This window comes from Eublepharis macularius, chromosome 18, assembly GCF_028583425.1.
Source record: "Eublepharis macularius isolate TG4126 chromosome 18, MPM_Emac_v1.0, whole genome shotgun sequence".
Taxonomy (NCBI): domain Eukaryota; kingdom Metazoa; phylum Chordata; class Lepidosauria; order Squamata; family Eublepharidae; genus Eublepharis; species Eublepharis macularius.
In genome coordinates this window covers 33,160,768-33,285,531 of record NC_072807.1, presented here as the reverse complement: position 1 = coordinate 33,285,531, position 124,764 = coordinate 33,160,768, and the positions used below count along the sequence as shown (strand labels likewise).

The 124,764-nt window shown below is 47.0% G+C and overlaps 6 protein-coding genes across 7 annotated transcripts; 1 reads left to right on the top strand and 5 right to left on the bottom strand.

Moving 5' to 3' along the window:
- Positions 1-4,415: 4,415 nt before the first annotated feature.
- On the bottom strand, positions 4,416-28,427 carry ULK3 (unc-51 like kinase 3). The gene is made up of 16 exons (XM_055003008.1): positions 28,249-28,427; positions 25,683-25,823; positions 24,489-24,609; positions 21,674-21,778; positions 20,662-20,805; positions 19,538-19,620; positions 19,257-19,412; positions 18,645-18,750; positions 16,391-16,431; positions 14,545-14,647; positions 12,529-12,593; positions 11,860-11,938; positions 11,179-11,219; positions 10,834-10,881; positions 9,415-9,475; positions 4,416-5,733 (listed from the first exon to the last, which is right to left on the bottom strand). Exons 1-16 carry the CDS (start codon positions 28,348-28,350, stop codon positions 5,717-5,719), a joined length of 1,413 nt encoding a protein of 470 aa, XP_054858983.1. The 5' UTR covers positions 28,351-28,427; the 3' UTR covers positions 4,416-5,716.
- A 2,248-nt stretch (positions 28,428-30,675) lies between these two features.
- SCAMP2 (secretory carrier membrane protein 2) lies at positions 30,676-56,421 on the bottom strand. 2 transcript variants are annotated; one of them, XM_055002617.1, is made up of 10 exons: positions 56,198-56,421; positions 42,071-42,151; positions 40,580-40,669; positions 39,398-39,523; positions 38,757-38,874; positions 37,501-37,629; positions 36,751-36,910; positions 35,779-35,880; positions 34,590-34,707; positions 30,676-32,871 (listed from the first exon to the last, which is right to left on the bottom strand). In XM_055002617.1, the coding sequence occupies exons 1-10, from the start codon at positions 56,252-56,254 to the stop codon at positions 32,725-32,727; spliced, it is 1,128 nt and encodes a 375-aa protein (XP_054858592.1). In that variant the 5' UTR covers positions 56,255-56,421; the 3' UTR covers positions 30,676-32,724. The 2 variants fall into 2 exon arrangements, with proteins under 2 accessions (XP_054858592.1, XP_054858591.1); XM_055002616.1 differs by lacking the exon at positions 39,398-39,523 and having other exon boundaries at positions 56,198-56,417.
- Positions 56,422-56,486: 65 nt separating this feature from the next.
- Positions 56,487-68,257, top strand: MPI (mannose phosphate isomerase). The gene is made up of 9 exons (XM_055002615.1): positions 56,487-56,564; positions 57,173-57,331; positions 60,425-60,552; positions 61,945-62,145; positions 63,060-63,201; positions 64,876-65,058; positions 65,685-65,858; positions 66,777-66,985; positions 68,020-68,257. The coding sequence occupies exons 2-9, from the start codon at positions 57,292-57,294 to the stop codon at positions 68,236-68,238; spliced, it is 1,296 nt and encodes a 431-aa protein (XP_054858590.1). The 5' UTR covers positions 56,487-56,564; positions 57,173-57,291; the 3' UTR covers positions 68,239-68,257.
- Positions 68,258-71,838: 3,581 nt separating this feature from the next.
- Positions 71,839-81,862, bottom strand: FAM219B (family with sequence similarity 219 member B). The gene is made up of 6 exons (XM_055002618.1): positions 81,771-81,862; positions 78,702-78,798; positions 78,308-78,398; positions 76,678-76,755; positions 76,504-76,552; positions 71,839-74,386 (listed from the first exon to the last, which is right to left on the bottom strand). Exons 1-6 carry the CDS (start codon positions 81,846-81,848, stop codon positions 74,231-74,233), a joined length of 549 nt encoding a protein of 182 aa, XP_054858593.1. The 5' UTR covers positions 81,849-81,862; the 3' UTR covers positions 71,839-74,230.
- A 3,789-nt stretch (positions 81,863-85,651) lies between these two features.
- Positions 85,652-95,420, bottom strand: LOC129345803 (cytochrome c oxidase subunit 5A, mitochondrial). The gene is made up of 5 exons (XM_055003037.1): positions 95,050-95,420; positions 90,028-90,144; positions 87,159-87,280; positions 86,516-86,638; positions 85,652-85,816 (listed from the first exon to the last, which is right to left on the bottom strand). Exons 1-4 carry the CDS (start codon positions 95,129-95,131, stop codon positions 86,525-86,527), a joined length of 435 nt encoding a protein of 144 aa, XP_054859012.1. The 5' UTR covers positions 95,132-95,420; the 3' UTR covers positions 85,652-85,816; positions 86,516-86,524.
- A 16,979-nt stretch (positions 95,421-112,399) lies between these two features.
- On the bottom strand, positions 112,400-113,002 carry RPP25 (ribonuclease P and MRP subunit p25). The gene has a single exon (XM_055002305.1). The coding sequence runs from the start codon at positions 113,000-113,002 to the stop codon at positions 112,400-112,402; it is 603 nt and encodes a 200-aa protein (XP_054858280.1).
- Positions 113,003-124,764: the final 11,762 nt, after the last annotated feature.

Genomic DNA, 124,764 nt, shown 5'->3' with positions numbered 1-124,764 from the left:
GGAGCTGATACCTTCATTCACCCACCCCCTAGAAAAACTGACAGCGAAGACAGCTTTTTAAAGACTCGATCCCGCATTGTCGGTTTTATTATCCTTAGATCAAAGAGTTATATAACATCCGCAGAAAAACAACCCCCAGGGATTAGGCATTGTATGGAACAGTGCGTGATTGTAGAGGGAATAATCCTGTTATCTGTTTTTCACAATAAAAAATGCAGCATTGTGTCCCAACCAAACCTGGGCCAGTCAACCGGAGGAAGCCGGCCACCAACTGGACAGTGAAATCGTTTCGTGATGAAGCTTTGGAAATGGAATGTTGGCTCCCCCTGCTATGCGTAAACTGTCCGAGTCCACTGGGAGGAGATGGTGGGGGAGAAATGTGACCGAAAAGCTTCGTGTGTTTAAAAAAAAGGGAGAGATCATACCTGTTGAATTTTGGCTTGAAGTGTTGCAGGACAACTCTGGATCCCCAAAGGGGAGGGGGCGTAATTTAAGTAGGTAGCCCTCTTGGTCTGCAATAGAAGAGCAGGATTTGAGTCCAGTGGCACTTGAGAGACCAACAAGATTTTCAGAGTGTAAGCTTTCGAGAATCAGGGCTCCCTTCTTCAGAGCAAATTCTTCAAGTCCACCTCTGTTTCTGGGTCAAAAGATGCTGTTACCAGACTTCTAGCTCCATCGTTTTTTATTTTAGAAATTAAGAAATACACAGAATGCACCTTAAGCTGCACTAAGGGCCAAGCTACAAGTGACGCCTGACACAGGTTGGACACTTGTCAGCTTCCCTCAAGTTTTGATGGGAAATGTAGGCGTCCTGGTTTTACAGCTTGGCTCTCCATTACAGCTGCAAGACCAGGATGCCTACATTTCCCATCAAAACTTGAGGGATGCTAACAAGTGTCCAACCTGTGTCAGGTGTCACTTGTAGTTTGGCCCTGAGTGTTGACTTCCAGGAGCTGCGTGACTTCTCCTTCCGCTTTACAGAGGTTGCCGATCTTTCTTTTCATGGCACAGCTCTTGCGCATTTAAGAGCAGCCAGAGACCAATCCGACAGGCGTCAATTTCCCCAAAAGGGTGTCGTCAGGATAGGAACCAGCATGATCTTTCGAATTTTTGCCTACTTAGCAGCTCGTCAAGACAGAAGGAACCTAAGTAGCCGGGGAGGGGGGGATTGTTGGGCTTTCGGCACAATCCTAAACAGAAGTATTCCAGTTTAAATTCGTTTAAATCCATTGGGTTAGACTGGAGTAACTCTGCATAGGGTTGTTTATATTTCTTTATACCCACTTTTCTTCCCAATGAGGACTCAGAGCATCTTACAATTTTGTTTTCCAGTGCTATGGGTCCAACTTCCAGGTAAGGCCTAGAGACTTCCTGGAATGACAATTGATCGCCAAACAACAGCGATCCCCTGTGGAAAAAAGGCTGCTTTGGAGGGGAGACTCTATGGCATTATATCCCACTGAGGTCCCTTCCCAAACCCTGGCTTCTCCAGGCTCCACCCCCCCCAAATCTCCAAGCAGTTCTCAAGTTGGAGCTGGCAACTGCTGGCCGCTACCCTGCCACAAGCCAAAAGCCACTGGCCAATTACTTGCCCAAACCATTGCCAGCTTTCCAGACTTTTATCCTGGGAAGTCCCCAGCGGGAAAAGTGAAGACTTAGTTGTGAACGGAAATAGTGTAAATTGGCCAGGCAGCCTCACCATAGAAAGTGATAATTAAAATGCATTTCAAAACGTATTTTTTTTTAAAAAAAACTTGTGGACTTAGTTGACCTGAATCCATAGTACATCCATGTTTTGGAAATGGTTGCTGGATTCATTTGGACCTAAGAATTACTGGCCTGCCGAGGTGTCTTATAGGGCTCAAACGTGCACACATTCTGGCTTCTTGAATACAGCATTGCTTACAGTTCAGATATTCACCCCAAGAGGGATTGCTACTCTCCCTAGGTGAATAGGGCAGTGCCTCCTCCTGTGCTCTAAAAAGCTTACCCTTTTGATCATCATGTGCAGTTCTTCTGTTGAGTTTCCTTCCTCCACTTTACTTCTCCCCCCGCACATGAGAACCCCCCCCTCTCCAGTATAAACTTGGGTTATTACAAAAACAAAGAGCGCAAAATCATGCGCTGCCAGCCACTAGGAGTCCCCTTATTCTCCCCCTTAAATCATCCTGAAACATGTTTTCTAGCAGGCAGATGCATCTCTGGGAGCACATAATGAAAGCGTGCGCCCAAGGCCTGTACATGGACTCAAGAACAGTCTAGCTTAGAGCATGTCCTGCTTTTCTCAAGCTAAATTGGATCCAGCAGGTGATAAAGCCCAGGTGTGCAGTCATCCTCTTGGGCATTTTTCCGCCCCCCATCCCCCCACATTCCTGACTCACTTCTGATCTCTTGAGGTTGCTATTGGAAGGCATCAAAGGAAGGCGGCGGAACAGGAGATGCATTTAAAATGCATGCAGAGTGGCTGGTTTAACCCAGATTGTGCTGTTTTGTACGTTCACAATGTGTGTGAAATTTCATCCTGCAGCCCTTCCGATTCAAAGAGGAGGAGCTGCTGGGGGGCTGGCAGACTCGGGGGAGAGTTTGAGAAAGGAAGGGGGAGAGAAAACCACCAGCACAAGTCCTAGAGGAGGGGGGAGTTTTGCTGAGAAGAAAATATGCAAACAATGGAGAGAGAGGCAAGAAAAGGACCCGGAAGCTCGTTGGAAGAAGAAAGGGGGAAAGAAGAGAGAGAAAAGTTGTATGATGAACAATTTATCCTGAAGCCTGCACAAGACAGCCTGCCTTTCAACAGTTCCTGTAAAACTACCAGGGAACGCACATTCTCACTTCCAACTGTTGACCAGAAGTCTCTACATGAGAACACTCAAGAAGAGGGAGGCGCAATGCTAGCCAGGAAGCATAGTTTAAGGACAGAGCCAAAGGCTCTGTCAATTTCACCTCTGTACAGAGCTGGCAAAGATCACTTTGGGAAGGCTGTGTCAATTTCACCTCCCCTTCCAGAAGGTTCTTGCACAGCTCTGTGGAGAGGTGAAATTGACAGAGCCTTGCCTTCTGCTCTCTCTTTTTAAACTACACTTCCTGGCTAACACGGCATCTCTCCATACTGGAGCATTCTCGTGCAAGATGTCTTGTGTAGAGAGACTCTAGAAGGTCAAGGCCCTAAGGATTATTCTTTGACAGCCAATTTCAACCCTAGAGGTGGATGGGTGGACTGAGCAGTAACAATTTACTGCTCTCTCTCTCTCTCTCTGTGTGAGAGAGAGGAACTGCACAGACTCAAAATAATTATAACACTCGATTTATATACCACCCTTCAGGACAACTTAATGCCCACTCAGAGTGGTTTACAAAGTATATTATTATCCCCACAACAAACACCCTGTGAGGTGGGTGGGGCTGAGAGAGCTCCAGAAAACTAGGACTAGCCCAAGGTCACCCAGCTGGCTTCAAGCGGAGGAGTGGGGAATCAAACCCGGCTCTCCAGATTAGAGTCCTGCGCTCTTAACCACTACACCAAAAAGCAACAGAGGCCAGAAGAGCTGGTGGTTACATGGTAGCACGTTCCTCACCGGCGTGCATCCCCTTTGGCCGTACAGACTTTCCCGCTTTTTTCCTGCATATCACAGTCTTTTCCCTGGCCCCAAACAGAATGGAGCAGAACAGATAGCTCTGGTAGCACACCCTTGCTCAAGAAAGACCAGACGAATTCTATGGCCGAGGCATAGCTGGCCATAGGAAGCCAGGCACCTGGAAGTCCCCTCCCCAATCTTAAGACACAAATCAAGACCAACTGCAGCCACAGGGTCTGGGAGATGTGCAGGGTCTTGGAAAAGATTATACAGCGGCATAGGGGAGCTATTAATAACATCTTGCAAGCGGCTAGGGCAGAGACGAGGCAGATGGTCCTGGGAACTTCTTCCCAACTCTGATATGCGCTCCGTGGGGGCAGGGCACTGACGTGCGAGGCGCAGCCGAGAGCGCGTGGCAAACGGCTTGTCCAGTTCGTGCCCAAAGCGCACTCTGCAAAGCAGTAACAACCAGCTGCAAGTGTTGTACTGCACTCGTGACTGCATTCAATACAGAGGAAAGCGCTCGAGTTAAGTGAAAATATGTATTTGTTGTGTGCTATGATGCTTTCGGCCTTTGGGATAGCGATAGGGAGCATGACACACTCTTTCCATCTGTCTTCAGGAGCTCCTGTGTGGAAATATGGATTTGGAGCATTCCTCAGCCAGGCCCAAAGTGGAAACTAGCTTTAAAACCATCACCATGCAGATATGGCCATTCATGTTTTCAGCATCTCATCACAATGGCTTTTGGCCTCAGCACCGGAGCCGCTAAAATCTTGCTGGTGTGAAAACACACTGATAAAATGTAAGCAGCCATGTGGATAACACACACATACACACAAATTCAAGCACTTTAGCTGAAACACCTTTTTATTAGGGCTGACCAAAAAAAGCAGGCTTCCGTGCTACCCAAAATCTGATGAAGAGTTCTGGTGGTGGTGGAGAGCGCCCACAAGTCATAGCTGACTTATGGTGACCTCCCCCCCCCCCCCGTGGGGTTTTCATAGCAAGAGACTGCTCTGTTATTGGCCCTCCATTGTAACGGGTTGGCTACTGTGCATGACCAAATGCTGGACTAGATGGACTGCTGGTCTGATAGAGCAGGGCTCTTCTCACATTATGTCTTCTTATGTTATGTTATGCCAGCCTAAATTGTATTAAGGACAGTGCCAGGAAACACACCAGAATTGTCCCCATTCATAAATCACACAAAACCACAGTCAAGAGGCAATCTGGTTAATACATAAAATCCTGGCTTATTGTACCCTGAGTGTAATTAGATGAGTGTTTAACTCACAAGAAGTATAGTTCCATCTAATGAAACTGGTTTTGCATGATGTCTGAAGTTAGTTTATGTGAACTATGGCTAGTTTATTTTATTGTAGCATAAGCTTTCGAGAATCAAGTTCTCACTGATCAGGCATCTGACGAAGAGAACTTGATTCTCGAAAGCTTATGCTACAATAAAATTGGTTAGTCTTAAAGGTACTACTGGACTCTTTTTGATTTTGCTGCTACAGACTAACACGGCTAACTCCTCTGGATCTATGGCTAGTTTATGAAACCAGGATTCAGCTCGCCGAAGGTCATCCTGGCTTGCCTCGACAAACGCTAGTTTTCATGGCCTTTGCCCTAAAGCCAGAGAGGGTGGTGTGGGGAAATATGTTGGAATTAAGCCGGGATGGCTGTGTTCATAGACCAGAAGAAACCACAGTTAAGACTCGGATTACCACACTGACTTCAGAACCTGGCTTGGTAGTCCCTAACCAATCCCAGTCAGCAGAGTGACCTGCATTCAGACAACCACACTAACCGTAGTCCGTTTAATTAAACCACCATTTCGCACGAGGTTGGAACCAAGTCCAGGTGTTTAAAAGCTTCATGTTTTTTGCTCAGCAATTGCACAACAAACATTAATTTTACAACAACAGGGTACATCAATAAATAATGCTTCTTTGCATACAAGCAAACACACTTTTTACAACCTGGTGTGTGTCGTTAAGTGCACTCGGTGAGACAAACTAAACACAATTCCGTACAAATGCCCACTGCTCCTTGCTGCATATTGGTGTCTGGGTAGGAAGATTGTCTGTTGCTCACCAGCTGAAGTATTGAATCCACAGAGCATAAGCCAGGCATGTAGGTTACTGTAAAGTACAGGCTGCAACAGAGAAGAATTTTTCTTAAAGCGATTTTTGACATGCATCAAAACAAATTCACATATAAGAATCTTGCTTTATAAATGGCAAAGTGGACATTCTAAAGAGTCAAAAACATCCCTGGATAGGTTCAAAGTGTTCATTATGGACAACTTCCCTCACCCTCCCCCTCCAAAAATTTCAGCATCTAAATTTTAAACACCACATGCAGACACAAGGTGTGATGCCAGCCATACGGTCAAGAGAAATCTTATTCAGAAATATTCAAGGGTTTTTCTATTCATCCAACACATTTTTAATCTGATCTTTCCTCCTAGTTCATCATCTCTGAATGCGATTCACCCTCTACTCCATTTTATCCACACAATAACCCTATGAGGTGGGTTAGGCTGAGCAATCCCTGTAAGATAGGTGACTATTATTATCCCTAGATGGCAGATACTGGTCACCAGGTTGAGACACCTAATTTAGACCTGTCCTCCAAGGAGTCTAGGGTGGTATACATGGTTTCGTTCCCCATTTGATCCTCACAACAGCCCTGTGAGGTAGGCTCGACCCAATGGAATAACAGGTATTTGAACCTGGGTCTCCCAGATTCTAGACTGGTATCTTATCCTCCGAACCGCCCTGTGAGGTAGGATAGGAAGAGACTGCCTGGCCCAAGCTTCGCAGCACAGCGTGGATCTGAACTCGGATCTCCCAGGCTGCAATCCAACATTCTTATCCATTGCAACATTCTGGATCCCATAGGTGTGTACTGCGCTCTATCACTGACACTCTTAAGTTGTCTTATAATTTTAAGCACTTACAACTGTAGAAGATGCAGAATGTTGGAGCGGCAGAAAAAGAACACCAAAGTCAAGTTTTGTCCTTGAAATGTTCCTTTAAAAGAATTCTTCAGCAGCCCCACCCGGCTGCGATGCAGGTCTTGCCGAGGAGGGAGAACAAAAATGTATTGGCTTTGGGGTGACTTTGTGGCAGCCATCCGTCACATGCCAGACCCCTGTAACTACAGGGCAATCATTCCGCAAAAGGCAACTACAAAGCTACAAAGATAGGCTGGGACTCTGGGGCAGAGCACTTGCTTTGCACACAGAAGGTCCCAGGTTCGGTTCCTGGTGCCCCCAGTTTAAAAGAATCGGAATTAGCATTGCTGGGAAAGGTGTGTTTGTGGTAGGGATTCTGAACAGCCACTGCTAGGTAGAGCAATGTCAAGCTAAATGTACCAGTGACCCAGTATCAAACAGGAAAAGGCAGGTTCGCAGCCAGTGGAGGGAAAAAGTGTTAAGCGAGGTCAAAAAGGAAAAAGGATTTTGAGCACCATTCAGGGAAAGGAACAAAGGTAACCCAGCAGAACTCCAACTCAGCACGAGAGGTCATGGGCACGGAGCTACTTGGCAATCAAGCCCTGTTATACACAGGACAAGTTTTATGTTGCAGAGTGCAGGAAACAGCCCTGCTCCGTGGTGCCGGGCCCAAGGCCTGTTGCAATTCTGCAGCCACCTCATTTGACTCTTCTGGGCTGAAGAGCTCACTGCGAGGGAAGATGAAGGATTAAAATAATAACCAGTACCATAAAAATGAGCTCTCCGTTCCTCTAGGGAGAGATTTATGCCAAACGGAGAATTAACAACCTGCTTGGAAACCCTCCCCCCCCGCGACTGTGCCCTGTTTGGTAGCCTCTAGCCTCTTTTCCTCCCATCATAAATCTAAGCTGAAGCAAACACCTGGGATAATTTCAGCATCTTTGTGGTCTGGCAGAGCAGAGTGCTTTTCCGAGTTGCTTGTATTGACTCGAACCCTCTGTGGTGGTGGGGAATTGGCATGTGGTGTGGTTGAGGGACAACCAGTGCGGAGAAGTGTCGGTTGAAGGGAGACCCGGGTGCAAATCCCCACACTGGGTGACCATGGGGCAGCCACACACTCAGCAAAACCATGGGGTGGTCATGAGAATAAAATGGGGAAACCATGAACGCCAGGTTCTGGCCGCACTGGCAGACCCCGACTAGAAAAGTGCTGTCAATAACAGAAGTACAGACAGTGGGATTTTGGTGCCGGAATCATGCTACAAACACCCTTTCTATGTGAGCGCTCCCCCTCCCCCAACCACTTCCAGGACGACATCAAGTCAGAACAAGTTATGTCAAAGGGATGCATTTCTTGGCCCTTTCGGAGGAGTTAGCCATGTTAGTCTGTAGTTGCAAAATAGCAAAGAGTCCAGTAGCCCCTTTAAGACCAACCAACTTAATTGTAGCGTAAGCTTTCGAGAACCACAGCTCTCTTCGTCAGATGCAGCTGACGAAGAGAGCTGTGGTTCATGAAAGTTTACGCTACCATAAAGTTGGTTAGTCTTAATGGGGCTACTGTGCTATTTTGGCCCTTTCGGACACCTGCTTGCCTCCACGGTCCCACATAAATCCCAGCAAGGTTTCTCCCTGTGATCTGTCAAGCGTACGGACGTCTCTCAGCCCTTTCTTACCATTCGAGCAGAAGCAGCTGGTTCGCCTAGTGGATTCTTGCTCCTTCCCACCCACCCCCCTCTGCTTCCCAGGGCCGCAAAGGAGGGCCCACATGGCAGATTATTGCAATTAACCAGCCAAAGGCAAAAAGGAGCTGCCTGGGGAATCTCTCAAGCTGTACGCAACACACAACAAAGGCCTCTTGCCCCTCCGACAACAAGATGTTCACCACCTCTCCCCACACCATCAACCCCGCTTTCAGAAGGGGGCGGGCTGTGTCACCCTGAATACCCCACACGTCCCTCATTACCCCTACTACAACAGGGGTTTCTCCCTTCCATAGAGCTGTGTTGCTGTTGGCCACCCTTCCCCACCCCCCAAAGAAGCACTGCTATTCCAAGGGGGGATTCCTTTGTTCTCTCTTTACCAGGGACTCGTGCTTGCCCAAACGGAGCTGACACTCAGAGAGGCTTAGCATGAATATTATTTGCACATGCACACAACAGCTGCGGCTGACCTAATTTCCTTCCGACAAGAAGAGCATGTCGGCATTGGCAGCATCAGGGCTGGTTCCAGGTTCGGGGGAGCCCTCGAGCAAGAAGATGCCCAAGTGCAGCCATCTGAAGTCGTGGGCACCCGAATGGCAGCTGCAGCCAGCCTTGCTTTTTTTTTTCTTCATTTGCTCGCCCAGGCAAGTGAGCCGCTGCTACTGCTCAGACTGGCACCTGCCACTCGCTCGCCTGTTCTCTCCCTTTAGCAGCGGCAGCAGCGGATCTTAAGAGCCCTCACCCAGGGAGGTAAGAGGATGGCGAAAAGCATTAGGTAATGTTGACAGTCCTCTGACTGAGAAGGACGAGGAGGAATATTCAGAACGGGTTCAAGAAAACACTCCTAGGAAGAAGCTTGAGCAACCTGGGGGTGGACCGGACTGTTCAAATGGCCAAGGAGCAATTCCCGTCAGGACCCCCCAGCTCAGACCCAGCAAGGAGCGATGACCACAAGGGGTTTACTCAACACCCTCTCCCACTGATACTCTCCTGGTCTGAGCTCAGCAGGCCCTGAGGCACAGCGGACGCCGCCAGGGCTCGGCTCAGCTAGCTCCCAGCCACCAAAGGCCCTCCCAGAAGTTTCCTGGCAAGTCTGAGATCCACCTGTCTGTATCCTACACATTTGTGCAAAAGGCCAACGGGACAGAAAATTGCTCACGCCGAGCTTTGCACTCACAGGTCCGCACGGAGTCCGACAGGCCCTCCTTGTCCTCGGCTTCCCATTGAGACTCCTTCATCTGGGAGAGAAAGAGGGACAGGTCATTGCTTGATCACCTTTGGACCCTTGGCTGAATGCTCCTGTCCTCCATCCTACAGGGAACTTGAGGGGCTCACCTACCACTCTGTAATATCTCAGTTTTTTTGCCATTATCTAATTATTTCCCCATCCCAGCTAAACCAGAGCCCAAGCATCCTTTTCTGTTTAGTTCTGAGAGAACATGTAAAGATCTGCAGATTCCTGATGACGCTAGAATGCTTAATTTGCGCCCACAAATACGTGGAGGTCTTAGTGAAATCTGCATCAAAATGAGGAATGAAGAAATCTCAGATTATCAGATTTAAAGAGACGGTCACGATTCATTTTGGTCTGACAAACGAAGTAGAAAGGCTTTCTGTGAGAAAGAGAAAGCCGGGAGAAACGTATTCACAATTAGGATGTCGTTTAGATACAGCCTTAAATCGACGGGTCGAGGGAAGCAAAGTGACTGTTTTCGAAGAACTGAAACCAACGGATAGGATTAGAGCAGTCCTACCAACAAGTTCCCACAGAATTAAGATGCTTCCCGAGGGACAAAAAAACTTAAAAACAGTTGATGAAGCTGCCACCTTATGAGACAAGATTGAAGGGGACTTGGGAGCATCTTTATTCCAACTCCCCCATCAAGAAAAATAAAGATTCTCAGGAAAATCTGAACCATCAAAAACCAACCCTGTGAGGCAGGACCCTCCAGGTCCGACTAGGAGGAGAGTGATAATCTGTTATAACAATCCCATTCACGAGCCACAAGAGACACCTCTCCCTGTTTTACTTCTGAGATGACAAAAACCGATCACATCATGCTAAGAGGCCTGTAGCTCAGAACCAGCCCCACCAGTCCCTTTGGGCCTCAGTGAAATATACCTGTCCCCTCTCCTTCGTCAGGCCCTAAACCGATGCCCCTTTCCCCATTATCTCAGACAATATCCAGGCACATACATAAGAACACATGAGCAGCCATGCTGGGACCAGAACAATAGTCCATCCAATCCAGTAGCTTGTTTCCAACAGGGGATAGTCAGATACCACAGGGAAGTCCGCACAGACCACAGCCACAGGCCACAGCCCTCCTCTGCTGACAGCACCTCAGAATTAGACAATCAGAGGCATTCTTTCTAACCCCAGGAGATCCAATTGAGCTATCATTGCCTACAGCCAGCCATAGACTGATCCTCCATAAATTGGCCCAACCCTGTTTTATAGCCACCCAAGCCATCTGCCGGCTCCACATCTTGTGGCATTGAGTTCCACAAGCCAGCCACCCTTTGCCTTAATTTGAAGGCCGCACGATGCAGTGCCCGAGTGCCACATGCCCTCCTCAAGTCTGTTCTTCCGTACCTTTATCTGCTCTTTTAGGTATTCGGCTCGTCCCATCAGAGTCTGAATCTGCAAATACAAAAAGAGCCGTCATTTGCATCTGTTCAGGAGAAAACAGTCTGGAAGGTAGGGTGGGAAAGATTACCAAGCCTATAAGGCAAAAAGACAAAACATAGGTTTCAGGAACGGGGAGAAGGGTGGCTAATGATTTCAACAGCTCTTATTTAAAAAGAGCGATATTGGTTTTTGGTTTTCAAGCCCGTTCAACTGTCAATCACATTTAAACTAAGAATATTGCCATTTTGTAAGCTGACACATTTCCAGCCAGCCCCCAGGCTCAGTTCCAGAGACAAATCGGGCCCATACCTCTGCATGCAGCAACTCCCGTCTTCTCCCTGTGGGCTCAGCTGGAGACAAAAAACAAAAGCATTAGACAGAAGGAATTAATATGGCGTGTAAGGTTGCCAACTCTGGGTTGGGCAATTCCTTCAACCGGGCCGGGGGGGGAGGTAGCTCAGCAGGAGTGTGATACCATAGACTACACCCTCCAAAGCTGCCATCTCCTCCAGGATAGCAAAGAGTCCAGTAGCACCTTTAAGACTAACCCACTTCATTGTAGCATAAGCTTTCGAGAACCACAGCTCTCTTCATCTGACGAAGAGAGCTGTGGTTCTCGAAAGCTTATGCTACAATAAAGTGAGTTAGTCTTAAAGGACTGTTTACTATTTTGCAACTACAGACTAACACGGGTAACTCCTCTGGATCTATTTCCTCCAGGGGAACTCATCTCTGGAAATCAGCTGTAAATTCCGGCACAACTCCGGCGCTGACCTGGAGGTTGGCAACACTAATTTTGGCACACCAAACCAAAAAGCGCAGCAAGCCCAACAGTTTATCTTTTCACAGCCACCAGACAGGAAACTCACAAAGAAGCCAAGAGGGAGATGTCCGGCTGCCGCGATCTGTCCACAGTATCCATTGACCAGCCCGTTCAGGAAGATCCTCCAGCCAGCCCTGCCTGGTCTCCCTGGGCACGTTGCCCCTTACCTGCTAACATGAGCAAGAGTTCCCCCAGGCTCTGCTGATACAAGTCGAGCGTCTCCCCATCATCGCCGCCTTCCTCCTCCTAGAACACAGACAGAGAAAAGTTCCGGCACAGCCAAGAACAGAAGTGCTTCTTCCAGCGATGGAGTTGCACAGAATGCGACCAAGCAAGATGCACGTGGAGGAAAGGACCAGATGGGATGAGATTAGAAATAGCTCCTTCCCAGAAGCAGCAGGCAGGGACAGAAAGTCCTTACATCCCTGCCCCCACCCAGCACAAATTCCTGGCTCCAGTGTGGAAATTCAAGCATTGCCAGACTTGGGAAACAAAACAAAAAAAGGTGCCGAAGTTTCCGTCAGGACTTCGGAGCCAGGAGGCCTTTCCCCAACTTCAGACGCTCGGGAACCAGTTATGATTATACCTGAAAGTGTCTGGATGCAAAAACGGCATTCCATTTGTGGAAAACACATGGCGATTTGTGTCAATTGCTGTCCCCCAGTGGAGACCCTTTCTTTGTCCCCTGTGCTGTTCCACAGGGGCCACTGACCCCCTGGGAATGAAATTCCTGAGCGCTGCAGCAGGAAGGGGGAAGCAGGAAAATCCCACTCGAGGACGTGCATGGATGGTTGGACACATGCCTGTGATTGCCGTTCCCGCCCCCCGTGGCTCACCTTCGCCACAGCAGCATCCGCCACTTCCAACGCCGCATAAAGACGAGGCTTATTCTTTGACATTTCTGGAACGAAATGAAAATAAGCATGAGCCAGCAAGCAAAGGATTCACAACTCATTTTCTCTAAGGAAGAAAGAGAAAGACACACGGATAAGATCCACGTGTCTTATTCGAGGCAGAGTTCAGCACCGATGTCTGTCGTTCCAGTGCTCCAATCCACACCGGGGGACCCGATAGCACCATCATTAAACTGAGGACATGCCAATTCTATTTTTCTTTGGCAACAAATGCAAGAGCAACTGTGGGAACGACAGTAGCAGAATCTTCTAGGGTTGTGCAACCTGGCAGAGATTGCGACAGCATGCAATCGTAAACACGCAACTTTTGTGCGAGTCATGGGAAATAGGATGCTTCTTGGACCCCAACTCAGCCAGGCAGGGGAAAGAAAAACCAGTGCTTGTTTGGGAAAGGAACATACAGATGTGGGTGGCGGGGGCTGCTATCACAGTAAATATGACACAGACACACAAATATTTTACCATTTCTGTAAGTATGACAATCATAGACTCTACTACTATTGTTAGAAGTATGATCCTACTGAGTAGTTCCTATGTTGTTTAATATGTCAGGCTTAGAATTGCTTTTGTTCTGTTTCAGCGTTTCTTCCGCCCTGTCTTGGATTTCTCCTAGCCTTAAATCTTTGCAAATTTGCATGTATATACCCTATTACATGCGTATTGAAATGTCTTTGAAATTGACTGTACTGGCTGTACAGATTACACACTGTGTAATCTGCCTTGAGCCTGAGTGAGAAAGGCAGACTATAAATAATGTAAACAAAAAAATAAATAAAATCCTCAATCGGGTTTGGACCTCCGGAGATAATTGCCGTGGATCTGCACCCCCTGGTGGCCAGAAGGCAACATTACTGTCAATTATTGCTGTCCGGAAGTATTGGTACATGACGGACGTTTGCAAAAACAAACGAATAAATCAGACTGCTTCTCTTGTAGTCTTTGGACGGTTTACTGCTTAGTCCTCAGCATCCATGTGTCTGCCAGAGGAGGATAATTTCATTTATATGATGATGCAGTCTTTAACCAGTGAAAGCTTACAGAGCAATAAACCCTATGGCTTGAGTCAACTATAACAGCAAATAATCTTGGAGGATGCATAGGCCAGCCTTTAACCTCCTCTGCTTGCCTCCAGCTCATGGTAGAGAAATCTGCTTTCGCCCTTCCCTAAAGTTGCTGCAAAACAGAACTGATTGACAGATTGATACAGATATTTGCAACCCACTTTTTTCCCCGACAGGGACCCAAAGTGGCTCACAATTCTCCACCATCAACTTTTTCTCACCTGTTGATGTCATCATAGATAGGGGTTTCTTCGAAAAATTAATTATAGGGTTTCTCCATGGGAAAAAAAATCTGGGAACTACCAAACTGCAGATCAGACTTGGGAACTTCTGGACACAAGGCAGATGCTCTACCGCTGTGCCACAGCCTCTTCCTAAATGAAGCTGCCTTCTATCAAGTTGGATCCTTGGTCTATCAAGGTCAGTACTGTCTACTCTGATGGGTGGCAGCTCTCTCCCCATCCTTCTCATCACTTAGTCCCTGATCCTTTTACCTTCTGCATGCAAAGCCACAGGCCCCTTCCCAGTCCAGAATGCAGGTGGGTGGATTCTAGCTGCGAATGTCTCTTTATATAAAAAAAAAATCCCATGCCAATCATTAAACTAGCACAGCAGGAAGAAAGTCTATACCTCTCCCCTTTTGCTTGCTCCACTACTTGCAGGGAGTTTTTAGCATCTGAGGAAGTGACACATGGAAGCTTATGCTGTCCTAAACACTGTTCGGTTTTCAGCTGCCGCTGGACTTCGTTTTTGTTTTCCTGCAACAGATTTAACAAGGCTACTCCTCTAGGGAGTTTTTGACCAACGTTAGCCTTTGAAGGACTGCGGACAGCTAGGTGGTTTGGGCTGCAACTAAGCTCCCCCCCTTGGAGTTTACCTTTCAGGATGTCCCTTGCAGGGCGGCCCTGTTGCAGGAGAGTTTTGTTATTGGACGTGACCATGACTTTCAGTTGCTCCGCTCGCGAGATGTATTGGCTCACCTAAGCCACGGGAAACAAGGCAAAACGAAAGCTCAGAATCGCTGCCAGGACACTAGGTCACCCACAATTCACCAACTATTTGTAGGACAGGCAAAAGAAAGCATCTATTTGCATGGCAAGTTATTAGCTAATGGAACTCATTGCCACAAGATGTGGCAATTTTTTTTTAAAGGATTAGGAAAATTTATGGAGCAGAGAGCTGAACTGGGGCTATTATCCATGATAGTCAAACAAAGCTTCCATGAGCAAAGGCAGTATACCTCAGAATACCAGTTTCGGGTGGCAGGGAGGGAGGCTGGGCACTTGCCTTCATGCACAGCTTATGTGCTTTCCAGAAGCATTTGGGCTGGCCATTGTAAGAAATAGGGATGCTGGACCAGGCGGACTTTTGGTTTGATATAGTAGGGTGCTTCCTTGCATTTGGAGACGGGCATAAACGGAGCAGGATTTCAAACTAGGTTTCACTGCTCAATTTTGAACATGGCAGGTGCAACAGGCATGATTTGTTAGGGCCACAGCCATTGACCCAAAGAGAAAGTCACCAATACCTAACATGGCCAGTTTAGACGTCATGCAAAACCATGGTTTATTTTAAACCGCAGTTAGTTTGTGAAATGAGGATTCAGCTCACAGCCACCTTTGTTCTGGGTCTGGGAAGGGCAGTCCCAATGAACCAGCTAGAATGTCTGCATTTATGTAGCACACCACATCAGAGCTAAGTCTGACAGTGGTTAATAATTCCAGAGGGGTAGCCTTGATAGCCTGTTGTAGCAAAATAAAACAGGAGTCCAGTGGCACCTTAAAGACTAACAGCAGCCTGAGCTTTTGTGTAACAGGACTCACTTCTTCAGATGCTACAAAGAGGAAATCATTTCCATGCATTAAGGAAAATTTCAAAAGGCTAGGGGGAAAAGGGAAGGAGTCCTGTGGCGCAGAGTGGTAAGCGGCAGTACTGCAGCCAAAGCTCTGCTCATGACCTGAGTTCGATCCTGGCGGAAGCCGGGTTCAGTTAGCCAGCTCAAGGTTGACTCAGCCATCCTTCTGAGGTCAGTAAAATGAGTACCCAGTTTCCTGGGGGTAAAGTGTAGATGACTGGGGAAGGCAATGGCAAACCACCCCGTAACAAAAAGTCTGCCAAGAACATGTCGTGATGTGACACCCCACCCCCCATGGGTCAGTAATGACTCGGTGCTTGCACAGGGGACTACCTTTACCTTAGGGGGGAAAGGGAGGAGTTGGGCGCTGAGAGAGGCTTGGTGTAAATCAGGTGTGATCCTCTGGGTAAAGGACTGGATCAAATTAGGAAATTCCATATAATGGATGATGAGAGAGGTTAGATATTCTAGCCTTGCTCTCGGGGGGTTCAGAGAAACAAAAATGTAATTGAGTCGGATAAACAAATATTCCAGGAAGAAGCAGTCTGAAGTACTAAGAAAATTAACTGACATCAGTAAGGGGTTAATCTGTAAAGTGATTAATAAGCCAACTTGACAGACCAACCGCAGTTAGCAGAGTGCGATAAAGACGGGGAATGAATGAATGAATATGATGTTCAAACTGAACCATTTGGAGTATTGAGATGTTCACCAAAGTGGCAAAGAAGCACGTTTCATGCTTTGTGCACGTCTGCCAGTTCCATCTTGCCTGTACCTGCCAAAGGGATTGTGCCCTTTCCAGAATTCCCAGCTCCAAACACTTTCTTGCTCATGCCAATCCCACCCCTCCCAGTAAATATAGACTGACCTTGGCTCTGATGGCCTCCTTCCTGCGAGCATCAACTTCATCTGAGAGAAACAAGAGAGAGATTTATTTATTCCTTCAAATGATCAAATGGGCAACAAATTGTAACAGGGAAATTACGATGGAGGTGTGGGAATATCTCTGGAAGAGTACAGTAAAAATATCTGCATGCACTGGAGTGAGAGAAAATATATATAAAATGATGTATAGATGGTATTTAACTCCAAAAAAGTTAGCGTTTAGTAATAATCAAATGTCAGATAAGTGCTGGACATGTAAACAACATGAGGGTTCATTTTATCATATGTGGTGGACTTGTGATAAAGCTAAGGCTTATTGGGCAAAAATTGTAGAGATAATGTAGAGATTTTACAGAAAAAGATCAATCAAAATCCAGAAATGTTATTGCTATGTTTGAATTTAGAGAAGTATGATTGTAAAGATAGAATAATGATATTTTATATGGTAACAGCAGCCAGAATAATTTATGCACAGTATTGGAAGAAAGAAGAGACACCTAAAATGGAAGACTGGATTCAGAAAGTTCTTGCGATGGTGGAAATGGACAAGCTGACGAGATGTTTGAAGGAGGAACAACCAAAGGACTTTTGGGGGGTCTGGGAGAAATTTAAAAACTACTTAGAGAAGAATTGGGATTTAAGGGGGAAGTTGTGGTCTTTTGAAAATATTTGAGTTGTTAAGAATAGTAAATGTCTTTACTTATAGATGGACAATTGGGTAAGAATTATTAAATAGAGTTAATAGAAAGTATAATGAGTTATATGTTAAGAATTAGAAGGGAGAACGATATTAGGACTAGGGGGATGTCAAAAGCTGCTGGAAGTCAATCAGAATAAAGGGGTCAGGGAGGGGGTGGGTAAATGTAGGGTAGTTTATTGATGTTAATTAAGATATTTTATAATGTAGAAATTAACGATGAATTTTTGTAATTATATATGTATCCATCCAATAAAAATTTTTTAAAAATGAACAGATATAAAAACATTATAACAGGTCTAAAATCATCGTAGGCCCGTCCACTGCAGGTAGGAAGGCTTTTTCATTTCTTAGCTCAGTTAACTGGTTTTGATTTTTTACAGCCAGAATGTATGAATATGCTAATTAGTTTCTTTGGGGGAGTTTTCAACGTGAGCCTTTCGGTGCTGCTCATTTTTGTTGCTGGTGCTTCCAATCTGTTTGTTTCTTTGACTCCATTTTTATGCTACTTACAAGAACGCAATCTTACAGACTGTGTAAGTTTAATGGGAAAAAATGGGCACAAGGAAACAGAAGATGGCACAAAGAAATAAGAGACCTGTCGGTTCAAGCAAAATTTAAACGGGGGCCTTCTCTGTAGCTGTGATGCCCAGACCAGACAAAATGACAAACTGTAGCTTATTCTCTTGCCTCTGAAAGCAAGATTAAATGGCGATTTGGAATCCTGCTTTATAGGCAAAAAACCAAACCACAGTTTGACATTTGCCCTGATTCAAACATTGCAACGAGATACAGTTTGTTGCATGCCATGAAGATATCAAACGCCATGGTTTTTTTTTTAAAAAATTTTTTTTATTGGTGAGAACATAGTTATTACATACATTCCCCATCATACCTAATTTATTTCAACCCCCACCCTTTCCCTCCCCCCTCCTTATAGACTTCCAACAGCTTTCCAACCCTTAACCTATCTTATTACTTATTTTCCATTAAATTCTTCTAAATCATATATGTATTATATCTCTTACTCTAAGCATATTCAAATTCTCTTATATATACTCTATCAAATCCACTAATATATCCATTCTCTACATCACTATTTAAACTGTATATTTTTGATAAAGTCTCTTAATAGTAATACTAGCTTAGATATCAAATGCCATGGTGAGGGGAGAGAGTACATGCGTCCACGAATGTTGAAGGCCTGTTCTCAGATGGGTCTTTTGAAAGCAGTCTGCACATTTACAGGTTAGTTTTGACATTGATTTTCAATGGCCATTAGCTGTTGGAGCCACAGCCAAAACACGGCTTTGAAATCTTGAAAATTTCCACCATTGCTTCAATAAGAGTAGAACAAACCACAACCAAAATGACTCTAGAAAGAGAAAGTGGAGTCACCCATGACTCACCTATACCACAGAAGTGCTTCTAGAGGGCAAACTGCTGCCATTTGATCCGCTCTAGAGCTTCCACGGGTTTTTCTACTTACTCTGTAGGAGAAGAGCAGTTGGAAAGAGAAAATGGTGGCATGGCTACTCACAGCGCAGGGCAGGGACAAAGTACTCCAGGGCCTTGGAATAGAGTGAGAGGGCGGCTGAAAAATCCCCATCTTGGTCCTTCTTCACGGCTTCTGTTACAAGTGAGGTCTGTGAAGGGAAGAGAAGGCTGGAGAGGGCGCAGGCCAAAGCAAGGCCAGCACTGGGAGATGGGGACGGTGTTACTTCTACCCAGGGCTTTTTTTCTGGGGAAAGAGGTGGCGGAACTCAGTGGGTTGCCCTCGGAGAAAATGGTCACATGGCTGGTGGCCCCACCCCCTGATCTCCAGACAGAGGGGAGTTGAGATTGCCCTCACGCGGAGGGCAATCTAAACTCCCCTCTGTCTGGAGATCAGGGGGCGGGGCCACCAGCCATATGACCATTTTCAAGAGGTTCCAGAACTCCGTTCCCCCGCGTTCCTGCTGAAAAAAAACCCTGCTTCTACCTAACTCCTGAAGTAGAACATGTCCTTTGATTTGCTTCCGTCTGCTCTTTGAACAGAAGGGTACCCAACCCACCAAACCCTCCACAGGTAGACAGACACCATCAGAAAGACAATTTACGCACTAGGAGAGGTCAACGGGGTAACCTTTCCTCCAGTAACATCACCACTCACTGCTTTGTCCAGACTTTCGGCACTAGGCATGTGCTCCATGTCGACGAAGGGGTGAGAGAAGAACTCCTTGAAGGAGATGCGCTCCTGGGGGTCCCTCTTCAGGAGGCGCTGCAGAAGGTCCCGGCACTCCGAAGAGAGCCGCGGGCGGCTGGGGAGCTGGCAATGAGAGGACGGGGACAGGGGGCTGAGCTACAGGCCCAAACTAGGTGGCAGCTCCCGCAACCATCAACTCCAGTGTCAAAATGAAGCCTCGGCCAGCATCCCGGCCGCTTTAAGGTTACCTCGATCGGCTGATTGCTGCGGATCTTGTCCTCCAGCTCAGCGAACGACTTGGAAGCAAACGGGGGTCTCCCAAACAGGGCCTCTTGGTTGGGAGAGAAAGCTCCACGTTAAGACTCTTATTTATTTATTTATTTATTTATTTATTTATTTGCTTAATTTCTACCCTGCCTTTCTCCCCAAAGCAGCATTTATCATTCTCCTCTGTTTTATCTTCACAACAACCCTGTAAGGTAGGTTAGGCTGAGAATGACTGGCTGGCTCAAGATCACCCAGTGAGTTTTCATGGCAGAGTGGCGAGTCCAACTGGGTCTCCCAGATCCTAGTCTGACACCTTAACCACTACACAATACTGTGCTCTTAGAAGATGGGAAGGCACCTTACACAAGCTGTAACAACCAGTACCTCCGTGTTGAATTCTCACCACCCTAATGTTTAGCAACAGTCACCATGGGGAAAGGGTTTGCTAGTATAACAGGGCCGCGGCATTTTAATTCTGATCTCTGCCATATAGGAGAGCTGGGTGTCCCAGTCAATGCCCCAAAATGTCAAATGAACTTCTCTATCCTCAAAAGGAAAAAAGGCCATTTTGGAGAAAAAAAACCTTTCTGCCTCAATTGCCTTTGGAGCATAGAGTTCTAGACAGGGGTCATTTCCTAGAAAAAGAGCTGGAGGAACTCATTAGCATAACTCATTAGCATATGCCACACCCCTTGCCATCACTGGAAGTGTATCATTGGCATAATTGATTTGCATATGTCACACCTCCTGACATCACCTATTCTGGCTGTTTTGGACCCAATCCTGGCCATTCAGGGCCAAAATTGGGCCCGAAATGGCAAAAAGGGGCTGAAAATGGCTGAGAAGAGGTCCAAAATGGTCAGGATCAGGCTGCTGCTGAGTGGGAGAGTGATCCACCATCCGTCAGAGGCCCGATCCGGGCCATTTCGGCCCCAATCCAGGCAGAAACAGACACAAAATGGCCGAGAGTCAGGTGGGCGGGGCCACCTGATACATGACCTCTTTGGGGAACTGCCGGAACTGCATTCCTGTGCGTTCCCCCTCAAAATGAGCCCTGGTTCTAGAAGTCACCTCTTCCCTCATCTGAAAATCTCGTCCAACTTACCATAGAGAATCACCCCCACAGACCACAGGTCCACACGGGCATCGTACTGCCGGCTGCAAACCATCTCTGGAGCCATGTAAAGCGGCGAACCCCTGAGCACGTGTTTCTCATCCCACGGGGACATGTGTTGTGCAAATCCAAAATCTGGCAGGAAAAACAGACCCCGCCCCCAAGCCCAAGAAACATGTTACAAGTCAGTTCATAAAGGTAGTTTTAGGGCTGCTTTTATCATTTTTACCTGCGTTTTTGTTTTGTTTTATTGGCTTGGTTCAGACCCCCTATGAAACCACAGCATAATTCAGCCAACTAGGATTTGGAAAGGTTGTCTCGATGCATTGTGTATATTCAGGGTCCACCAAATAAGGGCATGAAACCACAGTTAGAAAATGGTTTATTTACCACCTTTAATCCATGCTTTTGTGCGGTGCATGAACACAGCTATCCTAGTTTAACCCTGACTTCTTCCCTGGAGCAACCCTCACTGCAGGGAATTCCAGGACACCAGCCGGGTCTCCACTGGGGGAAGCGTCAAACTAACACTTTTTAGAGAAGACTAGAATTCAACGAATCTTCTATGAGCTGAATCCTATAAACAAACACAGATCCAGAGGAGTTAGCCGTGTTAGTCTGTAGTAGCAAAATCAAAAAGAGTCCAGCAACCTTTATTGTAGCATAAGCTTTCGAGAATCACAGTTCTCTTCGTCAGATGCATGACGAAGAGAGCTGTGATTCTCGAAAGCTTATGCTACAATAAAGTTGGTTAGTCTTAAAGGTGCTACTGGACTCTTTTTGATTTTCATAAACAAACAATGATTGAAATAAATGACAGTTTGGGGTCATGTCTGAACAAGGCCAGTAGGTTTGTTTCTAAATACTGCGTGCCGTGCAAGGCTGAGAAGAAGGAAGAGAGAGAACTGGCTGTGGGGCAACTGTGAAAGAATACCAACGCAGATGTTAAGTCTTCTGTCCAGCCCCACCACCACCCCGGCCGCTGCCGCCAAATCTTACTGACCTGCCAGTTTGAGGTGAGGCTTGTACAGGGAGCTGAGTAGGATATTCTGAGGTTTGAGATCCAAATGAGAGATGTTCTTGTCGTGAAGGAATTTCAAGGCACAAGCTGGTTGGGGAAAGAGGAATGGTGCTGAGGGCAGGGATCACATGGCATTGCTCCCCCACAGCGACCTTTTTAACCAAAACCTCAGCAGGAGTCTTCTACAGCTTTCCTGCCTTAAATCCTTCTAGATTTTCAGGTAAAGCATGAGCCACTCAGAGTCTGTCTACACAAGATATCTTACTTGAGGACAGTCAAGTGTAGGGAGACGCAATGTTAGCTGGAAGCATATTTTTAAAAGACAGAGCCGGAGAATCTGTCAATTTCAGGAAGCGATCAAGCAAGGCAAATGGTTAGGCAAAGGATAGATGATATTGAACGACAATCCGACTTACAAGGCACTCCTGCTTTTATAGCTCCTCCTAGTAACAGATATATTTCTGCACCTGCTTCTTATTTATCCATTCTGGAGGTAAATAATCTCAGGAGAGCGCTTACTTTGGCCAGATGTTCTGCCTTACCCTCTGCTGTTCTGGATGGCAGATTTAACAAGATTCCTTGGAATGAGAGACTATGTCCTTGCATACTTGGGGAGGTCGAAACCCAGGAACATGTTTTCCTGAGATGCCCTTTCTATAAGGAAGCACGTATGAGATTTATTATTCCCTTTCTGGATGGTATCTCTGAACATTCGGATAAGAAAAAATTAGAGAAACTGCTGTCAAACTCCGATTTTACTGTATTACACCAGATAGCGAAATTTTGTGCTCTGGTCGTTAAAGCCCATTAGAGCCTAGGCCTCCATTTCAGTTGCTTGCTTAGAACTATGCTGACTTCCTGGTTTTTACAAATTTTGATAGATATTAGGAAATTATGTTTTTAAATTGTATATACTTATATGCTTCATGTTTCAAATGGTTGTAAAATGTGCACTTAAATTTTATGGTTAACGTACTGGCCAAGTGCTGTAATAATAAATTACTCTGTCAATTTCACTCCTCAGAGGGTTTATTAATTTCATCTTTGCCTCTTGGAAGAGGAGGTGAAATTGACAGAGCCTTGCCAGAGATGAAGATGTAATTAACAAACCCTCTGAGGAGCGATCTCTGTCTCTGTCTTTTTAAACTACGCTTCCCGGCTAACAGTGTGTCTCCCTTCCTGTAAGATGTCTCGTGTAGAGAGACTCTCAGCTCTGGCCTTTTCCTACATCAGTTCTGTGTGGGCCCTTCCAACATTTTCCATTGCAATCAATCCAACGGCAAAGGCATTATGGTCTCAGATTTCCAAATTAATTCTGTTTGTTTGCTTCCCGGTCGCAAGACTCAGATAATCGACCCATCGACTGCCCTATTGTATTGTTAATTGATTGCTCCAGTCGCTGATAGTATACACTTACACTGCATAATCTGCCCTGAGTCTCAGTGAGAAAGGGGGAGTATAAATAACGTAAGTAAAATAGCAAGATTTGATTCCAGTTGCACCTTAGAGACCAACTAGATTTCAAGGATACGAGCTTTCGAGAGTCAGAGCTCTCTTTGTCAGAAAATCTAGCTGGTCCCTAAGGTGCAACTGGACTCTAATCTTGTTCTTCTACTGCAGACCGAGGTGGCTACTCACTGTAAATAAAATAAACTTTAAACAATCATGCTGTATCGACTCAGAGACTCTTATCCCCGGTCCCCGACGGCTCTCCTGGCCACTCAGGTTCCCTAGGAGCCTCTGGTTGTTTATTTTGAAGCACTCTGGCTTCCTGGGTTCTTTTGAGTGTGTGTACCTCCTTAGCAAGCAATGCTGGACACAGGCTGGTAAAATATATATTGAAATTTATTACAGAAAGACCATAGGAGCGCGTGCAAGGCAGAAACCGCTCTTAGAAAAGCATTTAGGCACGGCCAAAAACAAACAACGGCTTGCTAATCGAAATATGTTCTAACTGGCTAAAATACTACCAGCTGGCTGACTGACTAAGCATTCCCTGAGTTGCTTCCGCAGCTGGTTAGTCTTACCATTCATGCCAGCTCACTCTAGGCATCCTGGGGGCACACAGCCCAGGAGTTCTGTTCTCACATTGCAGGTGGTTGGCAATGGCTGCAAGATAGCAAGACTGGTCAAGACTGGCACGGCATGGTAAACTGCCTAGAAACAGAGAGGCTTCTTGAAATCTGGAGGGGGCCTCAGCCCACTCAAGGAACCAGTCAGGGCTCGTTTCTTAGTTGGATATCACAGCCCTGTGGAAGTTTAGGGAGTACGGCAAGAGCTGAGATCAGCACCAAGCGCTGGCCTTCCCAGGGCCACTCTCTCGGGAGAAGAAAGCAGACCAGGTACAGCTAAATAACAGAGGCTGTACTTTCCCAGCCAACAGGCCGAGCTAGAGACACACAGGATATGAGGCCTGAACCAAAGTTTTACTCTGTATTGGGTGGTACAAGGCCTGCTCCTTATATATGCCCAGTTCTGTCCAGTGGTTCTTGCCAGAAAAAAATTTCTTCCCCCCTGGAGATTGCTACTCTGCTACTGAGCCACTATCTCTATCCCCTGCTTATATATGTAGATACTTATACCCCCTCTTTTCTCCCCAACACTGATCCAAAGCGGCTTACAACACTCTCCTCCATTTTATCCTCACAACCACCAGCCTGTAAGGGGGGCCAGGCCAAGAGAGAGCAAACTGGTCCAACATCCCCCAACCATGAGCTTCCAGGGCGGAGCGGGGATTCGAAAACGGGTCTCCCAGGTCCTAGCCAGACACTCTAACCATTGCACCACGCTTGCTTACCCAGCTGCTGCAGGAAGATGCGAGCCACCTTCTCGGGGAGTATCCTCCGGGCGTGGATGAAGCGAGACAAGTCTCCTCCGGCACAAAACTCCATGATCAGGAAGATGTGCTCTTTGTCCCACTGCAAGGCAGGCAGAGTGGCCAGAGACAGCATCAGAGAGTCGAAGTTTCTAAAGCTCCTACCCTGGAGATCTAGTTGGTCTTTAAGGTGCTACTGGCAAGCCCGGCACGTCCATGGAGGTGGTGCCGGCAGCCGCCTCGAGCGCTGAACTCTGAAGGAGACGCCGTGCCGGCCCCCGATGACCCCCCCGATCCAGAAACGGGCCATGTCCCCGCTTGCTTCTCTGCCCCTTAGCCACTGCTGCCTGCCTCGGCTCAGCTCCCAGTGAGTGGCGCGGCAGCGAGTGGGGAAGCAGGCCACCTCCCTGTCCCTTCACTGCTGTCGCCCGCCTCAGATGAGGGGGACGCTCCTGCACAATGATGTCACAAGTGACGTCATCGCGCAGGGCTGGAGTGTGCACACGCTTACGCGTGCGCGCATGGAGCAAGGGGCACAAGTAGGTATCTCACCTCTGAAGCCCTGACACCGGCCCTGGCTACTGGACCCAAATTTTGCTCTTCTATTACAGACCAACACGGCTACCCACCTGAAGCTAGAAATAGGATCTCTCTCTCTCTTTCTCTCAAGTACCACTAACTAATATCACACCTTCAGCCAGTGTAAAATGCATCATTCTCCTCTCCTGAATTTTATCCTCACAACAACCTTGTAAGGTAGGTTAGGCTGAGAGAGTGTGCTAGGCCCAAGGTTACCCAGTGAGCTTCCATGAAAGAATGGGGATTTGAACCTCGGCCTCCTAGATCCAAGTCCGATACTAACTGCTATCCCACACTGGCTCTTTGGTTGGTGCAACGAACTTTGGCCGGTGCAATAAAGCGTTTGGTCGACCTCACCGATGCATTTTGGCAGTTGAAAATATTGTACGGTATTTAACAGGCCAAACACCTAGCTCTGTACACACGCTCGAAATCAAGGACCCCGCTGACTTGGAAGCCATGTTCAATTCTCCGGACTCCCTCAGGATGCTGACAATGTTCAATCGGTTACAGTCAAGCAGTTCCCTACAAGGTTGCAACGTTTCAAGGTACCAAACCCGTCTGGCTCAAATGACCCTCCCGCCAATCATTCCCCACCTGGAAGTCTTTCAGCTCCACGATGTGCGGGTGGCGAATGGTCTTCAGAATCTCGATTTCCGTCAAGAGGTTTTCCACGGACGCCTTGTTGAGAGTCTTCTTGCTGACGCACTTGATGGCCACCACTTCCCGGGCATTCTTCTACCGAGGCAAAAAGAATTCTCTTAATCTGGCACTTTCCAGAAGACACTGGCAGACCAAGACCCAAGATATCTAGACAGATCCGTTTTCCACACCACAGAGGCTGCCACCTCTTGCCAAAGACCCAGTCGCTGACTTGGCACCCGGATGGAGGAGATACAGGCAAGGGCAGTCTACCTCCTGCTGGGACCTGTGAGGACTACCCCACCGAGACTCACCTGGTTGTCACGATGCTTGCCAAAGCTTGAATGCACCTTCTGCACACCTGTATCTCACAATCTTCCTCCTCTTTCCCCCCCAGAAACTGATTCTCCATGTTGTACAACCTTCTAAACACACTCTAGATCGTACGTCATTCCACCTATCCTGCCTGTCTTTCCCTGGCTTTGCATTAATCCCCTGCCAACCGCTTCACCTTTTCTCCTGGAACAAATTCTTACAGATGCACTCACATACAAAACAAGTTCAGATAGGCTGCTGTTAAATAATGGGTCTGTATGTACACACGGAGTTCTTGTCAAGGTCATTTCATATTTCACATGCTGCTGTAGTTTTATGTTTTTATTTATTTATTTTATTTATTCAATTTATATACCACCCATCCCCAGGGGCTCTGGGCGGTGAACAGTTAAAATCGATAAAAACAAAGACTAAAATCAATATACAAATAATAAAACAAATTAACAAGAAGAAAAGCAAGGTGAAAAGCAAGATGTTAAGAAAAGCAAGGTGTTAATTTTTACCCCGCCAGCTCACCTGCACTCACAAACCTGCCAAGTATCCTGCTCCTAATTATATCTCAAACTGTTGCCATTCAAACTTCATCCTGAGAATTTTCCCCCTACAAATTACATGGACCACTGATGCTGAACTGCATACTTGGGACGTCTTAAGGTGTCATTCCAAAATGTAATCCAGCCCTCAAGTCATAGTTGACTTATGGCGACCCCTAGTGGGGTTTGCACGGCAAGACTCTAACAGAGCCTCCCTCCATTAGCATTCCACACCCTGGGAAACTCTTACAGGATGACTCAGCCCAACCCCAACCCTCCTGAGTAGATACAAATGACCTGCCAACATCTTTTCCACACTGTGACACTGAGAGATCTCTGTCTTTTGGTGCTACACCTCTGAAGATGCCAGCCACAGCTGCTGGCGAAACGTCAGGAACTACAATGTCAAGACCATGGCTATATAGCCCAGAAAATCCACAACAACCACTAACAGAGGTGGTTTGCCATTGCCTTTATCCGCAATCCTGTTTTTCGTTGGAGGTCTACCATCCAATGTAGACAATACTTAAGAAGGGAAGAAACGCCTCTTGCTCTCTGGAGCAATGAATAGTGGTTAGAGCACCAGACTAGCACCTCGGAGATCCAGGTTCAAATTCCCACTTTGCCATGGAAACTCAGTGAGCTAGTCATATCCTCTTGGCCTAACCTACCTTACAGGGTTGTTGTGAGAATAAAATGGAGAAGAAGAGAACGCTGAAAGTCACTTTGGGTTCCCATTGAGGGAAAAGGTGGGGTATAGACAAAGTTTTTAAAAATGAGGGAGATCTGAGTTCAAATCCTCACTTCTCATGACAGTCATTGGTGACCTGGAGGTCAGTCGCTCTCTCACAGCCTGGCATACCTCACAGGGTGGTTGGGAGGGTAAAATGGGGGAGGGACAGCCGTGCACACAGCTCCCTGGAGGAAGGGCGGGATAAAAGGTAGGTTGCTGTTAAAATCTCAGGCAAACAGGACTGGCTTAGCCTGGCATCTAAAGGATAAAAATGGCAGTGCCCGGAGAATATGCTCAGGGAGCCGGAAGGGCGGGATAAAAATGTACTAAATAGCACCCTGTTTCCAACAGGGGACAGGCAGGTGTCTCTAGCAGCTGGCAGAAACCGAGAAAGCCAAACAGAAAGGGAGCCTAGCAGCTGCCCTCGCACAGAGATCACACTGTCCATTTGCCAATGGGTTGGCTTGCCCAGGTGGGGAGAAATCCGGCTGCCCACCACAGCTGTTAACCCCCTGAGAGGCACGGTTGCCATCCTCCAGGAAGGGACGGGCTTTCTCCCAAAATTGCACAATCACCTCCCCTGGAGGAAACGGCACAGGGTGGCCTCTATGGCATGACACCCCAGCTGAGGTCCCTTCCCAGATCTCCAGGAATTTCCCAAGCCAGAGTTGGCAACCCGATATAGCCCAGTCCCCAGCAGCATGCAACTGCAGCCCGGGAGGACCCATCGACCCAAGACTGAACGCTTCTCCCGCTGCCCCCAAGAGCCACCCTCCCGTTTGCTCCTTCCCACTGGCATTCAGAGGTACACTGCCCCTGGCCGTGGAGGCTCCACCGAGCTGTATGCAACCCCCCTCCTTTGCAGCAACGCTCTCCCCCCATTGCCTATGCCCGGGCCCGGATCCGCCCCTGCTCTTACTTTCCTGTAGGCTTTGAAGACGGTGGCGTAGGTGCCGCTGCCCAGGCGCTCGGTCAGGATAAAGTCCTCCAGGTGCGGGGGGGCCCAGCCGGCCCCTGCCATCCCGCGGCCGCCCCATGCAGCGCCCCGGCGGGCCGGGAGGACAGGGCGAGGGGAGGCCGGGCGGCGCTTCCTGCTTGGCTCGGCTGCAGGAGGCGGGGAAGCCGCCCAGGACGCGGCTCTCCTTCCCCCCCAAGCGGCAGCCCAGGGGAAATGCAAGAGCCGGTTCACACGAGACCCCACCCCCCGCCCAGGAGTGACACGTGAAAGCAAGGGGGCTTTTCATTTCATTTAGGGTTGGAATGCTTACTAACCCCCCCTGCCCCTTAAATGCAACCTTGACACTAAAAAAGGCTTAAACATAGAGGAGCCCTTTCAAGCGTGAAAGGCTGCCCGTCTCCAGCTGGGGCCTGGAGATCTCCCGGAATGGCAACTCACCTCCAGACTGCAGAAATCAGTTCCCCTGGGTGGACTCTATGGCATTATACGCCACCGAAGTCCATACCCTCCCCAGGTTCCAGCCCCCCCCTGCCCCAAAGCTCCAGGAATTTCCCATCCCAGAGCTGGCAACCTTAGGCCCCCAGCAATTTTTGCCGGGGTTGAAAACGGTGGCCGCAACATTTAACAGATTGCTTTAAACCTACAAATGTGGAAGGGGGACAGTTAGAACCTGGGGAGGTGAGCATTGGAAGCTCAGAGCCTATTTACACATTAGGAAGCACGTAGATATGGTTGTCTGTGCTGGGCTCCCCACCTTGTGTGACAGTCCTTTCTCAATTTCTGCACCTGCAGCGCTTGGCTTCACCAGCTCTGCTGTATTTTTACACCTCTTTAGAAGAAACAGGCAACAAGGATTTCCCTCTCCTTCAAGCCAGCAACAATGGGTGGTGCCAAATTTTAGGTTGTGAACTCCTTGGGGCCAGATCAGTCCGCGTGTTAATCCTGGTAAACACTGCACACATTGAGATGTTGTATTTAGCATGAGGCAGGGGCTGGAACTCCCTCCTAAAACATTCTTCTCCCCTTCCCCTCGTTGAGGAGGTACCACCCTGCAAATCGGAGAAATCAACATCTGGCTGAACTGTGGTGGCCCCTCATCAGATGGCCTGGCCTGGAGAGGTTAGGAAAATTCCCACTCTCCTGGCTTTCCGCAAACCGTGCAAAATTATTTGGGAGGGCTTTCATACACAGGTAATAGGGCTGCGTTGTAAGGAAATGGTTCAATGCTTTGAAAAGGACAGGGACTTTCGACTATATTACTGTGCACTCTCTGTTATTAAGTATGTTCCTCCTGGGTTGCTTCCACGGTTGAATATGTCAGATTCCCTGTTTGTTTCTACATTGTTTCAGTTCTGTATTAGATTTCTGTCTATTTTCAAATCTCAGCTGATTTCTACCCTATTGTTTCATTTACTGAATGTCCTAGATGTCATTGTATTGACTTACTCTGTGTAATCTGTCTTGAGTCTCAGAGAAAGGCGAACTATAAATAATGTAAATAAATACATATTTGACTCAATTCCTTAGTCCCCAAACCCCCTTAAAATTAAGCTCAAATTTCTGCAACAATCTCTCCATTAACCTGCCCTTCAATTTCATCCTCCCTCTCTGGGTCAAATGTTAGATCAAGTCCCCATATAGACTGGTAAACTAAAACACCACTGGAGTTTTTTCAAGGAAGTCTCTTCTACATTTCTAAAAAATAAAACACACACACACACACTCTTCGTCTCCTGCAAAATTTGCATCAAAAAACATTATTAGGGCTGCGCTACCATCCTTAATGGAGTTATTCCGATTTTGCAAACTACTTCTTTAAAAAGTTCTGAAAAGGTGGTATGAATAAAAACATGCGAAGTGCTATACAAATAATTAAAAATAAGTTGTCAAAAGTTACATCTTATCGAGAAGCTAGGCAGGTCCACCTACTTTGTAGAAAAGACACTAATACTCAGTTTCTCGGGGTTGCATGTTTTAAAAAATCATCTATTGGAAATCTCTATTACCACTTTTCTACCTCCAAGCTGGCCAATAGGAAAGGGGGTTCAGGTTTATATTAAAGCGTACAAGGATTCCAGATTCACCATAACTGCATATTGCTCTAAAGATACCTTGCAAGGATAAGGTCATTTGTGACCCTTACAATCTAGTCTCTACTTTGCTTGCTTCACCCACCCTTCCTTGCTTCATCCCTGGCCACAGGCTAGGCATTCTTTTATCCACCTCTCAGATCTATCTCAGCTCCTGGATCTAGGGAACTGTCCCCTCCCCCCAAAAAGAATTCCCACCCCACTCAACTCAGGGGCTAGTCTTGAGAACAGACCCACGTCTTCATTGCACAGCAGTTATTTTAAAAAGCAAACCGACAAGCTTTTACTAACAGTCTGTCATCTTTATTTTGTATTTAAGCACAAAAGTTTGACATATACATTTTTACATTGGGGGGGGGGAATCAGAGGTGGAATTAAAGTACACCTGAGAAGGGAAAGAAATCGTTGTAGAAATCTCAGTTCTGCCATCATTACATACATTCAAAAAGAGACGAAGAGGCCAAAAGATGCTGCCCTGGGATGTACTGGGCTATGGCAAACCTCACACAAGTGAGGTTTGGAAACAGGGGGAAAGGATGCTACTGTTTAACAAGAGACACCTATCACAGAGCAGGGCTGCCATCTTTTCTGAACATGGCCTCTTTCTTACCCTACCAAGAGCACTCCGCAAGCCCATCACACCTGGTAGATCTCGGTGGGCCTTTCAGATCGGTTAAGGAACCTGCTAACGAAGACGCCAGATGCAAGACTATAGTGTCTTCCACTCTGGGCCATCTAGACTCCCCAACACACAAGGAAGCAAGCAATTTCAAGTGTTCGCTTTTGCTTCCAGGCTACACCTTGCCTTATTCTCGATATTTCTGTTGCACCTGAAACCACCACCTGACTTGACAGCATGGCTCCAGGATCTCCCACGTAACGTGTCACTGCCTTTCTTGAAACTTTTCCACGTCATCCCCCACATCAAGTTATTGCCAAGGCTTCCCTCTCGCCCTTCCCCACCACCTTCAGTCCAAGGGCGTTGCTGCCTCTCTCCCTTCCACATACTTCACTCCTGCAAAGTGCATGCGCGCAGAGAAGAGAGTGTTTTTCACATCCCATGTCCACTGAGAAAGAGACCACCAGTCTGAATGCCAGGGATTTGTGAAGATCAGAGAGAGGGGAAGAATCTAAAAGCATTGGTTTGGTACAAAGAAACACATCGATGTGTTTTGTATGAATCTTGCTCAATGCATGACGGTTTCAGGACAGGTGGTGTTCCAGGTGGACCCTGGCCAGATAACACTGAATGAGACCATCAGGAGCGGAATAAAAGGAGGTTTCTGTGAGGCCAACTTGAGGAAACAAAGTGCTTCAGCTAATGATGAGTCTTCCAAAAACCTTTGCTCCCAAGGATATTTAGAAAGGGAGTAAAGAAGAGAGCTTTTAGAAAGTGGAAAGGAGGGTAGTGAGCAAAATCAGCATGAGATTATTGCCAAAAATATTTTTTAAAAATCTACCCAGATTTCTTGAAGGCAATCATCCTTTTACCTCCAAGGTGGTTTCATGCCTTGACCTGCAGCTTTTCCGCTGCTTTCTGGATCCTAAAAGAATGCTTCAGCTAGAAATCGCTGCGTTACTCAACGTTGCTACCCCTAAACAGCCGAGGAGTCCAACAATAACCCCCCAAATGCCATCATCCTCATATTTAAGGCTACAGATGTACTGCCAGTGTGTAAGTCCACAAACAAAAATTCCCCTTTCGTGGAGGTGTGGGCAGTGCAGATACATGTTCTACAGGGCATGCCTTTAGAAGAAGCTCACACACTGAAAAATTAAGCAGGGAAAGAAAAGGCCATGCTCAGCTCACATCCCGTACACCACAAAGCAAGTATGTGCCAAACACATATCCAAAATCCCTCATCGGCTGGCAGCGAGAGGTCAGCAATTTATTTAAACTTGCCAACCCCAAAAAATAAGGTGGAGGGGGGAAGAGTGCGGCAAACTCCAACAGTACCTTCAACGGGGCTGTGTTAAGAAAAATAAGTCATCCTCCACAGCAACTCCAAGTGGAAGAGAAGTTAACGAGTGCAAAATTGGCTTCCAGAGCCGCCCCGCCCCCAGAAGACAGGAAGGGGAAGAAACGGTGAACACATCCATGAATTTCTTTTCTTTTCAAAAGGAGATGTAATCAAACTAGGGAAGGGGGAAAAAGACAAGAGCCGAGCCTAATCGTGGCCTCCTCTCAAGAGAAACACACTGATGCAGGCAGGAGGGAAGTCCAGGAACCTCTTCTAGCTGGCATTTGGGAGCCAAGACTGGTATCCCTGGAAAACACACCCTGGAACGGTAGAGATGAAGGAGTGATGAGGGAACGCCCACGCAGGCCCTTTTCGGGGAAGGGAGGCTAGTTCCCCCGGAAAGCGCTCTGTGCAGCGGTAGAAGCCGCCCCGGCTGCAGCGTTCTGGAAGCCCCGGTTGGTGAGGATGCCTTGGGAGAACTCCTCTTGGGCTCTCTGGAAACTGGCTCCTGTCCGGCGATACAAGGAATGGACCTTGAGGGAAAGAGGAGAACAGACGTCAGAGCACTTTTGCACGTCCCCTCCTTCCTCAGCCAAAACAGATGGAGGCTACCTTGGAAGGGACGGACGGAGAGCAACGGCCGTTACTCCTTTACTCCCTTCTCTGGTAAGGGTAGGGGATGCCCCACCTGAGGTTGCCACTCCGTCAGCCATCTACAGCACGAAGGCAGTCAACAAACCCCGTCACACTGGGCAGGAATATGCTTTAGTTTTTCAATGTACAGCAAAGAATTTGAACCTAGACTTTCTACCAATGTTTGGGAGAGATCATTTATTTCTCAGAGCCTGGTGCAGGCCTCTTGCAACTGTACCATCTCAAAATGCAGGTGAAAGACCACATCCGAATGCTTCCTCGCATCGGCCGTGTCCTTATGAACGCCAAAAGCCACCACTGCCAGGGAGAAGGCTTCTCCCAGAGTAGCTAGCTTTCCTCCTGCATGCCACTTTTCAGAAAGGAAACTTTCACACATGCTGTCCCACCTGTATTTTGAAGTGATGAAGAGTCCCAAGAGAACAGCACCTTGTTGGTTCTCAAGCAAATTTCTCATGCAGGATGCTAGGAGGTACTTAACAGTCACCAAACCACAGACAGAGTTAAGTTGCTTCCCTTTGCAGAGTCATAGGAATTTTTAAAAGCTTTTTTTTTTAAGAACAGAGATGCGCGGCCATGTGAAGGAAGCAGCCACACTGCAAAGTGAGTTGTCATAAACAAAACTCACTGTCATTGCTTCCCCTCCAGCAAGCCAGAAACTTGTTCTGCCAGAATGCTGAGATACTCGCGGAACAGCTATCTTCATGATTTCTGGAGGAGCAGTCTTAACACTGAAATTCATTTGCGTTCCTAGCAAAGCGATCGTTGGAAAGAACTGACGTATCTTATGACGGCTAGGGCTGTATGGTTTTAAGAACCACAAAAAACAGGGAACTGGGAAAATTAAACCTGTGCATCAGAAAATGAGTACGGCGCATCACGACTAGGTGGCAAAGTCTCACCCACTACTGGGACACATCAGGAAGCCCAGCCATCCTCATTTTACCATTCAGACACTGCATAGTTTTTGTTCAAGGAGGCAGACCCCTTGTTCGTGATTCTGAGGATCCAAACAGGAAAGGGTAAACAATGCTTTCCGGGGATTCTTAAGAGACTTATTTAAAAGTATTTAGTATCTTGCCTTTCGGTTGCAGGCTGTCAAGGCAGCTCACAACTTAAACTGTAAAAAGAGCAAGAACAATAAAACGCTGTTTTGCATGCACCATCAATAAATTACTAAAAAAAAACAAGCGGCCAAAACCGGCAGCGACAGATCAGCCAGGCACATTCGAGACCATTAAAAGGCCGAGAAAACCAACAAGGCTGCTTTCATTTGGCGATGGAGGAAACCAGCAGGTACAAAGGAGTTCCAGAAGACAGAAACCACCAACAAAAAAGGCCCCGTATCGGTTCGTTTCCTCCCTCCAAAGAATTCCATCCTAGCAGGTCATCGCTGGAAACTCTGCAGGGAGTGGATCTTAGCAGCAGGTACCAAAGATGAGGCAGTTGTGATGGGAGGCACATGGACCAAGAGCGCAGGTCTGAGAAGCAGGTCCAAAGAGGACAAAACGCCCGTTATTTGTTCCCTTTGTTAAACTGGTACAGGAATGACTGCAGCCCACTGGGGGGGGGGGGGCTTCCTCTCCATGCACAAACTCACCCGCTTCAGCAGGAAGAGAGAGAGAACGGAGCAGACTGTGAAGAAGGAGGCGGCCACCATCATGATGACCGCCACGGCCAAGTTTTGCTTAATCTCGGAGAGTGCGGCAATCCAACCACTGCAGGAGAGGCGCCGGAGATTTGGACAAGGAGCAGGAAGCCGGGTTGCGTCGGCAGGAGGGGAGGAAGGGAAGAGGCACACAACAATACAGACAGGTTAGGATGTAGCCCAAAATACCATATATATATATATATATATTTGCTCCCCCCTTTCTCAGTTTGGTGATCAGGGATATGCTTGGATATCAATTGCACAGGCACGGAGTAACCGACTGTATTTTCTTTGACAGCGCCTATGCGCTCTGACTCCTGCAGAACAGTGTTAGACTGTTTTACAACAATCATTTAACGCTGTTGCATTGGGACATTAAGAATGCATCCCGCACAGGTTTTACGAGAGGCCCCGAGTTTATTTTTGCAATGAAACACGTATGTGCATTCAGGATTACGGAATCAACACTGCCGTTAGTGGCTTATCCCCACTCCCGCACTCTTGTGGATCCATCAATCTTTCACATGGCCTCAGTCAAACAGGAAGGGGGAAAAAAAACCCAAGCTTTCTGAGGACAGCTAGTGCCTGTAGATATTCAAGAAGAACGCACAGGCTACCGTGCCTTCCTAGAATTTACCACTGCTCATAAGACTGGCATTGCCCTGTTCTTATTGCAGACTTATTTAAGATATTTATATACCATTTTTCAAACAGCACGAAGTGGCTTCTAGAGAAAACCAGCTAAAAGTGAATTACGCAAATGAATTTATCTTTTGCTTTTTTGTCTCTGCTGTGGAGAAGAATGAGAAGGGGAAGGAAAGAGCTTCCGTCAAGCAAGAGAAAGCAGAGAGGAAAGAGAGGACTGTCACGGGCACGAGCGGCATGCGAGGGGTAAGCACGGAAAGGAGGTGGTGTTAGGAAAGGTTACACGAGATACGTGCCTTTTGGCGAAGGACTAGAGCAGGAAGCTTGGAGTTAGAGGCGCTTCGGCTGGGATCTTTGGAAGCCGTGGAACAGGAGAGAAAAAGAAAGAGCTTTAGAAGGGCACATTACGGAAGCCTTAGGTGCAGCCACCAGCTGGCAGCAAGAGACCCTGCCGTTTGCCACCATCGCGCGGACTGTAGAAAATAGGGCTTACCTGTCCCCCCATCCAGGGATGCCGACGGCCTGGATGATGTAGATCGCTACTTGGCAAAAGAAGACGAAGAAGAAGACAAAGAAGCTGAAGGAGCTGTCAGACCTGCCAAGAGAGAGGGAACGTTTCAAGCCAGACTTTCTCAGAAGCGGGCAGCCAACCATGGGGAACCTCTTAAGTAGGGCCTGGTGTGAGTTGTGTGTGTTGCACAGAAGATAAGGGAGCTCTGCTGCTAACTGATCCCGATTCTCTAGTGGGGAATTGGACCATCTCTAAGCTCAGCTGTGTCTTTAAACCATGGTTAGAGCCAAACACAGGGACAATGGAGCAATCGCTTTGCACTTACACTTGAACTGACAGGGATGCTGACCAAGGCTGCAGCCGACTATGAAACCCCATCGCCCACTTTATAATTGCTTAGAGCTTGTCAATGGAAGAAACTAGCAGAACCAAATACGCAAGTGATTCCAGCTTCTTCATCTGAAAATACGCCAATGGCATTGGAGCAAGGACACTGGCGCAAGGAGCACACACACACATGCCACAGGGATTTACTTCTGATCACAGGCCATTGCATGGGCTGTTTTGGCTTGGCGGGGGGCAGGGAACAAACCGAGTCATCTAGGAATCGGTAAACGGCACACTGGAGTTTGACACAGGATCGAAACCTTGCCAGCTACGAAATCCCAAGAGGTGGCTGTGAGCAGCCTCCCCTGTCTTAGCTTAGCCTACCTCACAGGGTTGTTGAGTTTAACATAATGCTCAATGGTCCTTGGCAGACAGGTAGGCTGCAGACGTAAGAAACATGGGACCATAAGGGTGGGTGGGAAATCACCCTTTAACGAGCCAGATACACAGAAGCAGAGGTGAACTCGATGCTTGAAGGATTTTTTCTTTTTTAAAAAAAGGTCCCATAAGTGTAACTAAGAACATTTTCCTCCATCCCGACCCCACCATCGAGGACATGGTACGCACCTGAAAGCCTTATAAATTGGCCGATACCAACAGAGGAACGCGCAAGGGGTGAACAGAATGAGCCACAGAATGGAGAGGCCGAAGTCCACGCCTCTGTCTGCGCTCACCGAGAACCAAGAGAGGCAGGCAAGCAAGTTGAGCAGCAGTGTGAACGAGTGAACTGCTCGGGAAGAAGAAGGAGTGAGTGGTTAGGCAGGCAAGGACTGAGGACCTCTGGAACAAGCCTTTGGGAGGAGAGTGACAGATGGAAACAGGGCCCCATGCACCCTCCGCCAAAACGAGCAGAGCCGGTGACGGCTACAATGCTTGGACCAGAACTGGCAAGTCCCGGGTTCAAATCCCCCCTTGGGTGTGAACCTTCCCAGGTGACCTTTGCCCAGTTTTTCTCTCTAAGTCTAACCTTCCTCACAAGGTTGTTGCGAGGATCAAGCACGGCAGGGGTATGTGTGCCTGTAGGAAGCCTGCGTATGCCACCCGCAACCCAGTGAGGGTGAAAACAGCGTGGAGGGCGGAGTTTTTAAAGCAGGAGAACAACAGGAAGAGGAGGAGGGGGAAAAGTTGAGAGCCCCCATTCCCTCATGTCATTCCCCTCCTTGGAAACACGACCCCCAGCAGTGTCAGCTGGAAAAGAAAGATGAGTATTTAAAAACAATCTCGGGACTTCTACGAGGATCGCAATCAGGCCTGGGGATATTCAAGTCGCTTTCCCGAAGAATGTTCCTTAGCCACCCCTGGACAGTTTTCACTCACACATCCACAGGTAATACAGCATCTTGCAAATCCGCTGGTAGTCGGCAGGGATGTCTGCAGAGAAGTCCTGATAAAAGCAGGGCTTAATAGGACAGAACTTGGGGAGCGGGGGCCAATTGTTCTGTTTTGCTGTACAGACAGAGAGAGAGGAGAGAAAAGACTCCAGAAAGGTCCACGGAGGCCTTCTCTTCAGGCTATCGTGCAGTGCATCCCACCTCCGTAATGTTTTTACACAACTTGGGTATTGTTTTGCATGGTTATTTTGATGAAAAGTACATGACCCTGAACTACAGGAGACCAAGATACAGTTTAAAACACACACATTCTGCAACAACCTAAAATACACAGAGGAAGTCAAATCCGGTAGTCTGAAGCTACAAGGCTGACCATCCAAGGCAAGCAAGATGCTAGGCAGACCCCATGATGCATACAGCAAAGTTTGCAGGTTTTCTGTGCAGGAACTGCTGTTGCTGCTTAGATGGGGGAGGAGAGGGGAACTACAGAGTCTATTCCAAAGTACCCAGAGCCTGCTTAAGACCACCTCTCCCTGCACAAATCTGTGTGGCAGCTCCAATCTATGCAAATCTTCCTCTCTGTTCCCCTTCTTCCCAGGGTACGTTCTGTTGCAGCCCATGCTTGGCCATGCTCGGGACTTGCCCCCATTTCTGTGGAACAGTCTTCTGGAAGAGGCACAAAAGGCTCCCATTCCGGAACAGCTGTTAAGACAGAATTATTTAGGAGGATGTTTGGGGCTTAGTAATTAACAATCTATGGGGCCAAATGGACAGTTGAATATCGCAGGAGATATTGTGGATTTATTTGGGCTCTGGCAGTGATTTTGTTTGCTGGCTACTCTGCTCTGCATTGAGCCTGCCTGTGATGAGCAATTTCTTGTTTGGGTTTTTCTGTCTGTTTCTTTGATTGGTTTTGCTTCACTCGCCATGGGTCCCAATTTTGTCAGGAGAAATACGGATTGACAACTATTGATAAACATGTATGATTAAGTTGGGGGGGGCACTGTGCACACAAGGAGAAATAGGGACTTCCATTGTGCCACTGAAGACTGTTCTTTGGTGGCCTGCTATGTCAGGATGAAGATCGGGTCCATTTGGCGAGTCACAGCGCACAAACTGTTTACCAGCCAAAAGGGCTTCAATAGGCAGGTTTGAACTCAAGCGCTCGCTACCCCTGCTCCTAACACAAGACATGATGACATTGGCCCGGCTCTCAGGGCAGCAGCAAGGGGCGCCACTCACGGTCGAAGCCTGCCGCGCTGCTCTGCAGCTCACGCTCCTTTCTCTCCAGCTCCGCAGCTTTCTTTTCCAGCTCCTCCTGCTGCCGAAGGAGTCCAGCGTGCGCAGCTGAGGCTGCAGCCTACGTGGGAAGGAAGAAAATGAAAGACAGCAAAGCAAAGGGGGAGGGTGTTTCTCTAAAATGGAAAAAAATGTCAATTCTAGATTCTGTGTGGTGGATGCGACAAGAAATAGAAGCATTCTTGAATGAACAGACGGCTGAAACCACCACTTAAGCACCTTCAACAGTCTAATAGTTTACGAGACCATATAAACTGGCTTTTCTAATTGCTCCTAAAAATCATGAGGTCTAGAAACTTTTTTTAAAGGTCCAAGATCTTAGGGATCCTACCACAGCTATCAGCCGATTCCCTCGGGCTGTGTTTCATGACTCACAGCAAAACTGAGGCCACGTTGATTATACTGTGAATGGACACTTTAGAGCTTCCAGTACGGGAACTTCTCCTCCCATCCCACCCCCATTTGAAAGAGGAGAGAGCTCCGGGAGTTTGGCAAGTGGAAGCCAGGAGGCGGCAAAATCTGCATCTGTTACAGAACAGAAAAACGCTCTTGCCTTCCTGCTCATTTTCCTACCCTTTCGCTACCCTTTGTACCTGGTGCTTATTCCAAGAGCTGGTGTCTTCTCCTAGCAACCTTTGCCTCTCTGAACCTTCTGAGCTTGCTGAGATGAACTTAGGAGTCAGGTACCTGCTGGCCTGTTTAAGCAGCAACTGCAACACACAACTACGCTGTATCTAGGCTCACAGGTCGGGGGTCATCCTGTCACTGGGTGAAACTAAGTTACTCACATTGTTAACAGGTCATGAGGGTGACACACACACAAGGGAAAGGGTGGGGAGGGTTCACATTTTTTTAAACGCATTCAAACACTCCCTTTTAAAATTTTAATTAAAAACAATCTAAGACTCTTTTCATTGAAAAAAATGTAAGAGTGCCAGCACTAGAATACTGACAAGTTAGTTGTTTTATGAGAAAGAAGTGAAAGGTCAAATGGGAAATGCTGATTCTTGGCCAAGGGACCAGGTGAGATCTGTGCTGTTAGAAGGGCTGTTGCAAAAGTATGAGGCTGGTAAAATAAAGGGGAATGGGGCTAAGATACAGGCGGCCCGGAGGCGTGGGCTTCAATGGGCAATGGACTTAGGGAAGCCTGTATGCAGGAGGCAAAAAGTTATGAGGCTGAGGAAGAGAAAGTAGAGCTGAGTAAGTAAAACCTTTCATATATCTAGTGACAGGAACGGTAAAGGCTGTAAGAATGTGGACCCTAAAGAGGTGTGCCTTGACCTGGATAGGCCAGGCAAACTTGATCTCATCAGATCTCAGAACCTAAGGAGGATCAACCTTGGTTAGTAATTGGATGAGAGACCTCCAATGAAGACCAGGGTTGCAAAGGCAGGCAATAGCAAACCACCTTTTAGCTCTTGCCTTGAAAACCCCACTAGCAACTGCCATAAGTCAGCTATAACTTGATGGCTCTCTCCAACACCACCAAAGAGGTGAATGTCTCAGGTGGATTTCAACTAATCCACTTGCTGATTTTTGGTTCCAGGTGTCATGCTTGTAAAGTTTCCCTTTCTCGGGTTCTTGCATACGGAGCCACAGGAAAAGTCAAAGTATCTTCCCTAGCAACCAGGAGGGGGACTGACGCAATGTTCAGTGCTAAACTGCATGGATAACAGTGCTGCCTATTAGGGATAAACTTCCGTCTCTCATTCTCTCTCTCTGGAGATGCAACTGAACCTTAGGAGGGGCACAGTGGGGAGTGATACCTGGGGAGTTGGCTCCACAGATGGTTGCAGTACAGCTGGTTGTGAAGTCCCCGTGGTTTGTGTTGCTGGAGTGGTCTGAGCCACATTTGTCTATGTGAGAGAGAAGTAAAAGGTCAGAAGAGGATGTCAACACCTGGTTCCGCAACTGCCACAGCAGTGTTCAGTGGGTTTCCCAAGTGAAGACCAGACAAAAAGCATCAAATACATTAGTGGATGCCCTTATCAGCGTGGGTCAGATGTATTGTCTTTCCAGGGATGTATTTCCAAGGATCTCCCCATACTGGAATTTAGAGAACAATCACCCTAAAAAACAAACAAAACCCCCTTGGGAACATCAAACTGTTAGAGGACTGCATTGCGACAGTCTAGAAATCTGGTAAGCTCATGGAAAACCAGCCTGGTACAGTGCTTAGAATGCTAGCCTAGGATTTGAGAGGGCTGGGCTGCCATGAAACTCACTAGCTGATGTTAGGCCGATTACTCTTGGTCTGACCTACTTCGCAAGGTTGTTGTGGGGATGAAATGGGGGGAGAGATACCATAGATACCTTGGCAGGATAAAAATGCCACAGACAGATTAAAACCTATTTAATGAATATATTTTTGCCGTGCTCTTCTTCCAAGGAGCTCAGACCAGCATATGTGGTTCTCCCGATCCTCGTTTTATCTTTGCAATGACCCTATCAGGCTCAAAGAGTGAAAAGAACAAGTTTCTGGAAGAATGGGGATTTGAACTGGGGAGATTCTCTCACTATCCGCAAATTGGGGCTCCCAGGGTGAGGTTCACCCAGTGCATTTTGGGGGTCCTGACCCCTGCGATTACCCCATATGTGAGAAATTCGACTGCATCCTTTGTGGTCTCCCAGATTCTAGTCCTAGCTAAATAATTCAACAGTCAGTAGCTTGGAAAACATCATGAGGCTCAAGATCATTCATTCCAACCACGGTTGCTCCCTCAGCCTTGCAATGTTCCATGTAGGATTGCCAGGTCCCCTTATCCTCCCAGCAGGAGTGTGGGGACCCAACATTTACCTTTCTGGTGCTCCAGGGATGCTCCTCGTGCTACGAAGCATGGGAGCACTCTCGGGGCAGTCCCATGACATCAGTGACATTGCCGCGCCAGCCCCGGGAGCACACCTGGGAGGCCCGTTCCCTGGCTTTCCCCCCATTGGCCAGGTAAGCAGTGGGGAAGGCCAAAGGTGGGAGTGGGGGATCTCCCACCCCCACCAGGGGAATGGGATCCCTAGTGCCCTGCCATATCATCGTTCCAACTGCAGAGGGAAGGGCCTGAAAGCCCCCTTGGCCTCTAACTGCCTTCCTCTTGCCTGAATAGCGTAGAAATACCGCTGTTTCCCAAGAAGAGTGGTTTAACATCAAACACTTTCTGGCTCCAGACAGTTCAATGCCCCCATTTCCTACCACTCTAAGTAAACCCTTCCGGGGCACCTCCCAGCACCAGCTGCCACAGGACTTGATCGGAGTCTGCACTTACCAGCCGAGAGCTCTCAGTGAAGGGATTGAATTCATCCAGGCCTCCCTGGTTAGCATTTGTCAACTGGGTGACTGAAGGATCCTGAAAGAGAAGGGGGGATGGGTGGGGGAACAGAGATGGTTTAATACCCATACCTTCGAGGGAGAATCTAGACCTGGGCGTGCATGCAGGGAGGCCAGGGGCAGAAAGACAAATTCCTTCCTCCCCAAAGAGACCCTGCCTGTTCCCACCTCAAGTACCATAGCCTGTTCCAACGGGTGAAGGTTCGCTACAATTTTAAACAGAAAGGAAATCGCCTGACCAAAATAATCATTTCCTCTGGATCATTGCTTTCAGGAAGAGATTCAGTGCGGCTTTGGTTTAAAATAAAGGGGGGGGGGCTTGGTTCCTGTGAGGGGTCGCAGTCAGAAGTTACCAAGCCCAGAGAAATAAGGAAGGCCAGGTCTAGGGGCCAAGCTGAGAGCACATGGATGTGATGCGCCGCCTGGAATGAACTCAGTACTTGTCTAGTAATTCAGCCAATAGGGAATGATCCCCCAGCTCCCTGTCCCCCACGTTCCATTCCAGACCCCACATTCATGGATGCTATGGTGCCCACAGGTACCATGTTGTAAACTATAATGGAGCCGCTTTTTCATATTCATTGCAGAGTGCCACTGAGCCAACATTTTTTTTAACAACACCTGAGCAGGGCCAATCATGCAGGTTTTCACTGTGTGATCAATACCAAGCTAGAACAGACTGAAGACCCCTGCAGTTTATAGGAGGAATCTCATTCTTTCTGCACATTCCATAGCCTTTCAATCGTGCCAAAAATCTTTGGCCTTTGCATCCAGCAAATAAAATCCTTATAGGGCTGGGCAAGCAAGGAGAGCTCCGGTTTTGATTCTAGAGGCAGGATCAACCCGGGTGTCATCTCCGCTTTCATTTCTCAGCACATGCAGTAAGCTCCCCGTTTAATGAATAACTTCAGACAAACAGCCTAGATTCTGACACTCCCTGCCCCGTCATGCGGTTGCACAACAAAGCAAACCAGGAAGATGAGAACAGCTAAAAGCAGCAGCTAGCAAAGAAGACTCCATTCCTTTGCAGAATTAAGGAGGTGGGGTCCACAGAGGTGCTCAGACAAGAACTAAGAGCTAAAGAGACGAGTCACACGAGGAGGAGCAGGTGAAGGGAGCCGCAACGTTAGCCGGGAAGCTGAGTTTTAAAAGAGATTGGAAGGCCCTGTCAATTTCCCCTCTCTACAGAGCCAGGGAGATGGCTGCTCAGAGGGCTTGTTAATTTCCTTTTTGCCTCCTAGAAGGGGAGGTGAAACTGCCAGAGCCTTGAGGAAATTAACAAACCCTCTAAGCAGCCATCTCCCTGGCTCTGTAGAGAGTAGGGATGTGCGTTTCGGCATTCAGAATGCCGAAAGAATGCCGAAACAAAAGTGTTTCGGCTTCTTTCGGGGAATGCCGAAACGTTTCGGGGAATGCCGAAACGTTTCGGGTAGCCGAAAGAAAAAAGCCGAAACGTTTCGGGATTCTTTCGGCTTTCTTTCGGCTTTTCAATGGGAAAATGCCTCCGTCTTCCCGGACGTCTGGGGGAGGCATTTTCCCACCGAATAAGCCCAAAATTGGTGGGGACCTTCCTCTAACCCTTCTCTAACAACCACCCAAGTTTCAGACAGATTGGACTTTGGGGGGCCATGTTATGGCCCCCCAAAGCAGGTCCCCCCATCCTCCCATAAGAAAGCGAAGGAGCAGCATATTGTTAGCATGCTGCTGCTGATCTTTCTTCATTATTTCCTATGGGGAAAAAATGAAGAGGCAGGCTTCCTTTGCCAGGGGTGGCATTTTGCATGCAAAATGCCCCCCAGCCCTCAGGGGCCCTTCTCCCACCCCTCCTCCCACCCCCACCAAGGCTCAGCCTGCTCCCACTTGGGGGGGCCATTTCATGGCCTCCCCAAGTAGGTGCTCTAATCTCTACCACTGACAGCTGGGGGAGGCTTGTGTTGCCAGGGGTGGCATTTTGCATGCAAAATGCCCCCCAACCCTCTGGGGCCCTTCTTCCACCCCTCCTCCCACCCCCCACCAAGGCTCAGCCTGCTCCCACTTGGGGGGGCATTTCATGGCCTCCCCAAGTAGGTGCTCTGCTCTCATCTCTACCACTGACAGCTGGGGGAGGCTTGTGTTGCCAGGGGTGGCATTTTGCATGCAAAATGCCCCCAAGCCCTCAGGGGCCCTTCTCCCACCCTTCCCCCCACCCCCCACCCAGGCTCAGACTGCTCCCACTTGGGGGGGCCATTTCATGGCCTCCCCAAGTAGGTCCTCTTTTCTCTACCACTGACAGCTGGGGAAGGCTTGTCTTGCCAGGGGTGGCATTTTGCATGCAAAATGCCCCCCAGCCCTCTGGGGCCCTTCTCCCACCCTTCCTCCCACTCCCCACCAAGGCTCAGACTGCTCCCACTTGGGGGGGGGCATTTCATGGCCTCCCCAAGTAGGTCCTCTCAGCCCCTAAAGTCCACCCCTTACAGCCCCACACAAACCCAATTCCCCCCCAGCTGCCACACACAGACCCAAATCCCCACATTAGCCCCTCACAGACCCAAATCCACCCCCACCTGCCCCACACCCATAACCCCAGGAACAGGCTGGCAAAGGCCAGCCCTCTCCCTTTGTTCCCTATGCTGGGAACTTCTAAACTCTCTTTCCCTGGGCAATTCTGCACAGCCCAGGGGTGCCACAATGGTGGGCACACTTCTGAGTGCCAGCTGGTCCCTGTGAAAGACCACCTGAACCACAGACACCCTCCCTCAAATTCCCCCACCACCTACAGAGATGGCTGGCCAGCCAGCCCCATTGTTCCCTATGTGGGAACCAACTGCACAACAAAGAATAAAACAAGAACAACACAAAATAAAGTTTTAAAAAAATTATATTCTCCCTTCCAAAGTACAAGTAGGCAAAGCATTATGACACATTACACCAGCAGTCCCCCACACAGAAAAATTAAAACAAAACTCACTTAACATCAGAGAATCACAAAGCATGATTCCTGTCAAAAACACTTTATTTCTTGAACAGCTTTAGGTTACACAGCAGGGGGGAACACCAAAGGGCATGGCAGCACTATCTTACACAAAAATAACACAACTCACTTCACATTAAAGAATCACCCCAAAAAATTGCTGTCAAAAGCACTTTATTTCTGTAACTGCTTTAGGTTACACAGTAGGAAGGCACCACAGAGCAGGAAAGCAGTGTACTACACAAAAATAACACAACTCACTTCACATCAGAGAATCACACAAACACAATTGCTGTCAAAAACGGTGAAGTGGGTTGTATTATTTTTTGTAGTACATTGCTATCATGCCCTGTTGCGCCCTCCTACTGTGTAACCTAAAGCTGTTCAAGAAATAAAGTGTTTTTGCCAGGAATTGTGTTTTTGTGATTGTCTGATGTTAAGTGAGTTGTGTTATTTTTGTGTAAGATAGTGCTTCCATGCCCTTTGGTGTTCCCCCCCTGCTGTGTAGCCTAAAGCTGTTCAAGAAATAAAGTGTTTTTGACAGGAATTGTGCTTTGTGATTCTCTGATGTTAAGTGAGTTGTGTTATTTTTGTGTAAGATAGTGCTGCCATGCCCTTTGGTGTTCCCCCCTGCTGTGTAACCTAAAGCTGTTCAAGAAATAAAGTGTTTTTGACAGGAATCGTGTTTTGTGATTCTCTGATGTTAAGTGAGTTTTGTTTTAATTTTTCTGTGTGGGGGACTGCTGGTGTAATGTGTCATAATGCTTTGCCTACTTGTACTTTGGAAGGGAGAAAATAATTTTTTTAAAACTTTATTTTGTGTTGTTCTTGTTTTATTCTTTGTTGTGCAGTTGGTTCCCATCATAGGGAACAATGGGGCTGGCTGGCCAGCCATCTCTGTAGGTGGTGGGGGAATTTGAGGGAGGGTGTCTGTGGTTCAGGTGCTCTTTCACAGGGACCAGCTGGCACTCAGAAGTGTAATTCAGTAATTCTAATAATTCTAATAATAGTGTAATTCTAATTCACGTAATTCAGTCCTGGAACCACTAGCGATCTATTTAGATAGTTTTCTGCAGCCTTCCGTGAGGTCAGTTAAATCCTTTATTAAAGATACTACTGACTTCATAAACTTAGTTGAAGACATGGTGGTCCCTACGGGGGCATACTTACTCACCCTAGATGTACAATCTCTCTACACGTCAATCCCCCATAACGAAGCCAGAACAGTCATAGAACAGACTTTAAATAATAGACATAACCCCTTTCCGCCCACCTACTTTTTGTTGGACCTCCTGGACCTTATTATGGAGAAAAATTACTTTCGTTTTGAGACCCAGTACTATTATCAAATAAAAGGGGTCGCGATGGGTTGCCCCGCGGCCCCTAGCGTGGCAATCCTGTTTATGGCAGCTTTAGAAAATAGATTCCTGTATGACCCAGAGATGAACCCGTTCTTGAAACAGATGATTTGCATGAGAAGATTCATTGACGACATTTTTTGCATAATGCGCACGTCATCAGTAGTAGAGGATTTTGTGGCTTGGTTAAATGGATTAGATGAAAACATACGCTTTACACACCAAGGCAGCCATCAGAGTATCCCCTTTTTGGATGTAGTGGTCTTCAAGAGGACAGACACGTCCCTGGGTGTTAAGCCCTTTCGGAAACCCACTGATAGAGCCGCATACTTGCAATATAATTCTTACCATAGGATGGCGCTTAAAAAGAACATCCCGGTGGGACAATTTTTACGCATTAGGAGAAATGCATCGTTTCAATTTCATTACCAACAAGAAGCTAATAGGATGAGTAATGACTTTAAAGCACGTGGATATCCAACTTGGGTAATTTCCCGTGCGAAACAAAGAGCGGATCGTTGCACCCGCTCACAGTTGCTATCCTATAGACAGCGTGAGGTAGATGGGCGGGGTATTCCCTGGGCCATCGACTATTCCCCATTAGCGGATTCGATAGTTAAAATCATCAGGAAATATTGGCGCGTCCTGGCAGGTATCCCTGGCTGTTCAACTCCGCCCCGCATTGGGTATAGGCGAACTAGGAGTTTTAAAGACCTTCTAGTACACTCGGACCTTACGGACCGAGCTAAACAAACCAATTTACCACTTGGTCACTTTCCTTGCGGCCACTGTAGTGTGTGTGCTCTCAGTGCAGATCTTAACACGCTAAAATTCCCCAAGATTCAGTATCCAATAAAATCTAGAGACTTTTCTACTTGCAATACACACAATGTAGTGTACCTTTTACAATGCTGTTGTCCAATGTCATACGTAGGCTGCACTAGCCGCTCTGTGCGCCTTCGCATTCAGGAACACCTCTCAAGGGTTAAAACCCATAGTGAAGACACACCCCTTTACCAACATCTCCGAATGAAACACGGAGGGGATAGAAGTTTCAGATTCTCTGTTTTAGAAGTAGTAAAGAACCCTGGTTTCAACAAACGTATGCTCCTCCAAGCAGAGATAAGATGGATTTTTAGGTTAGATACTATGCTCCCAGAGGGTTTGAATAACGATATTGACTACTCGGTGTTCCTCTGAACTTCATGCGTAAAACATATAAGCATCTCCCTCCTTCCAGATCAACATTTGTCCACCCCTTTCCTTCCCCCCGCTCCCTTTTCCTCCCGTTTCTGGTTTTTGGTTTCCCTTTTTCTCGCCCCTTTTTTTCTCCTTTTTTTCCTCCGTTTTCTCCCCCCTCCCTCCCCCCCCTGTCTCCCCTCTCCCTCCCCCTTTTTTGGCTCCTTTTTCTACTGGTTTTTTCTTTCTTCCCTCCTTTTCTTTTTATTTACTATTTTTCTTTCTCTTTTGGTTTTCCCTTCCCCTCCCTTCCCTTGTTTAGGTCCCACTCAGACATGAGTCATTTGAAATAAATGTATCTGGGACTGATATGTCTTTAAATCAATTAATTGTATGGCAATTGACCTAGTGGCTTGTATTTAATGGTGGATATCCACGCCCCCCGCACCTAACTCGAGAGCTGGATTTCTAAGTGTAAACCTGAATGTAAACCAGAATGCTTTTTGAGTTTGGATACAAAATACTTTGATTAACTGTAAGTATGAACTGGCGTTCCTTCCCCCCGCTCCTCTTTCCTCCCGTTTCTGGTTTTTGGCTTTCTCTCTTCTCGTTTTCTTTTTCTCCGTTTTCTCCCCCCTCCCTCCCCCCTCTCTCCTTGCTCCCCCCCTTTCTGGCTTCTGTTTCTTTTTCTCTTTATATTGTTTTTTCTTTTTTCTTCCTTCTTTTTTCTTTCTTGCTTTTCTTTTTCTTTTGTCTCTCCTTCCCCCCCCCCCTTCCCTTGCTAAGGTCCCACTCAGACATTAGTCATTTGAAATAAATGTACCTGGTACTGATATGTCTTTAAATCAATTAATTGTATGGTAATTGACAATTGACCTAGTGGCTTGTATTTAATGGTGGATATCTACGCCCCCCGCACCTAACTCGGGAGCTGGATCTGTAAATGTAAACCTGAATGTAAACCGGAATGCTTTTTGAGTTTGGATACGAAATACTTTGATTAACTGTAAGTATGAACTGGCAGACGGTAACACAGGGGCAGCCAATATTGGGCTGATTACTGATAGTTTGTGATATAAATTGTAGGACATTGGTGGCCTGATGAAGAACTGGGTTTGAAACGAGCCGAAAGGAATAGACCGGTATAGCTCGTCGCCACCTTGGAGCTCATAAATCTTGGACGCCACCGATTAACTTCAACTGGCACCGTTTGCAGCCTGTGATAAAGAGGTTCCGTTAACACATGGGACTTGACTCTCCCAGTCTATTGGAACAAGTTTGCAGCCACATTGAACTGAATGGAATCGAAACTGTTGTGTTTATATTGACTGTATAATTTACTTGTGCTGCAATAATAATAATAGCTGTGTTGGCACACTTCCTTGTTTTGGTGTGTGCTCTTTCACAGGGACCAGCTGGCACTCAGAAGTGTGCCCACCATTGTGGCACCCCTGGGCTGTGCAGAATTGCCCAGGGAAAGAGAGTTTAGAAGTTCCCAGCATAGGGAACAAAGGGAGAGGGCTGGCCTTTGCCAGCCTGTTCCTGGGGTTATGGGTGTGGGGCAGGTGGGGGGTGGATTTGGGTCTGTGAGGGGCTAATGTGGGGATTTGGGTCTGTGTGTGGCAGCTGGGGGGGAATTGGGGTTGTGTGGGGCTGTAAGGGGTGGACTTTAGGGGCTGAGAGGACCTACTTGGGGAGGCCATGAAATGCCCCCCCAAGTGGGAGCAGTCTGAGCCTTGGTGGGGGGTGGGAGGAAGGGTGGGAGAAGGGCCCCAGAGGGCTGGGGGGCATTTTGCATGCAAAATGCCACCCCTGGCAAGACAAGCCTTCCCCAGCTGTCAGTGGTAGAGAAAAGAGCACCTACTTGGGGAGGCCATGAAATGGCCCCCCCAAGTGGGAGCAGTCTGAGCCTGGGTGGGGGGTGGGGGGAAGGGTGGGAGAAGGGCCCCTGAGGGCTTGGGGGCATTTTGCATGCAAAATGCCACCCCTGGCAACACAAGCCTCCCCCAGCTGTCAGTGGTAGAGATTAGAGCACCTACTTGGGGAGGCCATGAAATGCCCCCCCAAGTGGGATCAGGCTGAGCCTTGGTGGGGGGTGGGAGGAGGGGTGGGAGAAGGGCCCCAGAGGGTTGGGGGGCATTTTGCATGCAAAATGCCACCCCTGGCAAAGGAAGCCTGCCTCTTCATTTTTCCCCATAGGAAATAATGAAGAAGATGAGTAGCAGCATGCTAACAATATGCTGCTCCTTCGCTTTCTTATGGGAGGATGGGGGGACCTGCTTTGGGGGGCCATAACATGGCCCCCCAAAGTCCAATCTGCCTGAAACTTGGGTGGTTGTTAGAGAAGGATTAGAGGAAGGTCCCCACCAATTTTGGGCTTATTCGGTGGGAAAATGCCTCCTCCAGGCATCCTGGAAGACGGAGGCATTTTCCCATAGAAAAAAGCCGAAAGAATGCCGAAATAATGCCGAAAGAATCCCGAAAGTCGAAAGCCGAAAGAGATTCTTGTTTCGGCTTTCGGCTTTAACGATAGAGAATCTTCTTTCGGCTTTCTACTTTCGGCTATAGCCGAAAATTTTTCGCTTGCACACCCCTAGTAGAGAGGGGAAATTAACAAAGCCTTCTGATCTCTTTTAAAACTCAGCTTCCTGGCTAACACTGTGACCCCCTTCAAGTGCTCCTCCTCGTGTAATTCATCTCTTGTAGCTTGGGTCACTGGAATCTAAGGTTTCTTGGCATGCACACCAGAGGCAGCTGTTGCACTGGGAAGGCGAAGAGCCAGAGAAAGTTGGGAGAGTGCCTTGCTCCAAAAATCCCCTCCACCAAGTAGGCTGGCTTATCCCAAGCACAACAGCCTCAGGGCTGGTCTGGCCACGGAGGTCCAGAAAGGCACGAGAAGGTAAAGCTGCAAAATGTGTGCCTTGCTGCAGAAGAAGCTACTGTTCACTCCCTGTTGCAAAAGGCAACTCCATTCTCCTGAGGAAGAGCCACCTTACACCACCGTCACAAGCAATTCAGCTTTGTGAACTTTGTTTTTACACAGTGGGGGATTAGAAGGCTTTACAGTGCAGTCTTTTCCACAGTTGCTCCACTCGCAATCCACTGATTTCAGAGTACTGATTTCAACAGGCATAGACTGGCGTAACTCTATACAGGACTGCACCATCTCGCACACACACATCCCGTGTTTTTTCCTGTTCCCCCTGAATATTCCTAGTTGTATTTTCCTCTGAACACAGACTGATTATCTGATTTTTTAAAAATCAGAAATAAAACAAAATAAAAGCAGAAATAAAACAAAATCAAACACTTAGCTATTTAAAAGCTACAGGACATTTCTGCAAAGTCCCATGAGTTACATCAGCATACAGATGTAGTTGGATTTTTTTTAAAAAAAACATTTCCAGCACAGAACTACTGCAGTCTGATTTTGAGCACATTTGCTTGGCTTATATTTAAATGAAAAAAATAAAACGCCACTAATTTTCTGAAGCAATCCACTTTTAAGAAACGGAAACAAAACTCCCCCAATGTTTACTCAAATATAAGCTGATATTACAGACCTGTGTTTCACGTTAGAAAGAAAATAATTACAACCTGCAGGAAACTCAACAGCGGAGAGAACAGCATATTTTAAAAAGAGGACAAATATTTCCTGTGATTACAGACGAAATTCAACTGCCTACAGCACAGATCACAAATGCCAATGTTTGGTTCCCTCTTGTGAGCAGATTCAAGAAGTGATGGGGAGAAGTTTACTGTTCATTCATCCGTCTATACATAAAGTAGGTGGAACATATTTGTGCGCATGGATCTTTTAAAGACCAAAATCTCGAACCTCCTGCATGACAAACAGGTCTTCAGTTCACTCCCTGTCAGCATCTATTCCTGCCGGTCTGAGCAGACAATACTGACCTTGATGGACCAAAGGCCTGACTCAGTATAAGACAGTTTCATGTGCATCTTAAGCGCAGTAGGACCTTTTAAAGCCCACCGACATCACTAGACTAAGAAGTGTATAATTGTGTTTAGGATTGCAATGCAAAGGTGACACGTTTATGAAAATGGAAAGTTCCACGTTCTTTGAAAGAGTGCAACCAAATGTATACAGAGAGAGCGATGTAAGCTGATGGGTGGACCTCGAATATTTATGTTATTTATTGGAGCAAGACTTTATGAACATAAAGGGACTGCAGAGAATCCTATGGGATTCCTGAAGCCACAGGTTTGTATTCTGGACCCTCAAAACTGTAAAAGAGCAGAAGTAAAAGTTGGCATCAAAAACTGAAGGAGAAAATAAGACCTGCTGAACGCAAGAGGGGTTTCAAGGAAATACAATTAAATGGCTCACAAAGCACGAGAAGCCACAGGACAGCCAAGTCAAGAGTTTTGCTGGAAGGTTTCATCTTCTTCAGAAAATACTTCCAGAAGTACCATTGCTCTGATACACAACTGGGAACCCACTGAGGCCAGTGCCAGAGATCACACCTGCCAAGGGCTTGTGGTTAACATCTCAGCCTCAGGCAAACTGATTTAACTTGATCCTCAAAGGATGGCAACTTGTTTCACAAGAGGGGAAAGGCTGCAAAACCCTTGTTGCGCGCTCAAGTGCTTTGCAAAAGGATCCATTAGAATCAAGGTAAGCAAGGCCATGGATGTTCATTATAAAGGGAGTTTAGTCAGCATCACGATCAAAGCTTCTTAGTATTTTCCCAGGATTTATCTGCAAACATGGGAAAGGAAGGCAAGCCTGTTGGGAAGCAACGCCACATCCTTGGCGTTCAAAAAGATCTCTTTTGTGGGGGTAGGGACTGCAAGTTAATCTACCAGCTACTATTAACTTCAAAGGATTCCAAGCAGGGTTGGTTTTGTTTTGTTTAAGTGAATGTACGTTCCCCCACCCCACCCCTTGATTTCCTTTTTGGACAATCAAATCAAAAGTAGACGCAGAGAGTTTACACCAACGCTACTGGAATCCTGACTTTTAAGCTTGCAATGGAACAACGTAACTTCTATTAGCCATACGATTAAGGATACAAGCCCTGTTAGGAAGGATGAACTGGTTCATCTCAAAGGTTTCTGATTCACTTACACTCCTTGCTAGGACTGAAAAAGAAGACCAAATAAGGTCAAAGCATGAGTTATGTTTCAGTTCTGAGAGTGAGAGAGTCTGGTGGCAGCAGATTCATTTCTATTGCAAGCCGTGGGAAAGAGATGGCCAAGAATCGGATGTTCTGGAACGAAGGCAGGCTCAACACCATCTTTCAAAGACCTCTGAAAACCTCTCTTGGGGTGCTAGAAGAACAGGAAAAACCTCTGTACCATGCCTGGAAATACCTGGTTTAAGGAACTCATGAATGGCATCATCAGTTTACCCATAGGGAAATTTAAACCCAAGTTCCACAAGAGGAAACAGGCAGTTGTGCCCTCCAGAACAGTTCTCCATGGTGCTACTGCATCGTTGCATTCGCTCATCAGCAGAACTGTGCTTGACCGACACCCAGGCCATCAAGATTATGAGGCTGGTTTGGGAGCCACCAGCCAACTCCCTTGGTAAACAAAGGCATGTTTCAAAGATGCACAGAGCTGCCAAGGCAGCTGACTCAAATGGCAAGTTGTACTCTGGGAACGAACAAAATTCCAGAACGCTTCATTCCCCTCCCGGTTGCTGAGAATGGACAATGCCCAGTTGCCTTAAACAGTGTATCCAAAATATCACAGTAGAAAGAAATTGCGATAGCACAGGAATGCAGTCGGCATGCAGTTAAAACCAATGAATGCAAGATGTTTTGCATCAGATGCACTCGGTACACCATTGCGACAGCAACTGCATCCCCCCTCCAATTTGCTACTTGGGAGTTTCAACAACTTCCTTTACACCAACTGAAGAGAAAGCAGAAGCCACTTGGGTACTTGGCAAGAATTATTTACAGAGCTTCTTTCTTTGGATGCAAAATAGTAAGGAGTCCAGTAGGATCTTTAAGACTAACCAACTTTATTGCAGCATAAACTTTTGAGAACCACAGCTCTCTTTGTCAGATGCATGACCAAGAGAACTGTGGTTCTCGAAAGTTTATGCTATAATAAAGTTGGTTAGTCTTAAAGGTGCTACTGGACTCTTTACTATTTTGCAACTACAGATTAACATGGTTAACTTCTCTGTTTCTTTGGATGGATTCACACATGCCATTGGCAAGATAGTTTTTTAAGGATGTAGGCTACCAAAGACTGTTTGAGGGAGCCGCCCCCCACACAGGCCCAGGGGTTTTCACCACTCCACCAACTTTCCCTCTCTTCATAAGAGGATAGTTGGAAGACCAACTGCCAAAAGAGTTGCCAGGTGGGGACGCCAGAAGGCAAATTCCTTTTTAAAAGGCCTAATCCACACATGGAAAGGTCATTGCCATACGGACTTACAGCGAGAAGCAAACAGTATTTCTTAGAAGTTGCTGTCTCTGGCTTGAAAGCTCTTCCCCCTCAACCCAGACGTGAAGAGGGACTATGAACTGGCAGCGCAAGATGCTCAAGGGACAACCTTTCGGAGTTATGCTAGGAAAAAATATATAGTCTTCCCTGCAAATGCACACACTTTATTTATGACTGCTACAGTTTCATATTAAAAACGCTTAGTGCTGAGAATGAGGGACCGACTGTTCCTTCTCAGGTTCCAGAAAGGAAGCTTGTAATTGGAGACACAGAACAGCCAGCACAGAATGGCAGTCAGAGTGCTGAACTAGGTTCTCAGAGACCCGAATTCAAATCCCATGAATAGTTTACTGGCCGAGCTTGAGCTGTCTGCTTCCTCAACCTGGCCTACCTCACAGGGTGATTGTGTGTGCAAAATAGAAGATGAAGCAAGAACCAAGTATGCCCCCAAGTTCCTTGGAGAAAGGGCAAAATCAAGAAGCACTAATAAGAACTTAAGTCCAGTGGCACCTTACAGACCAACAAGATATTCATGGATATGCTTTTAAAGAGTTAAAGCTCCTAAAGGGATTTCTGACTCTCAAAAGCTTATACTTTGAAAATCTTTTAAGTCTCTAAGGTGCCACCAGTCTCAAATCCTGCTGTTCTACTGCAGAGCAGACCAGCACAAAATAATCAACAGGATTTAAGTCCAGTGGTACACTAGAGACCAATGAGATTTTCGTGGTATAAGCTTTCAAGAGGCAAAGCTCCAGTACTTGAAAAAGGGAGTTCTGACTCTCAAAAGCTAACATCCTGAAAATCTGGTTGGTCTCTCTCTCTCTCTGTATATATATAAAATCATCATTGCCAATAATAATAAAGACCATTTTTTCTGTACCTAACATGAACCTTCTCTCTTCTATTTGTTTCTTTCAAGTGTAAGAGACTAGAGGTGTAATGTGATTATACTTATTAATAACAACAGGTAGGGAGCCATGTTGGTCTGCAGTAGTACAGTAAAATTTGAGTCCAGTGGCATCTTAGAGATCAACAAGATTTCCAGGGTATGAGTTTTCAAGAGTCAAAGCACCCATCTTTAGATAGCATTGGACTCAAAAATTATTATTATTATTAACAGCCTCTCTCACTAGGACCCTAGGTGGATTACAAGCATGAGGGGGAAAAAACTTTTCAGTCAATCAGTAAGTGAATTACAAAACATGATAACATCTAACAGCAAAAGAGGAAGATGCAAGTCCAGAGGCACTTTACAGTCCAACTAGATTTCCAGGGTATGAACTTTTGAAAGTTAAAGCTTCCTTCATCAGCTATCTCTGACTCTCAAAAACTCATACCTTGGAAATCTAGTTGAATTCTAGCAAGCTAGTGGAGTACTCAAATCTTGTTTTTCTACTGCAGACCAACACAGCTTCCCATCCGAAGCTTTCTGGGGTAGAATAGAACCATGTATGCAAATGTATGTTTAAAGACTAAACAAAAAAAAAGCAGTGCACGAAAGTCTTTCGGCCCAATCCTATTCATTTTATTTATTTAACTGAATTTATATTCTGCTCTCCCCGCAAGCGGGCTCAAAGCAGTTTGTAACAATATCATAAATACAATAATAAAAACACAGCAGCATAAAATATAAAATCATCAAGCAATAATAATTTTCAACAGATCCAGAGGAGTTAGCTGTGTTAGTTTGTAGTAGCAAAATAGTAAAGAGTCCAGTGGCACCTTTAAGACTAAACAATTTTACTGTAGCATAAGCTTTCGAGAACCACAGCTCTCTTGGTCAGATGCATGAGTTACTCAACAGAGTTACTCCAGTCTAAGCCTATTGAAATCAATGCGCTTACACTGGAGTAACTCTGCTCAGGATTACACTGTACATCCCTAATAAAAGTCCCCTCTTAACCTGAACTATTGACTCAAAGCTTGCTGCTTCCTCCCTCGCAATGATTGACAGAGAATACCTTTCTTCTTCCTCCCACCTCCCTGCAGCTCCTTAGCCAATCAGGGGGCGTGGCAAGGAAGCCCTCTCATTTAGGGCGTGACCTCGCACTCCCCCCCCTCAGGGGGAGGCTGCGCGCGCAGACCCTCCTCTAAACAACTCTCAGGGAGGGGAAGAAAAAACCGTTAAACCCGTTAGTAGCCGCCGCCTCACCTGGAAGGGATTCACGTCCACCGGGTCCGCGAAGGGGTTTGTATCGAAGGCCGACATGGCCGGTTCCAAGCTGGGTCCGCCGCCGCACCTGCTCTCAACCTGGTCCGCTTCCTGCTCCCTGGATACCTCACACTTCCGGGAGGACAGCGCCTGTTCCTGATCCGCTGCGCCTGCGCGTTACGCCCTCCCCGTTCTCAGCCACGTGACAAAGCAAAGCCTTTGTGACTTCAGAGAGGGGGAAATAGGTAGGCAAAGGCGCATGCGCACGGAGGAAATCTTTTCCGCCTGCCTTTTCGGCTGTGGGCGGAGGGTTGAGAGGGAGCGGCGCCTTCTGAGCATGCGTGTGAAGGATCGGGCTGGCTCCAGTGTAGGTATTGTCTCCGGCTGCGTTGCAAATGGGCTTGAGAGGTGGGCGGCTTCACAGAGATTCGTTCATGAATTGCATGAACGCTTAATTAATTTTTTTTAAAATAACTCAGTTCAATTAAGTATTAAACTTCAATTAGAATAATGAGTTAAAAATAAAAATTATTACCCAGTTCAATTTTTTTTAAACCCATCTTTTTAATTAAAAAGTAGTAAGATTTAATACAGTACTAGGCGCATGCAGACCCCAGGTTATTGCGTCCTAATAAGGGCGACCCGTCCATCCCCATGCAAAAGTTGCCATAAGCTTAAACTGGACTAGTCGCTTCTTTGCAAGAACACAGATGAGGAAAGCCAATCTAGAAAAACTGGCAAGGCACAAGGAAGCCCCATTTTGCATTCGGGCCGGCCTGCGGTGCCTTTAAGAAACAGCCATGCAACAGGTGCAACCTCCTTTGCCAACCACGTGCTTCAAGGGGGGGGCTGCTGCACCGGTGGGATTTTTGCCTGCTGCAGCCCTGCCAAATCAATCCTAATGGCTTTGGCTCCAACGCCGTGGGCCTGAGCGTTGCTCCGACTCTAACGCCGCTTTGTTCACCCGCATTTCAGCTCCCTCCTGCCGCGGCTGGAGAGTTTTCCCGGAGAGGAACTACCTTTCCCGGCGTGCACGGCCGGGCGCCTGGAAGAGGCGTGGCGGCTGCACCTCCGCTCCTTTTGCCGGCTGGGAAATGAGGCCGGGCAGCGTCGGAACGATGGCAGAGTTGAGAGGTGAGCGCGGAAAGGGGCTGCGCTGGGTTGAGACGGGTCTACTCGGGAGTAAGACCCGCCGACCGCGAGGGGAAAGGGCTCTCCAGGCTAAGCGTGCCTTGAGGACTTGCAGCCCATTATGCACTGAAAGGGAGAGCTGAAGCTTATCTTTCCCTGCCCACGAACTTCCCGGATGCATCCGGCTGTCCTCTGTTGGAAACAGGATGCTGGGGTACGCCCCGTGCAACAAGGATGGCTTTAAAGGGTTTTTTTTCCCCTTTAAAGCTGGAGTCCAGCAGCACCTTAAAGAGCAACAAGATTTCCAGGAGAAAAGTAGGCCAGTAGGCACCTATAAGACTAACAAAATTTGTGAGCTTTCCTGAGTCACAGCTCACTTCTTCAGATGCCAGAAGATTTCCAGGATTTTAGTCCAGTGGCACGTTAGGGACCCGTAAGATTTTCAAGGTGTAAGCTTTTGAGAGTCAAAGCTCCCTTCTTGTAAGGTGCCACTGAACTCAAATCCTGCGGATCTACTGAAGCCCAACATTGCTACTGACCTGAGGGTTTCCAGGGTATAAGCTTTCAAGAGATGAAGCTCTCTGCCTCAGATACAAATAAGAGTGGAGATCCATTCCTGCTTGTATTTGACAAAGGAAACTGACCCTGCCCTGGGAATCTAGTTGGTCTTTAAGGTGCTACTGGACTCGAATCTTGTTCTTCTATTCCAACACAGCTGCTTGCCTGGAACATGTAATTTCAGCCCGAGTTCTTGTGAGACTGAGCTCCCGTCTTCAGCTCCATCTCACAAAAGCTCAATGCTGTTAAGCGTTGAAGGTGCCACTAACCTTCTGTTTTGTTTTGCTCCTGTAGACTAACATGGCTACCCCGCTGGAATTTAAAATGATTAGGCATGTTAATGAGCTAGCAGCAGCGATAAGTGGTGATGGCACAATGGAACTTCCATGTTCAGAGGCAGCCTACCCCTGAAATCCATTTGGAGGCCTGTTGTGTTCTTGACATCCTTGAAAGCTTCCGTTTGGATCTTGCAATGCATAATATTAGCTCTTGCAACAAAAAAAAAACTTCTAAGAAGAGAAGTGAAAGGGGACACTCAGAACTTGAGGGGTTTGAATTAAGGGGTCTGAATTAAGGGGTGCCATTGGCAGGAATGGAGTGGCACACGCAATCCTTGTAGTGCTGTCCTGTGGGCTGGGCGGCGCTATAGGAGTTGTATGTACTAGTCAGTTTCCTTCCCTCCTATGAGACAAGTGGATTGAGGAAAGCGAGAAGGGATCAGGGGATTATGCCATCTGGGTATGTAGGAACGAGTGCCCGCTGCTTTTCCATTCTGAACACGCTGGAGACAAGAAGATTAATGTGGCAGAAGCATGACCCAATGGCACAGCAGCAGGGGGAGGCCAAACAGGTGGCAAGGTGGCGCAGATGTATATTTCTGTATGGAGACAGTGCCGATTGCAGAGTCGTGGGCTGCCACGGGCCACGTGGGTTTCTGTTTATTTGAAACCCAGAGATGCAGAAACGTTATTAGACATGCCAGTGGGGTGTGCTCAGTGCCTTCCAGGGCATGGCAGCCTGCTCCAGCTCTGCTTTGACAGTCTCAAATTAGACGTGCGGCCCATGTCGGGCACGTGACGATGGCTTTTCAAAGGGCTGTGGCTATTTATAGGGGACAGAGTGCCCTTAGCATTTGGGAACCTTCGCTAGCATAATCTCTCATCTCCCCCCCCCCTTCCTGCTGGAATATAAATGATGACTTGGAGGTCTCTTTGTACAGTTCATTTATCCTGGATAAATCCCCTTACAGCTGACTTTTGCCTTCTATTTGGTACATGTTGAGTGGGGGATATCGGAGTTGCCTTCAAGGTGCCACTAGACTCTTCTTAGGATGGGACATGAGCCTGAAGCCCTCACCCCACACTGATGCCGGGGGTCTTGGATCTCCCCTCCTCACCTTGTAGCATGTAAAAATATCCAGCTGCCTGTACTTGGTAACCTCTCACGCAGTCGTGTTCTTGGAATCCTCAGAAGCTTATTGTATGAATACCTTCTAAGCAAGTCTTTTTTATTTGGGAAGGAAATCTTAGAAATACATATCCATCAGGTTTTTGTAAGTTATTTTATTTATTCATTTAGAACATCAATCAGCCTGCATTTCTTCTGGGTCATTGGGACTCAAGGCATATGACAACGATAAAAGCTTTGACTCTCAAAAACTCATACCCTGGAAATCTAGTTGGTCTCTAAGCTGCTACTGGACCCAAATCTTGCTCTTCTACTACAGACCAATATGGCTACCCCCAAAATTAATTTTGAAAATTGACACAATGAAAATAAGCATTTTTTAAAAAAAGTTTTGAAACTCAAGAACTTCTTTGGATGGCACCACCATTAAATTCTGCCTTCTGAGGCTTTGCTTCCTGCAGTCTATCAAAACGTTTATCTTTTGGGATTGTCAGAGATGCTTTAATTGGAAGCGAGCCTCTCTGTGTTTGAGGGGACGTAAACAAAAAAAAAGTCTTGTGACATCCTCAGAATGAATATATTTCTTGTGGATTGAGCTGTAGCAAATCAGACCGTGCTCAACTGGGGAGGAATTGTCCAAGCAGGCAGAACACATCACACAAACGCCTTCACAGGGACCGTTGCTTCTGACAGTTGTGTGTTCCCTAGTATGACCAAAATGAATTCTGTCCCTAAGCCAACCATGTCCCTTCCAACAGAACAGCATTTCTGCTTGCAGAAGAAGGGGCTTTCATTCATTCATTCATAACATGTTCCCCACCCCCCACCACCAGGGAGCTTAAAACAATGTCTGTTGGGTCCCCAGATGGCCTCCCATCCAGACACTGATTAAATAGCTTCAGTAGGATTGCTGCTGTTCGAGCATTCAGACCATGTCCTGGGATGCCAAAAAAGAGGCAGTAATGGGACTTACAAAGGGAAATGGGAACTTTGTAATGATTGGGGAGAATCAAAGCATCACAAACTCTTTCAACAGGAAGCTGTAAGGCTGGTGTTTGATGCCAGCGATGGTTTGCTCCCATCGTGTCCTTCCATAATGGCTTTCCCCTCTGTTCTTCTCTGCTTTCTTAGTCTTTCCGTTGGCCTGTGTGGTACAGAACTACGCCTGGGGCAAGTTGGCCCGGGACAGCGAAGTGGCCAGGCTCCTGGCCAGCAGTGAACCTATAATGCGGATAGAGTTAGACAAGCCGTATGCCGAAGTAAGTGCCTGCTTCGTTCCCTCGGGGCTGCCCCTGTCAGTCTTTCCTTTCTCCTTTGACCAGCTGTATATCAAGACATCAGGACGCGCCAGTGGATTGGTGGTAGAGCCCCTGTTTGGCAAGCAGAAGATCCCTGGTTTGGTTCTAGTTAAAGAATCTCTGATTGTAGGTGTTGGGGGAAGAAAATATTTCTCTGCTTGAGATCCTGGAAAACTCCTAGGAGATAGCAGTGAACTAAGGCACACACTTGTATTTCATAAGGGAGAAAGCAGTTGGTGAGTAGCAGCTGTACTGGTAGGCTGTCCACTCCCATTCCTTGTTAAGGCCAAGACTAGGCAATACAGGGGGTGTACCTCCAGCCTGGGCTGGTATGCAAGAGTTTGTTAACCTACAGGAAGGGAGGGGCCATGGCTCAGTGGCAGAGCACCCGCTTGGCATGCAGAAGGTCCCCGGTTCAATCCCCAGAACCTCAAGTAGAAGCTGGTCTGTGCTGGGAAGGACCTTTGCTTGAGACTCTGGAAAGCTGCTGCTAGTCTGAGTTGGAAATATTGTGCAGTGGTCTGACTTGCAATATGGCCACTTTTGCATGGAAGACTTTAGTATAAATAATTATGGATCCCTCCCAAACCTGTGGCAAGAAAGCTCTGAGTTGCCCACCTTAAAGTAAGAGGTGAGCTAAACAGTGTTGGTTAGTTATAGAAGTTCCTAAAACATACAGGGTCACGCTACAGAAATAAAGCAAAACCCCTTTTTTTAAAAAAAAAGTCAGCAAGCCTAAATGGGAAAGGACCGCTTCATTCTGTTTGAGATCCAGGATAGCGCACAGGTTAGAGTGATGGACTAGGCTCTGGGTTCAAATCCTCTCATGCTGGGTGACCTTGCCTCCCAGGCTAACTGACCTCATGTTCTTGCGAGGATTACGTGGAGAAGGGGAAAGCTGCATCTACAGCCCTGAGCTCCCTGAAAGAAGATCAGGAGAAAAATGTGACGGGTGTAAAGACCATTGTGAGAGTGGTATGGGGTGATGGCTAAGGAGCTGCCGGTTCAAATCCTCACACTGCTCCAACGCTCACTGGGGTGTCCTTAAGTCTATTCTCTCTCTTTATTAGCCTTCATTGTAGAGTGAGGTTTCGAACGCAGACCTCTCTGGGTATAGTCCACCACTTCTCACCGGAGTACCAGCTGTGGAAGGTAGCTGCAGGATTCTCAATCAGGCTGTCCGCTGGACCGCTGGTGTTGCAGTGGCTGGAAAACTTTCTCCAGAAGAGGGAAATGCCAGACCCTCGAATGAGTGTGGGCTTTTTTCCTTTTCTTTGTACCTCTTCCTAGACGGCTGTTTACGAAGCCACGTTAAGAAAAACCTCATCTTTATTCTTCTCTCTCGTGTCCTAGCTCTGGATGGGTACACACCCCAAAGGCAATGCCATCATTTTGGACAACCGCATCACCCAGAAGACTTTAGGGCAGTGGATCGCAGACAACCCCAGTTGCTTGGGCTCCAAAGTCAAGGATATGTTTCACGGGCAACTGCCTTTCTTGTTCAAGGTGCTCTCAGTCAACTCTGCGTTGTCCATCCAGGCCCATCCTACCAAGGTGAGATCTTTTTGGGTGTGGGTCAATCGGATGCCATCTCTTCACATATTCCAACGTGCCACATGCGATCCTCAGTCAGCCTTCTCCTTGTGGTGGCATCCTCTCTCAGGACCGCCGAATCGGCAACACGCAGGGAGCAAGCTTGTTCTGTGGTAGGATCTCTTCTCTAGGAACAGGTTTTGTGGGTTTTGACCTTTTTGTGCAAAATCACTTCAAAACCAAAGGTGAGGTGGTTACCTGGATTGGCAAACCTAGCCATGCTCCCATGATGAGAGCAAATTCCATTGAAGCAACTGAGAACAGGATTCCGCTGTGTACTTAGATGAAGACCTACTGCATTTAAGATTGAGTTTATTTCATTTATTTAATTTTTATTACGCCCCTCATTTCCGCCAAGGCAGCTTCCATTGTTCCCCTGTTCTCCATTTTATCCTCACAACAGCCCTGTGATGTAGGTGAGGTTGAGAGTACGTGCGTGACCCAAAGTCACCCAGCCAGCTTCCGTGGCAGAGTGAACCTGGGCATCTCAGATTCTAAGAGCAGAACCACAAATGACAAAAGGCACAGGTTGGACACTTGTCTGCTTCCCTCAAGTTTTGATGGGAAATGTAGGCAGCTTGGCGGAATGTTGGACAAGTGACAGTTGAAAAGTCCATTGGACAGCAGTCAGAGAGTCAAGCTGCAAGACCAGGACGCCTACATTTCCCATCAAAACTTGAGGGAAGCTGACAAGTGTCCAATCTGTGCCTTTTGTCACTTGTGGTTCTGCTCTAAGTGTGACACTCTGATGTTTCAGGTTAATAAAATAACTTTGGATCTGCCTACTCTCGCTTCCCCCCATGCTCACCTGTGTTCATCACATAGTCAGTGGCCCGCGGGGAGACCCATCTTTGATCTCTGCGCTCTTCTTCTAGGAGCTGGCGGTTAAGCTTCATGCCCAGAATCCAGAGCACTACCCCGACGCCAACCACAAGCCAGAGATGACCATTGCCCTGACTACTTTCGACGGTCTGTGCGGCTTCCGGCCCGTTGAGGAGATTGTGACTTTCCTTCAGAGTAAGTGAATGACGGGGCTTTAAGACGAGGTTGGAGGAGTGATGGATAATGCAGCCATGAACACAGCCTCCATGAACAGAGGCAGTATACCTCTGATTGGCCGTGGCTGGAGGCGGGGCAACAATAAAGGAAGGCTTTGGCCTCTGTGCCCTCGCATGTGGGACTTCCTTCTAGTTATTCATACTGGGAAATAGGATGTAGGATTAAGACGGAGCTCCGGTGGGATCCAGTAGAGCTCATATTGTTATGGAGCAACTGTTACAGGTTATAATAGGATATAGAATGAATGGAGGTAATTCTGCATAGAGACCCAATGTGGCGTAGTGGTTAGAGAGCCGGACTAAGGTCTGGGAGACTTGGACCTCTTCTGCATGGTGAACTTTACATCAGACTTTCTGCATATTCAGCCCATGAGGACTGGATCTGCTTTATTCATCAGTTCTGGCTCCATACTGTGCTAGCCAGTTTGGTGTAGTGGTTAAAAGCGGCAGGACTCTGAAGAGCCAGGTTTGATTCCCGCTCCTCCACTTGAAGCCAGCTGGGAGACCTTGGGTCTGTCACAGCTCTTTCAGAGCTCTCTCAGCCCCACCCACCTCACAGGGCGATTGTCGTGAGGATAATAATAACACACTTTGTAAACCACTCTTAAGTATGGCATTAAGTTGTCCTGAAGAGCGGTATATAAATCGAATGTTGTTATTATATAAATTGAATGTTAAATGTTAGTATACGGCTTCAGTTCTTTAATTCTACACTTTGAGGGAGTTGAACAGAAGGGGTATCTGTTTTTTATTTCTGCACTAGAAAAATGCCCCTATCCAGCTGTGAGCTTTGAGGATTTGTCAATTTCTTAAGGCCATGGGCTGAGGACTTCTCAGTTTCCTCAGTTGATTGCTCAGGAAAGTTAGAAAGGTGAGGGGCTGTCTTTTTTAACAACACCAAAGTTGCCATTTTTACAATTGGGGGGGGGGGAACCTGGATTGGTTGCTGTTCAACCAATCAGGATGCAGGGGAATAAAGGAGAGGGTGAAAGGCAGGGCCAGGCCTCACACCAAAGAAAGCATTCTTTGCTTCAAAAAAGCCCTGACTTGACTTGCTGGCAACCCCCCCCCCAAACTCCCCAAACATCAGGATGTGTGTGCAAGGAGAAAAATTGGGAAAAGATCAATACTGTGGCAGATGCAGCCTTTCTCTGTGCAAAGATCCAGAGGAGTTAGCCGTGTTAGTCTGTAGTAGCAAAATCAAAAAGAGTCCAGTAGCACCTTTAAGACTAACCAATTTTATTGTAGCATAAGCTTTCGAGAGCTTATGCTACAATTGTAGCTTATGCTACAATAAAATTGGTTAGTCTTAAAGGTGCTACTGGACTCTTTTTGATTTTTCTCTGTGCAGAATGCAAAAAAGCCTTGGAAGCAGTTTAGAGACTGAATTGAGGTATTTTGACCCTGCATACAGAAGTCTGGAGAGAAATCGATTCGGTATGGGGCCAGAACTGATGAAAAAGCCCCGTGCGGAAAAGACCTTGGGTTCAAATCCCCATTCTGGGGTGTTCTCCAAAAGATGTTGCCAGTGAGTCAATAGACTCCCATTGTCACCGCATTGGACTTTCTGCCGCAGACCCGCAGGTGCGTCACAGCACTTGCTGGCAGTGTGTGTGTGTCTGGTTTCCCGCAGCCGTTCCTGAATTCCGAGCCTTGATCGGGAACGTGGCAGCTGAGCAACTAGAACGCAGCGTGGGCGATGACCCGCGGGGAGTGTCGGCCGCGCTGCGCGTCTGCTTCACCAGGATGATGAAGAGTGAGAAGAAAGTCTGTGTGGAGCAGCTCAACCTGCTGGTGAAACGGATCAGCCAAGAAGGTTAGCCAGTTTGGTGAACAATTTCATAGCAGCCATTTAACCTCTTTACCATTTATAAAGGTATAGCATGACTGAGCCATTACCTATTGCAGGCAGAGACCAACCCAAATGCAGCCACTGAGCCTCCTAGAGCAGCAGAGGCTTTGTAGACCGTGAATTGGCTATCAGTATTGTGAAGTTGTAAGGTTTCCGCAATGCAAATGGGCTTTTCTTAAGTCTGTTTGATCTCATCCTCTGAATTTTGACATTCTTCCGCTCCTTAATTATAAATCGTTGCTGATCCCCGGGAATAGGGTCTGGCTTAGAAGATGAAAGGGCCAGTTTGGTGTAGTGGATAAGAGCAGCAGGACTCTAATCTGGAGAGCCAGGTTTGATTCCCCACTCCTCCGCTTGAAGCCAGCTGGGTGACCTTGGGTCAATCACAGTTCTTTCAGAGCTCTCTCAGCCCGACCCACCTCACAGGGCGATTGTTGTGGGGATAATAATAACATACTTTGTAAACTGCTCTGAGTGGGTGGGTCCTGAAGGGCAGTATATAAACTGAATATCATTATTATATTATTAAGGACCTTAGTAGGAGGCCACTACTCGCTCTTGAAGGGTTTCTGCGTCTCTTTTTACCTCAGCCGCTTTAGGAAAAGACACTTCAGCAAGCTGCGGGCACCTTTTGCTGCAGCTTCACTCACAGTTCCCCGGAGACATCGGCTGCTTTGCCATCTATTTCCTAAACCAGGTCAGGCTAGAACCAGGAGAATGCATGTTCCTCGGAGCCAACGAGCCGCACGCCTATCTCTACGGAGGTGAGTTTTTAAAAAAAAATTATTTAAAAAGAAAACGTAACAATAGAAAGTGCGTCAAAACTTATAGAGGCATTACATTTAAAGTTAGATGAAACTAATAGAAAGATGCATTCGAAGCATGTTAACAGCACAGCTAAATTATATAATAGATCTCATTCCCTCTCCTTAGTTGCTTATACCCAGACTTCAGTAGCAACTATTTTTAATCATTTCTCCTGTTTTTTGTCTTTTTATCTTTGTATCAAGTTACCTTAATTTATCTTAGTTTTAACATAAGTAATCAAAGAAATCTTTCCATTTTTTTCCAAAATTAAGCTATTGGTCTATTATGCACATAAGAAGTTAATTTGGCCATAGGTACGTGCGTGTCAGGGCCCAGATCTGTTTTCCATGTTGCTGCTGTCACCATGTACCGGAAAAGGTCTCCCTGTTCTTTTGTAACATTATTTGGCAGAATGTTTAATATATATATTTTTTGATTTAGCTCAAACCTGAGCTTGAAAATCTCCTGCATCTCTTTATGTATCTTTATCCAGTATTTCCCTGCTTTCTTACAGAGGTGAGTTTTGACATGGAGCCCGAGTGGCATAGCAGTTTCTGGGTCTAGCTAGGACTGGAGAGATCAATTTATCTATCACTCTAATCTTACTATGTTTTTATCTCTCCAGTAACTCAGAGCAGCATAACTAGTTCCATTTCTTCCATAGCTGTTCTCACAAAAAGCCTTGTGAAGTAGGATAGGCCGCAGGTTACTGAATCGTGATTCTGTCAGGGGTTTGGGGTAACATTTTCTGGACCTCAGAGTACAGCCTGTCGGTTCAGATCGATTAGAGGAGGGAAAGGATGGGGCACCGTTCCGCCAGGAAGGCTTCCGTGCATGCTGACCATCAGCCTTTTTGCTATATATAAATTCTGCAGACTGCATCGAATGCATGGCTTGCTCTGACAACACCGTGCGGGCCGGCCTCACGCCCAAGTTCATTGACGTTCACACGCTCTGTGAAATGCTGAACTACACCCCAGCCCCGAGCAACTCCAAGCTTCTGATTCCCACCACCAGCCGCATGGACCCGTGCGTCACCATCTACGACCCCCCTGTCCCAGACTTCAGCGTCATGAAGATAGAGGTGAGCTTGGGCCTCTTAGAAGAGGGCCGAGGAAAGTGTGCGAAGGGGCAAGCGCCACGCATTGCTCCGTTTTAGGGTTGCTGGTCACCTGCCGGTAACTGGTCACCTGCTGGTAACCCCCCCAGGAGCTTTAAGGTGTGGGGCAGGGGGCAAGTTGCAGTGTACGATGCCATGACATCACTTTGGGTACGTACCTGGAAGTAATGTCGTGGTGATACTATAGGAATTTCCTAAAACTCTAGAGCCTGGCACTCTTGAGCTGTGGTTAAGCTTCTGAGAGCCAGTTTGGTGTAGTGGTTAAGGGCGGCAGGACTCTAAACTGGAGTTTGATTCCCTGCTTCTCGCTTGAAGCCGGCTGGGTGACCTTGGGTCAATCACAGCTTCTTGGAACTCTCTCACCCACCTTCCAGGGTGATGGTCATGAGGACAGTAAGTTGTCCTGAAGAGCGGTATATAAATCAAATGTTGTTGTTGTTGTTCAGAGTGTTCAACCTCTGGGAAGGGGACCTTGGATAGATTGCAAGCCCCTGTCATTTTGGGGGAGGAGGGAACTGCTTCTAGCATGCATGCAGGCATAGCAAAAGTACCACGCCTGTTTTTCATACCCACCCAAGAGGAGCAGTAGTACCACATAGGGAGGTCTGTCAGTGGTGGAAAGAATTCTCCTGTGGCTCCGACCCTTCACTTTATGCCTTATCAAACCTCCTGGTGCTCAACTTGTGTTTCCTGTCCTTGGTGCTCTCAGCCTGCCGCGGGCCTGAGGACCACCGCTCCCGCCATGTACGGATTTGCTCTTGTTGTTAGCAGCTTCCCCAAGGTCATGGTAGATGTCGGGGAGTGAGCTGCAAGACCTTGTACATGTTTTGCAAAAGAGCAGATTTTCTGAGTGGTAAACAAGCACCTTGAATCTTAGTTTTGCTCAATCTTCTGGAAGCTTGCTCAGCTGCAGCGAAAGCAGAGAGGCATCCAGACTCCTCGAGCAGGAAGAGCCAGGCCACCTCTCCTGAGCAGCCTCCCCCCCCCTTCTGTTGCAGATTCCTTCCACGGTTAAGCTGTACCTTGTTTCGGCCATCGACTCGGCCAGCATCCTGTTGGTGATCAGCGGAACGGCTGTGGGCACCTCGACTGCCGCCAGCTCCGACATGGCCCTCCGCCCGGGCGCCGTGCTCTTCATCTCTGCTAATGAGAGCATCTCCTTGCGCCTGTCCGTGTCTGAAGGGATGCTGCTTTTCCGAGCCTGTTGCCTCTTATAACACGGGATGTTTAACACTCTTCACCTGGTGTGACTCGATTTTAGAACCGAGAAACAGCCTGCCTTCTCCAAGAGTCCCCACAACCTCCAAATCCCACCCCGCCCCAAGCAGTAAGGCTCACTCTTGTCAAGCTGATGGCTGTGTCCCCCCCCCTCCTTGTCCCCTGGGCAGCCCCGATAATTAGTTGATCACGACCGGCCACAGCCCTGTTTTAAGACATTAGAATCTCATGCTTACGCAGAAGGAGAAGTTGCTAACTTCTTACTCTCCCAACACTGAGTGTTCTTCCCAGCCCATAGAATGCCAAAGCTTCAACATTAGGATACATTTCCTCCTCTTCTTGTTTTATTTCTGTAGGACCCTGGTGCTTTGGAAGGGGAAAACCTGCCCTCCAGCTTCTGTTCGGAAGCTCGAGTGACGAGGGTTGGGTGCCTCTCACCCCCAACAACCATGTGCAAGGGAGACTGTAGCTTTAGGGGAAAAAAGCTCTTGCGCCATTTAGCCCCGTGCTTGTGCCATGGCTTCTGAAGCCTCTCAGTAAAATGCTCCAAACTCTGAAAAACGAATTTCCTTTCTGTATTGCTCCCTCCTCTAGCAAAACTTCAGCAAGGACTTGCAGATGCTTCCATTTACTGGCTCTCACAGTGGTCTTTGCCTGCTGGGTTGGGACCCTCAGGTGGGCTGTTGCAGACCCAGTTTTTCTGGGGGGGGGGGACCTACTGCTAGCGCATACGCACGTAAGCTGGTGTCCCTCCTGCCTCTCTTCACAGAGGAACAGTAGCGGTGAGGTGAGGTCGCTCAGCGGTGCAGTAGAGCGCTCCGTGGCTCTTACCCCTCATGGGGTACCTTATTCCAGTCGTACCTCCTGGTGCTCAGTTTGTGTTCCCCGTCTCTGGCTCTCTCCATCCACTATCCTGGCCTTGAAACTAGTGAGGTGATAATTTTAGCTCTACACTTCCCTGTCATGTGATGGATCCCAGGTCTGGAAAGGCTGAAGACTGCTGCTCCGCCACCTCTTGTACAAAATCTCTGCTGCTTGTTAGTGAGACTGGCAAAAGGTTACTGTGTCACGCAGTTGTCCTAGGGGCTACGCTGTAGTAGCATCTTCAGCCTGCTCAGGGCATTAATCAGGTGTAACAGCGTCACGGTACTTTCAGCTGCAGTGTAGGAAACATCTTAGCCTGCCATCCAAGCCAAACCAGTTTCTTTACAGGCCTAATGCCTTAGGGTTGAATTTATACAGGTGTAGCTGCTTAAATCCACATAATCATTTGAAACGAGCCAAAGAATTCCACTCACTGTGTGTGGGCTTGAGTTGAAACCTGCGCCAGCTGGCAAGGAAAAAGTTCACCAGTAACAGGGATACTTTTTCCAAGCTGGACCATTAAAACACCACCAGGATACAGATGTTTGGAGTGGGGGGGATTATGCATGAAGGTTGATGCTCCGTTTGCACTCTTTTTTTTAAAGTGGGAGATGGTCCATGTTTCTCTGACTGAGACAGGAAAGCAAGTTGGCTTTTGTATTTGATTGCCTCTTGAACTGTGCTGTATCCAGCTCTGCCCACCCCCAGTCTCTTGCCTCACTCTCCGGTGGGTGTAGCATAAGCTTGGAGTAAAATTGGTGCTTGAATATATTACACCAAGAAAGAAGAGTAGTTATGAGTCCTCATGTTCCTTTAGGTTTTGCGTTTGTTTTTTAGATGGTTGGTGATCATATACCTTTTGGACACAAGTTTCAGAGTTATAGTTTTGCCAACAGTAAGTCTGAATAGCTGCATGCTTCTGTTTTGCGCCTTATCGCAAATGCAGTTTATGGATGGGTAAAATGTGCTGTCCCTGAGGTCTTGCCTATAGCCATGTTATAAATTCACGTATCCTTAGCAGTGCTATCTTTCCTGCAAAGGCCCCAGGAGCATCAGTTATGGAGCCTGGAATAACCAATGTCCTCACTAAATTACCGTGCTCAGGACATGGCATCTTAAAAAAACTTGTAGGGATGTTAAAATTTGTATGGCTGCTGTACCTCTTAAAAACGCACCAGCATTGATCCAGAGACTGGTTTGATTTCACATCAACGTCCCTGTTGGGGGCTCTCAGGAATGGTTCAGTTTATTTTATTAATGGGGGAAATTCCTTGATTTTGTTGTGTACTCACTGAGGGAACAGCAACTAGGGGTGTGCACTTTGGGTTTCCGATTCCGGTTTTTAACCCAAATCGGTCCCAATTCGGAATCCGGGATTTCCAAATCAGGGCCAGCATGTGATGCGGGTTGCTTCGGGGGACTGGGGTTAAGTTTAAAGGGCCCTTTAAACTTTCCTATTCCCTACCTTACCCCCCCCCTTACCTGGGGGTGGGCCTCCCCCCCCCCATCACTTCAGAATGCTCCGAATCTTTCCAGAGCATTCCAAAGTGACTCAAAAACCCAAATCCAAAGCGGCATGCCACTTTGGATTTCAGGGTTTTCCGGATCTTTCGCGTGCATACCCCTCATAGCAACTCTATGCCGCCAAATAGAAAAGGACTCTGAGGAGGAGGTTTAAGCACAGGTGCAACAGCTGAACGGTGCTGCTAGTTTCGTATTCAAAGGCAAAGTATTCCCTTGTCAAAATACAAACTGCACGATAGAGGAACCAGACTTAGAGACAGGGCAAGGGCATGGAGCTGCTTAGGAGCTCAGCATCGGGATCTGTCAATTTGAGAATAAGGGAGTATATAATACTGTACATAAACGACGACAACTTGCAATCTGATCTCATGGGAGGGGGGAAGCTAATGGCTCTTCCTGATCCAATATATATACACGTTTGCTCACTGGGGCACACAGCAGCTCCCATAGCAGTTTCAGGGTCAGGAAAAGAATGTGGAGGGAGGAGGCTTAGACCCCTCCAACCCCCCCAAAAGTATGCAATGGTCACATGAATCTCACCCCAACGTTTTTGAAAATCAGGGAGCTGTGGGAAAGGCCATGTCTAATTTGACTTAAGATTGCACTTCAGGCACACTCCACAGCTAAAGTTACCTGCGGCTCATCAGCGGTGCTTTTAGCAGCTCGAAAGGATGCTTAGGTTCAGATCTGTTTCTAGGGGAAGGGAGTTCCAAAGGACAGCAGACCCTTCCGTCTGCACCAGCGCACTGAAACACCAACACAGATCTCTAAAGCAGGCACATTGGGGGCGGGGGGGGAGTCAAGTTCTACAAACCAAAATATACAAAACCCTAGTCTGCTTCTTTTCAGGGCACTAGAATGCGTTTGCCCAATCTGACTGACAGCTCTGCTTTCACAGGAAAGAAAAGTTGCTGTTAAGAGTGAAAACACTATTGCCACAGCAACTGTTTTTTTGGACAGTTAAAGAAAAAGGGACGAGTGGAGGAGAACCCTGGAAATATTACCCTCAAAATGTTCCTTAAAAATAACTGGTACAGATGCAACAGTGCCCGAGGATCTGGGGAAATGCTTTTCTTCAGAGGGGGCGGGGGGAAGCCCAGCTAGAATGCAACGTTGTTAGTTTTTTTGCAAAGCAATGCCTCCTTGTTTCACTTCAAGTCTTACTTAAAAGACTCTTCAATCAAACGACCTTTCAAGAAGAAAGACACAGCACCAGTGCTATACAAGGGGGAGTTTTATTTGATATGCTTCCCTTGATCATGATATATAAAACCAATAATTCTCTGAATATACAATAGTATTAAATAATCTAGTAAGATTGTCCTCTGTGCATTTCATTATTTTAAGGCAGCATTTTTGAGCCCTGTCTGGAAGGGATGACGAGTCGCCCTTCTCAACCCTGGATTACCGCATCTGGGGGCCTGCTCCCACCTTTACCTGCAGAGCTTGTTTGGGGGCTGTTGTCTCTACCCGTCTGCTACATTCTTCTACCCCCCTCCCCACCAAACCTATAAAAGCTTATTGCAACTAAACTTCAAAGAGAACAGCCCGTCAGGGTACCTGCCTTCTGCCACCAGGAGACTTTGCAGGTGAAGAAAACACAGCACGCAGCACCCAAATAAATAAAAGGCAACGAAAGAGAAAAAAATCTGCCTTAATGGTCAAGTGGCTCCAGCGGGGATCAGATCCATAAAGCAGATCACTGTGTACTTAACACACTGCAAGGGCAGTGTTTCCTCATCCCTAGTGGAGCCAATGGGCGAGGGTATGTCTGTGGGGCAGCCCCCCAGCCCACACTGATGAGTAACGGAAGAGTGCCCCAGAGTGAATCTTCAGCCTCTTGTGTCCTGCCAGGAATAGCCCTCTTGCGGCGCTACACCAAGCAAGGATGATGTGCAGCTTGGGATCGTGCAGCTGCAAGAAAGTTGCAAAAGAGCACTGGCTTTTATTTCGGCAAGCGGCTGATAACGGATTGCCCAGGCAGAGAAACAACAGCCTTTGGCTGCCTTGGGATGCTTATGGAATCACAGTCTGGGGGCATGGTCAAAACCCAAATGTTAGTGGAATTTTTTTTTTTAAAGCTTCCAGCATACTATTGAATCTGTAGTGTAATCTGCAGAGGCAAATACCCAGCTGTGGCCCTCGGGGACCAACACAGAGAGCAAGTAAACATGAATGTCATGTCTTTCTTCCTGCTCTTCCACCCCTTCTGCTCCCGGTACAAGTCTGCCCTGGTATTATGCGGGGCAAACTGCATGAAAAGGGGAGGGCAGCAGGGTAAGTGGTGAGCAAAGCACACCCCAAAACACACCCCTCCACCAATCAGAAAAGAACTGATTCTCCTCGCCTATCATTACTGTGTAAAAGCAACCTGGACAGATGAACTGTGGTCCCAGGTAAAGGGAGGGCAGATCTAGGCTCTTCTAATGAAAGGTATCACTAACTTCACATGGTAAAGGGTTAGTCCCCTTATAAAGCTGCCTAGAGTTAATACAACAATTAGAGACAGCTGTTGCGGAAAAAGTGGGGTGAGCTGCAATCGAGTTAGGAAGCATGACGGTAACACCCTCGAACCATGCAGGCCCTGGGAGGTCTTGCTAGTCTGGATAACCGATGATTCACTCCTGTACAGATGCTCCTGGACATCAGAGGGAGGCAGTGCCCAAATCTCGGGCCCCTGTCTTGCTTCTGAAGGTGGGAGGGCGGCCACGTTCAGCTCGGCCTCCCACCAAAGCACGCGGAGAAGCCCAGAGCTTAAGCCGGCGATAAATGAGTGCCTCTCTTCTGCCGTCTTCTAGGCCTGTCTTAAAAGCTCAGCCTTGGAGGCGTAAATGCTTCTTCCAAACAACACACACACCCCTCCAAAGGCTTGGCAGGCCCTTTACGAGGCCCAGGACCTCAGCTCAAGTTTCCACAGTGCTCCCAGCCTGTAAAAATGTCTCTGGGTGAGGAAGTGGATGGAGGAAACAGAAAGCCACCAGATTACTAGGCAAAGCTCCATAAACTGGCTCACGGGTGAGCTACCCAGAGTCTGATGTGCAAAGCTCTCTGCTTCCACCCTGCCACACCCAACGTTCCACCCTGCCACACCCAACGTTGCCTATGCTTGGACTGCTTCTTTGTAAGGTTTTGAAGTACAAAGGAAAGGGAAATTTGCTTACGTGGGCCCTATAACAGCCTTCCCCCACTCCAACTCCAAAGGTTTATATTCAGAGGAAGTCCAAGGTTGCCTTGGCTCCACATCCCTTTCCACAAAATGAGTTCTGCGGCCGGCCTCCAGATTTGGATCTCTTCTCCCATCAACGGTGCAGCTTCCTCCCACAAAGAGGCAATCCTCGGCAAGGTAACTGGCAGGCTGCTTTCTCCAACAGTCTCATAGCGTATTGCAGAAATAGTTTTTGGAGAAACGCTAAAGTGTCCCCAATCGGGGGTGCAATGGGATGCTTTGTTCTTCCCACCCACTCGACTGCTTTGACCCGAGGTTTGGTGGTGGGCTCAGCAGCCTCTGCTGGCATCCACAAGTCCCCCCTCCCCCCAAAAAAATTGGGGAAAGAAAAGTGCTGGTGTCTTGACCTGTGCAGTGTTGCCTCTTCAGCCCATCTCTCACTGGATGGAGCAAGAAGAGGATTCCCCGAAGCAACAGGCACAAGGGGAAGATGAGACAGGCTTGGGAGGAATGAGGTCAAGGTCCTCGTCGTCTGGGACTTCGTCCAGGTGATAGCCATCCTGCAGCAGCTGACGACTGAGATCCTGGTTCACCTGGGAAGCAGAAAAGGAGGTGAAGGTATTTGCTAGCATCAGACTCCCCCCAATTGGGATGAACAAGGATATACCTGAATGTGCTCAGCAAGATTTTTAAATAGCTATTTCAGGGAGGGGAAAGCTGATAGCCCGTTATCCCGACAGGTTTTTAACTGCAGCCTGCACACCACCCCCCCAAGCTGTTACCTGGACAGGCAAACTTTTTACCTATGAAAGGGTCAGCAACAGCACTGGGGTAGTTTCAGTTCACACAGTCATGATGATCGTTTATTTATTTATTTATAAATCCTATCTCCTGCTATTAAAAACCCCAGCCACATTCCTAAGACACAAGATTTTGGAGGAGGAGGAAAGAGCCATTTCGACTGATTCACCTTTCCACTGTAGACACCCACTTTGTCCCTATGCCTTCAAAGACCAGGGTTGCAGAGGCAGGCAATGGCAAACCACCTGTCAGTCTCTTGCCATGAAAACCCCACCAGGGGCCGCCATACGTCAACTATGACTTGAGGGCACTCGCCACTCCATTCTTCCTCTTGCAAGTCTCGAGGAGGTGGTAGTTCCCCAATTCAGAGTTAAACTGTCTCTGTATTGTCGAAGGCTTTCACGGCCGGAGAACGATGGTTGTTGTTGGTTTTCCGGGCTGTATTGCCGTGGTCTTGGCATTGTAGTTCCTGACGTTTCGCCAGCAGCTGTGGCTGGCATCTTCAGAGGTGTAGCACCAAAAGACAGAGATCTCTCAGTGTCACAGTGTGGAAAAGATGTAGGTCATTTGTATCTACTCAGGAGGGGTGGGGTTGAGCTGAGTCATCCTGTGAGAGTTTCCCAGGGTATGGAATGCTAATGGCGGGAGGCTTCACTGTATCCTGAGGAGGTTCTTTTGCATATGGATTGGTACTTGATGTGCTGATCTTCTCTGCAGGGCTATTGTCGGGGGATAGAACTCTCACAAAAACTCTCACAGGATGACTCAGCTCAACCCCACCCCTCCTGAGTAGATACAAATGACCTACATCTTTTCCACACTGTGACACTGAGAGATCTCTGTCTTTTGGTGCTACACCTCTGAAGATGCCAGCCACAGCTGCTGGTGAAACGTCAGGAACTACAATGCCAAGACCACGGCAATACAGCCCGGAAAACCCACAACAACCATTAAACTGTCTCCCCCCTCCCTGTGCAGTTCCAATCTGAACACAGGCAAGCGCCTCTCAAAGTTACCTAGCTCCTCTTTATCTAGTTGGAAACAGAACACAGAATCCTCCCGCTGCAAAACCCCCCCCCCCCGCAAATCATGACTTAACAGCTGATCTTTCACACCCAGACAGGACTGAGCACATTCCACGCTGCACAGCTGATACAATCTGATGATGCAAAATAAGGCAGCTTGCAAAACACTTCTCAAGAACATGGTGGCATGCATGTGCTTTCAAAGAGAGACCACTTTTATTTTGTATTTATTTATTAAAATCTTTATGGTCTGTCCTTCAGCACCACAGGACCCCCAAAGCAGCTTACACAGCTTCTTTAAAAATGGCAGGAATCTTGTCACTGGTTGGACTGAGTGACATGTTTTCGTTTGGCAATCTTCAACCTGTTTGCTAGTCAGGAACTCTATGCCCTGAGGAGATGGCTTTCTTGTGCAAGGAAGAAAGCCACCAATCATGTCCAATATCCATCACACACTCTAAGGACATCCCCCCCCCCCCCCAAACAAAGCCTTTGCCCGCTGCTGACTGGATGCAAGGAATTATGGGAGAAGAGACCCTGTGTGTGAGCCTGAGACTTCATCAGTTATAAGCAGTGATTTTTCTGATGCTGTATTTTTCGGTAGAAAATTTTCCATCCTACGTATGTAAATAGAAGTCTGCTTATCTATAGTTGTCAGGGCTATTGTGCTACAAAAGCCATAGTGCTAGAAAGGCAAGATATGGGATATGAAGCATGCACAAACCCCAGTGGTTGCACATGGTGTATTTACCTTCTTTTGCTAACAGAGTTTGAATATTTAAATGAAATCAAGTTATTTAAAAGTGAATTGGAAAACCTGCTGGTTCAGATTTTCCCAGGAAAACCACACTGCTGGTTATAAGGAACAAAAGATGCAGACTTGCCTCTGCGGAAGAGTAACCAGAGGAACATCGGGATTCCAGCTCCCCATCACTAGGAGAAGAATGGCGAGAGTCAAAAAGAGCCAGAAGACATTTCTTAGCATGTTACTTGAGAGCTTAGTTGGGAACTCCTGGGCTTTCCCTACCTCAACACCTCAATATGGTCCCAGCTCTCACCTGTCTGACTCCAAGGAGACCAGAGTTTCATCCGAGGTCTGACTAAGAGCAGCATAGCCCTTATTGAACTTCACTGACCTGCAGAAGAGAAGCCCGAATCAACATGCAACAGATGGCTGGGGTTGGGAGGGCAGGAAGAGAACATAGCAGGGAGAAGGTGAAGCAAATCAATGAGTTGTTTTCAGTGGGCACAACGCTGCATTTGGATGAGGAAGGCTCATGTTCAAACCCCAATCCGTAATGCAGCCATTCAGTAAGTTACTTCCGTTCCGATGGACACACCTGGCAGGCTTAGTGCAGCAGTAAGCCTCGTGTCTGAAGAACGGAGCTCTGATATGAAAATCTTGTTGGTCTCCAAGGTGTCACTGGACTAAAAGCCTGCTGCTCTGCTGCAGACCAAATACAGGACCCACCTTAAACAAAGCCTTGGGATGCTGGAAGGGAAGAAGAGCTGCATAACACTTTTAACCAAGGATGGCTGGGTGGAGCAGTACGTACTTGATAGGGCATGCAAGTACCAGAAAACGTTGCTAGCGCTCATATGTTCTGCTCCATCTCACTAGCGCTTTTAAAAGACAGAAGCAGAGATTCACAGAATGTTGGCTTCTGCACTCAGTAATGATTTCTACAGCGGTGCAATATGGCAACACAATGCATTATAGCATCGCCTCAACTGGCAGACAGACATTGTGCAGTTTTCATCTCATGGACCCCAGCAGACAAGCAGGACTTGAAATCAAGGCTGGCACCGGATGCTGGACTGTACAGACTTCTTTGAGGCCTGCTGATCCTCTCAGGAGTTAAGAACATCTGGGAATTGCTGTGAGCAAGCCCTGCCCGTCCCAAGGGCTGCGGCTATCTCAGCAGATGGCCCTTGAAAAAAGACAATCTTGCCAGTTTTTGACAATGATCGTATTGGTGACTTGCATTGGATGGATGTGTCTAAATCAACATGAACTGGCCTTACAGTGAGTGAGGCTGTTGGTCTGTCTAGTTCAGTATTGCCTACTGTGACTGGCAATGTTTCTCCAGGTCTCAAACACAGAAAAGTCTTTCCCAATGGTGGCTATTTAAGGACCTTCCACTGCAGATACCCGCTAACAAAACCTGGGACCTCTGCACTCCACCAATGAGCCACAGCCAGGGCAGCAAAGCATTCCACCAGTGACCTCTGACACTTTCCATGGGCACAACGTTGCCCAAAGTAAGCTGCTTCCATCACCCTCAAGCACATACAACATCAAATGCAGTATTGCAATGGGAACCAGCGTGGTTTAGTGGTTTAAGTGCCAGACTAGGATCTGGGAGACCCCAGGTTCGAATCCCTGCTCTGCCACAGAAGGTTGCTCGGGCTAACACAGGGTTGTTGTGAGGATAAAACAGAGAAGGAACAAACATTGCAAGTTGCTTTGGGTCCCCACTGGAGAGAAACGCAGGGTATAAATGAAGTAAAATAAATAAAAAGGTACTGATTCCTGTGATGGTCTGTCACCTGACAGTGATGAGTTTCAACTATTCCATACTCAAGAGATTCCATACCTCATTCCCAAATCTTCCTGAGACAAATACCTGGTCAATTCTGAAAAGCTTATACCCATTTAAAGAAAAAGAGAGGGAAGGGGACTTTGACCTCTTGGCTGCTGATTTGGGTTGGTTCCGGACGGTTCCCCCAAGCACGCCTTTCCTCCGCAACATCGCCTTCGCCATCTCCCGATGCTTTTCTGCAACCCAAAATGGCAACACAAAGTAAGGAGGAGCTGCCACTGTCATCTGCTGGGCAAATCATGCTAATCTTTATTGCCTGCAGGCTGCTTAAAGAATCAACTGGCAATAGCTACACTGGCACAGAAATCTGGCCACCTGTCTGACCTGTTTGTTAAATTCAGTTCCCTTTCCATATATAACAGCTCACACGACTTATGATATCCCAACCCAATAGGAATCCAGCTGCGATTAATGGAACAGCGCGCGTGCGCGCGCGCACACACACACACACACACACACACACACACACTTTGACTTACGCAGCTTGTCTTGAATAGAAGGAGTTTTGTTCATAATGTACGGTCCCCTTTTTTCCATTGAAGTTTCTCTACTTGTTCTCTTCTTGTCCTTCTGCCCCTGTTAAGAGGGAAGTTACAAGTTCCAGAGACATTGCAATTGAACATCCCTTAATAGAATACTCAAAACCATTCCCCTTTCTTTCATTTCCTAATTCTTCCATATATAACAGCTCACCAAATTCTTCTTCCTTGACAGGACCTAGAGTTTCCATGGAGAAGTTTGTGGGTTTAGCGTCTTCCCAATTCTGACTCTCCTGTCCTGATGTCCAGTCTTAATATCCCTATTCATAAACTTCCAGAACAGCTTTTTTGTTGTTATACCCTTTGTATGCTTTAGTCATACAACAAATTGCAAAAGTATGAAGGGACACAAAACTGACATGAAAAATGGCAGTACTGAGAAGCCAAGAAGAGAACAGTCCAGTGTCCCGGGATGTGCTATTGCTGGTCTTAAAGTCACCATTTTCCAGCAAAGAATTTCCAAGGGGCATTCCATCACGACACTGTGAATTAGAAATTCAACATGAAGTCTGATATCATCTCCAGAGGACTTAACAAAGATTTGGCTTTCCTCCATCACTACACGCCTCAACTAGGTTAATACAACTAGGGAAACTGCTTTATCACCAATGACTGCTATTGTAAAATGGTTTCTCCACTTATCCTGATTACACTTGAACGTTATCTAATTATATCTCGCCTTGTACTTACTTGCATGTCACGGCCCATTAACACTGCTGTTTTTTTTTAAAAAAATGTAATAACCTTTTATAAATAAAATCTGCCTCGTGAGATCTCCGCTAGATGCCGCTGACAAAAGCTAGTCCCTGCGTACAGAAGCATAAAAACTAATAGTTTATTCCAGCATGAGATACACAAGATTCTAGTTTAGCTTTGCTGCAAAGATGAAAATGGCTATTTCTTTCCTCTCTGTTTAACCTGCCCCACCGTCCGGGTCCAAGAGAATATGACACAAACATATAGAGGAATTTCAAGTGCGTATACTGCTTGTGCCATCAAGTTGTTTCTACGTAGGTGTGTGCTTTAAATGCAATTCACGGCTCATTCTCAAAGCCATTTCCTTCAAGCAAATATGGCTTCCCATATTAAGCACTACATTTACTTATTCTAATTTACTGAGCACTAAAACAAAAAAGATCACACCACTGGCCATTCAAGATGTGTTCTGTATGCTAAAAGGTGCATGTGTGGTGACCTTGGAAGGAAGGGAAGTTGTCAGGCAGGATGTAGCAACAGGGCGAGGGAAGTTTCTACTTAACATTTTACTTTTGGATGCTTACAGTCAGGGCTTTTTTTCTTGGAAAAGAGGTGGTGGAACTCAGGACTGCACAGTGACGTCACTTTGGGTCAGCTGGAACAAGGGGAGAGTTTTTTAAAGTTTAAATCGCCCTTGGCGAAAATGGTCACATGGCTGGTGGCCCCGCCCCCTGATCTCCAGACAGAGAGGAGTTTAGATTGCCCTCCGTGCTGTGGCGTGGAGGGCAATCTAAACTCCCCTCTGTCTGGAGATCAGGGGGCGGGGTCACCGGCCATGTGACCATTTTCAAGAGGTGCCGGAACTCCATTCCATTGCATTCCTGCTGAAAAAAAGCCCTGCTTACAGTGAAATCCTAAACAGAGCTAACCCAGTCTAAGCTTGCTGAAATCAATGGACTTAGACTGGAGTAACTGCTTACTGACACAACCTTTATCATTCTTGCTGACAAAACCTACACCTACAGTTTAGCATCCTCCCCAAAGAAAACCCCCACTATGCCTACATCAGTCTTTCAAAACCACAAAATTTGGGGCTCAGCCACAGAGTTCATTCTTTCAGCAAATAGGTCTATTCAGATCTATTGGCTATGATGTCAAACTGGAACCTCCACGTTCAGAGGCAGCTGGGAAGTGAAAAGGAAGGTAGTTGCTGGAAGAGATTGGGGAAAAAAGCCTACCTTCTGCTTTTAGGATCACCCCCCTGGCCTGGCTTTCTTGGTTCATGCCAATTGAGATCAGATGCTGGGGTAGATGGCCAGAGCTGCTCTTGGCTTCTCATAAAAGGTTAGGGCAATTTCTGACACACAGCTATTAATCAAGAGAATTAGGACTGGAAACCTCCATGTGGGCTATTAGCCACGATGGCTCAGCAGAGCCTCCATAATCCGAGGCAGCGTACCTCTGAATCCCACTTGACAAGAGGCAAAAGAGTAAGGACGACAGAAAACACGATACTTTCCTCGTGCATGTGATCAGCCACTGCTGGAAACAGGAGAGCGGAATGGGTGGAAAGTTAATTAAATTTCTAGCTTGTAGCTATTAACAATGGCGGTGTAGAGGTTAGAGTATCTTACTAGGAACTGGAAAACCCAGGTTCAAATCCCCACATTGGGTTGCAACTCCAGGCTGGGAAATTCCTGGAGATTTTAGGAAGGGAGCCTGGAGAGGGTGGGGTTTAGGGAGGGAGCTGGGAAACTGATCTCTAGTCATCTGGTGGTAAGCTGTAATTGCAGGACCTCTTCAGCCACCACCTGGAGGCTGGCAACCCCACAAAGTTCACTGGGTGACCTTGAGCTAGTAATACCGTCTCCGCCTAACCTACCTTACAGGGTCGTTGTGTGTGTAAAACAGGGAACAGGGGAACAATGTAAAGCACTTTTGTGGAGAAAGGCAGGGTATAAAACATAAAATATGAGAATCAAGAGTTTTAAAGCCCTGAGATAGATGATAGATAGATAGAATTAGCGCCCCAATTAGCCACAACGGCTAAATGGAGCCTCCATGTCCAGAGGCAGTCTACCTGTTCTTACAGGGAGACTTCTATGTTTGACAACCTTCCTGGGGAAGCTTCTCTTCAGCCCCTGCTGGGCTTGCTGGGCTAGCTGGGCCTTTCTGGCGGACGCAAGAGAGATACCCACAGCGCCGCCTCCCCAGTCAAGCCAGCCTTGTGTCACCCCTGGATGCTAGCCCCTTTTCCCTCTCAGGGCGATAAGGAGGCCTGGCCTTGGCCTAGGCCTCAGCCCGGGCCCTCACCGTGCTGTGGGTGCCGCTGCTGGGCCCGGCCTCCCTCCGCCTCGCCGGCTCTTCCTCGCCCTCCTCGCCCGTCGCCATCGCCGCTTGCCTCAACCGGCCGCTTCTGCCAGACTCTGCCCCTCCTCTAAACGTCATCAGCTAGGCGACGAATCAAAAATCGATGCTTTACCAGGCTACAAGACGATTGGTCAAGCTGCAGAGTCCCTTTTCGCTTGGCTACGCCTATAGGCTGTTTTGATTCGTTTTCCACCCTCCCACCAGGATTAGGCCCGCCTCTTCCGACGGAAACAGGGAAGGGGGAAAGAATCTCGACCGTGCTAGGCTTCTGTCGCTATCTCTTTGCTCCTTGGAGGCTCTTAACCCGGGAACTTGGCTGTTGATCATTGAAAGCATGCAACCCTAGGGCAATAAGATTGCAAGGGTGCAGGTGCCAGAATGAGGCTGGATCTGGGCTCTGCCTCTATTTAAGTATACCTACAGGCAGTTCATTCATTCATTCATTCATTCAATTTATAACCCGCCCTCGCAAGTAAGCTCAGGATGGGATAGCATTCAAGTTTAGCATTCCCGTGTAATTAATTTTCCTGTTACTGGATTTTCCCCCCAGTGAAACTTTCCACCATGGGAACTTGCACCTGCAATGACACTTGCCACGTGCAAGGCTTTCCTCCCATATTCCCGCCACCCCCACCCTTAGCACCTGTGAAAGCGAGCCAACTCACAGAAGCTCATGCCAGAACAAATGCCGTTCAAGGTTCCACTGGACTAACCGTAATTTTTATTATACAATTCTTCTGGACAATTAGTGCCGGCTCAGAATGGCAAACGTTTGTTCTTATCCCCACAATGTATCTGGGGCTGAGAGGAGTGGCTCGCTGAAGGCCACCTGCTAAGCTCATAGCAGTCATGGGATTCGAACCAGCAAAGTGTGGATTCTCAGCCCAACCACTTTACTACTACACCAGCATCCCGTTTATTTTGCTACAGTAGACTAACAGTTAACCCTCTGAAAGCCTACAGCTGTTATCAAAACTACACTCCATACTGTTCAGAGCATAGCTCTGTCTATCAAATACTGGGGACAACGGGCACCCACTTGGGCAAAGCCTAGTATAGGCCAAACGTTGCCACAAAAGGAAAGCTTTTAGCATTACCCAAATAGAAACTTAAGTCATTAACATTACAGGGTATTCTATCAACAAAGCAAGGCACAAAGGCTTCCCGTTTTATGACAAGAATTTAGATGTACACTGGGCTTGATTTAAATGTATGTTCTGCCTTTAAACGTGGAGGTTTTCATTACTGCAGTTAATTAACTTCTGAATCAATTAACTGGGAAGAACTGGGGTTACTCTATCTTCCCATTTTGTTACACTGTTGCCCTCCTTTGAACGTTTGGTTTCTATAACCCAGGGGACAGGAGCTAAAACAGCCCTAGTGGATGGCTTGGAGCTGAAAAGGAGCTTCATGATCTATTTTTTGAAAGAAAAAACTCTGATTTTGATGTTCATAAGAAGAGACTCTTCTACTGGAAGACCCTAAGACAGGAAAGACCTGAGTAATCTTTTAAAAATATTGTTGAGTGTGAGAAATTAAAGTGAGTCGGAATGAATGAGAGGAATAGAATTTATTACACCAAGCGCAGGATGTGCCCATACGTCATAAAGCATTATTTACTCCTAAATCTATCCAGTTCAGCTAGATGTTAAGAGCTCACCAAGCCTAATGCATAGGTAAGAAGTAAGATGCATAGTACACTGCACTTTATCTAAACTGGAAACAGAAACTAAACAGCTACTGGGTGGTGAAGTTGTGGCACTGTGTTATTATACCGAATACTAAAGTTGTTCCCGTGAAACAATATGCAGGTACAAGGTCACACAGCTAAGCTGGGGAAAAAACACATAGAACACACTCAAAGCAACCTAGCCAGTTCTCCAGAACTGAGCAGGTGGTAGTATGGAGAATGTGATACTTTTTGCTCCTGAGTAATTCACTGGTAAGATACACTCATGACCCCAATAAACAAAAAACCATTATTTGCCTTCTGTCAGAATACCATCATTATTGCTACAGCTATCACTGTACAAAAGCATTATTTGTTCCAAGTTTATCTAGCAGCAAATAAATACCATGCCCAGGAAAAAGAACTGGAATCTTCACATGCGGCATAAAAACCAGGTGACTACCATCGCCAAATTTGCCTTCTCACAAATCCTTTTGCACAGCAGAAGGCAGCCTGGTTTGGCACCCGGGTCTGGCGGCACTTTGGATGACTTGGCTGTGTTTTTTGCCATCTGCTAAACCCAAGCTGACTCACTGCATAGTAGTTCAAGCATTTTTGTTCAGATGGGGAAAAGTAACTGTAAGAGCTGCTTTTAGAACTACAAGAGCAAAGGCCTGCGTTTTTTTTTTCTTTTGTCGGCACTGCACAGTTCATGTTGACCTAGCAACGTGTTTAAAAGGTGCTGTTTGGCTGTTTAATTTCCCTTGTGTCTTCCCTTATGTTGCACTCCCTTGTGTCTTCCCTAATGTTGCATGAGTCTCATCTGGACAGACCGCAGGCAGCAGCCGATTAAAATTCAAACCTTTTCACAAGGAATGTGCTGTGGAAGATGAAGAGCTGTTGCAGTGGGAGAACGATGAGAACTAAAGCGTTCTTCCCTCTCTCAAGCAGAGGCCTGTAAGAGTGCTCATTTTCCCAATCTTGGTTGGGTAAAGCAATCTATCTTGAACATACCATGTCTACACAGGTGAGCAGGAGTTCCTCCGCCCCAGTATTTCCTGGGCCTGGAGAGAATGCCGTGGTAGCCTTCTCAACCAAGAGAGACCTCATTTTATCACAGCTACCAAGGCTTCTTCTCATGTTGCCCCAGGACAAAGAGGAAAAGTTAACTGAGCTATCCAAAGCCAAGGTGTGGGACAGAATTCTGCTACCAGCCACAACCCAACAAAATTCTGTGCTGAGAAAAATTCAATGACTGGTCCTTGAATGAATTCTGCTAATGATTCTTATTTTCACACAAATAAATCATAGCAATTATTTTTACTATTCTGATCACCGTGAGAAAGCCCAAGAAGTTCTAAAGGGCAGCGACGTCCAGCCATTTGATCAACGGAAATCTTATGCAGTAACTCCTCTGGCTTCCAACATCTTGGCAGGCAACACCCACTCTTTCCCAAGTACCTCTATAGCCATGAGAGAAAGTTGCCACCATGCAACTTTTGTGGTGATTCAAGAATGGCGGCCACAGAAACACACATGCAAGGGACGAAATGTCACTCCCCTTGCATGATGAACATCTCACACAGTGAAGCTGCGTGATGTTTATCCAAAGCTGCCCTGATTAAATTCTCAATATAGATCATCACAAAGGGAGTGAGAATTGGAACCTTGCTGGCTTTAGTATTCTGAAGTCCTGAATTCTGGGGGGGTGGGGTTTGCACGGGCAATTTTTGCCACGCTTGGCTCCATCTCTCTTTGGGTTTCCTTCTAAATTCCAGATGATTAAACTCCTCTTCAGATTTCAATGCAGCATTTAAAGCGTTCTTTTTCAAGTTTTCTCTCTGCACAGAAAAAGCACAGGCAGAAAACTCAGAAGAAAACCCTTGAAACGCCGCATTGAAATCTGAAGAGGGAGTTAAATCGTCTGGAATTCGGAAGAAATCACCAAGAGGTATGGTGACAAAAAATTGCCCGTGCAAAAAAAGGCCTGTGTCAGGCTGTAATATTCTGGGAATTTATACAGAAGGCTTTGCCGAGATGCACAGGAGTTTAATGGAGACCTTCCATGGCTTCAGAGCATTTTAACTCACTTTTCTCTTTGGGAAACCACGTAATTTCTTCTTTGAGATAATCACACAGACTATAAGGACTAAGGTCAGTTCAAACCAGGTTTTCCCTTTATTAGGCCCAACATCACCGTATGTGTTCCAGGACTCAACAACAGGAAGAAGTTATTTCAATAAGTAATATTATAACATCTGTCTCCAGGTAATTGTTGTACAATCAGGTAGCATGAACAATAAACCCGTGGGAAGCTCATCTGGAACAGAACAGATATTGAGGGTTAGTCCAGGTACATCTAAGTCCATCTTTTCCTGCTAACACACAACCTCTGAAAAAGAAACTGGATGGAATGGTTTGAAGAAAACTGTCCAATCTGTACAGGGTAGTGGAAGATAAATATTTTGCTATGTAAAGAGAACTTCATATGACTATGCTTCAGTGTACTGCAGTATCTTCCCCAAACACAAACACATCTTAAACCACTAAAATCTTGTGGGCCGTTCTGTAACCTTTTATGTAAAGTTGTTCCATCCTTTGTATCACAGTATTAGTCCTCCGAAGTTATCACTCTCTTAAATAAGATTTGTTAACTTCTTGCTCTGCAAGTTGTGTTGGGCAGAGGAAGAGTGTTCCTATCCCATTTCAAATATTCTAAAATTTCTCAAGCAAAGGTCAAAATAGAGATATCCCCTAATAGGGGACATGGACTGAACTGTTAATTATTTAGAGCGTGAGCCTCCTAAGTAGGAAATATGTTTTTGCATTTGGAAACACCACTAAGAGTTCTGAGCCCATGAGACTAATAGAGCAAAGCATACATTTTTCTGAGGGCACAAAGTATCTATAATATCAAGACTGCATGCAAATCAATATATTAGAATTCTTCACAACGCCTGTTATTTGCTAAATAAAGTTGGATGGCCCCTCCCAGGAAGCAGGAGGTTTGTTCTCTCACCTGAAACGTTTACGCTTTATCTAGGCCAAGTTCTTCTGGAGTTGAGATTCCCAATTCATTCAAAGTTGGTCTAAGTTCCTGGATAACATATGGGTAGATTTCTTTGTGGGGCCCTGCTTTGTCCTAATTGAAACAGAAAACGTTCAAAATGAACAACTCAACAAAAACTAGAGTTGATTTAAGATAAAAATGTTTATCCTCGACTGGTTAAAAAATCCAAGTGAGACACACCCGTTTGATCGAGAACAAAAAGCACTTCAAAATCCAAATGTCGCCATCAGTGAGCATTACCCAAATACACTATTGTACAAAAAGACAAGGAAAAGTGATCTAGGAGCCACAACACAGGGGTAAAGCACCTGTATGTTGCATACAGAAGGACCCAAATTCAGTCCTTGACATCTGTTAAAGAGTTTCAGGTTAATGAAGCTAGGGAAGACCTCTGAGGGAGGCACTGGAAAGTCATCCTCAAATGGAGTAGGCTGTGCTGAGTAGACAGACCACTGGATGGGCGGAGAAGTCTCTTACGCAACAGGGTGGCATTATGGCTTTGTGCACCACCAGCAAAAGTGGAATCTTGAGCCTCTTGGGATCCACACAAGGAAGCAGAAGCAGCAGCAGGATTCAAAATCATTTCACTGACCTTTACAGCTTCTAAGATACGGACCGCACTAGCAAAGTCATTTAGTCGTCTGCATGCCCTCAAAGCAGCATCAATGATTTTTGGTTCTGGAACCAGGTCATAACCAACCAGGGTGTTCATGCCTGTCAGAAAGAACAAGCTACTTCAGAAGGCACCGTTTTTCCTCGTAGGATTAAACGCTCTGCACAAATTCCGTCTCTCATCTCAGTATTCATGGTATTTCTAAAGATACCCAAGAGCCCCAAAGGAGCTTGATGCACACTAGCATGAGTTTTTCTGTCCCGCATGTTTTCCCCAAGTTTCTGTTCTCCTCACACATCTCATACTTTTACAGTACGTATACATTCCCTGACCTGGATAGCCCAGGTGAGCCTGATCTCATCAGATCTCCTCTCACGAAGACCAGGGTTGCAGGAGGAGACAATGGCAAAAACCACCTCTGTTAGTCTCTTGCCATGAAAACGCCGCCAGGGGTCGCCATAAGTCAGCCATGACTTGAGGGCACTCTCCGCCACCACACACATACATTAGCATGTCAGATATGAAATGTTGCAGCAATTTAAGATTAAACTCAATCAGAGCAGGGGCTGTTTATAATCCCAACACCAAGGGAGGTAAGGGTGGTTTCGGTTCATGCTCACACTTTCTGGAGCAGCCCCCATTCCTATGCCTAGAGAAGTACAGGAAGCATAGTCTCTTGTCGATTTTCAGGGGGGGAATCCGTAAAGGCTGAATTATTTAAAAGCACCTTTGGAAACTGATCTGTGGCTGTGGTTATTGTTTGAATCTATTGCTGGTTTTAATGTTTATGGGATTATCTGTATATCGGGAAGCCACTTAGAAAACAGTGCACAACTATTTTAAATAAATAAGATCTGAGTTCAGACCAGAATTACACACACTAATTTCAGTGCCAAAACGCCAACCACATCACTCTTATTCTACACCAAGCTCTCCAAATATACAAAGGGATTAGAGATCCACAGTGAAGTTTGGTTTATGGCTTTGCAGTTTCAAATATCTGGATTTCAAATCTGTATGAATTTCTATTTCCTGTGAATTTAGGCACCACTCACAGATACTGAGGGAGCTGTCTTTAACCAAGGTTACTCATTAAACTGCCAACTGCTGTATAACCTCTGCTCCTAAAGATACAGTCACTCCATGATACAGTAAAACATGCCACTGTCTCTAACTACAAGAGGAAAAAAAATGACAACTCTGAACTTGACATAATCCACATGGTTTCCTCCCATTTTTTACTTGTTGCCCTCCACCCCTTTTTAACGTCTGACACCCTAGATGAACAAAGTGTCTTTCAGGTTCAGAACACTGAAAGTGACTTGAGCATGTAACCAAGCAGCGAAAAAGCGTTCCTTATTCTTAGTGCCTTTCAGCCAGTCTGCAGGTGCACAGCAGAACTTTTTATGACCAGTTTGTTTTCCTCACCCTACAAAAGAGGTATGCCATGAAGGCTGCTCTAAAAATTGAATCAGTATTTTTAATTTATCTGTTTGATTTAACAGATTATGAATGAGTTTGCTCTTGCTAGGAGTAGCTAAAACAGTGGAGCTCTAGAGCTGTTCCATTAGTGACAACCAGCTACACCAGAGTAGATGGAGGAGAAAATGAATTGTGACACACCATAAGCATTTCTGCTCAGCAGTTCTAAGGTTTCGTCCTGTGTACTATATCACATTTATATTCTACCTAGGGTTGCCAGCTCCAAGTTGGGAAATTCCTGGAGATCTGGGGGGGGGGGTGAAACCTGGAGAAACCTGGAGAAGGTGGGCTTTGGGGAGAGAAAGGACCTTGGCATGGCATAATTCCATAGAGTCCACCCCACAAAATAGCCATTTTCTCCAGGAGAACTGAAATCTGTGGCCTGGAGTCGTAATTCTGGGAGATCTCCAGCCACTACCTGGAGGCTGGCAGCCCTAATTCCACCTGCCTTCGATCAGGGAACTCAAACATCATATATAAGGTTCTGAAGCATCGATGCCTATCTGAAGGGCTCATTTTGAGAGGGAACTCACAGGAACACAGTTCTGGAAGTTCCCTAAAGAGGTCACATGTCAGCTGGCCCTGCCCACCTGACTCTCGGCCATTTTTGGCCTGTATCGGGACCGAAATGGCCCGGATCAGGCCTCTGATGGGTGGTGGATCACTCTCCTGCTCAGCAGTGGCCTGATCCTGACCATCGTGTGCCCCTTTTTGGCCATTTTCATCCTTTGTGTGTCATTTTGGGCCACATTTCGACCCTGAATGGCCGGGACTGGGTCCAAAACAGCCAGGATAGGTGATGTCAGGGGTTGTGGCATATGCAAATCAGTTATGCTAATGACACACTTCCGGTGATGGCAAGGGGCGTGGCATATGCTAATGAGCTATGCTAATGAGTTCCTCCAGCTCTTTTTCTACAAAATGACCCCTGCCTATCTGTGCAGCAAGATTCCTGTTTCTGCGTGCCCCCCAACTATACCCTGAGACCAGCAATAGTCTTTATTTATTTTTACTTATTTACTTTCGATTTTTATTCTGCCCTCCCTTCACGAGCAGGCCCAGGGCACATTACACAAATAAAACGTTTATAATAAAACTTACATTCTAAAGCAATTTAAAACCAACTGTATAGTATAAATATTTAAAAAGTACAAAATTAGCAGCAGTCAATTTATCGGAAGCAATCAGTCTGCCACTCAAACTGCCACCCAGGAACTAAATGGCAGATGCCTCTAATTCCTCTGGAGTGACAACCAGTATGCAACTTTAACTGCCACTTGAAAAACGAGTAGTATGTTCAGAAGCAGGAGCACTCCAGTAAACAGTAGAGCTCCCTTCCTGAAAAGCATATTTTAAAGAGCATTACCTTTTCTTAGCTCCCAGGCATCAATATCTGGTTTATTGAAGTATGTCACCCAGCGGGCATCAAACTCTTCATCCGACTCACGGGATCCATGAGAATAGCAACGTACAGGCAATGCCGCTAATGTGACAAACAAAACATGAGGGGGGAAGGGGGTGCAGAGACAAATGTTAGAGAGCTCACGGCAAAACCTTTAATGAAGCAGATATACACAGGGGAAGCCATTAACCTGCACAAAATCCAACAGGACAACGGAGTAGCTATGTTGGTTGCCACTTACTCAAGGGCTGAGAAGTCACCGCAAAACATACCTTTGCCTCCTCACTTGGATCACCCCCCAAGCTGTGTCAAACTGCCTAGGATCTACATGGAAACATTATGACAGTCTTCAAGCCCCCCTTTCCCATATAAGCAAAGCAGATGAGGCGGCTGACAATTAAAAGTAAACTACAATAAAACATCAGTAACATAGTACCAACACTACCCAAAACGTCAAAATTAGAAACATGGAGGTGGGGGGGGGAGGGAGACTACTCTGAGACTGAAAGCAGAGTTGCCTAGTGCAGTGGTTCTCAACCTTTGGTTGACTGCTCTATTGAAGAAGGCAAGTTCCACCACCATAATAGAAATAAAAGCCCTCCTTTCCCTAGAAGGGCATTTATATGCTTAAAGGCATTCTGTTGTTATATTTATCATTTACAGTAAGTTTTAAAGACATAAATAATTGCAGAAGTATCATGGATATTCCATGGCAGGGAGGGTCAGGAGTCAGCAAATCAGACATGGGGATTGAGGAAGAGTGAATGTTTAAAAAAAGGATTTTAGTCTACAATTGACCTGATACATCAAAAAAAGGGGAAGCAACCTATTGCTCAAGAATCACTGAATAGTTGGCTTGGTATCTTAAGCATTTAATTCTGGAATGGTTAAGCACTGATATCAAAAAAGAAAGTTAGTTGTGTCTGATTGACTAGGATGGGGAGAGAAAGATATAGGATTACCTAACACTTCTTTTTAAGAATGAAGAAAAACATGATGTATGATTTAGAAACAGAATTAACAAAACTCTGCCTGAAGGCTTACAAACTAAATTAACAGGCGTATGAGGAAAGGGGAAGTAAATGAAGAGGCATGAGGTTAAAACCTCAATTAATTAGTAAAGCTCACATGAAAATAAATATGCCTTGAGAGTGAGACCCTTGTGTGGCGCGGACCAATTACAGGACTCTCTGGAAGCAACGAGTTTGAAAGGTCCAAAGAAAGTGGTCAATGACAAAAAAAAGACATAATCTTAGCCTTCATATTAGTAGCAGTCCAATGTAGCAAGACAACTAACTAGAGAACAAGTATAGAAGTTCAGATAGCTTTACCAACGGCAGAAGACACTAGACAGGGCTAGAATTTTGAAGTCCCAGATGTTTAGAAGACAGGTCCCAGAAAGGAATCACATTCCTGCCTTTTCTGTCCTTGGAGCTGTTGTTCCACAGTAAAGGATCCCATAACAAAAGAAACTCCTGATGGCCAAAAAAAGCTCTTTGTAGCACGCTAATTACTATTTAAAGACACCTAGTTTCTTTAGGTAAGCTGTTATTGTTAATTATGAAACCTGTTCAGGTTTGTAATGCCGTGCACTTAAGTGTCCAACATCTTGCTCACTCAAACTTATAGGATACCCTTGTAGCACTTACACACACATCAGGTCATCAGCCACAATGCTGTCACAACACTGCATTTGTACAATACGTTCACTGCACCTATTTGCTTGCCTGCAGTAAATCAAACACAGTCAGGTTATAGGACTCATGTAGAGACATTCCTTCCAACTCTTTGTAACCTCACTACTGCCATTTTTAATCTAGCTCCTCCACCTCTACATTTTTATCTGGTTTCCGCATCACTAGCTGCTGTGGTGATGAAACCTCTTTTGGATACATTTTAATGCACACAGGAACGAAAATTGGCGCCAAAACTGCTGTAAGGAGAAGCAGATGAGTAACCCATCTGAAAACCGTGTTGAACATGTGAAGCTGCCTTATATTGCCTGCTACCTTATGCTTAACTGAAGACTGAACCTGAGACTTTCTGCATACCAACCAGATAGTTCTATACTACTGAGCCATGGTGCCCCCTTACCAAGCTTCTCACCTGGTCATGAAATAAAATACACTTCTGACCAGATTTACAGACATCCACCTGAGCAGCACAGCTCAATCTTGTCTTGACTGTCCTTCCTTCACTGTCCTGCAAGGACCAGTTTTTAAATGGAACTTTGAGCCAGCTCAGCCAATTTCGCACAACAAAGTGCCAAAACAGAGAAGATATATTTTTTCCTCTTTGATTTCTTTGTTGATTTCATCTGTTTACACTAATAAAATTCTTTGTGGGTCATATAATTTGAATGGATATAGCTGGGCAGGTTGACTGAAACCCTCACATGCATATATGCTTTACTAGTTGGAAAAAATACATGCTGATACTATACATTGTAAGCATGTGGGGGGGGGGGGGCGGGGAGTGATCTGAAGCTGAACAATACATACACCATCTGAAGCAATCTCTCCAAGGGCAATCCAAACCTTGAGGCATAAATAGCCTATTGGGGTTTGTGGGCAGCAAAATAAACTCTAATAAATCCTGTTGCAGAAGCCTGGAGTCAGAACTCACATGACCCTGCTAAAGAGGGCATTGAAACACCCACGCTTCAATAGTCTTGTGACGGCTATATCAACCATAGCAAGATTGGTACCAACCTGAGGACATTACATAGAAAGCAAGGACTAAAACACAGTAGCAGCTTTTGTAAAGCTGCTCGTACTCTGCTGTACATGCTGTGGGTGGGGTTGGGTGTGGCCCATTGTAACGTTCACCTGGAAGCAACATTATTAGCGTTAAACCACTACTGAGAAATTCAAGTAGATTATAACTGTATTTACGTGTGAAATCCAAGCCTATTAATGGTACAGCTTTTGCTAAAGGTTCAAAGCTTCAAGATCAGTATATGTCAAGAAACAAACAGGAAAGGAGACGATAGGTTAAAATTAAGTATTTAAAATTTTTTTGCTAACTGGGTGCGGGGAGGCAACATGGAAAGCAAGGAGAGAATATACGGGATGAAAGTTAGCTTGTGAAGTCTTTTTGCCAGTTCCGAAAGTTAAAGAGTCAAGTCAGGTAAGCTTGCACCTTTGGGTGAACACACGTGATCAAGCTGAGGGTTCAAAGTGCACATGGCAGTATTCATCATTTAAAATCAGTGAGTGTGTGGGCTGGATTTTTGAAAACAGAAATACAGATGTGCTCATTGAGTGACCTTGGGCCACTTTCAGCTACCTCACACAATGGTTTTAAGGAAATAAAATAAGGGAGAGGCATGCATACCAGAAGAACAGGAGGCATATAAACATCTGTATTTTTTTTAAAAAAAATTAATAATAGGCAACTATCAATTTCCTTCCATCCTACTCCCAACAGGCAACCCATCACCATTTCCTAACCACGTCTAGCCCTCTGAAGTGGAAGAGCAACGGTTGGGAGGTAAAAGGTGTAAGCTGCTTTGGGTCTCCACTGGGGAGAAAGGCATAAATGAATGAAATGAGTAAAAAGATGGTCGCTGCTCACCTAAGAAAAGGCTTGTCAGGCCCTGAAAACAAAAAAAAAGCACAGACTGTTTCCACTAGTTGGCGTCAAACCCCAAGGAGGAAATAAGAACACTTTTGCAAAATGAGGAACTAAAGTGAAAACATTTCAATAAGAAGCCGTGATGGTCTGCAGTAGAACAGTAGGATGTGAGTCCAGAGACACTTTAAAGACCAACAATATTTTCAGGGTAAAAGCTTTCAAGAGTCAAAGCTCCCTTCTTCAGAGAAAAAAGGACAAGGTATACAATAAACAATTCAATAAAACCATCTAAAATGTCGCCGCTAGTGGTTGGAGGGGAGCTACAGTGAGAAGCTTTAACCTCTGTGCCCCTCTGCACTTTCTAGGGCCTCTGATTCATCACTGAAGGGTGGGCTAGGGGGACTATTGATCTGTAGCAGGGGCTTCTTCTATCCTAACTGAAACCGCATAAAATGGCACAAAATCAACAAATTTAAAACTAAACCTAAATGAATGCCCAAAAGCTAAAGGATCAATTTAGACAGGTCGAACATTCTAAAATTTAAAATAGGCAGAGACCAACATGCATGCTCCATTACACACACACACAAACACGCAAAAACCTGAGGAGGAAGTAAGGAAGGAAGAATGCTTTTGCAAAATGAAAACAAAGGAGAAAAAGCAAGATAACCAAAGAAAGGAGCTTTCAGAGCAACCCTAAGCAGGTCTATTCTGAAATAAGAACTATTTTATTCAATGGGGATTACTCTTGGAAAGTGTTTTTAGGATTGCAGCCTTTGACGCTCAAAAGCTTCTACTCTTGAAAAATTGTGCTGGTCTCCAAGCTGCCACTGGATCTTGCTGTTCGACTGCAGACCCACACGGCTACCACCCTAAAACTATCTGTCTGGGATGGTGCTGCTGAGGTTCTGTTGGTCTTGAAGGTGCGACTGGAGGAAAAGAGAGGGGGAAAGCCGCACTGCGGTTCTAACAGCGCTGCGTGGGGATTGTGCTGTGTTGTTCTTTGGTTTTCCCCGTTTCCCCCGCTACCCTGCAGGCCTTTCCACCTCTCCACCACTGCTTCTGTGCCTGCTGCCTGTTCAATGTCACCTTCCCACCAAGGAGGGGAGAGAGCGGGCAGGGGACCCCGGGGGAAGGAAGGGAAAAAGCAGCCCAGACTCTCCCCCTCTCCCGGTGCCCCTTTTCTCTCCTTCCAGCCGTACGACCTCCAGGCGATCCAGAGTGCCTCGAAGGAGGCTCATCCCACTAGGCCGCAGGTGCCGCCTGCCCTCGAGTGGCTCTCCAGGGTACGGGGTCACGGCAAGGACATTCGAAGCACGCGAAAGCGTAAAGGTGAGCGAGGTGTATTGAGCACGCGGGGGGCGGGGGGATGGACCCCGCCGGTCGGCCGTTGTCGGCGAGCAGACTCACCTGCGACGGACGCCCTCGGGGCCGGGCCGCGGAGGGAAAGGGCGGCGCAGCGGGAGCGGAGGAAACGAGCGGCGGCCAACATGGCTGAGGCGGCGGCGGCCGGACGGAGGTGAGCGGTTGAGGAGAATGGAGAAGGAAGGAGGGGGAGGGGCGGGTGGGCACGCGCCTGTCGGCCCGCGCGGCACCAGTGGTTGTTCCCTTCCCGGCTTCCTTAGCCGGCCCCCCTGACAGGCAGACACGCGCGCACTCTGACCACGCGCTGCTTCTGCTGCTCTGCCACGGTCGAGGGCAAAAGTGGGAGAGGCCAGGAGTACGGCGGCACGAGACGGACAATCCTCGTCTGCTGAGGCGGAAGAGACGGGGAAAAAAAAAGGAAAGACAGAACAAGGGGTGGGAGGGAAAGGGGCGGGGCTTCATTGATAGGCGGGCCGCCATTTTTTGCTCCTCCTCTAACTGTCAGCCTTGAAAAAGAGAGGCGGCGGGGGCGTGGCCAGCGTCTTTTTGCGTCACAAAGCTTCGAGGTGCGAGCCAATCATACGCCCGCTGTTCGTTTCTCCCACCTTAAAGGGGGGGGGGGAAGCTGATAGCCTTTTGAAGAGGGTGCCACGTGATCTTCAGCTGGCTGGCTGGGACTATTCTTATTTTGCGGGTCAACAGTGCGCCCTCGTTCTTCCTAAGGTTTACGGAACTCCCTACCACAAGAGGAGCTTTTAAAAGATTGCACATTTTCTTCCCCCTATGATGGTGATTTTCTTGAAAACGATTAACTTCCAAAACGGTAAAAGTAAAAACAGCAGGATGTGAGTCCAGTGGCACTTTCGAGACCAACATGGTTTTCAGGGTGTAAGCTTTCGAGAGTCTCCCTTCTTCAGAAGCAAAAACAAGAAGAAGAAACTCCTATATATCTTATAGCGCAATGCTAAACAGAGTTACTCTAAGCCCATTGCTTTCAGTGGGCTTAGATTGGAGTAACTCCTTAGGCTTGCACTATTAATCTGTTAAATATCCTGTAATACCTTTTGCTGCGCATTGATTAATGTGTCTCTCTGATTTCAATAGCTAATAAATAATACCTTGTCTAAATGCTTTTTTCCTCCCATATATATTTTATACCCGGTAAGTTTGTCTATCAACATCAAATACAGAATTTTTCTTAGCCAGTCTTAAAAAGTGCATCAAGTTTTCATTGTCCAAGACTTCTGCAGAAAGACATTTGAATGGACAATAATAAGAATATTTATTTGTATTTATTTATCCCCGTAGTGGCTTGCACCATTCTTCCCTCCATTTTATCCTCACAACTCTGTGAGGTTGGTTAGGCTGAGTCATAACATTTCCAGGGTTCCACAGCGCTGCCGGTACGATCTTGAATTGAATTCCATGTATAAAGCCTTAAAGTTAGCTAGCCTTAAATTTACCCAGGCATGTGTGATGATAGATCTGGATCCTACGCAAGGCTAATAATTCCGTTGGAGAGTTGAAGGAAGGGTGGGGGTACATTTCCACCTATTGCAAAAGTGTTTTGGTGTGATCATTGTCCTGTTTCAAGTCTCAGTTTCTATTTTACTGCTTAGTTAAGATGGGCACATCATTAATAGAAACCTAATAGTTAATTGCCCTGTGTGCGTTTTTTATTTATTTCAGATTTGTATTCTGCCCTCCCTGCAAGCGGGCTCAGGGTGGATAACAACATATTAAAAATACAATTAAAAATTCATGTACGTTGAAAACAACACATTTAAAACAGGATGGTGGACAGCCTTCACAGGGAGGGTTAAGATTTATACACCCCCTTTTCCAGGCTGGCAGAGGCCCAGCCTCAGCCATATGCCTGTCGGAACAACTCTGTCTTGCAGGCCCGGCGAAAAGATAGTAGGTCATGCCGTGCCCTGATTTCAGCAGACAGAGCGTTCCACCTGGTGGGAGCCAGGACCGAAAAAGCCCTGGCTCTGGTCGAGGCTAGGCAGGCTTCCTTGGGGCCAGGGACCACCAACAGCTGTTTGTCCCCTGATCGGAGTGTCCTCTGGTATTTTATTTTATTCCAAAACAGATCCCTCTAAATTCTGTGGCTACCAGATAAATGTGCATAAGCGAAATGCTAGAGATTTTAACTTCATTCATTGAATGCCTTGTGTTTTGCTACATGTTTCAAATGCCTGTCGAACTTAGGAGCAGAAACTTGTCTGGCTCCGCTGTGCACGTGCTTGCCTTCCTGCCAATCTGAGCTTGCAATGTGGTGCTCAAGAGGGTGCCCCCCTCAGCTATGGGCACAACTGCTACCATCAGCCCTGCCGTGCTGAATGGTTGTGCCAATGCACTCCGGGAACTGGGAAGCTCTTCCTTTGCTGCCCCCTTGTGGCTACGAGGTTCTTTCCCTGCATATATGTTTGCTGAGTTGTGGGTGATCCAAATGTCTTTCTTGCTGTTTAACTCCTCTTGCAAGGAAATTACATTTCCCTAGTATTTGCCACAGTATCAAGTTGCCTGGAAAGCATGCTATATGACACTCCCCCAATCACGTCCATTACATTTTTGTGTGCAGAGTTCATAGTGGTTGCACTATCATAATGATCACCTATTGGATAGCGCCGGTGACATTGCTGTGAAGGGAGACGCAATTTCCTGACACACATTCTCGAGAGGCCAAACATCATGTATAAATCAGGAAGTCCTCATACACCCCTCTGCACCCCGTAGGAATAAAAATCAAGATTGCCTCTTAATTTTGTTTTTTAATGTCTCTTATAAAAAATCAAGATTGCCTCTTAATTTCTTTTATGAAACGTTTTTGGGTGGCTTGCCTGCTCCATCTTTCTAACTCTTGTGGTGGTATCATCATTGTCGTCGTCATTATTCCACCCAAGGAGCTCAGAGTGGCATACATGGTTCCTCCATATTATCCTTACAACAACCCTATGATGTAGGCAAGACTGAGAGAGAAGGACATTGGGTGAAGCCCACCACACTTCTTAGCAGTGGTGGATTTGAACTCTCCCCACTCCTAGTTAAACACTCTAACTGGTACATTTCGATTCCCATATTTGGAGGGGAATGTACCTGTCCCATTTTCCAGCGTTTCTACAAATCCTGGTATCGTGGACTATGCGGGCATCACACTTCAGCTTCCTTATTCCCATGGAAGTATCTCAACAATTCTGATGCAATTCTGTGTCAGTCCATGACAGAAACCAAGCATCTTTATTGGCTATAAACCATGACTCCTGCATCTTTAACATCTATACGAGAAACAGAATTTCAACAGATAATGCTTTTCCCAAGACAGAAGGTGCCTGCCCAAGATGGGGGGAACTTACATGCTGAATTTCTGCTTGTTATACAACTGCTCGTGGTACACAAAACTGTGCCAGAAATCAAACGAATAAAAGAACACGGCTCTGGTACGGCTTGCCATATCTCGAAAGCACAAAGTCTGTTGCAGTGTAATAGATAAAAGAATCTTAGGACCCTGTGGAGGAAGATTCTGTGGGCTATTTTAAGATACTTTTTTATTTTTGGTCACATAATTAATTTAAACAAACTCCCCCCCCCCCCCCCGCTTGCTCTCTAGGCAGGAAATTCTTGATCAGCTGCCAAAGCATGAAGGACTTTAAATCTCCAGAGCCCTGTTGCTTTCATAGCTTGAAATTGCCTGCATCTAAAATCAATTAATAATCATTTGAAACATTTGCAAAATGTTAAATGGAAAGAGAAGGGCGAGTTCTTTCTTCTTCTCTCTCCCCTCCTGCCATGAACAGTAAGACAGAGCATAGAGGAGAGAGGAACTAGCCTGCTGCTCTGAAGGTTTTTTCCCCCCTTCATTAGGCAAGGTCGTGGAGCGTAGGTCTCTCAGAGCAGGCCATTAGCAGTGAGGGCTAAATGGAGCCTCCATACGCAGAGGCAGTATACCTCTGCAAACCAGTTCCTAAAGAGGCAACAAATAAGGCAGGCGCCGGCCTTCATATCTTGCTTGTGGGCTTCCCAGAGGCATCTTATTGGCTACTGAAGACATCGAGCTAGTGGTCCAGATGGACTTCGGGTCTGATCAGCCAGCGAATTAAAGAAAGCTTTAGGAAACTCTTCCCAGATTTACTTTCCAGTAGGTAGCCGGGTTGGTCTGCAGTAGAACAGGAGATTTGAGTCTAATGGTACCTTGGAGGCCAACATGATTTTCAGAGCGTAAGCTTGAAAGCTCCTACCCTGAAAATCTTATTGATCTGTAAGGTGCCACTGGACTCAAATACCCCCGTTTCCCCCAGATATAAGAAATACCCAGAAGGTCTTTCCTCCCAAGGATTTATCTCATGCCCAAAGTAGGGTTAGAAGATAGTTTATGGACCTGTTTTTAGGACAAAGGTTATTTTCCTCTCCTACAGTACCTTAAAGAGATGCTAAGCTAGCATGGTGTAGAGAAAGAGCGCTGGCCTAAGGAGACCCAGGTTCCAACCCTCATTTGGCCTTGAAACTGATCTTGAGTAGTGTCCTGATGCCGTAGTCTGACCTACCTCACAGGGGCGTTGTGAGAATAAAATGGAGGGGGAAACTATTTATGCTCCTTTGAATTCCTTGGGAAGAAGGATGAGATAAAAATATGATACCTTCCTCCCCCTAGTGGTGACAGCGGGGGAAGCAGCTGGGTGCTTGAAAATGTCCTACAGGTGTAGTACCTTGGGCAGGTGAATTTCAGGTAGGTAGTGTGAAAATCTTCTTGGTCTCTAAGGTGCCACCGAACCCAAATCCCGCTGTTGGGCAGGAGAGTAAATTCCTCACCTCAGAAATAGGCAGTGCCCATTTTAACACAGCTTGTTTAAAACTGCACCTCACATCAGCTTTATTTTTTTCCCCTTTCTTCCCATCTTGCTGCCCTCCTCCGCCCCTTTTAAGTATCTAGATGCAAAAATTTCACCATGCCAACCTCCCCACCCCAGCAACAGCTACAAGACTGTTGACAGCCTCCCCTCATATTGGGGGGGGCATCCATCATCTCCCTCCCTCAACCGTAGCAAAGCGCAACCCGCCACAAATTAAACCCATCAATCAGCTCCGGCTGCATGGTTGCAGAGGAGCTGGAGTGGGACTCCGTCTAAACTTCGCTGGAGAGGGAGAATGAGGAGGCAGCCTGTGTCCTTGATGGCAGATCTGGCAGAACTGGCAAGGCGCAAGGTGGCAGGGTCAAGACCCCTTGCTGCTTGGGAGGATAACAGTATCTTGGCTGATGCATCAGATAGGATGGGAAGTCTTTCAAACGGGGGTGGATACACGGGCAAATCAGACCAGGAAATCTTACCTTGCTCAGACGGAGAGCAACTGCGATGAGTCCGCGTAGATGCTTTTGAGATGTAGTTTCAGGTGGATAGCCATGTTGGCAAACAGTAGAAGAGCAAGAATCGGGTCCAGTAGCACCTTAAAGGCCAGCTAGGGTATTAGTTTTCAAGAGTCAAAGCTTTCTCCTTTGAGATGCAGGTGCTGGTGATTCTTCTGCATCGGACAAAGAGAGCTGTGGTTCTCGAAAGCTTATGCTACAGTAAAGTTGGTTAGTCTTAATAGTGCTACTGGACTCTTTACTATTTTGCTACTACAGACTAACATGGCTAACTCCTCTGGGTCAGTGATTCTTCAGACATGCCCTGCAGATCCCTGCTGGTACCCCTGGCAAATCGTAATTCTTTTCTTACCTGTCTTATGGATGCTAAACATTGTCTTCTACCCTTCACAATTCCTGGGACTCTTCTAGAGGAATCGCTGTGCCCATCAGCTGCAGGGCAAATAAACAGGAGTCTCCTGTAGGGTTGCCAACTTCCAGAATTACAGCTGATCTCCAAACTACAGGAGACATCAGTTCTCCTGAAGATCATGGCAACCTTGGAGGGTGGACTCTCTGGCATCACGCTAAGCACTCTTCCCCTCTCCAAACTATCCTTCCCGGATCTCAGGAATGTCCCAGCCTGGAGTTGGCAAACTTTTGAGCCCTGGAAGACTAACAGCATTTTATTGCAGCAGCAACGTTTATGAACTAGAGAACCCTCATCTTTGGAGGAGGAGCTCCGTCAGATCGTTAAATCCAAAGGCTTACCTAACTTGTTTTATTGATTTAGTTAGATGTTTATTACCACCACCACCCCAGATACCCAAAATTGCTTGCCTCTTTTATTTTATCCCCTCAATGACAACCCCGCAAGGGAGGTTAGGCTGAAAAAGACTGATTGCCCCCTGGTCAGACAGCCAGCTCCAAGGCAGAGTAGTGGGGATTTAAACGTGGGCCTCCACGGGGCAGGACTGGGGGTGATTCCCATCTCCCTCAGCCCAACAACTGCCCCAGATTCCCTATGGCTAAGACCACCCCAGACTCTTCTGGATTCCAGTCAGATGCCCTAACCACTACACTACATGGACAGCACCCTCTAGTGGTTTTAAGTCCAGAAGACCCTTTCTGAAGGGCTGGCCTCCACGCCCGCCCACCCCCCACTGCAAGTGACAATCGACATTCCTCAGTCACTCCAAGTCCAAAGTGAAGGAAGGGAAAGGCCAGTGACTGATGGGTGATTAAATTCAGGAGCCTGCCCCCCCCAGCCCAAGGATGGCTTCACTCTCCATCCTGCAAACCCATCTGTTGTTATCTGACTTGCTTTATTACCCCAAGGATCCATGTGGTCTTCCTCCCATCACGTTGTTCTGCTGCAACAAATTCTCCTGTCCTCATTGGAGAGAAATGGGGCAGAGGCCTGACACCTACTGGGGGGGGGGTATTAAAAATGAATATTCAATTATGCAGAGGCAAGATAAGCACAACCAGCCAATCTGTGGCTCAGGCAGATAAGCTTGCTGCTTCCAGCCCAAAAGATCTGCTGTCTGTCGAGAGATAAAAAGGGCATTCAGAAGCCAAATCCTTTGCTACAGGCCTTTCCTCCGTCTCTCTGTCCCACTGAGCTGGTGTTTTTCAAAAGGGGGGGGGGAATCCGGCAGAAGGCAGACAAAAAGAATGCAAGTCCCTGCCCCCAGTGTGCACAAAGCATGCACTAGTCATTTTCTCCCACCCAACCCAATTCTATAGTCCCTTGCTGGATTAGAAGAGGAAGCTGGGCGAGGAATGGGGGAGATACTGGCAGAAAGGCTGAGCTGAGGGGAGGGGGATTGGTATCTCTCTCTGCTGGCTTTGGGGCTTATGCAAACAATGAATACATTGGGCCGCCTGCAGGTGCTGATACGGAGTGGGTTTTGTGTGGAAGCCTGCAAAGGGAAGCTGTCAGCATGTACAGCATCTTTGGGCATCCAGGTTCTTGCTAGTGGCCCGGTCATCATCCTGGAAGGCAGAGATACAGGGATAAGAGGATGCTGCTGCAAGCCTATGGGAAAGATATTTATGAACAGTGACCAAAAAGGCAGCTCGCCTTCTCCTGGGATTGATGCTTGCACTTCAGGGCCGAAAGCAGCTGTTGAGATGTATCTGGCTGGCTGGCATCGCCTCTACGCCTGCAAAAGAGCAGTCTTTTCCTCTAGAGCAGCTCAGGCCCTGCCACCACTGTCTCCCCTTAATGGCCAGCCCCAACATGCCACTTGGCTGGAAATGTCAGACTATCAAGTGCCATGTGGGGACTCAAACCTGGAGGCCAGTAGTCTTGGGAGAGCTGCTTGCTTCCAGGAAGAGCTGCTGGCCCCGGCTCATCAGTGCCACAAGCCCTCCTTAATGTGGCCAGTGGAGGAAGTGCCCCTGTCTGGAAGGGCCCATTGGGAGCTGCCGGGAATCAGCTGACCAGAGGATGGGGAGGTGGATTTTAGTTTTTGGATTTTTCTACAGACCAATGCAAACCAACTTCCTGGACCTTATATGTTGTGTTTTTATAGACCCTACCAGGAATTTCTATGCATCTGATGAAGTGGTCTCCAGTTCATGACAACTGATGTTTGTCTCTTTAAGCTGTCTTTTTTTTTGACATTCTTGCATCTGCTCCCAAAGCACAAGTGGCCGAGGAATTTGGGCCGTGCAGCAAAGTGTCATGCACGGCCACCCAAACTTTAAGCCTGATTCTGAAGCTATTTAAAGGACGTGTCATGCAACCTGGTTCAAGAGACGTTTGGGCCCTAGCATGCTCTCTCTTCCTTGCCTTTAATTCCCCCCCCCCCGACCCTGGATATCGTCCCTGCTACTGCTTTCTCTGCCCTGCAGGAGAGTGCTGATTAAACGCAAAGGAACTCTGCTTGAGCCGCAAGCCCAACTGACAAGCAGAACCAAGGGGGCTCTTTGAGGCACTGCTTTTTATAACTCCAATGAGAAATTAGCCATGCGGTGCAATGCCCAAGGCTGGATTTGCTGAGCTGGGCTCGCTGAAGAAGGGGGGGGGAGGGAGAACGCGTCTTTCTAACCATCTGCATCTTCCAGATAAATGCTGATTTTGCTCAAATGTTGAAGAAAGACTGAGTTTCCCAGTCCCGTCCATCTTTTCCACTCCTCTTCCTACTCTTCTTCCTCCTTCTATACCCAGGCAATATAAATGGCCATGGGAACAAGGAGAATCCATTTGATACCTTTGAAAGTGTGCCTCTGTCAGCATTCAGTGTGTGTGTTCTTAATCGAAGGTTCATATTTCCGAAGCTCTGTGCGTAATCAGAAGAAAACACAACTTATTGTTTATGGACTTTTGCCAAGATTTCCTGCTCAGCAACAAAATCCCAGAGGACGGCAGATAAATTTGGTATGAATGCCAATGAACAGGTTATGTACTTGCCACTTGAACGGAGTGAATTTAAATGACAGGTTTCCCATCACTATGGAATGGTCCCAATCAGTGTCTGGCCCACTTTACTTCAATGTCATTTAAGCAAACTTCTCTTGGTGCAGAGAAGTCTAAGCAAAAGGAGGACTATTTTATCCCATCCTTCTTTCAAGAAGCACAGGCTGGGAGCGTGCATAGTTCTTCCCAGGGCTTTTTTTCAGCGGGAACATGGTGGAACAGAGTTCCGGCACCTCTTAAAAATGGTCACATGGCTGGTGGCTCTGCCCCCTGATCGCCAGACATGTGGCCATTTTCGCCAAGGGCAATTTAAACTTTAACCCCCCCCCCCCGTTCCAGCTACCCAAAGTGACGTCATTGTGCAGTCTTGAGTTCCACCACCTCTTTTCCCAGAAAAAAAGCCCTGGTTTTTCCTCCCCTTCTTCTGTCCTTAAAATAACTGTATGAGGTAGGCCAGGCTGCAAGAACAGCCTTCACTCAGCAAAGACTGAAGCTTTGTGTTGTGGTGTAATGGTTAGAATTTGGTACTAGGATCTAGAAGACCCAGGTTTGAATCCATGGAAGCTTGCTTGGTAGCACTTAGACAGTCACACCCTCCAAACCTAACAGGCCTTACAGGCTTGTTGTGAGGAGAGGAGAATGATGTTAGCTGCTCTGTGTGCCCCCCTTCGCAGAGAAAAGCAGAGTATAAATAAAGTAAGTAAAATAAACTTTGCAGAGCTGAGTAGCATAATACAGACCAGTGAGGCCCTGTGAGCTTAGGTAGCCCAATGACTTTTGAGCCCTGCAGGGGTCTTTTCGTAGAAAAAGAGCTGGAGGATCTCATTAGCATAACTCATTAGCATATGCCACACCTCTTACCATCACCGGAAGTGTGTTATTAGCATAACTGATTTGCATATGCCACACCCCCTGACATCACCTATCCTGGAATTTTGGACCCAATTCTGACCATTCAGGGCTGAAATTGGGCCCAAAATGGCAAAAAGGGGCTGAAAATGGCCGAAAAGGGGCCCAAAATGGTAAGGATCAGGCCGCTGCTGAGTGGGAGAGTGATCCACCACCCGTCAGAGGCCCGATCCAGGCCATTTCGACCCCAATCCAGGCTGAAACAGGCCCCAAATGGCCAAGAGTCAGGTGGGCGGGGCCACCTGACATGTGACCTCTTTGGGGAACTGCGTTCCTGCACGTTCCCCCTCGAAATGAGCCCTGGAGCCCTGTATTTTATTAATGTTGTTAGCCGCCCTGAGCCCATTTGTGGGGAGGGCAGGGTATAAATCAAATCAAATCAAATAAGTAATAAATACTACACTGCCCCTAAACTGCAAGGTAAATAGACTCTGATCCTATGGAGTCAGCTCACATATTCCTTTTGCTCACTACTATACTGCTGACTTCCTCAAAACCAACTTCACCTCAGTCAGTCTTGTCGGACAGGCCATGACTTTCTTAGCGCAGCCAGGCAGTTGCCGGAAGTCACACACCTCATCCTTTCATCCTGCCAGTGTTTAAACTCTACTCTGTTTTGGCCCCGATTCCTCTCAGCCACCTGGCTCGCCCCTTGTGAAAGTTCATAACCTGTTCTGGCCGAGGACCCTGGAAGCTTGGCATCGCTCCACCTTGTAACCTTGCCCGGATACCTGATGAGCCGCCTTCCACCTGTTCTGCTGGCAACGTGGAAATGTGTTTCACAGAAGAGAGGTTGAATTTGATACTATTTCCTCTGCGAAGTGCGAGAGGCTGGCTTGTTCTCGTTTACACTCCTGAGCAAGGGGCGTTGTGTCAGTGATGCTTCAGTGGGGCAGGGGAGGGGTCTAAGAGGAAAGGAGCAGGCGGCAGGTGCCCTGCAGCCAAAAAAGCTTCTGGAAAGAAGGCCGTGCAGTGCTTGGTAAGAAAACCAAAATTTAGACCATTTGGGACCCCCTCCTCCTGCTTCTTAATGCGGTCAACCTGTGCCAGGGCTCCTTTAGACTGTAGACGGGGCTAACGGGGTGGAATGTTCCTTTGTCCAAAACATTTCCCAAACAAGGAAAGCTAGCGCATCAAAGAGAAGGCTAGGCTAGAATCCTACTCTCTAATAAGCTAGGAGCTTGTTGTTGTTTTTAACAGGGAGGAGCATTCTCTCGGACAGCTTCTCCATGAGTAATTAGAATGTTAATGCACATTCCATAACATCTCATGAAAACAGCTAGAGGATATGAAGACAGAAAGAGAAAAGAAAGAGGTGGATGATTGCCAGGAATCCAAGTGCAAATCATAATCATGTGCAGATTCATTCCAGAACAGTAAAACAATCACACAGAAGACTCCAGTGTATCTTTATGAGTTCTTGTGTGACCTCGTGTGTGCCGTTTTCCAATAAATCACACAAGCAGCAGTGCTTTGGCTGCGGAAACATTACGGATTATGAATCAGCACGTCAATTATCAGTAATGAATAGTTTGTTATGCTAATGGGGTTTCTTAAACCGTCTCTTTGTTGATCCAGACTTTGGCTCTTTGATTGTAAAAAGGCACCCACCCACCGCCGACACAGAGAAAAGGGCATCACACCTGTCAACTTCGACATGACCTGTGGCTTCCAGCTTGTGGCAAGCGCTCTGGCGAGGTGCTCGGTAAACGCAGAAGGGCGCCATCCCATCAGCCTGTTTGTGTGTTTTATTCAAAATGAATCATCTGGCCCTGAGCTCTGAGGCCTCCATTAATAACCCTGACAGCTCCTCTCTCAGCACTGATAATGAAGGTGTTACTTCAGCAGGCTTCAAGCGAGCCATCTTTCCTGATGGCTCAGACATCTCAATGCAAGCCCGTCAGCTCCCTGCCACCGTATGCCTGAGAGGACGGCGACAAGGCGTGCTTTTTCATTCCCTGCACCCGCTTCAGTGTGTGCCAGCTGCAAGCAGGCCCCGCAGGCTCATCCATCATCTCTTTTCTAAATCGGTCACACCAAAACTGTCTCAGAGCTTTGGCAGGCACTATTTCTAAACTAAGCGACCACCTTTTTCTTTTTATTGGCTCTGATCCTATTCTAACCTGACATGCCAGAATGTGGCAGGAAAAAAGGCCTCTCCAGCTCCTGATACATTTCAGAGCTGGAAAAAAAAAGTATGGTAAAATCATAAGAGCTGAACAGGTTCTTAGAGACCATCTCGTCTGACTCCTTGCGCAGCGCAGGAAATCCCAAAGCGAAAGCATCCGACACATTAGATGCAATGCTAAAACACGCAAAAGCCTCCCTAGAGAAATGTTGTAAGAAGTTTCTGTGCTGCAAGAAACAATCCCAACGACTCTGACGAGGGGAGGGACTGTACAAACGGGGAGGAAACCCTATCAGAGAATTTGAGCGTTTCCTCTCCGGAGGAGTGGCCTCCTTTTGTAAATAGAGCCCAGATCTAGATACAATCTGCCATGCTTGTTAAATGATCTCTACTTTGGCAAAGGGAAGAGGCACCACTTTTCCAGAGCTGGAAGGAAGCAGCTGGCTGTCCTGTTTTCACCTTGTAGGATCCGAGGGGTTGATGACTTAAAACCTTCCACCAGGTTCCTCTCCTAGCTGGCCTAGATTTCCGTCACTTGCAGATGCTCGGCCTACAGGCTTCTGTCCTCTTGCTTCATTGTGGGATATTGGGAGACAAGAACGCCACCAAAGGATTGCAACTTTACGATTTCAACTAAAAAAATGTCCTCTTCGATCTCTCTCCTCCGTTTTGCAAACTGGACCCAGAAGTCATTTTTTGCACCCTTTTCTGTTTCCTTGTGTCATATTCTCTCCATTAAATCGACTCTATTCAGCACATTTCTTTTGCATCTGCTGAAGACTAACAATGCAGAGCATATAAATGGCTTACAAATGATCTAAAAGAAATAAGGCAGCGTGGTGTCCTGGCTAGCGTTCTGGATTAAGAAGACCACAAAGTCCCGAGTTCAAATCTCCACTCAGCCGTGAAGGTCACTTGGGCTGGTCTAGAGTTGCCAACTCTGGGTTGAGAAATTCCTGGAGAGTTGTGGGTGGTGTTGGAAGTGATGCCATAGAATTTGTCCTTTGTAGTGAGATGCCAGTTAAAGTATTAGGCCAAACTACACAAAAAAACTAGAGTAGCCACAGGACCCCATTATGGGATTGAGGCAGGGTTGCCAACCTCCAGGTGGGGCCTGGAGATTTCCTGGAATTACAACTAATCTCGAGACTACAGATCCCCCTAGGGCTGCCAGCCTCCAGGTAGTGGCTGGAGATCTCCCGGAATTACAACTGGTCTCCAGGCCACAGAGATCAGTTCACCTGGAGAAAATGGCTACTTTGGGGTGTGGACTCTTTGGAATTATGCCGTGCCAAGGTCCTTTCCCTCCCCAAACCCCACTTTCTCCAGGTTTCACCCCCCAGATCTCCAGGAATTTCCCAACTTGGAGCTGGCAACCCTAGATCCCCCAGAGAAAATGGCTTAAAACAACCTGGACAGTTTCAATTGGAATATAATTCTCGTCTAAAAGCTGAGCCGAATTGACAAATCTGTTAATAAATGGAATGGAATCTAATGCCCCAGTTCCTTAGTCCCAATTCCACCCCCAGCCCCCATAGCTTACTTTTGAATTACACAGTGGGAGATTCAGTCAAGGATTCTCACCATCGCACAGGACTGAAGGATGGGGGTTTTCTGCCATGAAGCTTACTGAGTGGAGTAATTGAGCCATACCCTCTCTCTCTCAGCTGGTTCTACCTCACAAGACCGTTGTGAGGATGCAGCAGGAGAGGTAGAGCCATGTTCTCTTCCTTGACATCCTTGGATGGAAAGGAGGAGAATAATGAATAAATAACAATCACAGCTACTAAATGGAACCTCCATGTCCAGAGGCAGTGTACCTCTGAAAACTAGTTACTAGGGGGTGGCAGCTGGGGGAGGTTTCTTTTGTCCTTTCACCTGGTCTATGGCTTCATGGAGAAAGTTGGTTGGCCGCTGTGGCAAACAAGGTGATGACAGGATCTACTTGGAAGTAAAAAGTTTCCCATGGTCTTAGGCAGGGATCCGTCCCAAAAATTCTTTAAATAGGAGATGCTAAGCATGGAAGGCGAGGACACTGTGTGCAAACAGCTTGTGTCCCTTAACACTGAGCAATCTCCTTTATTGGATAACAAATTTATTTTGTTAGGTATGCCACTGGGTCCTCCAGTCATGGCCTGTCTTCCAGGACAGTGGCTTGCTTATAGCAGAAAGTGGGGACTACCCCCCTGTTATGAAAGCTTAAATGGCAATGAAACCAACCTTCTCAGTATTCCTAGCTGAAAGCTGAAAATGTATGCAAATTCCTATTCAAAGCTCACAAAAACCTCCCTCAACCAGACTGAAAAATCTCTTTTTCTCCTTTCTGTATTGCGGAAGCCATCACAAGCGGCAGACGCTTGACAAAAGGGCCAATCTTCACATCACTTGTGAAAATACTCCTAGATTCTCATTCTGGAGAGACACACATTGGTTAGCAAGAGAGTCGAACCTGCTGAGATCCAAGCAAACGCAAGCCTCCTCTACTTAGAAGGATTCTACTCTGATTCAATGCAAAACTCTCCCTCCCCAGCTCCAGCAAGGAATAAATTGGATGATAAGCACAACCACATTGCAAGAAGCAAAGAGATACAGAATGATTTGCTTCACACAACATCCTTGCTGCACCCCGCCTCCCTCCCCCCCCCCCGACCCCACTCCATCCCTTTCTGCAAGAATTTCCAGCAAGGGAAGATAATGCTCCGTGGGCTGTAAGAGGGTTTAAGAGTTCCAGAGAGATTCAGAAAAAAAGAGCATATATTTAACAAGGAAAAAGAGAGCAGGAGTTCTCATGGTCTGTTTCTCAAAACCGGACAGATCTCTGGCTCAGCCTGAGGAAATGCAGACAGCTTGGAAATGAAAACATGTTGCGGTTTTCCCAAGATCAAAAGAGCGGCACAGATGGATCAGCTCAACTAAGCCTAGCATCCTATTTCCAGCAGTGGACAGCCAGATGCTTATGGGGAGCCCACCTGCAGGGCATGACAGCAACACGACCTCCCCGTCTTCCCCCAGGCAAAAAGGTTTGCAGAGGAATATTGCCTTTAACCTGGAGGTTAACCTGCCTTTAACCTCCATTAACTACCGTGAGCAATGTTCCCTTCCTTATGTCGCTCCCCCGCAAGTCATCTAAGTCACCATTTCAGAAGCTGGTACAACAATTATGTGTTTGAGTAAAGTTTTTCATCTGTTTTGAACTCTACTATGGTATTTATTTGTTAACATCATTTATTACCCTGCCTTTCTCCCCAATGGAGACCCAAAGCAGCTTTCATTGTTCTCCTTTCCTACATTTTATCCTCACAACAGCCCTGTGAGGTAGGTTAGGCTGAGTGCGTGTGATTGGCCCAAGGTCACCCAGGAAGCTTCCATGGCAGAGTGTGGATTTCGAACCTGGGTCCTCCCTGATCCTAATCCCACACTCTAACCGCTATACCAAACTGGGTCTCCGCAGGACCTCAAGCTCTAATATCGCTGTGTGTTATTCTCTGCCTGTTTTGAATTTTAGAATGTTCGACCTGTCTAAATCGATCCTTTAGCTGCTGGTCTTTCAGATTTTGTTTTAAATCTGCTGATTTTGTGCCATTTTATGCTGTTTCAGTTAGTATATAAGGAGGCCCTGCCGGATCAGATCAATAGTCCACCTAGTCCACCCTTCTTTACTTTAATGATACTGCTCATTTAGCCGACAGGCTTTGAGCAATGCCACACTAAATACTACAAAAGGTAAACCATTTTAAAATGACCCGACATTAATTGCACTTAAAATCCTTCGAACTGCCTAGCCCACCGTCCAGTGGTGAAACAGATGTCCCAGAAAGCCCACAGAAGGGCACGAAAGCCTCTCACGGTAGCTTCCCTTCCTTCAGCCACTAACGGCGACATTTTAGATGGTTTTATCGAATTTATTGTATGCCTTATAATCTTATAAACTTCTAGTGTACCTCATTCCCTGCTCATCTTTTTTAAAACTCCAAAGCCCCAAACTCTGGCGAAAGTTTCCCCACCTCTTAAAACCATCGGTTGCCTTTTCCTTGCACCATTTATTATTCCCTGCTGGTTTTTTATCTATACGGTTCTTACTGTTATAGCATTAGACTGATTATTCATATACCATGTTTTCTATGTTTGATCGGAAACTGCTTGAAACTGAATTTAGAGAGGTGGCATACAAATATTTCAACTAGACAAATATACAAATCACAAAATGGGAGAAGGAGGAAATAAACCTTTCCCCCCACCCATGCTATGTATCATTTTATTAATTTCTATCATTCTTCCCTCCAAAATGTCTCAGTACAGAAGGTAACAGATTCAGTTCAATAGGGGCGGGGTGTGTGTGTCTCTTTTAACACCTGATGTGCTAACAGTGATCAGGGCAGAGAAACACACTGAATATTGCTCCATTATTTACCTCAGTCCTAGTGTGTATCTGGGCTCCCATGTGCTTTGTTAGAAGCAATTGTAAAACAATAAAAATTAAATGCTCACACAGGCAGCTTTCTGGGTCTTCTTCAGACAAACAAATATCCATCAATTTATCACCAGCTTCTGGTCCTTCATAAGGACACCTACGAAGGGTCAGGCTCATGGTCCGTCTAAACCAGCATGTTTTGCAAAGTGCCCCAGCAGAACCCAAAATCTGGGGGCACAGAGGCCAAAGCATCTCCATGACATTGTCACCCCTTGCAACTGCTTTTAGAGATAGACTGCCTCAGACCACTGAGGTTCTATTGAATCGCTATGGCTCAAAACGACAGGTTGACCTCCCTTCCACAAATTCCCCTCATTCCCTTTTAAAGGAATCTAAGTTAGTGGCTGGCACTCTCTCCTATAATAATTCCACATTATGCATTTCCCTCGCTCTGAAGAAGGGAGCTCTGACTCTCGAGAGATTACACTCTGAAAATCTTGATTGTCTTTAAGGCGCCACTGGACTAAAACCCTACTGTTGTGCTGCAGACCAGCACGGCTACCCACCTAAACCACCCCACCCTTTGCTGTGTCCTTTGCCTCAATTTTTTAAAAAACTGTATGTTCCTCAAGGCAGAGAACCGAGTTCTTGCTGTCTTTCAAGCACCCTTTGCACTGATGGCACTAGAGCGATACATTAACAGGCACAAAGGTCATCTCTCACCGGAAGACATAACCCTGTCTTGCCGGAACTGCTCTTCACATGGCATTGCACTACTCATCATTGCCCTTCGACAGCCACATTGTACACCATGCAAAAAAAAAAGAAAAAAAGATACCCTCCTCGCCTCAACCATGTGCACATGAAACGGTCTCTCTCCTCCCCTAACATGCCACCACTGCCTGTCTAAATGGACCTACCCTCACCCATTTGATGTAGGAAAGAGAATTCTAAAAACCACTCAGTGGTCTGGATGGGAAAGGAAGGACCTCCTCACCAGTTAAGTTTTTTCCAGCTGCTTCTCCTTGCACATTGCACGAGACCATTTACAGAGTAAAATTGCAGTTCCATTGCCCCTTTATTCATTATCAGGCTGCTACAAGTCTGGAGCATGAGGATTTTCTACACAGACTGCGTAAATGACATATGGCTTGGATTTCCAATTGCGCATCCATGTCAACAACCCGCCATGGTCCCCAAGTCCTCCTGATGGTCTTGTACCTGCAATGGTGGCTTCTTGGCATGCTGCTCCTCTTCTTCTTCATGTGGTGGCGATGCCAACCTTCTCTTGACCCCCTTTGGGAAAGAGCCAGACCTCTCCTCCAGCGTGTCTGTTTCATCCACCCACAGGTCCTCTGGATGATCAGGGGGCTGGTAACCCATCTGGTTTGGATCCAGCGGATCCTTGGACAGCAGGATGCAGATGGAGGGCACGTTCTTGTGGACGGTGAGGTGTTCCCTGTGGCCATCGGGCTGGAGGTCCTTGTTCTCCCAGACCTCCAGCAAAGTCTTGTACTGCACCTTGGTGACTTGGTGAAGCCCACCCAGTTTCCTCTTCATGATCTCCACGCAGGTCACCGTTTTGGTGACCGCCCTTCCGCAGCCGCTGAAGACAATCTGCCTGGTGGCCTCCAGTCCCATCTTGGACATGGCAAAGCCCATGAGGTTCCGGATCTTGCTCCCTTCCTTCACCTTCATCTCCACCACATCGGAGGGCAAGTCGGAGAAGGGCAAGGGGCTCTCCTCCTCGGATGTCTTCACCTTCCTGAAGTTTTCCATCCGGGACTGGGCTGTGGTGGGCAGCACCGGCGCGGGCTCTGCTCCTTCGGGAGTCGTCTCCTGGGGCCAGGCAGCCACCGACGAGGAGGAGCCCACTGGCTCGAAGTCTCCCGGGTGCATCTCGGAGGGCAGCTTCTTGCTCCAGAGCTCTCGTGAGGAGGGGGAGAGATCAGAGCCAGGCTGGGGTCTCCATGCAGCCCCCGAGTCAAAAAGTCGCCAAGCCGGCAGGTCCCGGGGAAGACTGGATCCTCGGGTCTGGGTGAGCAGCTTGGCTTGGCAGTGCCCGCTGAGCCCCGGCTGCCCCGGCGTGCTTCATGCCGGGCTTCTCAGCAGCCCCCCAAGAGCCCTGCTGTGTGCTCGGGGGTGGGTGTCACCAGCCGGCCCTCCCCCTCCTCCCCCCTCCTCCTCCTCTTCCCTGCCCAGCTCAGCTTCTTCATGGCAGATCACTACAGATCAGAGCATCCCGTCCTCCCCGGCTCTGACTTTTCTCTCGTCCAGGAGACGCTGCGGGGACGGCGCTCCTCTCCGGCTCTCTCTGGCGGCGGCGGCTGGCCACGTCCCCCCCGCAGCCAGCCAGCCAGCCAAACGGGGCTTCTCGCGGGCGGCGGATCCGGCCCGCTCAAGGACGGCGTGGCGCTCAGAACCGCTGGTGTCAGCAAAGTGCCGGCAGCCGTTCCCGCTGCGCCAGGGGACGCCTCTCCCCGCCTCCCACCCGGGGCTGGGCTGGAGCTCCCAGCGGGGAGGGGAGGGCGCAGCGGGGCACTTCCAGCCTGGCCCCAGGCTGGGGGGCTTCTTTCCCGGGAGGGTCGCTCTGGAGCAGCTGCCGGGCGCGCCCTGGCTGGACCAGCACCAGAGCCGGCGGCTGCGCCTGGAGACTTGGGCTGCCAACTTTTTACCCGGCGCCTGCTCTTGTGCGTTCCAATGCAGCCCCCTTCGCAGACGGGGCGATCTGAAGCAACGGTCAGCGCGCCGTGGCGACTGCAAGCACCAGACCCGGGAGCTTGCGACGGTTGCGACGCGGGGCTTGGGTTGCCAGCTTTGCACCCAGCTCCTGCTCTTGTGCGCGCCAACGCAGGCTCCTTCGCAGACTCGGTTATGGGTTCATCTGCAGCACTGGTCGACTCGCCGTGGCGATGCCGAGCAGCAGATCCAGAGCTTGTAGTGCTAACTTGCAAGGGGCTTGAGTTGCCAACTTTTCTACTGCCTCCTGTGCCTTCAAATGCAGCTTCAAAAGGCGGCGCTCTCTTCTCTGCGCGCTGAGAAGCTGACTTCCGCAGGCCAAGCTGCTGCAGCGGTTTACCGGATTGTGGGTGGAGACCCCAAAGTTGGCGCCCCCTTTCTGACAGGTCGATCACCACGGAGAAAGAACGGGGCGAGCTGGGGGCGGGGGGGGGAAATTAGGATTCGCGTCTGCCTAAACCGCAGAGCGGTGATAAAATGTAACCTGTGGCTCAGTAATGCTACAAGCCGAAGTTATATCAATTATCTAAAATCATTACGTATATTATATAAAAATCAATTTTATAAACATGTGAAATGCCTGCGTTTTGTTCTGAGGAGGGAGGATGTCAGGGAGGCTCAGTGGAAGAGTCTCTGCTTGGCATGCAGAAGGTGCCAGGTTCGATCCTTGCCATCTCCAGGAAAAAGGAGCAGGCAATAAATAGGTGATGTGAAAAAACTGCACCTGAGACCTGGAGAGCAGCTGCCAGCCTAGGTAGACAATATGGACCTTGATGGACCAATTGTCTGATTCATTATAAGGCAGTGTCATGTGTATAAGTTACTTTGCAATCAAGTTCCAAAATGAAGTTTATTATTATTATTAACAAAAACAACAACAAATTGTGCAAATATATATGCACCACTCTTCTAGACAGATTAGTGCCTCCACTCACAGTGTTGTTATTATCTCCACAAAGCAGCTGGGGAGCTGGGCTGATAGGAGTGGCTTCCCCAAGGCCACCTGCTGAGCTCACAGCAGTCTCGGGATTCCAACCAGCAGAGAGCTGATTTGCAACCCAACCACTTAATCACTATGCTGCAGGAATTTAAAAATCGCTCCTAAGAAAGTATGCCATTGAACCACTGGCCCCCTCTAGAGCAGGTTCAAGAGAGGCATTCTATACTGCGGGCCTCACCAAGAGAAAACTTAACTGCATAGTCTGGTACAGTCCTCACATCTTTCTAAGTCTGTTGATTTCAGTGGACTTAAAATTTTTAAACAAATAACCAGAAGGTTTCTGTAGAAAAGAGCAAGAGTCCAGAAAGCACCTATAAGACTAACAGAATTTGCGGCAGAGGGTTTCTGTCCTGCTCTCGTCCAAGACAGCTTATAATTTTTTCCCTGACCCACTCAAAATTATAATTCTTGCAAACAACAATGGCAACAAAACTTTGTAAAAATAGCAGGACCAATGGTGACCACAATACCTACATCTCCAGTGGCTAGTAAAAAAACAAACAGTCCCACAGAAACCAGCCTAGTAATAAAAAAAGAGAATTCTGTGCCTGGCAGCAACAATAAAAGCTGCCATTGCAAAAAAGATGATCAAATAATAACATGTTAAGTATTAGGATGATAAAAGAGGAAGCTATTAAAGGCAGGCCAAGCAAAATGCATAGTGTATTAACATGAAACAGTGAAGGTTTCACTTATCCAGTGGTCTACAAATAGCTTAGAATATCCCACCCATACTGATATAATTCCAACACAATAGCCAAAATATTAGATATAAATAGCCAAAATAAATCGGAAGAAATAAGATCGATAATATTAACGAAAAAGCCTGAATCAAATGGATCGCTAAAGCCTCAGCAGTAAAACCAACGGGCCGCAACAGATAATAATTAGAAAGAACCACAGTACTGATTAAAGATGTTAAAGTACAAGAGGCAGGCAGCAACCTTAGTACAAAGACTGGACGGAAAGGGATGTTAGAACCTAGTAGGGAAGGAAGACTTGCCATGAAGGAAATCAGCGCGGGCAAGGGGTTCCAGGACAACACTGCCAAGGCAGAAGAGACCCCCATCTTTCCTGACCACTCACCTTATTCAGGGACAAACAGCTCAGGGCCTCCAAAGAGGAGATCCGTTCATATGGGATAGTATGTCAGGAGGCATATGTACATCGGGAAACATCTTGTCTCAAGACATATGTAAGCCTGGAAATGGTGGTGGAGGATTGGCGCAATTGAAGAGCTGATCGCCATTTTCCGGGCTATGAGTGTTAACAAGGAATAATGCCGTAAATGCCACTGTGGACAATATCCTTGCCCCTGAAGAAGTCCATCGGACGAAATCTGCGTTTTCAATAGCCGGCCCCAGTTAGGGCTTGGAGTTGTCTGTCATCGTCCACTTGAGCATCTGCAAAGGATAGAAACATTAGACTTTTCAGGACTGTATTATCCCTGTGGAATGGGTCACTTACCTGTTGGGTTTTCTTCCCAGAGTTATGTGTCCTTCCTCCTTAAAGAAGAGGGGGGAGGGTGTTTGGGTTTTGAAAACTTTATTGTATTTATGAACTATTCATTGTTTTTATTGAGTCTATTTATTGACATTAATGAATGAGCACTTTATATTCACGTGTTGTCACTTTAAGGGGATTGACTTGAATAATATTGAAATATTTTGAAGAATTGTATTAATTGCTGTAACGATTGTGTGCTAACCCTGGTTGGGAATTCCTTCCTGTTGGTTTCATTTGATTCAGCCAGGAGTGCCTTCTTTTTGTGAGCTTTATATACATGAAGCCGCCTTATACTGAATCAAACCCTTGGTCCATCATGGTCAGTATTGTCTGCCCGGACTGGCAGCTGCCCTCCAGGGTCTCAAAGAGGACTTTTCATAACATTTACTGCCTGATCCTTTTAAATGGAGAGGACTGAGCTTGAACCTGAGACCTTCTGCATGCCAAGCAGAGGCTCTTCCACTGAGCCACAGCCCCTCCTCAGCTTTCCTCTTACTGGCTATAGCAACCGTCAGAGCCAACAGCCACTGGAAGTTTCTATACCTGTAAAGTTTGGTTGACAAGTTCCTGGGTGGAACCTCTGCATAGTATTACGCTGCTCCCCTTCCAGGGCTGGACTGCTCTACCTTCTAAAAAGGGTCTGAAAATGTCTGGGGAAGTTTAGGCGCCTGCCTTGTCTCCCTACTGGAGTTGAGTCTTACTGGGGGAGAGGGGGGAGGTTGAGTCAGGGAAATAGCGCTGAAGCAAGGGAGAAAATTTGATTGTGGAAATAAGAAAACAAAGGGCCTTTTTGATTAGAAGGTTGAGGAAGCAACGGGGCATTTTTGACCAGGGGAATGATATGGAGCAAAGGGTTAAAAAAAAAACACCCTTCCCTACAGCCATGGCCTGACCCATGTCTTATCCTCCCCACCAATTTTGGAAGCTAAACCACACATCTGGATATCACTGAGTCACATTCAACCGAACCCCAATTCTGTGTCAGATATCTCAGTAGGATTACAATTTTTTAAGCCCTGCAAGCTGTTAAAAACAGGAGGAAACAAGGAAACAGTTGTGAGGTTATCAATTTGTCATTGGGACCTCCACCGAACGTGGCCTCTTTGGGTGCCTGAGAATGGATTGCTGATCTCGGGGACTGCACGCTAAGGCATGCATCTCTCTCATTAAATGAATTAAAGTTGCAGTTCCAATGAAGGAAACTGCAAAGATCCTTGTTAACACATTTTTTTAAAAAACACACACACTAGATAGATGTGTACTGTTTCAGCTGAATGCTGTGTGTCAGCTTGGAATAGCAAGCTGTGTTTTGCCCAGCTCAGAGATTGAGACCCGAGAGGCTTCATGCCACAGGGATTATCCCTGCGGCGCATCCTTGTGTACGATAACATTATGGTTCAGTAAGGCTGAGGGACTTCAGGGCTTGGCTCTGCATCTGAATTTCTATGGAAATCGCTTGTGCTCCAGTGAGATAATTCTGTGCCTCCCATCTGTCTTTGCAAATGCTTTTGAAGTTGGACTTGGATTTTCCGCCAGGTACCCTGCTGCCTTTTGCCCTGGCGTAATGGTTTGTTTTTCCTCCATGCAGGGGCGAAAACCGAACCTTATCTGCAATGGCCACCGTTCTCTCTGTCTGATTCTTTTCCAGCAAACTTTGTTGAACGGGTCTTTTATTACTTCTTGGTAGTGGTTGTGCAATTGCCGGATGGTAAATGGACCCTAATCTTGTGTTCATTTAAATCTCGCTGAGTTCACATACTCTTCAACCGACCAACTGACTGAGGACAAGTCCTGTTTTCTGGTATGCGTCCCAAGGAAATCGTTGGCCCTGCTGGGCGGCTGTTTTTGCCTGCTCAGGATGCTTTGTCAAAATGCAGGCTGACAGAACAGTCATTCTTCTGAGTCCAGTTATCTAGGAAAGTCTCTGGAAGTGAAATCTCAGCATGGGAAATGGAGGCATCTCCTATCTAGCGCGCATCCATGTTAATACATATGCATGAGTATTAAGGCAACATGCAGAGTGAATAGCCTGCCTTTTTACATACTGGAGACTCTGAAATATATTTGGAATGGCTGGTTACCTAACTGTCTATCTATCTATCTGGTTTTTATCCTTTTCTTCCTTTGGAAAGCCCAGGGTGGCATTTTTGCCTACACAACAACCTTGTGAGGGAGTTTAATTTGAGATTATGTGATTGTCTCAAGGTCACCAAGTGAACTCTATGGTATGGTGGGGATTTGAACTCAGGTCTCTCCAGTCCTCGTCTGACAATAAGGACCACTGTGGGTATTTGAGTCTAACAGTGTAATCTGAAGAAATCTGCAAATCTGAAGAAGGGAACTACGTCTCACGAAAGCTCATAACCGACAATAAATTTTGTTAGTCTTGTAGGTGCTACCGTTCTCTTGCTTTTTTCTATGATACTTGCACTACCTTTACTTTTACCTAAACAGACGAACACATCTACCCATCTTTAGCACTTGGGTTTTTAAAAAGTTTTCTTTAGTCTAACAAGCAAACACAACCCTTTTTAAATCAGCAAAAAAGTAAACGAAGACAGTGTGAAAACCCACAAAGAATGTGCAGCCATATATATTTGGGGAAGGGGGGATTCTTTTCGCTACCAATCCTTGGTAGAGGGATTGGGGTGTTGCAATGGGTTACTATATTTGTCTGTGAAATATTGAAGGGCATAAGCTATGGCCGTGGTTAATGATCTATGGAGCCCTTTCTTTTGACCACATATTTTACCCATTCATCCTTGAAGCAGCTCAGGGCGATGTCTTATGGTCCCCCTCCCATTTATCCCCATAACAAGCTCCTGGGAACAGGGAACAGGGTGGGCTTTTGCTTAAACTGACTGTGTGCCGGAATGCTTTCTGCAGCATTATGTCTAAAAATGTGGGCCATGTAGTTGTTTAGAAGGAGGTCAATGTCCATGCTAAGATTGCCAACTTCCAGGAGGGGCCTGAAGATCTCCCAAAATTATACTTGATCTCCAGACTACAGAGGTCAGTTCCCCTGGAGAAAATGGCTGCTTCGGAGGGTGGACTCTGTGGCATTATAACCCACAGAGGCCCCTCCCTTCCCCAAACCCCTCTCTCCCTGGCTCCCCCCCCCCAATCTCCAGGAATTTCCCAACCTTAGCCAGTTTCCAGTTTGATTTGGGAAATCCAAGGGCCTAACTATGTGTTACGTTCTTTTCCCCTGGACTGGGTCATAGATAGGGCTGCCAAATCTGCCTTTGGAGAGTCCTGAAGATTTGGCTGCAATGCCTGGGGAGGGGAGTATTTGGGAAGGGGGAGTATTTGGGGAGGGGAGGGAGCTAAATGGGGATGTAATGCCATAGGTTCCACTCCCTAAAGCTGCCATTTCCTTCAGGGGAGCTTATCTCTGTTGTCTGGAGAGACCTGTTGTAATTCTAGGAGAACTGCAGGCCCCAAAGGGGCATTGACAACTCTAGCCATAGATGTGTTCTGAGAGCTTCATACCAGCTTGGTTGTCCAATTCTGTTTGGAACTGTGGCACAGGAGGAAGAGGGGCTTAGATCTTCCCAATTTGTGGGAAGCCCTAACATGGCAACCCGAGTCTCCCCCAGTCATTTCAGTCAGGAAAACAGCACCAGGAGGCGAGAGGAGAAGGGCTAAGCCCCTTCTTAATGTGCACCATAATCATGATCCGAATAAGACTATTGTGCACCTGGGAAGTACAGAACTCCCAGAACCCACATGTGCTGTGACCTGACTTGGGGACGTACCTGAGGAAAACGTTATGTATCATTAGGACCTGTTGATCTCTGCTGGCAGGGCATGTTTGACCTTGCTTCCAGAAGTTTTTTTTAAAAAAACAGTGACACAATATGGTGGAGTCAACCACCACTGCTGGCACATGTTGTACATTTGGCAGTGCCAGGGCGCTGCTGTGCATTACAGACACTGCAGCTACAAACAAAGTCAAGATGCACATTAGGCTGAGTGAAAGTGGATTTGGTTGAGCAAATAGGACTGTCATTCGTGGTAGAATGGGGGATTCGAACCCAGGCCTGCCTGATCCTTGTCTGCCATTCTATCGCGAATTTCTTCGTTTGCATGCAGGAGTGAGAGCGGCTTATCTTCTTCGGCAGCTGAGCTGAAGCTGATGAAGCCGACACCTGCCCTGTGCTTTCTTTCTAAACGCTGCCTCTCCAGGCAAGAAAGAGCAGCATGGGGGGGGGGGGACAAATTGGCGGGGAGCTGGCAGCCATTCAGAGAAGGTATTAGCGCAGAACAAATGCTCAAAAACAAGGCTTGGGGTGGTCTGTTTAAGTCAGGGCATAAAGTTTTATGGCAAGCTAAGAAGTTAAGGTTCTTGATTCGGTTTTAAACAGAATCCTGATTTCAGAGCAGGGCCAGCACCGGGCATGTTGACCTCACAAAGTTGCCCTGCATTAAATCAGGCCGTTTGTCTCTCAAGATCAATATAGTCTACTCCAACTGCCAGTGGCTCTTAGGGTTGCCAACTCCAGGCTGGGAAATTGCTGGAGATTTTGGGGTGGAGCCTGGAGAGGGTAGGGTTTGGGGATAGCAGGGTACAACGTCACAATCTGCCTTCTGAAGTTGCCACTTTCTCCAGGGGAACTGATCTCTATGGCCTGGAGGGCGACTGCAATTCTGGGAGATCTCCAGCCACCACCTGGAGGCTGGCAAGCCTAGTGGCTCTCCATGTTCTCAGGTTGGAGTCTTTCATATCACCACTCAGTCATGGTCTGATTCAGTATAATGCTGATTCCACACACATTGGATCATGCACTTCCAATCCTCTTTAGAGATCATTTGGAACTGAATTTTTCATGTCTGAAACAAAAAATCCACTTCCAAATGATTGCTAAAGTGCATTGAAAGTGCATTATCCAATGAGTGCAGAATTAGCAAGTGACAGCTTCATATGTTCATATATGCATATGACAGTGCTAGTCAACAAACCGTGGTTTGTCAATATGGATATAAACATTTGTGCAAACTTTGGTTAACAAACAAGCTACAAACCCTAGACTGAAATTCCAGTTTGACACTAGCCAGCAAACTCCAATTTGTTTGCAACTGGATTTCATAACCAACTGGGATTTCATCAAGTTGTTTATAAACCAAGGTTTGTAGTCTGCATGCACCCTCTGGTTTGCCAATAATGTGTCCTTTCCATGTGTAGAAGGAGAAGAACCTGGCTTCATCCATAGCCAACAACAGTTTTACTGTTTTGTAGCAATGCCTGATGTTCTCTCAGAACTCCCCAGATTCTTTAATGCTTCTGTGAAAACTGTCAGATATTGTGACAGATGCTAAATCCTGTTATTGTTGTTTTTAAATTAAAAGCCACAGATGGTAATTGCAAAAAGCACAACCCTCTGGCTGTGGCTTGATTCTTGTAACTTAGCTGGAATGGTTCTCGGGAGGTTAATGAAGCTCTAGAGATTTATATCCCCTCTAGAAGTTCTCTGCTCACCCACCGCAAGCTGTGCATAAAGGTTTGCATCTAGGAAGGAGGCATAGCAGGGTAGATTGGGAGGCTGAAACAGTCCTGCGCCTCTTACACACATGTGAAGAAATGCACATAGACACTGTGGCACCATGCAGAGCGCTGCCTGCTGCTGCACGGTGTACACAAGAACACTACGGCACTGCAATTGTTGCTCATGCACTGAAGTGTATTTTGGAGTCTTGAAAACATTACAGGAGAATCATATTTCTCTTTAACCAAAAGAACAAAACTTTTTAAAAATCAGCTCAAGACAGGCTGTCGCAGAGAAAATTAACAGGGGGAATGGAACATTACGCAAAGCATATTGCATGCACCGGGAGTGGGGGGAGTAGGCAATGGTCTTTAGTGTGAGGTCAGTGGAGCTACAAGGGTGTCCCTGTTTTCATTTGGGGAAAATGTTGGTGGCCAGGGGTCATTTTGTAGAAAAAGAGCTGGCGGAACTCATTAACATAACTGACTAGCACAACTCATTAGCATATGCCACACCCCTTGCCATCATCGGAAGTGTGACATTAGCACAACTGATTTGCATATGCCACACCCCCGGACATCATCTATCCTGGCTGTTTTGGACCCAATCCTGGCCATTCAGGCAAAAATGGCAAAAAAGGGGCTGAAAATGGCCAAAAAGGGGCCCAAAATGGTCAGGATTGGGCCACTGCTGAGTGGGAGAGTGATCCACCACCCGTCAGAGGCCCGATCCAGGCTGTTTCGGCCCCAATCCAGGCTGAAACGGGCCCAAAATGGCTGAGAGTCAGGTGGGTGGGTCCACCTGACATGTGACCTCTTTGGGGAACTGCCGGAACTGTGTTCCTGCACGTTCCCCATTGAAATGAGCGCTGTTGGTGGCTATAAGGCTACTGAGCACATTCAGTAGGGTGTTCAAAGCAGAAGGGAAAGACTAAGTATTTGCTACCCCCTGCGCTGTGGGAAAGTCACCACCCTCTCTCCTCTTCCCTCACCACTTGCCATGGCAGACCCTGACATGGTGGGTGGGTGGAGCAGCAACAGGACTGATTTGGGCACCCCTCCCCCTCTGGCGCCCTAGGCATGCTTAATGGATGGGCTGGTTCTACAAACCAGAGGCAACAATTTTCTTTAATGGGAGGGCAGCCTCACACATTGCAGTTGTATCCTTTTTTAAATGAACGTCAAAGTCAAAACCTCATTCATTTTTTCCAACCCTCTAATGTTCTCTGCATAAAGTGCTTTTTGTTTAAGGTTCACCTTAGATAAAGTGCTTTCTGTTTAAAGTGCACCCAGCATAAAGTGCAGTCGCTGCTTTGTGACAGTTGGGGTTTTGCATTCTATAAAACGAATGAAGAGTCTTTTAATTTTTTTTTAAACAATGACCTGAATATAAAAATATACTAACATGGTATGATGCAAACATTCAACAGGTAAACCATTTCTTAACCTTAAACACATGTTTGTAAGAAACAATACAAACCACACATTTCCTACATTTGTCTGAATAAATTAATCCTAAACATCTCTTTACTCTCACCTAGCTCAGATTCTCCTTCTATGCTTTCCCTACATCAAGGTTCATGCTTTTGTTGGATATTTTCCATTGATATTGCTTCGTTCCAGCGTTGCAGAAATGGCGGCCATCGTTCCCCAAACTCATTATAATGTATCCGACCCTCCTGCGGGTACTTAAACAAAATTTTGGGCAGGAGGCAGCCTCTGAGATCTCATGAAACTTGAAAGCAGTGTGCTTGGAATGCTGGGTAGCCCATACAGATGTTGGAGACACTAATGCACATCTGGGGAGCCGTTCACTTTATATGGCCCAGTGTGACTGTTTCTCTCCCTGTTATAGGCTAGCTTGCAGCTATGCAAAACCAACCACAGGACAGTGTGTGCTACAGATGTTATTCTGGGCCCGCTGGGTATTTTTCCTCCCAAAAGGGAGCTCGGAAAGACAGCATCCCTTTCTGTGCAGGTTACCTCCCTAGAGCTGGGTTGATTGGCTATTGAAATCCCAGGCAAACGTTTGGCATCTCATCGCCTGCTCTAACAAACTCTTTCCGTATTTCAGCTTTCTAAATGAGAACGATGAAGCGCAATCATGTTAAACAGTTTCCACCTCACTAAAGCTGATTGGTAGGGAGCTTCTCCCCCTGCCCACCCCAGCACAGACTAGCAATCTTGGGGGGGGGGTGCTAATGACAGAGCCCAGCTTTACTGCTTGCTCTCTTTCTCTCTGCAGTGCTTAAAATGTAAATGAATTTCATTATTAGCAACTCCATCCGCTAATTGCCATCCAAAGCCATTCATTACCCTGTCAGCTTATTGGCTGGAGGACAAGAGTGGCTCATTTATCCCAAGTGAAGGAAAAAGCTGAAATTATCTCATGTATATATATACACACATATATTTTAAATGGAGAGAGGGATGAGGGGAGAGCAGGAGGTAGGGGAGGAGGTTGGGTAGAAAAAGACCAGAGAGAGCCGTGGGAGTGGAGAATGGCTTAATTGTTTTAAAAGAGTAGAGACAAAAGAAGAGGCATTGATGGGGAGGATTCAGACGGAGGGAGAAAATGTGAATGGAAAACAGGGAGAGACAGAGAGTGCTTAAAGGCTATTATCTGTCTGTCTGGCAAGCGGTGTTCCTTTTCGGGATTTTGCAGATGGAAATAAGGACAAGCTCCTTTCACCCCTCCTCTGACACTATGCATCATTTCTTGGGTTTATTTGCCCTCCTTTCATTTACAGATGTCGCATCAACAGTGCACAGCCCTGCTGGGATGGACTGGCCATTGAACTCACCGAGAAA

Bases quoted from the DNA above. Each gene is read 5' to 3' on its own strand.
- MPI (XM_055002615.1), top strand. From the start codon at position 57,292: ATGAGGCCGGGCAGCGTCGGAACGATGGCAGAGTTGAGAG. The intron at 57,332-60,424 runs GTGAGCGCGGAA...CTGCTTTCTTAG, and splicing joins AACGATGGCAGAGTTGAGAG to TCTTTCCGTTGGCCTGTGTG. The intron at 63,202-64,875 runs GTAAGTGAATGA...GGTTTCCCGCAG, and splicing joins GATTGTGACTTTCCTTCAGA to CCGTTCCTGAATTCCGAGCC.
- LOC129345803 (XM_055003037.1), bottom strand. From the start codon at position 95,131: ATGTTGGCCGCCGCTCGTTTCCTCCGCTCCCGCTGCGCCGCCCTTTCC. The intron at 90,145-95,049 runs GTGAGTCTGCTC...TTGTCACATTAG, and splicing joins CCCGAGGGCGTCCGTCGCAG to CGGCATTGCCTGTACGTTGC. The intron at 86,639-87,158 runs GTCAGTGAAATG...TGTTTCAATTAG, and splicing joins GTATCTTAGAAGCTGTAAAG to GACAAAGCAGGGCCCCACAA.
- ULK3 (XM_055003008.1), bottom strand. From the start codon at position 28,350: ATGGCAGGGGCCGGCTGGGCCCCCCCGCACCTGGAGGACTTTATCCTG. The intron at 24,610-25,682 runs GTGGGGAATGAT...CCTGCCTTGCAG, and splicing joins TGGAGCTGAAAGACTTCCAG to TGGGACAAAGAGCACATCTT. The intron at 18,751-19,256 runs GTGAGTGGTGAT...TTCCCTTCACAG, and splicing joins CCGAAAGTCTGGACAAAGCA to ACCTCACTTGTAACAGAAGC.
- FAM219B (XM_055002618.1), bottom strand. From the start codon at position 81,848: ATGGCGACGGGCGAGGAGGGCGAGGAAGAGCCGGCGAGGCGGAGGGAG. The intron at 76,553-76,677 runs GTGAGAGCTGGG...TTCTTCTCCTAG, and splicing joins GTCTCCTTGGAGTCAGACAG to TGATGGGGAGCTGGAATCCC. The intron at 74,387-76,503 runs GCAAGTCTGCAT...TCTGCTTCCCAG, and splicing joins CTGGTTACTCTTCCGCAGAG to GTGAACCAGGATCTCAGTCG.
- RPP25 (XM_055002305.1), bottom strand. From the start codon at position 113,002: ATGGAAAACTTCAGGAAGGTGAAGACATCCGAGGAGGAGAGCCCCTTG.
- SCAMP2 (XM_055002617.1), bottom strand. From the start codon at position 56,254: ATGTCGGCCTTCGATACAAACCCCTTCGCGGACCCGGTGGACGTGAAT. The intron at 42,152-56,197 runs GTGAGGCGGCGG...CTTCTCTTTCAG, and splicing joins TGGACGTGAATCCCTTCCAG to GATCCTTCAGTCACCCAGTT. The intron at 40,670-42,070 runs GTAAGTGCAGAC...TCTCTCACATAG, and splicing joins TCACTGAGAGCTCTCGGCTG to ACAAATGTGGCTCAGACCAC.